Here is a 131,897-nt window from a genome sequence, read left to right as displayed (position 1 = left end):
TCAAAGAGAACAACAACTAACAGACTTTTAGAAGACATCTGAAGGCAGCCCTGTTTAGGGAAGCTTTTAATGTCTAACAGACTACTGTATTTTAATACTGTGTTGGAAGCCGCCCAGAGTGGCTGGGGAAGCCCAGTCAGATGGGTGGGGTATAAATAAATTATTATTATTATTATTATTATTATTATTATTATTATCATCATTATTCTATGATTCTATGAGATGCCAAAATAACTTGGCAGGCAGCAAGGTGCTTTGGCCCCAAACAGCCCTGCTGTAACCAGAGTCTTTGTTTTTTGTTGCTCACAGGCCTGTGGCCTGAGACAAACTGGACCTTTGCCTCCGGAACGAACATCTGAAGAGCAGGTTGCAAAGTGTGTTCCTCCGGTTTTGCTTCCCAGATTTAATAGATGAAATCAGATTCCACCAAGCAGAGCAGAGGCCAGAGTGCGTCTGACCGCCACACAGAGAGAGCTCCAGGTTGAGCTGTGATTGCATTAGGCCACCTGGGAAGCAGGAAAGCCCAGCTCTTAGCCTTTTTTCCAGAGCTTCAGACGATGTACACTGGCTGTGCATCGGGAGGGGGGAGCAGGGCCCACAGCCAGGTCACTGCTGTGAACACATAAGGTCGTAACAAGAGCTCTGCTGGGTCTTCTTCTTCTTCTCTGGCGATCCCTCGTAGCCAAGTAAGATTGTCTTCCATAAACACGGTTTTAACAATGAGTGCGTAAGTGACTGTGGAGGCCAGTTCTGGATCCACACGTCCTTCCACAGTGGGGACATTGGATTCCAGGTGAGAGTTGATCACAGTGTGGATTTGCCAAGCGTGCCTTCCTCTTAGCACGTTTCTCCCTTTCGTCCTGAGTTTGAGCATCTTCAAAGCCCAGAACACCTTTGGTAAAGGCTGTTCTCCAACTGGAGCGCTCGCAGGCCAGTGTTTCCCAGTTGTTGATGTTTATACTACATTTTAAATTTTTTTTAATAGATTTGCCTTGAGAGTGTCTTTGAACCTCTTTTGTTGACCACCAGCATTACGCTTTTCATTTTTAAGTTCGGAATAGGGTAGTTGCTTTGGAAGACGATCATCAGGCATCCGCACAACATGACCAGTCCAACAAAATTGGTGTTGAAGATTCTTAATCTTAGGGTTGTGGGTTTGAGCCCCACCTTGGGCAAAAAAGTTATTGCATTGGGGGCGGGGGAGGAACTAGATGACCCTCATAGTCACTTCCTACTCATGATTCTATGAATCTCAGCTAAAAGAATGCAGGAATCACATTAATCTAGGGTTACCAGATGTCCCCGGTTCCCAGGGACAGTCACCGGATTTGCAAATCTGTGTCAGGACAAATTCCATCCCTGGAACGTCCCCAGATTTGCAAATCTGTCCCCAGGAAATGTGGCAGCTGCAGCCTCAGCAGCCCAGAGCCAGCCTGGTAGCGCAATTGGCTCTGGCTGGCTTCAGGAGTTGCTTGCTGCCGCCGCCACTGCTGAAGGGGAACTGGGAACTTCTGGGGGTACAGATCTCCTGCCCCCTTCCCCCTTTGTTTTGACAGATCGGGGGAGGCTCGGGAGTTGCAGGCAGGTGGCCGTTGCCCAGGAGGGGCGCAAGGCATGCAGTTTCTCTGCCAGGCAAGGTGCAAACCCCTTCTTTCACACCCTGTGAATGGGGTAACTGTACCCCTGAAAGACCAGGTGCGCAGCCTGGGAGTCATTCTGGACTCACAGCTGCCCATGGAGGCACAGCTCAATTCTGTGTCCAGGGCAGCTGTTTATCAGCTCCATCTGGTAACCAGGATGAGACCCTACCTGCCCACAGACTGTCTTGCCAGAGTGGTGCATGCTCTAGTTATCTCCCGCTTGGACTACTGCAATGCGCTCTACGTGGGGCTACCTTTGAAGGTGACCCGGAAACTGCAACTAATCCAGAATGCGGCAGCTAGACTGGTGACTGAGAGCAGCCGCCGAGACCATAGAACACTGGTCTTGAAAGACCTACACTGGCTCCCAGTATGTTTCTGAGCACCATTCAAAGTGTTGGTGCTGAGCTTTAAAGCCCTAAACGGCCTCGGTCCAGTATACCTGAAGGAGCGTCTCCACCCCCATCGTTCTGCCCGGACACTGAGGTCCAGCGTCGAGGGCCTTCTGGCGGTTCCCTCACTGCGAGAAGCCAAGTTACAGGGAACCAGGCAGAGGGCCTTCTCGGTAGTGGCACCCGCCCTGTGGAACACCCTCCCATCAGATGTGAAGGAAATAAGTAGCTATCTTATCTTTAAAAGACACCTGAAGGCAGCCCTGTTTAGGAAAGTTTTTAATATTTAATGCTGTATTGTTTTAACATTCGATTGGGAGCCGTCCAGAGTGGCTGGGGAAACTCAGCCAGATGGGCGGAGTATAAATAATAAATTATTATTAGTAGTAGGAACCTGAACAGGTAATTGCAAAGGAACCACATGTTTCGCGTGCTGTCTGGAAGCAGACCCTGTCAAAGAAATATGTACACCCTCGGAACTCCCTGCCACTTGGGCAAGAAGAGCAGCCTTTTTTTTTGTAACTATTACGAAAGCCCAGCTTCTTTCCAGAGACTGAAATGACAACATTCAGCCAGTTGAGTTGGGATGAGAGAAAGCTGATGCCTTCAAGACACATTCTCTGGTATGTTAATGGAAATCAACTGTGATCGTGGCAGATCATATAAATAGCTTGCCCCCAAGGGCACAGCGTGTGTGCATTTATAGCATTTAAGGTCAGCATGCGGTGCAAAAGCCCCTCTCTCGCCTCAGCCTGTCCCTGCAAGACTGCAGAAGCTGGAGAGTTGCCCCCAGTTATTATGAATAACCCTATTTAAATCAGACTATGCTGGGTGAAATCGTCTTTTAAGAGCTTAGGGTACATCAGCTAGAGATCTATAAATAGATATGAGAAGGGTTAATGATACTCTGTGCCAGGCAAATCAGTCAGGACTGTGGGTCCTGGGCTACCCTGACCTGATGGCAGATGTCATTCCAGACAGGGAATTGTGGAATTGCAGAGATGAAAGGGACCCCTAAGGGTCATCTAGTCCAGCCCCCTGCAATGCAGGAACCACAGCTGGAGAATCCCTGGCAGGGGCCACCCAGCCCCTGGTTTTTGTTGTTGTTGTTGTTGAGTCGTTTAGTCGTGTCCGACTCTTCGTGACCACCTGGATCAGAGCACGCCAGGCACTCCTGTCTTCCACTGCCTCCCGCAGTTTGGTCAAACTCATGCTGGTAGCTTCGAGAACACTATCCAGCCATCTCATCCTCTGTCGTCCCCTTCTCCTTGGGCCCTCCATCTTCCCCAACATCAGGGTCTTTTCCAGGGAGTCTTCTCTTCTCATCAGGTGGCCAAAGTATTGGAGCCTCAGCTTCACAATCTGTCCTTCCAGTGAGCACTCAGGGCTGATTTCCTTCAGAATGGAGAGGTTTGATCTTCTTGCAGTCCATGGGACTCTCAAGAGTCTCCTCCAGCACCATAATTCAAAAGCGTCAATTCTTCGGCGATCAGCCTTCTTGATGGTCCAGCTCTCACTTCCATACATCACTACTGGGAAAACCAGAGCTTGAACTATACGGACCTTTGTTGGCAAGGTGATGTCTCTGCTTTTTAAGATGCTAGTCCCTGTTTAAAAACCTCAAATGAAGGAGGGAATTAAGAAATTTTGGGTAGTAGTACACGAAGAACTAAAGAAGATGTTGAAAATATCAATAAGAAAGAAACCAGAGACATATCTCCTTGGATTGATAGATGAAGAGATACCTCCGGAGGGGGGATTTTTCTATATCCAAGTACAGCTGCTAGAATAGTGATTGCTGCTAGGTGGAAGTCAGAAACCATACCCACAGAGGAGGAATGGATTTGTGAACTAAATGAATATTTAATTCTGGCAAAATTAACTGCTATAATAAGAAATCAGTCAAATCAAAAATTAAAAAAGGAGTGGAAATGTTTTGATGAATATATGGCAAAATACTGCTCCAAAAAAGATACGCTAATATGCCTAGATTAAAATGTGAAGTACTGGATGGAAGAAAAATTAGTAAGGAAAGATAATAAGAATATGTAGATGATTTAAGAAGGTTGTAGAATGCAAAGATTATTGTAAATTGTATAATGTGGAGGAAATCGAGTGGGGGCGGAGGGAAGTGGGAGGAAGGAGAAAAGGATAATATGATGGACTGAGGAAATAGAAATGTAAATGTATGGGGGGATGGGGAGGAAATGGTGTTGGCTTTGGTACATCTGTACAGTGGTACCTCTCAAGACGAATGCCTCGCAAGACGAAAAACGCGCAAGACGAAAGAGTTTTTCGTTTCGTGAGTTGCTTCGCAAGACGAATTTCCCTATGGGCTTGCTGCGCAAGACGAAAACGTCTTGCGAGTTCTTGCGAGTTTGTTTCCTTTTTCTTAAAACAGTTAATACCGTTAATAGCCGTGCTTCGCAAGACGAAAAATCCGCAAAACGAAGAAAGTCGCAGAATGAATTAATTTCGTCTTGCGAGGCACCACTGTATTGTAAAGTAATATGTGAGAACCAATAAAAAAGAAAAGTAAAAAACAAACAAAAAACCCTCAGATGAAGGCGATATTGACAGTGAAAGGTGACATAGATGATCAGGGGTCTAGAAGCCAAGCCTGATGAGGAACGGTTGAAGGAGCTGAGGATGTTGAGCCTGGAAAAGAGGAGACTGAGAGGAGATATGAGAGCCATCTCCAAGCTGTGGGATGTGAAACACAAGAGCAGTCAGGTACAACATTCCTAGAGTGAACATGTTTACACATGGGGAGGAAGGTTTGTCCAGCCAGCAGGTAAAACTTCCTGTTTCCCTCTGGGCTGGGAAAGACTTCCTCTGCATGTGACTAGAGGTGGGTGTAGCCTCACCTGTGCAGGTAAGGACAAAAGCACAGGGCAGAGCAGCCATCTCTCTCTCTTTGACTACATGCATCGAAGAAGCAACATCTACTGAGTGAAAGATGCACTCTTGGCTCCCAGCCAAGAGAGGACAAAGGGACTGTCTTCTTATAAGATAGATTCCAAATGTATATTTCTGTATCAAGCTTAAGTCTGCCTTCTGGGATCTGATTGTGAACAGAATGTGAGTAAACTCTTTTTATACTTTTGTAAAAGACTGTGTCGTCTCTTCTATTTTATGAGGGAATAAGGGGAAATTACCAGAATAGTTATTATAGAGGTTTTAGCGAGCCTGAGCAAACGCTGCCGTTGCAAACTTAATATAAAGGGGAATGTTTTACTCTGCTGATATTGGGAACTTGTTAACACAAGGTGGATAAGGATATAATCAGATAATATATCCTCTCCTGCATCCCTGAACATTCCCACACAAGCATCCAAAGGGCTGCCCCAAACAGCATAGCTAATGGTCAGGTCCTTTAAGGTCCGTATAGTTAAAGCCATGGTTTTCCCAGTAGTGATGTATGGAAGTGAGAGCTGGACCATCAAGAATGCTGATCACCGAAGAATTGATGCTTTTGAATTCTGGTGCTGGAGGAGACTCTTGAGAGTCCCATGGACTGCAAGAAGATCAAACCTCTCCATTCTTAAGGAAATCATCCCTGAGTGCTCACTGGAAGGACAGACCCTGAAGCTGAGGCTCCAAGACTTTGGCCACCTCATGAGTAGAGAAGACTCCCTGGAAAAGACCCTGATGTTGGGAAAGATGGAGGGCACAAGGAGAAGGGGACGACAGAGGATGAGATGGTGGGACAGTGTTCTGGAAGCTACCAGCATGAGTTTGACCAAACTGTGGGAGGCAGTGGAAGACAGGAGTGCCTGGCGTGCTCTGCTCCAGGGGGTCACGAAGCATCAGACACGACTAAACGACTAAACAATGGTCAGGGATGATGGGAGTTGGAATCCCATGGCTTGACAATGATGGAAGAAGGAGCATGCTTGTTTTCTCCTGCTCCAGAAGGTAGGACTCAAACCAGTAACAACAACAACAACAACAACAACAACAACAACAAACTTATTTATACCCTCCCACTGGCTGGGTTTCCCCAACCATTCTGGGTGGCTCCCAATAGAATACAGTGGTACCTCTAGATACGAACAGGATCCGTTCCAGAGCCCCGTCCGCATCTAGAAGCAAACGTAACTAGCGACAGCATGTCTGCGCACGCGTGCGTTGCTTTTCGTCGCTTCTGAGCATGCACGTGACGTCATTTTGAGTGCCTGCACACACGCAAGTGGCAAAACCCGGAAGTAACGCGCTTCGTTATATAGCACCCTGCTTGTGGTTAACGCTTAGCTGGAATGAAATATTCAACGCAGCAATAGAGAAATTAAAATAATAATTTATTTGTCAGACAAATAAATGAGAGGCACAGTGGTATATGGTTACCAAGCTCTGGCCTGGCCTCCTGCCATTATGGCCAGCACTTATATTCCCTCAGCCCAGCCCCCTTGCTCCTCCTTTGGCTGCCTCTGTCCAATCAGCCTGGTTGAAATTCCTATTGGCTGTTTGCTAGAACCAATCATAAAAGATACACCCATTTCCTATTACCTTTTATGGGAGACAAAGAGCTATATTTCCTTCTATTTATAAATGGCAAACAAGTAGCCATTAACCTCGACAAGGCACCTTAATTACCAGATCACCTTTGCCCCCTTAATTCTAAAATAGAGCAGATGGCTAAAACAGATGGTGGCTAATTTTATCTTAAACAGAGATCTTGAGTTCACCTTCTCACACACAGCATCAATGAAATAAGAATCTAACATAAGAATCTAACATTTCTCACTTTCCTTTGCCTACTGCATTTCAGACAACAGATATAATATTATACATAACATAAATAACCTTTTAAAAGGAAAAGAAATCTTTGCAGAGTAAAAGAAGAACTCAGTTTAAAGAAACAGCTTAAAAAAGGTTTCCCAAAATACTCCCCCTCTCGCCAGCCAGATGCTTAGCCTTTTTGACCTTTAGGCAAATGGCTCTTTGTATGATGAGAGGCCAAATGGCAAAACCTTACTATTTTACCTACTCTTAATTTTAGCCGCTTTTACAGCTCAATTGTACTCTGCAACATGCAAGGTCTGCGACCTCGTTCTCAGCCTTTTTTTTATGACTGCCATTAACCAGAGGGGCCCTCTGTTGAAAGTCCTTAGCAGCTGCCTTCCTGCCTGGCATGAAACATTTGTGAATTTAAGCTCATTTTAAAATACAGGCTTGATCAAAAATACAGGCTTTGATCAGATGCCTCAGTTACTTCCGGGTTGCTGCGGAGCGCAACTTGAACGCCCTCAACCTGAAGCGCATTCAACCTGAGATAAAGGTAAAGGTAAAGGTACCCCTGCCCGTACGGGCCAGTCTTGACAGACTCTGGGGTTGTGCGCCCATCTCACTTAAGAGGCCTGGGGCCAGCGCTGTCCGCAGACACTTCCGGGTCACGTGGCCAGCGTGACATCGCTGCTCTGGCGAGCCAGCGCAGCACACGGAACGCCGTTTACCTTCCCGCTGGTAAGCGGTCCCTATTTATCCACTTGCACCCGGGGGTGCTTTCGAACTGCTAGGTTGGCAGGCGCTGGGACCGAGCAGCGGGAGCGCACCCTGCCACGGGGATTCGAACCGCCGACCTTTTGATCGGCAAGCCCTAGGCGCTGAGGCTTTTACCCACAGCGCCACCCCAACCTGAGATATGACTGTATTAAAAACACACCAAAAAAAATCAAACATTACAGTCCTACGGGACCGCCTCTACTGGTATGCCCCACAGAGGAACTTACTGTCTTCAAATAAAAACATCTTGAAGGTCCCAGGCCACAGAGAGGTTAGGCTGGCCTCAACTAGAGCCAGGGCTTTTTCAGCTGCGGCTCCAATCTGGTGGAACACTCTGTCACAAGAGACAAGGGCCCTGCAGGATTTGACATCTTTCCGCAGGGCCTGCAAGACAGAGCTGTTCCACCAGGCCTTTGGTCAGGGCGCAGCCTGACTCCCTCCTTTGGCAATCTTTACAGAACTTTAGTATGGTTGCCATCAATTTTGATTTTAATTAATTTTTATAATGTTTTTAGAATGTTGCACTATTTTAGTGTTGTTAGCCGCCCTGAGCCCGGCTTCGGCTGGGGAGGGCGGGATATAAATAAAATTTATTATTATTATTATTATTATTATTATTATTATTATTATTATTATTAAAAACTTCCCTAAACAGGGCTGCTTTCAGATGTCTTCTAAAAGTCCGATACAGTGGTACCTCAGGTTAAGAACTTAATTCGTTCTGGAGGTCCGTTCTTAACCTGAAACTGTTCTTAACCTGAAGCACCACTTTAGCTAATGGGGGTCTCCCGCTGCTGCCGCGCCACCGGAGCACGATTTCTGTTCTCATCCTGAAGCAAAGTTATTAATCTATTTCTGGGTTAGCGGAGTCTGTAACCTGAAGCATATGTAACCTGAAACGTATGTAACCCGAGCTACCACTGTAGTTGTTTATTTCTTTGACATCTGATGGGAGGGCGTTCCACTGGGCGGGTGCCAACACCGAGAAGGCTCTCTGCCTGGTTCCCTGTAACTTCACTTGTCTGGGCTGGAGAATGGGGGTGGAGATGCTCCTTCAGGTCTACTGGGCCGAGGCCATTTAGGGCTTTCAAGGTCAGCACCAACACTTTGAATTGTGCTCAGAAATGTACCTAGAGCCACCGTAGTTCTTTCAAGATGCAGAAATATGTCCCATACAGGGATCGAACATGCAACCTTGACGTTCTCAGCACCATGCTCTAAGTGATCCAGGATGATGATGCTATATATATTTTTATACCTCGCTTTTCCCCCTGATAGGGACACAAGGCATCTTACAGATCAGATCAGAACATCTAAAAACACTGAAAGGTAACAACCATTTAAAAACTACTAAACATTAATAGAATTAAAACTATCTATCTATCTAAGATCTATTAAGAACATACCAGTAATTACAATAAAACCAGAATAGCACCAGCCCTTTCATTAAACACCCAGCCAGGTGCGTGGGGTATAAATAATAATAATAATAATAATAATAATAATAATAATAATAATAATATAATTAATAATAATTGCGGGGGTTGGACTAGATGATCCTCAGAACCCCTTCCAACTCTACAATTCTATGATTCTCTTCCCCCCTATCATTGCATCAATGGCTTGTTGCAGAATAAACCACTGAAAAGCAAAACAAAACAAAACACAGGCTCATGCAATAACCATTTCCTGCTCTGTAACCGCAAAATGTGCAGTCTGACCCATTACCTCCCTTTTCATAATGAGTATCGAGCTTTGCACATGATAACAGGTTCTAAAATCCCTAGGAGCAGCTGATTTTGCGGGGACGGTATCAGAGCAAGCGTTCTGTACTGCAGCGGCAAAGGATGTATCTGCATTCAAACAGGTAGACATGCCTCTGCAAACTGTCCTAGATACGGAAAAAAACCTGCAAATGAGATGAAAGAGAAGAATGTTCCTGCGCAGGCAAACATCTCATAACGCTGGGCTGCTTTAGACAGGTAATTACAAGGCAGATCATCAGGCACCGTGCAGATTGACTAAAGCTTGCTTGCGCATATGGTTGGACCTGTGGGAAACAAGGAGGAGAGCGCGGAAGGGGGCAGCCAGCCAGCCAGCTGAATGAGTTTCGCCTGCGCAAAGCACAGAATTCAGCAGCGGCTCCCTGTAACACAGCAAAGCGCGACACACGTACAAGCACAGCCACTCAGTCCCAGTTGCGGGAACAAACATCAAATGCTTCTCACGAGCGCAAGAGGGGAGCTTATCCTGCTGCGCCGTTAGGAAAACAATCGGAGCCAAAGATATGCGCAAAGTTTGCTCGTGTTCCAGAAACTGCAAGAGGTGAAGCAGGATTGAAATCATCATCATCACCATCATCATAATTTTATTTCTATGCTGCCTTTCCTTAGTTAAAACAATGCTCAAGGTGGCTTACAACATGACAAGATTTACATAAAATAAAAAAATTCCTTCCAGTAGCCCGTTAGAGACAAACTCAGTTTGTTATTGGTATGAGCTTTTGTGTAAGTGTACATGCACACAAAAGCTCATACCAATAACAAACTTAGCTGGTCTCTAAGGTGCTACTTGGGACGCGGGTGGCGCTGTGGGTTAAACCACAGAGCCTAGGGCTTGCTGATCAGAAGGTCACCTGTTCGAATCCCTGCGACGGGTGAGCTCCCGTTGCTCAGTTCCTGCTCCTGCCAACCTAGCAGTTCAAAAGCACGTCAAAGTGCAAGTAGATTAATAGGTACCGCTCCGGTGGGAAGGTAAACGGCATTTCCATGCGCTGCTCTGGTTTGCCTGAAGCGGCTTAGTCATGCTGGCCACATGACCCGGAAGCTGTACGCCGGCTCCCTCGGCCAGTAAAGCGAAATGAGCACCGCAACCCCAGAGTTGGCCACGACTGGACCTAATGGTCAGGAGTCCTTTAAGGTGCTACGGTAAGGAATTCTTTTATTTTGTTTTGACTACAGCAGACCACACGGCTACCTACCTGTAACAAGATTTAAATAATTACCAACATAACAAAAGTCATAAACAATAAATAAAACACGTCAAAAAGCACACAACCAAATGGAAAACAATTTCAGTCCTGCTGTTTAAGATAACGCATTTTTTTGGCTACTTGTCGACTTCCCACAAACTGAAAGTCGACAAGTAGCAGAAATCATGCATGATCAGCAGGAGAGCACTCCATTTGAACAGCCCTGTCTTGGCACTGGTTGTTGTTTAGTCGTTTAGTCATGTCCGACTCTTCATGACCCCCCTGGACCAGAGCACGCCAGGCCCTCCTGTCTTCCACTGCCTCCCGCCGTTTGGTCAAACTCATGCTGGTAGCTTCCAGAACACTGTCCAACCATCTCAACCTCTGTCGTCCCCTGACACTGTCGTCCCTTGACACTGGTAGGTCAAAATAATGGCTGGGTGTCAGACAAACTCCATCCGTTCCAACGCTATCATTCTATTGTTTGGGGTGAGGGTCACCCCGAAGGAACATTTGACTAGAGCCCTGCCCCTTCTCCATAATCATGTCATAGAGGAAGGAAAAACATAGAACTGTAGAGCTGGATGGGACCCCAAGTGCAAGGGACCCTTTGCAATGAAGGAACCACACCAGATCTGCGTATTGATTTATTTAATACATTTTATGTACCACTTGATTGTTAAAAACACACCCACCTTTGAAGCTGCTTGCAAAAAGAATAAAACAATAATCTTATTTAGTAAAAGCATTAAAAACATTAAGAAGAAAATCAAAACCAGCAATGAACTTGAAAAACACACCAGCATTCTAGAAAAGACCCTGATGTTGGGAAAGATGGAGGGCACAAGGAGAAGGGGACGACAGAGGACGAGATGGTGGGACAGTGTTCTGGAAGGTATGAACCTGAGTTTGACCAAACTGGGGGAGGCAGTGGAAGACAGGAGTGCCTGGTGTGCTCTGGTCCATGGGGTCACGAAGAGGCGGACATGACTAAATGACTAAACAACAACAACATTATCCCAGTGGTGTGATGCTGAGCAGTTCTAATTATAGCAGAGCTTAGATTTCTCTTTAAAACATTTTATTTTGGTATCCAAAGCTCGGTATTAGCATCCAACCGAAAGCTGGAGGAGGGTGCAAATTGCATGAAAATGCTTCCTGCGCCCCTTTTCTTCTCTGTTGCATGTCCTGTAGTCCTGTTGGTGGCAGCAACTCCTGGCTACTTCTGGGCCCCTTTTTGTTTTTTACCCATCACACTTCAGAGGGAAGGAAGGAAGCATTGACCTCACTGCCTTCACTGCACTCTTTTCAGCATCTGCTAAAAACGTGTGCCTCCCCTTGAAAGGTCCAGAGGGTGGCAACACGAGAGCAGGGCCTTCTCTGCAGTGGCTCCCCGTCTGTGGAATGCTCTCCCCAGGGAAGTCCGCCTGGTGCCTTCATTATACACCTTTAGGCGCCAATCAAAAACATTCCTTTTTAACCAGGCCTTTGGTTGATTTGATTGGCATCCTATGCCCTTTTAAAATGAGGCTCTTTTCTTGGGGCGTGTTATTGGGTTGTTGTTTTTATTCTGATTATATATGTTGTGGTTTTTTTCTGTGAACTGCCCTGTGATCTCTGGGAATAGGGCAGTATATAAATTCAAATAAATAAATAAATAAAAATTTAAAAAGCAGTCTTGTTTCAACAAACCTACCCAGTTGCTTAGAAAGTTGAGGTGATTTTAATCTGTTTTAGTATTTTAACTTTGGCTAGAAATACGGTTAGGATGGTTGTCTATCGGCTACTTTTAAAATGAGACTGCATTTTAAATGGCATTTTAACCTGTATTTTAAATTGTGTTTTTTTCTTCCCCCTATTATGTTTTTATTGTGATTTTATTGGTGTTAGTTGCCCTAAGCCCAGCTCTGTCCAGGGAGGGTGGGGTATAAAATAACATTTATTATTATTATTATTATTATTATTATTATTATTATCATTATCATTATTATGTTTTTCTGCCTGATTTCACTGTTCTTTCTTTTGTAAACTGCTTTGAGTTGTTGTTGTTCTTACAACAAGCAGTATAAAATTTTCATGAAATTCAGTAATAAGAACAATGAGAACCTTCTGGATCAGGGCAAAGGCCCATCTAGTCCAGCATCCTTTGATCACAGTGACCAGCCGGACACCCCAGTGGAAAACCCACAAGCAGGATTCAAACACAGGAGCAATTCTCCCCTGCTGTGGTTTCCAGCAATGAGCATTCAGAAGCACCACTGCCTCCAACTGTGGAGGCAGAACATAGCCATTCGGGGCTAGGAGTCATTGATGTCTCTCTCCTCTTCCATGATTTCTCCATCCCCTTGATCGCTGGGGTGGCAGCGGGGCCTCGTAGACGCTGCTCCCCTCGGAGGAGCAGGGCTCGAATTTGGCTCCCCTGCTCTTCCCAGCCCCGCCACCTGTCAGGCGTCTAAATATAGGCACCCGGCTGGCAAATTATTGTGTTTTATTGGCAAGCTAGGGCCTGCCCTGCTCAGATTTCCTCTGGAAAACGGGGACGCAAACAGGCTGAGAATTGTCTGTCCCGTGCCAGCGTCCTGGCCACAAGAGAAGCAGCTGGCTGCCGGAGGGAGGGGGGCAGAGAGAAAGCAAAAAATAGCTGCCCCCACCACGCAGGGGGCTGGGGGCTTTCAGCATCCTGGCCAGCTCCCAAAATTTTCATGGAACAAGCCCAGGCTGGTTCCAGGCATGGAAGGGAGACCGCAGCACCTGTCGCTGGAAGAGAGCTTTTGTCCCCGAGGCTGTTGCCAAAGTATTGTGCGGAAGGGTTTTCTGTTCCAAGGGGGGGGGGGCGGAGGCTGTGAGCTCCTGGAAGCAGGTTTGTCATCGTCAAGGCCAGCTTGGGGGTGTTTTTCGGGGGGTGGGGAACTGCCTGGGTGCAGAAAAGTCCAACCAGCACCTTCCTAGTGCTCTCTCTCTCTCTCTCTCTCTCAAGGTAAAGGTAAAGAAACCCCTGACCATTAGGTCCAGTCGTGGCCGACTCTGGGGTTGTGGTGCTCATCTCAGCTTCCGGGTCATGTGGCCAGCATGACTAAGCTGCTTCTGGCGAACCAGAGCAGCGCACGGAAACGCCGTTTACCTTCCTGCCAGAGCAGTACCTATTGATCTACTTGCACTTTGATGTGCTTTCAAACTGCTAGGTTGGCAGGAGCAGGGACCGAGCAACGGGAGCTCACCCCATCGCAGGGATTTGAACCACCGACCTTCTGATCAGAAAACCCTAGGCTCTGTGGTTTAACCCACAGCGCCACCTGCGTCCCCCCCTCTCTCTCCACACACACACATCTAGATAGACAAGATCCATTTATAGCAGACCCTCCAAGTGCCCCTATTTTCCAGGGAAATCCCTGATTTAGAGAAGCCGTCCCGGTTTCTGATTTGATCCTGGAATGTCCCACTTTTCCTTTGTTGTCTCTGGGTTATTTGTGGGGCATAGGATTCGTTCATTTTTATTTATTTTTTCAAAATATAGTCCGGCCCCCCACAAGGTCTGAGGGACAGTGGACAGGCCCCCTGCTGAAAAAGGTTGCTGACCCCTGTTGTATAACACTGTCCCACCATCTTGTCCTCTGTCGTCCCCTTCTCCTTGTGCCCTCCGTCTTTCCCAACAACTGGATCTTTTCCAGGGAGTCTTCTCTTCTCATGTTGTTGTTTAGTCATTTAGTCGTGTCTGCCTCTTCGTGACCCCCTGGACCAGAGCACGCCAGGCACTCCTATCTTCCACTGCCTCCCGCAGTTTGGTCAAACTCATTCTGGTAGCTTCGAGAACACTGTCCCACCATCTTGTCCTCTGTCGTCCCCTTCTCCTTGTGCCCTCCATCTTTCCCAGCATCAGGGTCTTTTCCAGGCAGTCTTTTCTTCTCATGAAGTACTGGAGCCTCAGCTTCAGGATCCGTCCTTCCAGTGAGCACTCAGGGCTGATTTCCTTCAGAATGGAGAGGTTTGATCTTCTTGCAGTCCATGGGACTCTCAAGAGTCTCCTCCAGCACCAGAATTCAAATGCACCATCATTTGGCGATCAGCCTTCTTGATGGTCCAGCTCTCGCTTCCATACATCACTACTGGGAAAACCATAGCTTTAACTATACGGACCTTTGTTGGCAAGGTGATGTCTCTGCTTTTTAAGATGCTGTCTAGGATCATTGCCTTACCATGGTGAAGGGGTTTGAATAATTCAGAGAAGCTATGAGCCATGCCATGCAGGGCCACCCATGAAGGACAGGTCATAGTGGTGAGTTTTGACCAAACGTGATCCACCTGGAGCAGGAGCCGGCAAGCCACTCCAGTATCCCTGCCAAGAAAACTCCATGGACAAAGACAACTGGGATAATGGAATGTAGCTAATAATAATACTATTAATAATGGTTTTATTTATATGATGGCCATTTGACTGGGTTTCCCCAGCCACTCTGGGCAGCTCCCAACAAAATATTAAAAACACAATAAAACCTCAAACATTTTAAAAAATCTTCCCTGTACAGGGCTGCCTTCAGATGTCTTCTAAAAGTAAAATAGTTGTTTGTTTCCTTGACATCTGATGGGAGGCTGTTTGCTGGGATGCAGAATTTGGGTGCCTGTGGAGCCACAAGACGATGCCACCCAGATCACAGTACGCTCTGCTCTTTTGGACTGAGGTGCATGGAAGCAGACTCTGCTTGCAGCTGCGTGACATTTGGCGACGGATGAGCACACGTTGCTCTTTGCTGTGAAATAGTTGACAAGGTTCAGCCTGAGAAAGGGCTGCATTTTAGCAGCTGCAATCCTGCAAATGGCACAGGCAGCATCAGCCTGGAGAATGCAGCTGTTCTCTGCACCTGTGAGTCGCCTCTGGTCGGGTTTCAAGGCTGCGGGGAGAACTAGATGGGCAGCTTTCAAAGATGATTAGGTGAATTCATGGAGGAGGAGAAGGCTACCAAGGACTGCTAGCCACAATGGCTAGCAGGTGTGCTGTGGTCTAAACCACTGAGCCTCTTGGGCTTGCTGATCGGAAGGTCAGGGGTTCGAATCCCCGCGACGGGGTGAGCTCCCGTTGCTCTGTCCCAGCTCCTGCCAACCTAGCAGTTCGAAAGCACGCCAGTGCTAGTAGATAAATAGGTACCGCTGTGGCAGGAAGGTAAATAGCATTCCCATGTGCTCTGGTTTCCGTCACGGTGTCCCGTTGTGCCAGAAGCGGTTTAGTCCTGCTGGCCACATGACCTGGAAAGCTGTCTGCCTTCTTCTTTGGCCGAAACAAAATTAAAAAATTCCTTCCAGTAGCACCTTAGAGACCAACTAAGTTTGTTATTGGTATGAGCTTTCGTTTGCATGCACACTTCTTTGGCGATCACTCGTAGCCAAGTAAGATTGTCTTCCATAAACACAGTTTTAACAGTGAGTCTGTAAGTGACCGTGGAGGCCAATTCTGGATCCACACGTCCTTCCACAGTGGGGACATTGGTTTCTGGGCAAGAGTTGATCACAGTGTGGATTTGCCAAGCATGCCTTCCTCTTAGCACGTTTCTCCCTTGCGTCCTGAATCTGAGTGTCTCAGTGTATCTGAAGAAGTGTGCATGCACACGAAAGCTCATACCAATAACAAACTTACTTAGTCTCTAAGGTGCTACTGGAAGGAATTTTTATTATTATTTTGTATCGACTACGGCAGACCAACACGGCTACTTACCTGTAATTCAAAGCCTTTGGTAAAGGCTGTTCTCCAATTGCAGCGCTCGCAGGCACGTGTTTCCCAATTGTTGGTGTTTATACTACATTATTTTTTTAGATTTGCATTGAGAGAGTATTTAAACCTCTTTTGTTGACCACCAGCGTTACGCTTTCCATTTTTAAATTCGGAATAGAGTAGTTGCTTTGGAAGACAATCATCAGGCATCTGTCTGCGGACAAACGCCGGCTCCCTTGGCCTGAAAGCGAGATGAGCGCCACAACCCCATAGTCACCTTTGACTGGACTTAACCATCCAGGGGGCCTTTACCTTTTTCTGCTTCCATGGTTGGAGAAAGCAGTGCTTCTGAATCCCAGCTACTGGAAACTACGTATAGTGTGGGGTGGGAAACACAAGAGCAGTCAAGTACAACATTCCTAGAGTGAACATGTTTACACATGGGGAGGAATATTTGTCCAGCGAGCAGGTAAACTTCCTGTTTCCTTCTGGGCTGGGACAGACTTCCTCTGCATGGGACTAGAGGTGGGCGTGGCCTCACCTGTGCAGGTGACGACAAAAGCACAGGGCAGGGCAGCCATCTCTCTCTCTCTAACTACATGCATCAAAGAAGCAACATCTGCTTAGCCAAAGATGCTCTCTTGGCCAAGAGAGGACAAAGGAACTGTCTCCTTATGAGATAGTTTCCAGGTGTATATAACTTTTCTAAGCTAAGTCTTCCTTTTGGGATCCAATTGTGAACAGAATGTGAGTAAACTCTTTTTATACTTTTATAGAAGACTGTGTTGTGTCTTATCTTTTATGAGGGAATAAGGGGAAAATACCAGAACAGTTATTATAGAGGCTTTGGCGAGCCTGAGCAAACGCATCCGCTGTGAGTTTAAAAAGGGGAACGTTACTCTGCTAAAATTGTGAACTTGTTAACACAAGTTGGAAAGGCTATTATCGAACAATATATCCTCTCCTGCATCCCTGAACATTCCCACATATAGGAGGGGACTTTGCTCTTGTGCTTGAATCCTGTCCAGTTGGGGGACAGTCCATTGTGTTCTTACAGCGGCCAGCCAGATGTCTCTGTGGGAAACAGGGCCTGAGTACAAGAGCAGCCCTTTCCCCTGACTTGCAACTCAAACAGCCTGCATTGGCTGAGCTCTCCCCGACTTCCAGTTGTCTTCTGAACAGGTTGCAGTTTCCCAAGGCATGCTCATGTGAGTTCATGGAGCACATGACAGTGGTCCGATCTCGATGTGACTAAGGCATGAATCACTTGGTCATTCCTCTCCAGGAAGGGTCATAGCAGGTGAATCAGCCTAAGACATCCTTGCTACAGATGCTACCTCTGCATCCAGGTGTAGTTCCGGAGGACCCTGGAGGAAATATAGCATTATTAAAAGCCTTATGATTTCCCTACTAGAGAAGTTATCATTTCACCAGCACAGAGGCCTTTGGAAACTAGGTTCAGACATGGCAACCTGTCTCTTAATTGCTGGTTCTAAATGTGTTCTGCTGTATTTTAATGGTTGTTTTAAACTACAGTGGTACCTTGGTTCACAAACTTAATCCGTTCCAAAACCAAAGCGTTCCAAAACCAATGCACGCTTTCCCATAGAAAGTAATGCAAAATGGATTAATCCATTCCATTTAAAAACAACCCCTAAAACAGCAATTTATCATGAATTTTACTATCTAACAGGAACATTGATCCATAAAATGAAAGCAATAAACAATGTACTGCAGTCACACCATCAATCCATCAGTAGCTGAACTGGGTTCCACACAGTCACAAAAACAAAACAAAAAAGAGCTGCGAAAACAAAAACGAAAAATAAATAGCAAAAACAGACAGACCTCAGCGTAACACTCAAACGGAAGTGTGGCACTCAAATCGGAAGCATAACACTCCAAACGGAGCATGTTCAGCTTCCCAAAAAAGTTTGCAAACCGGAACACTTACTTTTGGGTTTGCAGTGTTTGGGTTCCAAGTTGTTTGAATACCAAGGCATTTGAGAACCAAGGTACCACTGTAGTTTGTCTTTAATTGCTCCCATTACACCAGTGTGGTGTAGTGGTTATAACGTTTGACTAGGAACTGGGAGAGACCAGGGTTCAAATCTCTGCTTGGCCATGAAGCTCATTGGGTGTGACTTTGGGCCAGTCACTGCCCCACTGCCTGACCTACCCCACTCCTCCCTATCAGCACTGTGGGATATTTAAAACACCGCCTGCCGGCCCCAGAGCTTCCATTCCAGTTGTGGATATTTTTGGATACAGCATTTTTGATCTGGAGAGAGCGTTTATAGGTGGGGAGTCGCCTGTATTTGAAAATGGCCATCACATCACCTTTCTGTTTCTCCTCTTCTCCAGGCTAAACATATTCAGCTCCTTCAACCGTTCCTCATCTGGCTTGGTTTCCAGACCCTTGATCCTCTTGGTCACCCTCCAGGGCACCCCTCCAAGCTTGTCCATATCCTTCTCAAACTGTGGTGCCCACAACTGCAGGTGGAGATCTGGCCAAGGCGGAATGGTAGCTGCTGCAGTGCTAGGATGGAAGATTCCCCTAGGGGTTTTTAAAATTTTATTTTAAGTGACTCAATCTAAAAAAATGGTGGCCCAAAGTTCTGAATATAGGAGTAGGTTAACTATGCAAGCAAGGGACGTGGGTGGCACTGTGGGTTAAACCACAGAGCCTAGGACTTGCCGGTCAGAAGGTTGGCGGTTCGAATCCCCGCGACAGGGTGAGCTCCCGTTGCTCGGTCCCAGCTCCTGCCAACCTAGCAGTTCGAAAGCACGTCAAAGTACAAGTAGATAAATAGGTACCACTCCGGCGGGAAGGTAAACGGCGTTTCCGTGCGCTGCTCTGGTTTTCCAGAAGCAGCTTAGTCATGCTGGCCACATGACCTGGAAGCTGTGCGCCAGCTCCCTCGGCCCATAAAGCGAGATGAGCACTGCAACCACAGAGTCGTCCGCGACTGGACCTAATGGTCAGGGGTCCCTTAACCTTTATTAACTATGCAAGGGCTTGGCCCTCTGGCTATTTCTCTCGCACAAGCCCCATTGACATGACTGCGAGCAGCTGTGCGATGGCATAGCTGTTAAAGATCACTGCCGAGAAATGAGAGGCCTTCGTCTGTTTTGGATGGAGATAACGATTCATGAACGGCAGGCGATCACAGAGCAACGCTCCTGCTCACTTGTCCGTTGTCCCTATGTCTCAACTCCCCTGGAGAAGAGCCACAGCGAGCTCCAGTGTGATAAATGACTTTTGAGCATTTAAACAAACAGGCACCAGATGTTCCCTTAATCAAATCTCCATTTTGCTGCTTTTAACTATGTTACAAATCAAGGTCCGGTTTCAAAGGCAGCAACAGATGCCTCGCATGGCTCAGAGAGCGTGCAAAATCTCCTAGCCTCCCCAGAGTCCCATCTACCGGGAAATCCTCCTGGGCAAGGTCTTCTTCCCTGTTCATCTTTTCTGAGAAGCTTGCACAAGAGAACATGCTGGGAGATGCTGTTGTTTTACGGAGGCCAATGGAGAGTTGCCCTCTCTTTGCTGGCTGACTCGGCTTCCCAGTGGGACCAGTCCAGGAAGTTTGGCTCACACTCTGCCCATGACATCAGCACACGATTGCCCACATAAGCACTGGTTCCTGATTGGCTGGGAGCACACTGACAACTAGATGGTGCCTCAGCAGCAGCAGTCTGGCAAAGTAATGGCTGAAAACAGGCACACAGAAGAGTAATATTCCCCAGGTTTTTCAGGAAGTATTTTGGTGCCTCTGCAAACATGACTCCCTGCCCCTGGAAAGCCAAAGTGGGGAGGGGAACAGAGCTCAGTGGAAGAGCAAGCAGAAGGTGGAAGTTCAGCTCTCAGCGTCTCCAGCCACGGGACAATGAGAAAATCCCAGGGGAATTAATCTGCACACAATGCAACCAGTGTCTGGAGTGTCTGGAGGCAGTTGGAGGATGGATGGCAGCCAACAGATTGAGGCTGAATCCTGACAAGACAGAAGTACTGTTTTTGGGGGACAGGAGGCGGGCAGGTGTGGAGGACTCCCTGGTCCTGAATGGGGTAACTGTGCCCCTGAAGGACCAGGTGCGCAGCCTGGGAGTCATTCTGGACTCAAAGCTGTCCATGGAGGCACAGGTCAGTTCTGTGTCCAGGGCGGCTGTCTACCAGCTCCATCTGGTACACAGGCTGAGACCCTCCCTGCCCGCAGACTATCTCGCCAGAGTGGTGCATGCTCTGGTTATCTCCTGCTTGGACTATTGCAATGTGCTCTACGTGGGGCTACCTTTGAAGGTGACCTGGAAACTACAACTAATCCAGAATGCGGCAGCTAGACTGCTGACTGGGAGCAGCCGCCGAGACCATATAACACTGGTATACCTGAAGGAGCGTCTCCACCACCATCGTTCTGCCCAGACACTGAGGTCCAGCTCCGAGGGCCTTCTGGCGGTTTCCTCACTGCGAGAAGCCAAGTTACAGGGAACCAGGCAGAGGGACTTCTCGGTGGTGGCGCCCGGCCTGTGGACCGCCCTCCCACCAGATGTCAAAGAGAAGAACAACTACCAGAGTTTTAGACGACATCTGAAGGCAGCCCTGTTTAGGGAAGCTTTTAATGTTTGATGCATTACTGTATTTTAATATTGTGTTGGAAGCCGCCCAGAGTGGCTGGGGAAACCCAGCCAGATGGGTGGGTTATAAATAATAAATTATTATTATTATTATTACTACCAAAATACAGATCAAGCGAAAGTAGGACTGGGGTGTGAGATTGTTCTCTGAGCACCCGGCCATGGAACTTTCCATGCTGATGGGCTTTGGGAACCAAGAGAACCGTCTCAGTTTTGGTAACTCTGCGGACATCTGATCTGCCTCCAGACAGCACAGACTTGGCTGCTAGGAGATTTTTAATTAGCGAATAAAACCTTAGCTCCTTGTGACTCTGTTGGGCAGCACAGCTGTGCCTGACTTTATGGTGTTTGCAAAAGGGAGGGGAGGAGAAGGTGTCATCTACTGAGCCAATGAGAGGCAATTGGCTGGCCTTGTGATTTAACACTAAAGGTTAGGGTTTACCAGGGAATCCACTCCTAAAATCAATATTAAGGAGGAAATGGATCAGAATATCTAAAGGGCTGCCACTTGGAATCATAGAATCATAGAATCATAGAATCATAGAGTTGGAAGAGACCACAAGGGCCATCGAGTCCAACCCCCTGCCAAGCAGGAAACACCATCAGAGCACTCCTGACATATGGTTGTCAAGCCTCTGCTTAAAGACCTCCAAAGAAGGAGACTCCACCACACTCCTTGGCAGCAAATTCCACTGTCAAACAGCTCTTACTGTCAGGAAGTTCTTCCTAATGTTTAGGTGGAATCTTCTTTCCTGCAGTTTGGATCCATTGCTCCGTGTCCGCTTCTCTGGAGCAGCAGAAAACAACCTTTCTCCCTCCTCTATGTGACATCCTTTTATATATTTGAACATGGCTATCATATCACCCCTTAACCTCCTCTTCTCCAGGCTAAACATGCCCAGCTCCCTTAGCCGTTCCTCATAAGGCATCATTTCCAGACCTTTGACCATTTTGGTTGCCCTCCTCTGGACACGTTCCAGTTTGTCAGTGTCCCTCTTGAACTGTGGCACCCAGAACTGGACACAGTACTCCAGGTGAGGTCTGACCAGAGCAGAATACAGTGGCACTATTACTTCCCTTGATCTAGATGCTATACTCCTATTGATGCAGCCCAGAATTGCATTGGCTTTTTTAGCTGCTGCGTCACACTGTTGGCAGGATGGAGCAAGCTTGTTTTCTGCTGCTCCAGAATGGAGGACCCAAACCAATGAATTCACATTGCAAGAAAGGAGAGTCTGACTTAAAACTTAGGGTGTGATGGTCTTTCAGCCCTTGTGGTGGTGGGGAGTGCCTGGCCAGTGCTGGAGCAACACTCAAGACTAGCTCAACACTCAAGATTATCTGCAGCAGCATCCCATGCTCTGTCCATGGTCCTGAATCTCCACTTTATTTTCCTGCCTCTTTCTCTTTGGATCACTTGCTCACTGGACTCTGGAAGGCTGCCTTACCTCTCTCCTCAGACCAATGGCTTTACTCCATGAGTATAGTCGGTGGTAAGCTAATCTCTATCCTTCACTCAGACAAGCAAGGGACGTGGTTAGAACTCAAGGACACATTCCAGCCAGGTAACTTGGGTTGTGAAGCAGGGCCGGTGAGGGGGTGTGGCCTAGAGATAGAGGGTGTGGCCTGAAGAGAGTTTGGATGGCCATAGAGAGAGCCCTGGAGGGCTGCATATGGCCCCTGGGTGTCAAGGAGGCAGCCAGCCAGCCAGCCAGCCAGCCAGTAAATCACACAGTTCAACATTGGAGTTAACTCTTTATTAGCAGAACATGATCTTCACAGACTGGACAGAGTTTCAGGCCTCATGAGCACAGCAGCTCTTGCCTTGTAGGTCTTACTCCACGAAGCCAGTTGCAGAGATTAAAACTCCCTGCCTCCCCACAGCCGTCTAGGTCTCCTCCTTCCCAGGGCTTCTTCCAAGCAATCAGAGTCTGAGCCTGTGTGCAGCCTGCCTTTGCTCCTCCCATTTCATGCCTCTTCTGGTTCTGGGTGTCACAGGAAGAGGGGAGCCTGGCTCACCTCTGCCTCTTGGCCTCCCTCTCCCTCTGCTTCAGCTTCTGGTTCTTGAATTCTCTCTGCCACAAACTCTCCCAGCTCACTAAACCCTCTTACCCCTTCAGCCTCTGATACCTCTTCTTCCCAGTCTGCTGCCTCTGATCGCTCACCACCATCCCACCACCACTCCCTGGGCTCTGAGCCTTCTTCCCTTGATGGCTCCCCAGCTGATTCCTCCCATCCTTCCTCTGTCCAACCAGTGAATCCGAGGTTCCCCTCCCATGCTTCACCTGCCCCCCCACTGGGGGTGGTGTGGATGTTGGAGAACAGCCTTCACCAAAGGTGTCATGGGTTTTGAAGACACTTGAACTCAGGACGAAAGGGAGAAACTTGCTAAGAGGAAGGCATGCTTGGCAAACCCTCAACATGATCAGCTCCAGCCCAGAAACCAATGTTCCCACTGTGGAAGGACGTGTGAATCCAGAATTGGCCTCCACGGTCACTTACAGACTCACTGTTAAAACCGTGTTTATGGAAGACAATCTTACTCGGCTACGAGGGATCGCCAAAGAAGCAGCAGAACCAGAGCACATTCTCTTGCATGTTGCAGGAAGCTAGTTGATGCATTCTTTAGAATCATTTGAGTTAAGCAATCCAGTTTGGCTTGTCCAGATTGGTTTGTTCCTGGTAAACCCCCTTTAAAAGGTAAAGGGACCCCTGACAATTAGGTCCAGTCGTGGCCGACTCTGGGGTTGCGGCGCTCATCTCGCTTTATTGGCTGAGGGAGCCTGCATACAGCTTCAGGGTCATGTGGCCAGCATGACTAAGTCACTTCTGGCGAACCAGAGCAGTGCACGGAAACGCTGTTTACCTTCCTGCCAGAGTGGCACCTATTTATCTACTTGCACTTTGACGTGCTTTCGAACTGCTAGGTTGGCAGGAGCAGGGACTGAGAAACTGGAGCTCACCCTGTTGGGAGGATTCGAACCGCCGACCTTCTGATTGGCAAGCCCTAGGCTCTGTGGTTTAACCCACAGCGCCACCTGTGTCCCTAAACCCCCTTTAGTTCCCTTTTAAATACAATACTGATGCAGCACTCTTTTTTAAAAAGTAATGATACGGTTTACTTACATTCAGTTCACAGTATGGTCCGGAAGGCAGACTTGAGCTTGTAGTTCCAGTTACAGAGAAGGGTGTTGGGTTCATCCTCTTGTGAGGGATGAGCCCATGTGCTGCTGGCTGAGAGCCAGCAGACAGCAAAAGGCATCAAGAAGAGATGGGATCAAGAGACACGAGAGGAAGATGGCTGCACGACTAGCCCCTTTATAGGGTCTGCCAGGGTCACACCCTGGTCACACACAGGGAGAGGTTGCTCCAGACCAGGTGGGACAGGAAGTCCTCCTGGCTGGAGCAACATCCCCCTGTGTGTCCACTCTGGGCAAACAGGACATGTTGCATTTGACTGTTTCAGTGATGTTACATCCCACAGAACTCACTTGAGCATTTTATTTTAAGGTGCCCAGAGGACACTGTGGTGTGGTTTGCCACCCTCTGTTGGGTGATAGACCCCTGCCTTGGAAAACAAACAAGGAGAAGACCTAGATTCCTGCCCTTGTCTCATGCAGAATTCAAGGAAGCTGAGGAGCAGAGCACTCAAATGATATTAGGCAACAGAGCCTTGCAAACCTGCCATATTCCTCCAGTGGCACCTGTGATCAAATTGTGTTGTCTCTCTGTGCAGGGAAGCATCCCACAGGAGCCAAGCGCGGCCAATTATTTATAAGTACACCAAACCTTTCTTATTCCTCAGAGGACTCTTCCGGAGCCTGACAGGCATCAGTGTGGCGTAATATTGTCTCCCTCGCTTTTGTCCTTGTGTTGGGTGGGGGGAGACTGGAAGCATCTTTCCAGAAAAGGGGTCTCGCTGCAGGTGGGCTGCAGGCAACTCAGCTCTGGAGGCAGAAGGGGAACATTGAGGCGGGCCCTTCGCCAGCTGGGTGCACACCAGATGTTTTGGACTATAATTCCCACAAGCACCACCATGTGGCCATAATGATTGGGACTGATGGGAATTGTAGTTCCGAACACTAGCTGGCAAGGGGAAGCCGATTCAGGCAGCAATGCATCCACATTGATTTGTTTGCACACATTTTCACTTTTAAAATCCCTTTGCTGTGAGTTGTGCACATTCCCCCCCCCAAAAAAAAGTAAGGATGGTATTCTGCCGCTGGTTTATTCTGACAGGCCTTTGCAAACTGACAGGTTTATATATATATATATAAAATTGTTAAAGGGAGTGGCTTTTAACAGTGCTGTACTGTTTTTATTGTTGCCTTTGTCCATGGAGTTTTCTTGGCAGGGATACTGGAGTGGCTTGCCGGTTCCTGCTCCAGGTGGATCACATTTGGTCAAAACTCTCCACTATGACCTGTCCATCTTGGGTGGCCCTGCACGGCATGGCTCATAGCTTCTCTGAGTTATTCAAGCCCCTTCGCCACGGCAAGGCAGTGATCTTAAAAAGCAGAGACATCACCTTGCCAACAAAGGTCCGTATAGTTAAAGCAATGGTTTTCCCAGTAGTGATGTATGGAAGTGAGAGCTGGACCACAAAGGAGGCTGATCGCCGAAGAATGGATGCTTTTGAATTCTGGTGCTGGAGGAGACTCTTGAGAGTCCCATGGACTGCAAGAAGATCAAACCTCTCCATTCTGAAGGAAATCAGCCCTGAGTGCTCACTGGAAGGACAGATCCCGAAGCTGAGGCTCCAAGACTTTGGCCTCCTCATGAGAAGAGAAGACTCCCTGGAAAAGACCCTGATGCTGGGAAAGATGGAGGGCACAAGGAGAAGGGGAAGACAGAGGATGAGATGGTGGGACAGTGTTCTCGAAGCTATCAGCATGAGTTTGACCAAACTGTGGGAGGCAGTGGAAGACAGGAGTGCCTGGCATGCTCTGGTCCAGGGGGTCACGAAGAGGCGGACACGACTAAACGACTAAACAACAACAGCAACTGTTTTTATTATCTGTATAGATTTGGGTGCTTTTATTGTTTACATGGTTTTAGTTTAATTACTTTCAAAATGATTATCTTTCATATGTTCTTTGTGTCTTGTTTTTTCTGTCAGTGTTGTTTTAATTTGTGCGAGACGCCTTGAATCTTGGCCTGGGGGAAAAAAAGGCAGGTTATAAGTAAACATAAAATGAGGTTTTACTCAGAGTAGACCCATGGAAATCAACAGACATGGCTAAGTTAGGTCCATTAATTTCAACAGGTCTACTCTGTGTGAAACTGTCCTAAAGAATAGAAAAGAAGCAAGGGAACCCTGATAGAGTTGGCAGAGGGAGGATAAATATTTGGAATGAACAGAGAAGGAGTTTGTAAAGTCTGCTGAATCCTTCCATCATTACTATGGGATATCATAGCCCCCTTTTAGTGGAATGCTAATTTTAGTCTTTATAGAGAGGTTGTGCAAATGAGGGCAGGAAAACTGTAAAGAGTCTGGTGGCACCTCCAAGACTAACAGATTCAGCGTGGCTTCTGGAATCTTCTTTTTGCCAAACGAAGGAAGTCCTGCTCCCAGCTGGTTGATAGACAATCGCATACAAGCCCAGAAGAAAACTTCTTTTGCAAGCTGTGGTCCTAAAAGATCACGAGATGCAAAGGGAGCACTTTGCTCGTGACATTTCTAAGCACTTCTCAAATACCTGAAGGAGCGTCTCCACCCCCATCGTTCTGCCCGGACACCGAGGTCCAGCTCCGAGGGCCTTCTGGCGGTTCCCTCGCTGCGAGAAACCAAGTTACAGGGAACCAGGCAGAGGGCCTTCTTGGTGGTGGCGCCTGCCCTGTAGAACGCCCTCCCACCAGATGTCAAAGAGAAGAACAACTACCAGACTTTTAGAAGACATCTGGAGGCAGCCCTGTTTAGGGAAGATTTTAATGTTTAACAGACCACTGTATTTTAATACTTTGTTGGAAGCCGCCCAGGGTGGCTGGGGAGATCCAGCCGGATGGGTGGGGTATAAATTATAAATAATAATAATTATAAATGTGTACAAGATAAGAGGGGAGTGACCTATTCACAGCAGTAATCGTTTCCGTCTGGGCCCTTTAATCTAATACCTGTAACCGGAAAGATTCTCTCGTGGCACTAAATGCCTTCATGGGCATCCACTGAAGTGGAATGGTGGAAGATTCAGGACAGGGGAAAGGAAGACTTTCCCCATGCAGCATAGAGTTAGTCTATGGAACTCACTCCCACAAGAGCCAGGGATGGCCACCAACCTGGATGGCTTTAAAAGAGGACTGGGCAAATTCATGGAGGAGGAGAGGGCTATTTATGGCTGCTAGCAAGGATGGCTACACTCTGCCTCCACAGTTGGAGAAAGCAATGCTTCTGAATCTCAGTTGCTGGCAACTCCAGGAGGGGAGACTTGTTCTTGTCCTCAAATCCTACTTGCTGATTTCCCATTGAGGCATCGGGGTGGCTCCTGTGAGAACAAGACTCTGGGTGAGATGGGCCTGATCGCCTTGTGAAAGGAGATTAATAAATAAGAACATGAGAAGAGCTCTGCTGGATCAGGCCAGTGGCTCATGTAGTCTAGCGTCCTGTTCTTGCATTGGCCAGCCAATCCCCTTGGGGCAATCTGGTTTATCATGTAAAACACATAGCTGAAGCACAATTGCAAAACAACAACAACAACAGAAGGTGAATTTTAAAATACAGTGGTACCTCAGGTTAAGTACTTAATTTGTTCTGGAGGTCCGTTCTTAACCTGAAACTGTTCTTAACCTGAAGCACCACTTTAGCTAATGGGGCCTCCTGCTGCTGCCGTGCCGCCGGAGCACGATTTCTGTTCTCATCCTGAAGCAAAGTTCTTAACCCGAGGTACTATTTCTAGGTTAGCAGAGTCTGTAACCTGAAGCGTCTGTAACCCGAGGTACCACTGTACTTGTGGGAAACAAGAGCCCTCTCTCCTCCGGCGGTTTCTAGCCACTGGTATTCAGAAGCATTGTTCCCTCTGATTGTGGAGGCAGAACACAGCCATGATGCCTAGTAGTCACTGACAGCCCTCTTCATGAATTTGTCCAATCCTCTTCCAAAGCCGTCCAGATTGGCGGCCATCACTGCCTGCTGTGGGAGGAAATTCTGAACTTTAACACTTTAGCTGTGGTTCCTGAATTGCAGGGGACTGGGCTCAATGGCCCTTTTTTTGGGCGGGTCCCTGCCAGCCCCTACAATTCTGTGAGTCTATGACCTCAGAAGATGGTTGACTCTTCTTCCTTGGCTGGCCATCTGTCAGGAATTCTTTATCTAAGATATGGTTACCAGATTTTTTTCAATGAATCTGGGGACCCTTTTTTTTTTTTTTGAAGCTGAGTAGCAACAGAGAGTCAGTAGTGGGCCTGGTGAGGCAAAAGACCCTGGGCCCAAGCACACGTGCATGTTGTATAAAGGTGCAAAGCCCTTCTTTCGCACCCTGTGAAACATAAATGCGCAGAGTTTTTTAAAAACTGGGCAACGGCCGCCTGCCCGCAACTCCCGACCCTCATCCGATCAGTCAAAACAAAGGGGGAAGGGGGAAGGAGATCGCACAAGACACATCATAGGGGGACTTCCGGCAAGTAAAAATGGCAGGTGCCATGGCAGCAAGCAACTCCTGAAGCCAACCAGAGCCAAGTGCGCTACCAGGCTGGCTCCCGGTTGCTGAGGCTGCCACTGCTACATTTCCCGGGGACAGGTTTGCAAATCTGGGGACTGTCCCTGGGAAGCGGGGACATCTGGCAACCCTAATCTAAGATCCCTGCATTGCAGGGGGCTGGACTTTTGGGGGTCCCTTCCCCCCCTGCAATGTTGTGATTCATTGGGGTTTTAAAACAGAGGTTGGGTGGCCATCTATGGTGGATCCTTTCGCCGTTATCCCTGCATTGCAGGGGGTTGGACTAGATGACCCTTGGGATTCCCTCCACCTGTACAATTGCATGATTCAGGAACATGAGGTAAAGGTAAAGGTACCCCTGCCCGTACGGGCCAGTCTTAATAGACTCTGGGGTTGTGCGCCCATCTCACTCAAGAGGCCGGGGGCCAGCGCTGTCCGCAGACACTTCCGGGTCACGTGGCCAGCGTGACGAAGCTGCATCTGGCGAGCCAGCGCAGCACACAGAACGCCGTTTACCTTCCCGCTGGTAAGCGGTCCCTATTTATCTACTTGCACCCGGGGGTGCTTTTGAACTGCTAGGTTGGCAGGCGCTGGGACCGAGCAGCGGGAGCACACCCCGCCGCGGGGATTCGAACCGCCGACCTTTCGATCGGCAAGCCCTAGGCGCTGAGGCTTTTACCCACAGTGCCACCCGCGTCCCTCTAAGAACATAGAGCAGAACAGGAACATAGGACAGAACAGAACAGGAACATTTGTTGTTTGTTGTTGTTGTTTAGTCGTTTAGTCGTGTCCGACTCTTTGTGACCCCATGGACCAGAGAACGCCAGGCACCTCTGTCCTCCACTGCCTCCCGCAGTTTGGTCAAACTCATGCTGGTAACCTCGAAAACACTGTACAACCATGTCGTCCTCTGTCGCCCCCTTCTCCTTGTGCCCTCCATCTTTCCCAACATCAGGGTCTTCTCCAGGGAGTCTTCTCTTCTCATGAGGTGGCCAAAGTACTGGAGCCTCAGCTTCACAATCTGTCCTTCCAGTGAGCACTCAGGAACATAGAGGCTTTTAAAACAGAGTTTGTGTGGCCGCCTCTGGAGGATCCTTTCGCTGCACTAGTAGACTCTTGGGGTCCCTTCCAACGCTACTACCCCATAATTCTATAATCCCCCGGAGGTTTGCAAAGACAGGTCGGAGGGCTGTCTCTCAAGGACCCTTTCCCGGAGGTCCCTGCCCCGCGGAGGCTTGGACAGGACCACTCTTCCAACCCTCCCGAGCTAGCAAAGTGCGGGGGGCAAGGAAACAGCACCCCTGGGATCCACACGCACCTTCTTGGGAACGTGCGGGCCCGGGGGTCTTCTCCCTAGGGGGTCCTCTCTCCTTACCCCTCCCCTACCCACAGTCCCCCCTCCCCTCTAAGGCCGCCCGCCCAGGCGGCGTGGCCCGGGCTCTCCTGGAGGTGGTGCTGAAGGGACAGCTCCGCGGCTCCCTCCCTCCGCCCTCCGGCGCGCTCTCCCTCCCCCCGGGGAGCCTGGGCGGCGGGTGCTGCCCGCCCGCCTTCCCGGAGCAGCCGTCGCCTTGGCCAGCCCAGCTGCCGCGGGAGCCTCAGCAGCGGCGGCGGCAGGAGGCAGCAGGCAGGCGCCGGAGCAGCAGCCATGAGCCAGGCAACGGCCGCTTCTTGCGTCTCCTCTCCATCCTCGTCTCCATCCTCCGTAGCAGCAGCAGCAGCAGAAGCGCCCTCCGCTCGCGGCTCCCCGGCGTCCGGCAGCCCCAGCCCGGCGGGACCATGAAGCGGCAGAACGTGCGGACGCTGGCGCTGATCATCTGCACCTTCACCTACCTTCTGGTGGGCGCCGCCGTCTTCGACGCGCTGGAGTCCGAGGCGGAGACGGCCGACCGGACGGCCCTGGAGGAGAAGCAGCTGGAACTGAAGAGCAAGTACAACCTGAGCGAGGCCAACTACTGCGAGCTGGAGGGGGTGGTCCTCAAGCTCAAGCCCCACAAGGCCGGCGTCCAGTGGAAGTTCGCCGGATCCTTCTACTTCGCCATCACCGTCATCACCACCATCGGTAAGGCGGCCTCGCCGCGCGCCCGTCGCCGCCGCCGTCTGCGCCCCGGGGCGCCGCCTGAGGCTGCACGAAGCCCCGGAGCGGGTGGGTGGGTGGGCAGGACTGTCCCCAAAAAGTGTGCGTGCGTGCCTCTCCCCCCCCGCCACATTCCACCTGTATACTTTGTCCTCAGTTTCCCCTTTGGGGCAGGACCTGCCTCCCCCAACGCATTTCAGAACCGCTTTCCCACTTTGGAGAGGGAGACGCCGGTTTGGAGAGCAGTTGGGCAACTTAAGAACGGGTTTCGGAAACCTTTCGCTGAGCTCTGAGTGGTTTGCTTTCTTGCGGGGGCGGGGGGGGTTCCCTCCCTTATTACTTTACTCTCCAATAGACACACAAAGCCCCTCTTCCAGCTATATAACCGCTTTCTCTCTCTCCATCACCATCCAAGCTCAGTACACGGCTCACGCCCCGCTCCCGGTCCCTCCGTTTTTTCCTCCTTCGCCTTCTTCTGTTGTCCCCCCCCCCCCGCCTCGAAAGTAGTCTTCGGGTGGGGTGTGCGCAGGAGATGGCACGTTCTCAGCGGCGCCCGCCCGGAAGAAAAATCTCCCTTAAAAAAACAGCAACACCCTTCCAGACCTAAAGCAAACCTGTTTCTGGAAAAGTGGGGGGTTGGTTGTTTTTATAATGACCCCCCCCCCACCTCAGTAGGCTTCTATGGAAAAAGTGGCGAGGGGCGCGGAGAGGGCTGGAGGCAGGAAGCGTGAAATGCATGCTAAAGCGCGGAGGAACAATGAAGACAAAGGGTCTTCCCTGGAAAGCAGACCCCTCCTCTCTCGTCTCTCCCCCCTTCCCATTTAAGACCACCAAACCAGATTACTGGTTGGGTTTGGAGGCGCGACTGGGATCTCCGGAATTTCTCGTGGAGGGTCGTTGGTGTGTCTGGGTAGAAGCTGTGGCCGAAAGATCTTTTGCTGAGTTGCGGGGGGTGGGGAGGGCGGCGGCTGTCGATTATGGGATGGGGGGCTGCTTAGGGCACTAAGCGAGCGGAACAGTGGCAGGCTCCAAGTCCCCAGCGAACTCAGAGAGAGCGCTTGGACGAATCTCTCGCATTATTGACCCTACTGTCTTCCGAAGCATGCTTACCAAAGAGTAAATGCTGTTGGGCACAGTGGAAGTTACTTCTGAGTAAATATGCAGTAGGGTGCGTTATTGGGCTGCGGATAGGTATGCATGAATGTACTAGGAAGAGTTATCAGGCTTACTTCTGAGTAAAAATGCATAGGCTGGGCCATAAAAATGTCTTTTGCACGGGATGAGGAAGGCAGTAGCTCAGAGGCAGAACAGCTGCTTTGCTTGTAGAAGGTCCCAGGTTCAGTCCCCGGTGGCATCTCCAAGCAGAAGCGGGAGAGATCCTTGGCTGAAACCCCGGGCAGCTGCTGCGAGCCAGTGTCGACAATATTGTGTTGCATGAACCAGTGGTCTCTCTGACTGTCATAAGGCAGCGGCCGAGGTTCTTACCAGATGCATTCACTGTGCAATCCCACGCGTGGTCCCTCAGAAGCAAGCCCAGCTGCATTCCGCGGGGTCTACTCTCGAGTAGGCGCGCCGGATCGCGGCCTGCCAGAGTTAGGAAGCACTTTTCGGACCCCTCCCCCTTGCCATCTGTGCGTGACCGCTTCCTAATCCCTGTAGCGAGAGAGAGCCGACGCTGCGTGTGATGCAGGCGATTTATTAATCTGTCGTAAAAGACGTGAGCTGACTTTATCTACCTGCCCTCAAGTGGGGTGTTTTGGGGGGTGGGTGCGTGGGCTTCGCAAGAGGAGGGTTGCCCCCCAACTACCCTACTGTGCAGGAAGCGACGGAGGTTCAGGAAGCTTGTTTTTCTTCCTGCTTCTCTGGAGTAAAACAAAAAAAGATCTCCTTTGCTGCTCCGCTCTTCCCAGAAAAAGGAGGCGAGCTCGTGGATTCAGGGCTCGTGGGTTGTTTATGGGGAACACCCAGCCTGTCATTTTGCCAGTTTCCAAACATGTGAATCAAAACAGAGGAAGCCAAGGCGTGGGGGGGGGGAGGTCTCGCCGTGTCTGCAATGCGCAGGATTCCTGCGAGTGGGCAGCGTTGCAAACAGAAGGGGGGTTTCCTTGCCCAGAGAAGTCCTATAGTTGGAGATCTTCTTTGCCACCCTCCTTTCCACTAAGCTTCGGAAGATCCTCTGGGCGAGGCAGGAGCCTCAGATCTTTAAGAGCACCTTTCAGTTCAGTCTGCAGTCGTGAGCGCACTAACGAAGGAGTAAACGCCATAGAGCCCAGTGGGACTCACGTCGCCGTAATCGTGGGATCCTGACCTGCCAAGCTTTCAATAATAATCCAAATGCGTAGCAATGTTTTTTCCCTTACCCGTTTTGCGTGCTTGGCGTTCCAGGGCTTGTTCCCATTTTACAGATGGAGAGTTGAGGTGGGCAGAAGGGAACCCGTGTCAGAAGGCGGAGAAATTAAATCCCAGGCCTTTTTGGCCCCAAAGCTCTAGCATCCTTGAAGTTTACTTGTTGTTTCCTCATAAAGTGCCCCCACCGTAATGGCTAAGTCATGTGATCTGAGGTGGGTAGGCAAAAAACCCCTGGATTATCCCAAGGTTCATTAGCACAATATTCGATATTCTATGGAGAAAATGAGAAAAGGACTCTTCTGTAGGCAGAAATGTATTAATTGCACCTCAATATTTTCTCTTGCCTCCGTGCAATAAAGTCAGAAAGGTCAGCTGTACTGCAAAGTCTAAATCTTTAGCTGTGCATGATGTAGTTCATCTTCAGTTCTGTGCACTGTTACTTAGGAGTAAGTCACATTGAACTTTGGAGTGAACACAGAATCATGTTGCCTGTTGAGTAAAGCGGGCAGGCATTCGCTTTGACCCTTCCGACATTTCTCTTCTTAATGGGGACAGAAGGCTTTCCTTTGACGCTTTTTAAAAGGAGAAATTATGTGCCTCTGTTTACGGCGTATTAAGCCAGCTACAAATAGAGCATTTTTAAGGACAAACGAATGCAATTGGGCGCAGTTTGACGCGCAGAGGAAGAGATCAGTTTAAGCTCCTAACTCTTGCTTGCAATCAGATTAATTCCTGATTTATGCCGCTGCTCTGGAATTCTGGCCAAAGACCCCCAGAGGCCAGACAGCCTTGAAGCCTGTTGCAACGCTTCCAAATTGTTTCTCAAATCCCGAGCTCTTAAAAGTGCTTCCCTGCAGAGTCTCCTTGAAATATGGCGCACACCCTCTCTTCCTGGTTTTGATTTTTTGGTGCTTTCCCTCTGTGCTGGATTATTTCACTTTTTAAAAAAATCTTTCAACCGCTTTTCCTTCTCGTTTGTGTTCTGAGCACCCTTTTGAGAGAGGGCACTGACTGCTGTTGCCGGTTGGCAATACTTATGCCTAAAAAGAGTATTAATAAAACAAAAAAATAAATGCAATTGAATCAATAGCAGCAGCAAAACCGAAATCGGTTACTCAGCGCAGGTGTCCCAGAAAAGGACAGATTTTTATCTTCTCTGAAATATTTATTTTTTATTAAATTTCTATAGCACCCTTCAAGGGACATGGGTGGCGCTGTGGGTTAAACCACAGAACCTAGGACTTGCCGATCAGAAGATTGGTGGGTCGAATCCCCGCGACGGGGTGAGCTCCCGCTGCTCGGTCCCTGCTCCTGCCAACCTAGCAGTTCAAAAGCACGTCAAAGTGCAAGTAGATAAATAGGTACCACTCCAGTGGGAAGGTAAAAGGCGTTTCCGTGCGCTGCTCTGGTTCGCCAGAAGCGGCTTAGTCATGCTGGCCACATGACCCGGAAGCTGTACGCCGGCTCCCTCGGCCAATAAAGCGAGATGAGCGCCGCAACCCCAGAGTTGGTCACGACTGGACCTAATGGTCAGGGGTCCCTTTACAGCACCTTTATAGCACCCTTCAGCCAAAGATCACAGGGCAGTTTATAACATAACAACGGAAAAATATATAGCATAATAACAAACAAAAGCAATAAACCCCAGTTCCGAAGGACATAGATTGTTAAAGACCTGGGAGAAGAGGGATGTTTTTGCCTGGCACCTAAAGATATATAATGAAAGGACCAGTTGAGCTTCCCTGGGGACAGCACTCCATAAACACATTAGCCAAATATCTGAAGATGGAGCAAGCTTGTTTTCTGCTGCTCCAGAGGGTTAGGACTCGAACCAGTGACTTCAAACTGCAAGAAAGGAGTTTCCAACTAAGTCATGAAGAACTTTCTGATGGTCAGAGCTGTTCGACAGGGGAACAGACTTTTCAGAAGGTGGTGGACTCTCCTGCCTTGGAGGTTTTTAAGCAGAGGTTGGATGGCCCTCTATCATGGATCCTTTAGCTGAGATTCCTGCATCGCAGGGGGTTGGACTAGATGCCCTTCGGAGGTCCCTTCCAACTCCACAATCCTATAATTCTACAAGAACAGAACAGTCCCTAAACCAGGGGTCAGCAAACTTTTTCAGCAGGGGGCCAGTCCACTGTCCCTCAGACCTTGTGGGGGGCCGGACTATATTTTTTTTGGGGAAATGAACGAATTCCTATGCCCCACAAATAACCCAGAGATGCATTTTAAATAAAAGGGTACATTCTACTCATGTAAAAACATGCTGATTCCCGGACCATCCACGGGCCGGATTGAGAAGGTGATTGGGCCAGATCTGGCCCCTGGGCCTTCGTTTGCCTACCCATGCCCTAAATTCTCTGACAGTGGCCTTTTCACATCCCAGGGCACTGGGGGGGGGGGGCTGGCCCTGTTGCTTGCTACAGAATGTAAACAGCAGCTGGACTCCGTTAGGGAAAAGGCCTCTCTGACTTTTCTAGTTTCCTGACTCTGGCAAGAAAGAACCAGGGCACTTGTTGCAAAAGAGGCTGCGCAGGATCCCTTGAGATGGCTGGGGAAGTCTTTAATGTTTGATGTTTAATGTTTTATCGTGTTTTTAATATACTGTTAAGGGACGCGGGTGGCGCTGTGGGTTAAACCACAGAGCCTAGGACTTGCTGATCAGAAGGTCGGCGGTTCGAATCCCTGCGACGGGGTGAGCTCCCGTTGTTCGGTCCCTGCTCCTGCCGACCTAGCAGTTCGAAAGCACCCCAAAAAGTGCAAGTGGATAAATAGGTACCGCTCCGGCGGGAAGGTAAACAGCGTTTCTGTGCGCTGCTCTGTTTCGCCAGAAGCGGCTTAGCCATGCTGGCCACATGACCCGGAAGCTGTACGCCGGCTCCCTTGGCCAATAAAGCGAGATGAGCGCCACAACCCCAGAGTCGGCCACGACTGGACCTAATGGTCAGGGGTCCCTTTACCTAATATACTGTTGGGAGCCATCTAGGGTGACTGGGGAAACCCAGCCAGATGGGCGGGGTATACATCATCATCATCATCATCATCATCATCATCATCATCATTATTATTATTATTATTTGGCTGCACTAGTCGCCAAGTGCAGCTCCATGGAAAGCAGAAGCCAATTCCAGAAGTTACAAGGGATTGGATCAGTTGGAAAACTCGGCACAAGACTCAATTCCTATTGCACAATGGCTGCGGGAAAATTGCAACCTTCACTAAGATCCCAGTGGCTTTAGTGATGGCAAATGTTCCAGTACCAGTGGAAGGTGGTTGACTCTCCTTGTTGGAGGTTTTCAAACCAAGGTCGGGTGGCCGACTGTTAGAGATGCTTTAGCTGTGATTCCTGAACTGCAGGGGATGGGACTAGATGACCTTTGGGGTGACCCTTCTGTGACCAAGAGGTCAAGTTTCCCCCCACTGCAAGGTTGTGCTGGAATTATCGCATATATTGCCTTTGAGTGACTTTGTCTTGTTCAACCTTGATTATTATCATTTAGTCTTGATAGTTGCATTTCTTGATTTATAAGAATAGTTGTATACTGTTGTATCATTAAAAATATAAACCGAAGCAGTTTACAGAAATGAAAACATAAAAATTGTGCAATGGCATCCATATAAAAGTTAAAAACAGACCTCAAGCAACAGTTGTGGACAAATGTGTTCTTTATTGCAGGCAGAGGCCTGGCAGAATACAAAAGTTTTCAGCAGGCTTTTAAAACTCGATGCAGAAGGCGCCTGGTGAATTTCCAGTGGCAGAGAGTTCCAGAGGACAGGGCCAATAACACCAAAAACTTAGCTTCTTGTTGTCAGATGAGCCCCAGCTACTTGGGGGATGACCAATGATGCTCTTGCAGATGATCTCAATGACCAAGTGGGGATAGGAGAATTCAGGTGGTCCCTGAAGTACCCTGGACCTAAGCTGCCCCAGGGTTTTGTGAATTAATACAAGAAACTTGAACCATAATGTATTTATGTTTGCATGTTATGCAAAATTCTCCAAGCAGATCACATCACTTTTCAATACATAAATATAAATATACTATACGATTAGAAGAATTAATTCAAATACCTGTACACATGAAACAGCCCATAACGGTCACAGGAAGCACACTGGCAGCAAATTTAAGTAGTCTGTTGCTGTGACAGGATTTGAATCCAGGACTTTGAGCTTCTAATCCTACTGTCTGTCTACTGGATGGATACTTTCTGTCTTCTTAGAATCATAGAATCATAGAGTTGGAAGAGACCACAAGGGCCATTGAGTCCAACCCCCTGCCAAGCAGGAAACACCATCAGAGCACTCCTGACATATGGTTGTCAAGCCTCTGCTTAAAGACCTCCAAAGAAGGAGACTCCACCACACTCCTTGGCAGCAAATTCCACTGTCGAACAGCTCTTACTGTCAGGAAGTTCTTCCTAATGTTTAGGTGGAATCTTCTTTCCTGAAGTTTGGATCCATTGCTCCGTGTCTGCTTCTCTGGAGCAGCAGAAAACAACCTTTCTCCCTCCTCTATGTGACATCCTTTTATATATTTGAACATGGCTATCATATCACCCCTTAACCTCCTCTTCTCCAGGCTAAACATGCCCAGCTCCCTTAGCCGTTCCTCATAAGGCATCGTTTCCAGGCCTTTGACCATTTTGGTTGCCCTCCTCTGGACACATTCCAGTTTGTCAGTGTCCTTCTTGAACTGTGGTGCCCAGAACTGGACACAGTACTCCAGGTGAGCTCTGACCAGAGCAGAATACAGTGGCACTATTACTTCCCTTGATCTAGATGCTATACTCCTATTGATGCAGTCCAGAATTGCATTGGCTTTTTTAGCTGCCGCGTCACACTGTTGGCTCATGTCAAGTTTGTGGTCAACCAAGACTCCTAGATCCTTTTCACATGTACTACTCTCAAGCCAGGTGTCACCCTCGCGTTTATTTTATAGGTTGTTGGGATCTAAATCTTAATCGTCATCTGCAATATCCCAGTGCAAAAAAGGACACCCGGAATGATCAAGGGGGCAGGAGTGAAATCCCCTAAGAAAAAAGTGTACCGTGTTTGGGGCTTTTCAATTTTAGTTTAGACCAGTTTCTGGAGGAGAGAGCATTCTTGTGCTTGAATTCTACTTGTGGGTTTCCCATAATGGGCATTTGGTTTGCCACTGTGAGAACAGGAGGCCAGACTAGATGGGTCACTGGCCTGATCCAGCACGTTCTTCTTATGGAGCCTCCAGGTCCAGAGGCACTCTGTTTAATATTTAATGTATTTTTACTCTTTTGTTGGAAGCCGGCCAGAGTGGCTGGGGAAACCCAGCCAGATGGGTGGGGTATAAATCGCTCAGCCCGGACCCTGAGGTCCAGCTCCGAGGGTCTTCTGGCGGTTCTCTCCCTGCGAGAAGTGAGGTTACAGGGAACCAAGCAGAGGGCCTTCTCGGTGGTGGCGCCCGCCCTGTGGAACGCCCTCCCATCAGATGTCAAGGAAATAAAGAACTACCTGACTTTTAGAAGACACCTGATGGCAGCCCTGTCTAGGGAAGTTTTTAATGTTTGACGTTTTATTGTTTAGTCGTGTCCGCCTCTTCATGACCCCCTGGACCAGAGCACGCCAGGCACTTCTGTCTTCCACTGCCTCCTGCAGTTTGGTCAAACTCATGCTGGTAGCTTCGAGAACACTATCCAACCATCTCGTCCTCTGTCGTCCCCTTCTCCTTCTGCCCTCCATCTTTCCCAGCATCAGGGTCTTTTCCAGGGAGTCTTCTCTTCTCATGAGGTGGCCAAAGGATTGGAGCCTCAGCTTCAGGATCTGTCCTTCCAGTGAGCACTCAGGGCTGATTTCCTTAGGAATGGAGAGGTTTGATCTTCTTGCAGTCCATGGGACTCTCAAGAGTCTCCTCCAGCACCAGGATTCAAAAGCATCCATTCTTCGGCGATCAGCCTTCTTTATGGTCCAGCTCTCACTTCCATTTGATGTTTGATGTTTTATCGTGTTTTTAATATTCTGTTGGGAGCTGCCCAGAGTGGCTGAGGAAACCCAGCCTGATGGGCGAGGTAGTAATCATCATCATCCACCCATCTCTTAGGACAGGCAGCATGATGAAGGTGACCCCATGGGGAATTTCCCATCAGCCACCTTGTCTCGCTGGGACTGCCCCATAACAAGCCTTCTACAGTGCACAGTTGGTTTGCGAATGTGATCTGTGTGGGATGCACATTTGCAACTCGCAGTGTTTGCAACCTGCATCTGTGCCTCTCCACACGCACAGGTTGCGATTTGGCACGCATGTGCAAAGTGCAATTTAGCGCTTCTGCGCATGCACGACCACCGAAAACCGGAAGTATCCCGTTCCGGCACTTCTGGGTTTTGGTGGTCTGTAACCCGAAAAACGCAACCTGAAGCAGCTGTAATGGGGTCCTCGCTGCGAGATCACATTCACTCGGTGTTATACCAGCTCCACTGGCTCCCGGTGGAGTACAGGATCAGGTTTAAGGTGCTGGTTTTAACCTTTAAAGCCCTATATGGCCTAGGACCCTCGTACCTACGGGACCACCTCTCCTGGTATGCCCCACGGAGGACCTTACGGTCTTCAAACAAAAACATCTTGAAGGTCCCAGGCCACAGGGAGGTTAGGCTGGCCTCAACCAGAGCCAGGGCTTTTTCGGCTATGGCTCCAATCTGGTGGAATGCTCTGTCACAAGAGACTAGAGCCCTGCGGGACTTGGCATCTTTCTGCAGGGCCTGCAAGACAGAGCTGTTCCACCAGGCCTTTGGCCAGGGCACAGCCTGACTCCCTTCTTTGGCAATCTTCACATAACTCTAGCCCAATGGTTGCCATCAATTTGATTTGAATTAATTTTATACTGAAATGATTTTAGAATGTTGTATTATTTTATTGTTGTTAGCCACCCTGAGCCCGTCTTTGTTTTGGAGGGATATAAATAAAATTTTTATTTTTATTATTATTATTATTAACCCGAGGTATGACTGTACCAGAGGACAGGATCACACTTCAAAACGACCTTGACAGATTAGAGAACTGGGCCAAAACAAACAAGATGAATTTTAAGAGGGAGAAATGTAAAGTATTGCACTTGGGCAAAAAAAATGAGAGGCACAAATACGAGATGGAGGACACCTGGCTTGAGAGCAGTACATGTGAAAAGGATCTAGGAGTCTTGGTTGACCACAAACTTGACATGAGCCAACAGTGTGACGCGGCAGCTAAAAAAGCCAATGCAATTCTGGGCTGCATCAATAGGAGTATAGCATCTAGATCAAGGGAAGTAATAGTGCCACTGTATTCTGCTCTGGTCAGACCTCACCTGGAGTACTGTGTCCAGTTCTGGGCACCACAGTTCAAGAAGGACACTGACAAACTGGAACGTGTCCAGAGGAGGGCAACCAAAATGGTCAAAGGCCTGGAAACGATGCCTTATGAGGAACGGCTAAGGGAGCTGGGCATGTTTAGCCTGGAGAAGAGGAGGTTAAGGGGTGATATGATAGCCATGTTCAAATATATAAAAGGATGTCACGTGGAGGAGGGAGAAAGGTTGTTTTCTGCTGCTCCAGAGAAGCGGACACGGAGCAATGGATCCAAACTGCAGGAAAGAAGATTCCACCTAAACATTAGGAAGAACTTCCTGACAGTAAGAGCTGTTCGACAGTGGAATTTGCTGCCAAGGAGTGTGGTGGAGTCTCCTTCTTTGGAGGTCTTTGAGCAGAGGCTTGACAACCATATGTCAGGAGTGCTCTGATGGTGCTTCCTGCTTGGCAGGGGGTTGGACTCGATGGCCCTTGTGGTCTCTTCCAACTCTATGATTCTATGATTCTATTCTATGTACTTGCCAGCGATTGGAAAGGTACGAATGGGTTGTGTGAATTCCCATGTGGATGTGACGGGAAAGGTTGCAGCTCATTCAAAGTGCAGGTCTGGTCCGGGGCACATCCAGGTACGGCTGGGGAGTAAGCAGGATGGGGGAAACCCATGGAGAGCCTCTGCCAGCCAGTGTGGGCAGTACTGAGTTTGATGGGGAGCCGGGTGCAAAGGGCATCTTTCTTCACTTGGGGCTGCTTCGAGCTCCCTCTGGCCGGTGCTCCCCAAGCTTTGCATGCGAATTGTTCAAGTTGGTTAATCCAGGGAAGCTGAGGGAGGCTGGATTTGGAACCGAATGTGAAGAGAGAGAGATTAGGTGGAATTAGGATGGGGATGGAAGGGAGGAGGGGAGGGAAAGGTCAAGCAACAAGGCAGCCGCTTCAGGGAGGGGAGGCTGGAGAGTCAAGTCCAGAGCTTAGTTTTTACAAGGGAGAGCCTGAGGTGATGCCGTCCGGGGGCTGATTCATGGTCCACAAGGACAAAAGGGTCATGAGGGCTGGGAGAATCTGTCAGTTTCGGTTGATCTCAGTTTCTCATTTTTTTCGCTCTAAAGTTCAGTTCTCCATAGAGTTTACAAATTCTTCTTCTTCTTTTTAGAAGTCCTTGTGAAAATTCTTCAGCACCTTACGGAGAATTTCTCCTAATATGCACATTTCCCCCCCAATATTTTTAAAAAAGTTTTCCACAATTATAACAAACACACAAAAGAAAACACATTACATTACTAAAACAAGGGGGAAAAATTTAAACACATATTTCTTGTAAAACCCAATTTATCTTTCTTTTTTGGATTTAGTATATTAAGAAAAGAAAAGAAGATAGTTAATTGACGACATTGATTTTAGTAGAAAAATGATATTGGAGAGCTGTTATAAGGTGATACAATGAAATTCAGATAGGAGGGATGCAAGGAAGTCAGTTAACAATGAAATATGCACATTTTAAAGGCAGTCTAACCTGAGAATTCAAATTTTTTTTTTTTGCAAAGCGCTTTCTGCTAGCATAATGAATTTTAGCTGGGGAATTGCACGGCCAAATTCGGAGAAGTGAAATTTCCCAAAGTTAATCTCAGTTTCTCATTTTTTTCCATCTTAAATTCAGTTCACATTACTTTATGAAAAATGTTTAAATTCAGTTCACATTACTTTTTTAAAAAAGTCCTTGCGAAAAAGCATTTTAGTCTGAATTTCTTGTGCACCTTTTAGAAGGGAATTTTGACTGATATACACAAAGGCATTTCTGCTAATAGAATGCATTTCTGAATATACACCTGTATGGACACTTTCCCCTCATCGATGCAATTCTGTAGGCATTGCTCGGCTGTAGAATCTCACCACAAAATTCAGAGAAATGCAAATTTCAGAGGACAGGACTGCTTTGGTTCTTGTTTTGTAACTATGAACTGAATAGAATACATTCTCCACCTGGGAATGTCAGTGTCGGTTGTGAAGGACAGGCTTACATGGGAGTGACAAACAGGACCCACTCCCACAATTAATAATAATAATAATAATAATAATAATAATAATAATAATAATAATAATAATATCATTTATATCCCACCCTCCCCAGCCGAAGCTGGGCTCTTGGCGGCTAACAACAATAAAATAGTACAACATTCTAAAATCATTTCATTATAAAATTAATTCAAATCAAATTGATGGCAACCATTGGGCTCGAGTTCTTTGAAGAGGTAATATAGTGAGGTAATATTCTGCATGTGTAAAGTGTGGCACAGAGAAGGTTTTCTCCCTTTCTCAAAATACTAGAGGGGAGGTCACTCAATGAAGCTGTGAATAGAAGGAGATTCAAGATGACCAAAGGAAGTCCTTCTTCACATGGCACATAGTTAGACTGTGGAACTGACTGCCACAAGACCAACTTGGATGGCTTTAAATACGGTTCAGACAGATTCATGGAGGGAAAGGCTACCAGTGTCTGCTGGCCATGATAGCCGCACCGTCGGAGGCAGTTGGAGTCCGAACAGCAGTTAGGGCGCTGTTGCTTCTCAGAGTTATCTAGTGGTGAGAGCAGGGTTAACCTAAGAACATACCACATTTTTCGCTCTATAAGACGCACTTTTCGCCTCCTAAAAAGTAAGGGGAAATGTGTGTGCGTCTTATGGAGTGAATGCAGGCGGGACGCTCTTCTCAGCGCTCTCTTTAAAGAATACTTCTTTTCTTGCATTCCCCCTCTAAAAATTAGGTGCATCCTATTGACCTGTGCGTCTAATAGAGTGAAAAATACGGTAAGTTCTAGTTACAGGTAGGTAGCCGTGTTGGTCTGCCGTAGTCGAAGCAAAATAAAAAAATTCCTTCCAGTAGCACCTTAGAGACCAACTAAGTTTGTTATTGACACGGGTGGCACTGTGGGTTAAACCACAGAGCCTAGGACTTGCCGATCAGAAGGTCGGCGGTTCGAATCCCCGTGACGGGGTGAGCTCCCATTTCTCTGACCCTGCTCCTGCCAACCTAGCAGTTTGAAAGCACGTCAAAGTGCAAGTAGATAAATAGGTACCACTCCGGCGGGAAGGTAAACGGCGTTTCTGTGCGCTGCTCTGGTTCGCCAGAAGCGGCTTAGTCATGCTGGCCACATGACCCGGAACCTGTACGCCGGCTCCCTCGGCCAGTAAAGCGAGATGAGCGCCGCAATGCCTACTTTCGTGTGCATGCACACTAGGTATCTGAAGAAGTGTGCATGCATACCAAAGCTCATACCAATAACAAACTTAGTTGGTCTCTAAGGTGCTACTGGAAGGAATTTTATTTTGTTTCGACTAAGAACATAAGGAAAGCCGTGCTGGATCAGGCCAATGACCCATCCAGTCCAGCGTCCCGTTCCCACGAGATACCCATTGTGGGAAACCAGTGCTGGATTTACGTATAAGCTGAACATGCCCCTTGTTAAGGGGAAAAAAACCAACGCTGGATATTTCCAAACATAAGATAAAAACCAAATGAAACAAAAGCTACCTACAGCAACAGTGTTTTGTGTTGAGCAGGCTCCTATGATGTAAGTCATGATGTAAGCCTGCTAGCCTGCTCCCTCAAATATCACTGGTTTGCTCCTTTCTATATATAGGGTGCCTACATTCTGCATGGACTGGTTGCAGGGCAATATGTGCAAATGGCTTTAGATACCTATGTGGTCCATAAATGACCACATAGCATATATTCAGCACAAAAAACAGCGGCAATTTGTTGTTGGCAAAGGACAGCTGGACATAGAAAGGGCCCCGTTCCCTTCAGTGGCTTAGGGCCTCATCCAACCTAAACCCAGTCCTGTGGGAAACCCACAAGCGGCATTAGTGCGCAAGAGTGCTCTTTCCAGCAACTAGTGTGCAGATGCCTTAACTGCCTCCGTCTGCAGAGTGTGATTCTCGGACTGCAGAGTGGTTGGAGAATTAGGGGAAAGGCCTCCTCGCCCTCTGATTTATTTGCTCTGTGATGCTCCCACGCCACGGCGGCTCCGAAAGCACCCAGGCCACTGTGGCGCATGAAACGCCGCCCTCCTCCCAACCGCACAGAATGTACGCTATCTCCGGAATCCCTGCTCCGGCCTTGACTGGGCGGCTCAGCTCTGCCGGCGGCTCAGAATCACCCTTGGCTCCGCTCATGAGGCTGTGCTTATCTCCCTAACCATTTCCTGATCTAATTCTCCAGCCCTCGAGGAAATCTCCATTTGAAGATGAGCTTCGAACAACGCCTCTGTGGCGGCTCCTTTGAGGAACACGTCCGGCCACCCGGCATTGCAACACAGCCTGCCAAAGACGCGCATTGATCATAGGTGTGCTTCCCTCACTGAATCCGGATTGGATGAGAGTAGTTTCTGTTCAGGGTGTGCTCTCAGAGATCTGGCATCCTAGGCATGTTTCTAGACCTCATGGTCATGTGATCACTTTCTAGAGCGTTTTGAAGTTTCCATATCGTAGTCAGTATGATGGTTTCTCCAGCCACTCTGGGCGGCTCCCAACAGAATGTTAAAAACATGATAAAACCAGGCAGAGGTCCTTCTCGGTGGTGGCGCCCGCCCTGTGGAACACCCTCCCATCAGATGTCAAGGAAATAAACAGCTATCTGACTTTTAGAAGACACCTGAAGGCAGCCCTGTTTAAGGAAGTTTTTTAATGTCTGATGTTTTATTGTATTTTTAATAATCTGTTGGAAGCCGCCCAGAGTGGTTGGGGAAACACAGCCAGATGGACCTGGTATAAAAAAATAAATTATTATTATTATTATTATTATTATTATTATTATTATTATTATTAAACATGGTGACTCCTGTATTGCAGGGGGTTGGAATAGATGACCCATGAGGTCCCTTCCAGCTCTTTATGATTCTATGTGATGCAACGTGCTTCACCACTGCAATCTATAAAGGTCATGAGATTCGTTTCCTTTGCAGAATTTCAACGCTTGGACCAACAGCATTTTTAGAGAAATGTTTCTCCTCCTTTTAGCAGAGAGGACAAACACTCTGCATGGAGCAACGAGGCAGCCGTGTCATTGTACAGGGCAAGCAGCTGGCATTTTCTTCCATGCCAGCCTGAGAACCTCTCCCTCTTTGCCAGCCGCCAACCTGCTTTCGGCCCAAGCTGGCAGGGGCTTCTCCGCAGTCTGCCGCTGCCTTGCCAGTTACGATCTCCATTGCCAACGTTGCATTTCTACCATTCTGTGCCAGCATCTGTTCTGCAAGGTTTTCTCTGTTCTTGCCTGAGAGGGGAAACGATGTCCCACTGAGAGCCCCTTCCTTTGAAACATTCACTTAATGCAAGAACATAAGAACAGCGCTGAGGCTGGATCCGGCCCCTGGTCCATCTTAGTCATAGAATCATAGAATCCTAGAGTTGGAAGAGCCCACAAGGGCCATCGAGTCCAACCCCCTGCCAAGCAGGAAACACCATCAGAGCACTCCTGACATATGGTTGTCAAGCCTCTGCTTAAAGACCTCCAAAGAAGGAGACTCCACCACACTCCTTGGCAGCAAATTCCACTGTCGAACAGCTCTTACTGTCAGGAAGTTCTTCCTAATGTTTAGGTGGAATCTTCTTTCTTGTAGTCCAACATCCTGTTCTCACAGTGGCCAACTAGGTGCCCCAATGGCAAATCCACAAGCAGGATTCGAACCCAAGGGCACTCTCCCTTTCTGGAGTTTCAGAAGTGGAGCTAGAGAAGAGAGACATCCTGGCTACTAGCCATCAAGAGCCCTCTCTCCTCCATGGATTTGTCTAATCCTCTTTTAAAGCCATCCAGGTTAGCGGCCATCCCTGCCTCTTGTGGCAGTGAGTTCCACAAGTGCTGCATGGAAAAGAACATTCTTTTATCGGTCCTGTACCTTCTAACATTCAGCTCGCATGGAGCATTGATGGTGAGCTTCGGGGTGGGATGGAGAGGTGCAAGGAGAAAGTTGGAGGCAGCGACGCTTCTGGATCCCAGTTGCTGGAAACTACAGGAGGGAAGTGGGGGCTTGTGTTCGAATCCTGCTTGCAGGGTTCCCATATTGGGCATCTGGTTGAGCACTGCGACAATAGGATGCTGGACTAGAGGGGCCATTGGCCTGGTCCAGAAGGTTCTTCTTACGTTCTCCTCAGTGTGAGAGGGGTTTTGTTTGTTTTTTGCTTGTCCCATCACTTTCCCCAGGAAAACCCATGCTTTAATAATAATAATAACATTTTATTTATATCCCACCCTCCCCAGCTGAAGCCGGGCTCAGAGTGGCTGACAACAGTAAAAATAGCACAGTTCACATAAAATCACAGTCAATTAATTGAAATACATTCTAAAATCAATTCAGAGTCAAATTAATGGCAACCATTGGGCTGGAGTTCTATGAGGAGTACAGAGAGAGGGGGTCAGACTGTGCCTTGGCCAAAGGCCTGGTGGAGCAGCTCTGTCTTGCAGGCTCTGCAGAAAGATGTCAAGTCCCGCAGGGCCCTAGTCTCTTGTGACAGAGCATTCCACCAGATCAGGGCCATGGCCAAAAAGGCCCTGGCTCTGGTTGAGGCCAGCCTAACCTCCCTGTGGCCTGGGACCTCCAAGATGTTTTTGTTTGAAGACCGTAAGTTCCTCCGTGGGACATACCAGGAGAGGTGGTCCCGTAGGTACGAGGGTCCTAGGTCGTATAGGGCTTTAAAGGTTAAAACCAGCACCTTAAACCTGATCCTGTACTCCACCGGGAGCCAGTGCAGCTGGTAAAGCACCGGGTGAATGTGATCTCGCAGCGAGGACCCCGTAAGGAGTCTCGCCTCGGCATTCTGCACCCGCTGGAGTTTCTGGGTCAGTCTCAAGGGCAGCCCCACGTAGAGTGAGTTACAATACTCCAGTCTGGAGATGACCGTCACGTGGATCACAGTGGCTAGGTCAGGGCGAGAGAGGTAAGGAGCCAACTGCTTAGCTTGGCGGAGATGAAAAAATGCCGCCTTAGTTATAGCTGCAATCTGCGCCTCCATGGAAAGGGAGGTGTTGAAGATTACACCCAAAGTCTTAACGGACGGTGCTGGCACTAATTGCGCCCCCGCAAGAGATGGGAGGTGCCTGGGAGTCTCAAGGGCAACCCCACGTAGAGTGAGTTTTACCACTTTACTACTGAATTGTAGCAAATGTCAATCTTAAAAAACCCAGTTGAAATTTGCTATGATTCAGTAGTGGAAGTGTCCACTAGGACAAGTGTGGGCGATCTCTCACGCTCCTCTTTTCCAAGCTAAACATCCTCAGCTCCTTCAACCGTTCCTCGCAGGTCTTGGTTTCCAGACGCTTGGCCACCCCTCTTCTGCACATGTTCCATCTTTTCAATACCCTTCTTACATTTCGGGTGCCTAGAACAGGACACAGGACTCCACCCGGAGACTGATGAAGGCAGAATAGAGTGGGACGTTGCCACGGCTTGCTGTCTCAGTAGCTGTTCTTCCCTGGCGTTTACGCTGACTGCTTTTACCACTGCTGTTTCAGAAGGTATTTTTAATTGGCCGGTCGTAAGTTTTTATGGGAGCTGCCTCGCTTAAATAAATACGCAGGAATGAGATCACCACAGGGGCTCCCAGAACAGCAGGTATTAAGACTCAGGCAAAATGACGGGTTGGCACAGACAGCTGGCAGGTGGATGGGCTGTTCCATCATCTGAGCCAGAGGACAGAAGCACTTCCTGATACCCTCTCCCTTCCGACAGAGCTGGGGCACAACGCTACCCTTCCCCTGCTGCCTGGCAGACTGGCTGGAGTCCAGCTCAGGGGTTCGATGGGCATGGAATGTCCTCTTTCAGGGATGCAGGAGAGGATATATTGTCTGATTATAGCCTTTCTAACTTGTGTTAACAAGTTCACAATTTAGCAGAGTAACATTCCCCTTTTTAAACTCGCAGCGGATGCGTTTGCTCAGGCTCGCTAAAGCCTCTATAATAACTGTTTTGGTAAAGGTAAAGGTAAAGGGACCCCTGACCAAAACAGGTCCAGTCGTGCCCGACTCTGGGGTTGCGCTGCTCATCTCGCTTTACTGGCTGAGGGAGCCGGCTTACAGCTTCCTGTGGCCAGCATGACTAAGCCGCTTCTGGCAAACCAGAGCAGCGCACGGAAATGCCGTTTACCTTTCTGCCGGAGTGGTACCTATTTATCTACTTACACTTTGATGTGCTTTTGAACTGCTATGTTGGCAGGAGCAGGGACCGAGCAACGGGAGCTCACCCCGTCGCGGGGATTTGAACCGCCAACCTTCTGATCAGCAAGTCCTAGGCTCTGTGGTGTAACCCACAGCGCCACCCGCGTCCCACTATTCTGGTATTTCCCCCTTATTCCCTCATAAATGATAAGACACGACACAGTCTTCTATAAAAGTATAAAAAGAGTTTACTGACTCACATTCTGTTTACAATTGGATCCCAGAAGGCAGGCTTAGCTTAGAAAAGTAACATACACCTGGAAACTATCTCATAAGGAGACAGTCCCTTTGTCCTCTCTTGGCTGGAAGCATCTTTGGCTAAGCAGATGTTGCTTCTTCAATGCATGTAGTTAGAGAGAGAGAGATGGCTGCCCTGCCCTGTGCTTTTGTCATTACCTGCACAGGTGAGGCCACGCCCACCTCTAGTCCCATGCAGAGGAAGTCTGTCCCAGCCAGAAGGAAACAGGAAGTTGACCTGCTGGCTGGACAAACATTCCTCCCCATGTGTAAACATGTTCACTCTAGGAATGTTGTACTTGACTGCTCTTGTGTTTCACATCCCACACTCTTCTTCTCCTCTTCCTCCTCCTCACCACAAAGGACCAGCCAAGGCTTCCATGACCAATTGGGACAATGAGATAAATAATCTGGCCTTGGCGGTTGGTGGGATTCTTTTCCAACTGTTTCAGTGCAAGGACACATCCTTTCCTGAAAACAGCCCACCAGTCTTTGTAATTCATAGCATGCCTGGTTGGTGGAGGCCCCAATTCACAGGCAGCGGAAGCTGGCAAAGCAGATGCAATAAATTAATAGGCACCCTCTTCTGCCCCCAAAATATCTTTCAAGAGAGAAACAGGGAGAGTCTGTCATGCTACTGTAGTGGAGGAAAGCAAGTTCATTCCTTTTTTTGAACTCCTATTTCTGGCCATGTCGGTTTCCATCACGTGTACTTTCTAATTTAAGGGCATATACGTTCGTGAGCTTTGCAATGTCAGCATCGAGGAATCAGCACATGTACACTCAGCGTTACTTACCCATGCCGAAAATTTTGGTGGTTTTGAAGTGTGTACTTGTGGGCTTTCACTTTCCCTCCTCCGCTGCAGAAATCCTAAAAACGGGGCATGAGTAAAGCCTATGTCGTAGACCCCGCAGGCTTAATTTCATTTCCATGTAAGTTCTGAGCAGGGGATTTCCACGGAAAATCTATCATCCTGTCTGCTCTTTGGCTGATTCAGTTTGCACAGCCCTTCTTTCAACTTTGCCATAGAATCGTTGACCGTTCCCTGTCAAACAGTTACCACCCTCAGAAGGTTCTTCCTGATGTTTAGTCAGAATCTCATTCCTTGTAGATTGAAGCCTTGGGTTCGAGTCCTACCCTCCAGGGCAGGAGAAAAAGGGTGTTTTGTTTTTTTTGCTGCTGCATGGAATTGCTCATAGTTACCTTGCCCCATGGATCCCAAAGTCGTGGGGTAACAGAGTTCTCCTTTTGCTTCCCGAATTTGCCAAAGCAATTTTGAAACTTTCCAGCAGTGATGCCGGTTTACATTTGTTGTTTTACACAAAGTCATAATGATAAAATGTCAGAGTGACATAGCAGCAAGACAAAATATAAGCAGATAAAATCAATTCAACAATCGAGTTGCAAACAGTGTACAAAACAAAATTTCCTAAAACGCTCCTCCGACAGCACAAGGACAAGTTCTGCCACCCGCCAGTAAAATCTTGAGCAACACAACAGAGGCAGACTTAACCATGAAAAGGCTAGGCATAGAATCATAGAATTGTAGGGTTGCAAGGGGTCCTGAGGGTCATCTAGTCCAACCCCCGGCAATGCAGGAATCACAGCTAAAGCGTCCTTGACAGATGGCCACTGAACTTCTGCTTAAAAACCTCCAAGGAAGGGGAGTCCACAGCCTCCCAAGGGAGTCTGTCAAACAACTCTTACTGTCAGAAAGTTCTTCCTGATGTTTAGTTGGAATCTCCTTCCTTGTAACTTGAAGCTACGGGTTCGACTCCTGCCCTTCAGAGCAGGAGAAAACAAGCTTGTGCCATCTTCCATGTGACAGCCCTTTTGAAGAAGGCTATCACATCTCCTCTCAGTCACCTTTTATCCAGGCTAAACATCCTCAACATTCCTCATAAGAGAGCCAGTGTGGTGTAGTGGTTAAGAGCGGTGGACTCGTAATCTGGGGAACCGGGTTCGCGTCTCCGCTCCTCCACATGCAGCTGCTGGGTGACCTTGGGCCAGTCACACTTCTCTGAAGTCTCTCAGCCCCACTCACCTCACAGAGTGTTTGTTGTGAGGGATGAAGGGAAAAGGAGATTTTTAACCGCTTTGAGACTCCTTAGGGTAGTGATAAAGCGGGATATCAAATCCAAACTCCTCTTCTTCTTCTTCTTCACAAGGCTTGGTTGCCAGACCTTTATCATATTTATGCAGCCTAGAATAGCATGTGCTCTTTTTTTTTGCTTCTGCGCCACACTGTGGACTCACCACAGTGAGTCAACCCCTTGATCCTTTTCACATGTACGATACAATACGATACGATACTCTTTATTGTCATTGTCCCATACAGAACAATGAAATTGAAAAAATCTACATCAGACATTCAAAACCAACAAACCTGCTATCCCAGCTATCCCAACCTGGTTAGCCCCCTAAAAACCCCGAAAGCCCATTTTTAAACACAATATACTCCCATAGAGACTCCTTACACTGCGTTTAAAACCAAAATCGCATTTGGATAGAAACTGTTTCTCAGGCAGCTAGTCCTAGTCTTTATAACCCTGTACCTTCTTCCAGAAGGCAGAAGCTGAAAGAGATCATTTCCGGGGTGCGCACTATCCTGCGCTATCTCTGCAGCTTTCTTATGGCTCCCGGAAGCATAGATTTGATCCAAGGTGGGAAGAGGGCACCCAATTATTCCCTCTTCAGTCTTGACAACCCTGGACAGCATTGTTTTTTCCCTAGTAAGCCAGGAGTTCCCCGTCTTATATTTGTGCGGCTGGTTCTTCATGTCTAAGTGTAGAACCTTAAATTTGTCCCCATGGAAATTCACTTTGGTAGTTTGGGCTCCAATCTGTTAAGGTCACATTGAATCCCAGTTCTGTCTTGTGCAACATTAGCCGCCTGTCCCAGTTGGGTGTCACCTGCAAATTTGATGAGCCCTCCCCCAATGCCTCCATCAAAGTTACCGTATTTTTTGCTCTATAAGATGCACCAGACCACAAGACGCACCTAGTTTTTGGTGGAGGAAAACAAGAAAAAAAATATTCTGAATCTCAGAAGCCAGAACAGCAAGAGGGATCGCTGAACAGTGAAAGCAGCAATCCCTTTTGCTGTTCTGGCTTCTGGAATAGCTGTGCAGCCTGCATTTGCTCCATAAGACGCACACACATTTCCCCTTACTTTTTAGGAGGGGAAAAGTGAGTCTTATAGAGCAAAAAATATGGTATGTAAAAAGATACAGAGCATGGCTGAGCCCTTCTAGTGGAGATGCAACCCAGGATAGAGGCCTCGAACTGCTTATAAGTGTGATCAATGCCAGGATGAGACCCTGAGGAGAGCCAACAGTCTTGTTCTTGAGCTGTTCTGCCGAGTCAGCCAAGCTACCCACCCTCCGGCCCAAGGACAACAAGAAATATTTCTGCCCAGCTATCCTGTTCCCTGGGACAGAGCCCGAGTGGAGAGGAAGGGCTCCACAAATCACCCAGGCAGGTTCTCCAGATGTTCCCCAGAAAACTTCAGATAGAGAGGAGCCCCCAGGCCAAGATGTCCAGATGGACACATGCCCTTCTCCACGATGCGGAGGGAAGCATCGCTTTAATAACTTCCTAAAAACCTTCAAGGAACTCAGCTGTGCTCCCTTTGCTTCGTCCAAGCGAGCTGTCACCCCAGCTGACCTTGTTCTTTGTGGACTCTTGATACCATAGGAGCTTCTTGAAGCTTCTCGGTCACCCTGGGGAGACCCAGGACCATTTAATCACAGAACTGTAGAGTTGAAGGGGACCCCCAAAGCTCATCTGGTCCTGCAATTTGCAAAGTCACAGAACAGGGCACTGCTCTTGGACCAAGCCCCATTTTCCTGGCTGTGCAGCCACTTGGTTTTGGTTTTTTTTAGCAGTTCTCTTTTTCTGGGGGTATGCAGTACTGGCGCCTTTTTTTCCTGGAAGAAAAGCACTGGTTAAACGGCCTCGGTCCTGTATACCGGAAGGAGCGTCTCCACCCCCATCGTTCAGCCCAGACACTGAGGTCCAGCGCCGAGGGCATTCTGGAGGTTCCCTCATTGCGAGAAGTGATGTTACAGGGAACCAGGCAGAGGGCCTTCTCGGTGGTGGCGCCCGCCCTGTGGAACACCTTCCCATCAGATATCAAGGAAACAACAATCCTATTTTTAGAAGACATCTGAAGGCCGCCCTGTTTAGGGAAGTTTTTAATATTTAATGCTGGATTGTTTGTAACATTTGATTGGGAGCCGCCCAGAGTGGCTGGGGAAACTCAGCCAGATGGGCGGGGTATAAATAATAAATTATTATTATTATTATTATTAGGAAAATGAGCTTTGCAAATTTCCGCCCTCTCCCTTTCAGCTGTTCAGTATGATGCATCTCTTTTTAAGGCAAGTAAGAGGCAACATAATAGAAGTTTATAGAATCAGGCATGATCTGGAGAAAGTGGATGGAGAAAAGTCCCCCTTCCCCAAGACAGGTCGGCATCCCATGAAACCTCATTGTGGGGGGTTGGACTTCATGACCCCTGGGATGATGATGATGATGATAATAATAATAATATATTTATACCCTGCCCATCTAGGCAGCTCCCAACAGAATTAATGATAATAATATTAATAATAAAAATGATAAAACACCAAACGTTAAAAACTTCCCTAAACAGGGCTGCCTTCAGATGTCTTCTAAAAGTCAGATACTGTAGTTGTTTATTTCCTTGATATCCGCAGTTTGGTCAAACTTATGCTGGTAGCTTCGAGAACACTGTCCCACCATCTGGTCCTCTGTCGTCCCCTTCTCCTTGTGCCCTCCATCTTTCCCAGCATCAGGGTCTTTTCCAGAGAGTCTTCTCTTCTCATGAGGGGGCCAAAGTCTTGGAGCCTCAGCTTCAGGATCTGTCCTTCCAGTGAGCACTCAGGGCTGACTTCCTTCAGAATGGAGAGGTTGGATCTTCTTGCAGTCCATGGGACTCTCAAGAGTCTCCTCCAGCACCAGAATTCAAAAGCATCCATTCTTTGGTGATCAGCCTTCTTTATGGTCCAGCTCTCACTTCCATACATCACTGCTGGGAAAACCAGAGCTTGAATTATATGGACCTTTGTTGGCAAGGTGATGTCTCTGCTTTTTAAGATGCTGTCTAGGTTTGTCATTGCTTTTCTCCCAAGAAGCAGGCGTCTTTTAATTTCGTGGCTGCTGTCACCATCTGCAGTGATAATGGAGCCCAAGAAAGTAAAATCTCTCACTGCCTCCATTTCTTCCCCTTCTATTTGCCAGGAGGTGATGGGACCAGTGGACATGATCTTCGTTTGTTTTTTTTGATGTTGAGTTTGAGACCATATTTTACGCTCTTCTCTTCCACCCTCACTAAAAGGTTCTTTAATTCCTCCTCACTCCATGGACAGGAGGGGAGAGTGGCCCAAAGTAAGTTGGCAACTGCTACTCAGAGGGCGGCTGCCAGTCCAGAGAGAGTGAGAGTGCTATTGTCAGCTGTTGGTGAGCCTTGGTGCCTCTTTTGAGACTTGAGGTCCCTGGGTGGGGAGCAGGCAGGAGAGAGGCGAGGGGGTGCCCTTCGCTCGCAGCTGCAGAGAGCCTTGCCAAGTGGCACACAGCTTGGCTTAATTTTAGCCCCAGCCGCAGCTCAAACATGGACATCCATGTGGTGCTGTTAACCCAGCTGGTGCGCCAGGCAGGCAGCTGCCGCCGCCCTTCAGAGGCCGGATCCTGGGGCTTTAGCCGGCCCCCAAATCCTGCCCTCTTTTGCTGAGTTACAGGGAAGGATTAGAAGCTGTTATGATCCCCAGGGCTGTTAAGGGATTTGGAAGCTGGCAGCCAGCAAGGGTGGGGCTGATGGGACCTCTCGCATAGTCCGAAAAGTAGCCACTGATTCCTTTCTGCAGCCATGGGTTTTGTGGCATGGATGGTGTGGATAATAGCCGAATTGCAGAGTTGAGAGGAGCACCAAGGGTCATCTAGTCCAACCCCCGGCAATGGGGGAACTGCAGTTAAAGAATTCCTGTTTTAAAACCTCCAGTGAAGGGCTTAGTGCATCCAGGTGGTTCCTCTCCTCACCCTTTCATTTTATCAAAAGTCATTGGAGGTTTTTAAGCAGAGGTTGGGTGGCCCAATCTGTCATGAATGCTTTTGTTGAGGTTCCTGCATTACAGGGGGTTGGACTAGAGGACCCTTAGGGTCCCTTTCAATATAACAACAACAACAACAACAATTTATTATTTGTACCCCGACCATCTGGCTGGGTCTCCCCAGCCACTCTGGGCGGCTTCAACAAAGTATTAAAATACAGTGGTCTGTTGCTGCAACCTGTGCCTCCATGGAAAGGGAGGCATCAGGGATTACTCTTGACACTAATTGAGCTGGCACTAATTGAGCCCCCACAAGAGATGGGAGTTGGCCCCCCAACCCCATGTCGCCCCGACCCAGCCAGAGGACCTCTGCCTTCGAAGGATTTAGTTTCAATTGGACTTCCGGGTTAGCGCCACCGGCTAATGGCGGATTCCCGGAGGGAATCGGCTCCGCAGGATCCGGGTCTTGCCGCTGCGGCGACGCGGGGACCCTCAGAAATCACAGGCGCTGAAGCCTGTGAACCTGGTGACTCAGCGGGCACCATTTGCGCCCCCCGACCCGCGAAGGAGCCTTTTTAAAGGCTTCGGAACGGGGGACGGGGTGAGCGGCGCGGTGCTGAGAGTCGACTGCTTCTCCTGCGGAGTGAAGCCGCATGCCATGGTCGGAGAGCGCTGACTTCTTCTTGTGAACAATTGGACTCTAAAAGCAACAACCCGTGAGTAATACGGAAATTGGATTTGTAAAGAAAATTTTTTTTTGAATTAGGCACGATCGGGGAAGGCGCAAACAGGAAGTCCGTCTCCCCGTCTTATAAATAATCTAAAGCAAGGACTAGCTAACTAAGGTCGAGAGAATTTCTTCTTCTTTATTGGGTAAAAGACATTAATTTCACGATTTGGCAGTATAAGTAATTTTACTGGAGGATAAGAGCTAATTTTGAGAGCTGAAGTGCCACCCCCCCGGACCCGGGAGTGATCCGCGAGAGAACCTGTTGAGGAGATATAGAAGAGTTTGACAGCTGTCAAATTAGCTGTCAAGAAGGAAAAAGAAAACTTTGTTTCTGCTGTCTCTGCTGGATATATTTGCTACAATTTGGTTATATTTTGTTGAAAACAAGGAAGAACTGATACAAACTAACTTGATTTTTGGATTTGAACTGGAAGAAAGATAAAGTAACCAAAATCCCTCTAGAGGGGATTTTGGGACATTACAAGAATGGCTGAAGGAGGAAAAATTCAAGCTAAATTGGACAGAGTGTTTCTTCTCTTGGGAAAGTTACAAGGCCAAATTGATGTTTTGGCTACAAATGTTGCAACTCTGGACTTAACAGTAAACAAATCCATTGAATTTGATAAGGATTTGACTCAGGAAGTCCATGCAGCTGGACAAGAAGAGAAACTTGAAAGATTTGAGAGTGTGGAGAAAGAGATATATGTTGTTTCTGAGGAAAAGGAAGGAGGAAATGTAATGTTGCAGATGACAAAGGAGAGCCAGAGGCCTGACATGATGGCTACAAAGGAAAATAAGTACTGGATGATGAAAATCTGTTTTGAATTGAAGATTGAAGAATGGAGAGATCTCCTTATGTGGAGATCTGAAGACCTATGGATTACAAATTTGATTAAGGTGAAAGTTGGAGCTTTTGGGACATTTGGACTTAAAAGGAGTAAGAAACAAGATTCGGGCTCCACTTTTAAGTATGGAGGTTTGGCTGGAAGAAATATGGACCCTATTGGGACAGAGCTTCTCCGAGATCTGGTGTTTAATATTAAGGACTACCAAAAAAACCGGCAGAGAGGAATTGAGAGAGAATTAAGAGCCTCGGACGTGAGGTCTCCAGGCTGATAGTAGACTAAGACTGATGGACATTTGTTGGGGATTGAAACCGGGAAAGGGGTGGGGTGGGGTTTGGGAATCCAAAGGGTGCATAATTATAATCTGTTTTTTTATTTTGTTTTGTTATTAGTATGAAAATTGGGGAATTCGTGGAAGGGAATTTGGGTGGACTTTAGAAAAAAGTTTTAAGAATGAGCACTGATGTTTAAATACTGATGTGAATAAATTAAAATTGGTTTTTCTAAAATGAATTAAATACAAAAAGGTCAAAAATTGGGGACAAGAACTTGTTGAATTAACAATTTGAATTGGAATATAAGAAGGGGAGGTGTGGGGAAGTCAGGGAAATATGTTATTGAAAATAAGGATTGTAAACTTTATGTGTTTTTAACTTTTTTGTTTTTTCTTTTTTTGATTTTTTAATGTATAAAGGTGGAAAAACTCAATAAATATCTTTTTTTAAAAAACAATTGGCTCCCACAAACGCATCCAGCCACAGCTTCCAAGCATCTGGTCAGTGTGTCTGGAGCCAAGTCAGTGTGGCCGTCCATCAGCAGATAGAGCTGAGTGCCATCAGCATATTGGTGACAACCCAGCCCATTTTCCCATCTTCGCCGTTACAAGTAGTTGGTCCCTTACCTTTCCCGCCCCGACCTGGCCACAGTGATCCCTGCGACGGTCATCTCCAGGCTTGACTATTGTAATTCGCTCTACATGGGGCTGCCCTTGAAACTGTCCCAGAAACTCCAGCGGGTGCAGAATGCTGCAGCGAGGCTCCTCACGGGGTCCCTGCCATGGGAGCATATTCACCCAGTGCTTTTCCAGTTGCACTGGCTCCTGGTGGAGTACAGTGGTACCTCTCGTTGCGAATGGGATCTGTTCCAGAGCCCCGTTCGCAACATGAAAGGAATGAAACCCCATGTCTGTGCGCCTGCGTGGGTTATGATTCGCCGCTTCTGCGCATGCATGTGATGTCATTTTGCGTGTCTGTGCATGTGTGAGCGGCGAAACCTGGAAGTAACCCCTTCTGGTACTTCTGGGTCGCCGCGGGACGCAACCTGAAAATGCACAACCTGAAGCAAACGAAACAAGAGGTATGACTGTATAGGGTCAGGTTTAAGGTGCTAGTTTTGACCTTTAAAGCCCTTTGTGGCTTACAGCCCTCATATTTATGGGACCACCTCTCCTGGTATGTCCCGCGGAGGACCCTAAGGTCCATGAATAATAATAGCTTGAAGGTCCCAGGTCCTAAGGAAGCCAGACTATCCTCCACCAGGGCCAGGGCCTTTTCAGTGATGGCTCCAACCTGGTGGAATGCTCTGTCCCATGAGACCAGGGCCCTGCAGGATTTAACCTCCTTCCGTCAGGCCTGTAAGACAGAGCTATTCCGCCTGGCCTTTGAATTAGCCTGATCCTCTGTTCCCTTTTCCCTTTCCTCTTCTATGAAGAAACCCTTTTTGGGACCCCACATTTAAACTCTTCCCTGGTCTCCTTCCTGGCCCTAGTAGGACCAACCTGACCAGTTAGCCCTGGTGATCATTTGATGTCTATTGACTGGGTTCCCCCCCAAAAAATGACCCCTGAATTTTTGAACTTTATCGATATTGATGCTGCATTTTATGCTGTTTTTAAGTTGCATTTTAATCCATGTTTTATATTTGCTGCCCTGAGCCCGGTTTTTAAACCGGGAAGGGCGGGGTATAAATAAAAAATATTATTATTATTATCCTGACGAGAGGCCAATGATAGAATTGCCGCTGTAAATTCTGCCCTTTTCTGAGTTGCACGGGGAAGCCCCTCTTTCCTGATGAGAGAGAGAGGAATCTCTTATTTAAGATGAGAATTTTAGTTTCAGTGCAGCTTTTGCTGGACGTCTCTCCCGCTTTCCCCTTCCCTCCGGCCATCCTGGGCCCAAGGCGGCAGTAAGTTTGGGGTGCGTGGGGACGATACCTGCCCGCCCTCGTCCCTCTCTTGCCACAGCAGGTGTGGCACGTTTCCCTGCCTGCTGCCCGGGGCTAAGAAGATTTTCTCGCCAGAGTGCGGCCGCTAATGCCACTGACGTCAATGGGGACCTCGGCTTGAACTGAACCCAGCAGAGAGGCTGAGTGGACTGCCGTCTAGGGCTGTATGTGGGAAGCCTCTTTTCACCAGCGGCATTGGCTGGGTGCGGCCGATTCCTAAGGAGGGGAAAAGGCTGGGTCCTGGCGGGAAGGGAATCTAGCAGCCCACCCTCGTGATATTGGCGGTGGCAGCACAGTTCTGAATCCCAGTTGCTGTGAATAATAATAATTATTGACACACAAGCTACGGGACAAGGATAACTGTGACTTTAAAGATGAATGGGAACCCTTTGCAAAGGCAACAAAGTGAACTGGACTTCTTGGCAGGCTTTGAATCAACACTCACAAACTTTCTATTGACAATAATCAGTTAAACAATTTAAGGATTTATACAACTTTGTAACATGCAGAGAACAGCATTCACAAAGAAAGCAAAGACTGGAACTGAGGGGAAATGGGAAAATTAAGGATGACATCTTTTGGATAATATGTTTTGTTTAAATCTTTAATAAAAATTATACAAAAAAAAAATATTTATACCCCGCCCTCCCCAGCCAAGACCAGGCTCAGGGCGGCTAACACCTGATATAAAAACAAATTGATTGAAATGCAACTTAAAAACAAGATTAAAATACAACATGAAAACATTAAAATACAGCCTCATTTCAATGGAAACTCAAATCAAAAACTTTTTTTGGGGGGATGAAAACATCAAGTCTTCACCAAGGCTAACTATCCAGACTGGTCCTACGTGGGCCAGAAAAAGCCAGGGAAGTCCCCAAATAGGAGTTCCATCACAGAAGGAGAAAGGAAAAAGGAAAGAGGGGGAGGAATCAAGTTGATTCCAAGCCGAATAGCCGGGAGTGTGTGTGGGCAAGGGTTGCTGTTGCTTGAAGATTTTCCAGAAGATGCATCCAGCCGGCCGGCCGCTGTGTGGACAGAAGAGTTACTAGCCATGATGGCTAAGCTCTGCCATACTTCTTCCCCTCTTCATTTACTCCCAACCACAAGAACCCTGGGAGGTAGGCTCGGCCGACTGAGATTCATGAGATTCATGGCTGGGTTTGCAGATTCGAACCCTGGTCTCTGAGGTCTTAGTTCGACGCTGCAGCCGCTGCACAATCCCATACCCTCCAACATTTCTCTGATAGAAATAGGGATGTCTCATTCCATAATGATATTTTTTATTATTTATACCCCACACACGCCTTACTGGGTTGCCCCAGCCACTCTGGGCGGCTTCCAACATATTACTAATAATAATAAAACATTAAACATTTTTTTAAATCCCTTCCCTATACAGAATTGCCTTCAGACAGCTCAGGGGTTGGATAACTCCAACATTTCTCAAATGAAAATAGGCATGTCCTAAGGAAAAGGTTGTGGAACATGGGTGGCGCTGTGGGTTAAACCACAGAGCCTAGGACTTGCCGATCAGAAGTTTGGCGGTTCGAATCCCCACGACGGGCTGAGCTCCTGTTGCTCGGTCCCTGCTCCTGCCAACCTAGCAGTTCGAAAGCACATCAAAGTGCAAGTAGATAAATAGGAACCGCTCCGGCGGGAAGGTAAACAGCATTTCCGTGCGCTGCTCTGGTTCACCAGAAGCGGCTTAGTCATGCTGGCCACATGACCCGGAAGCTGTACATCGGCTCCCTTGGCCAATAAAGCGAGATGAGCACTGCAACCCACGACCTGACCTAATGGTCAGGGGTCCCTTTACCTTTAAGGAAAAGGTCTGTATAGTTAAAGCCATGGTTTTCCCAGTAGTGATGTATGGAAGTGAGAGCTGGACCATCAAGAAGGCTGATCGCCAAAGAATGGATGCTTTTGAATTGTGGGGCTGGAGGAGACTCTTGAGAGTCCCATGGACTGCAAGAAGATCCAACCTCTCCATTCTGAAGGAAATCAGCCCTGAGTGCTCACTGGAAGGACGGATCCTGAAGCTGAGGCTGCAAGACTTTGGCCACCTCATGAGAAGAGAAGACTCCCTGGAAAAGACCCTGATGTTGGGAAAGATGGAGGGCACAAGGAGAAGGGGATGACAGAGGATGAGATGGTTGGACAGTGTTCTCGAAGCTACCAGCATGAGTTTGACCAAACTGCGGGAGGCAGTGGAAGACAGGAGGGCCTGGTGTGCTCTGGTCTAGGGGGTCACAAAGAGGCGGACACAACTAAACGACTAAACAACAACAAGGAAAAGCAAGACATTCCAGGATCAAATCAGAAACCGGGACGGCTTCTCTAAATCAGGTATGTCCTTGGAAAACAGGGACACTAGGAAGATCTGCAATGCTGGCTTTCCTTAATAAACTTGCAGCGACAGATAATTGATCCATCAGGTCAGGTAGTTTGGGAAGCCTGACTCCCACCAGATGAGTTCATAGCTGAGGTGAGATGCTGCTAATTCATTTAGAGCAGCGGTGGTCAACTCCCAAGAGACTGCGATCTACTCACAGCGTTAAAAACAGGCAGTGATCTACCCCCTTTTTTGGGGTTCAGGTCAAAGTTGAGGTTTATTTAGGGAGGAGGAAAGCAGGGCTAAAATCATGAGCTTTTTTCAGGGCAGCCAAAGTTTTTGAGCTTCTTTGGGGGGAGCTAGTGATCTACCAGAGACATCCAGTGATCTACCGGTAGATCACAATCTACCTGTTGGACGTGCCTGAAGAGTATTTTGCACCCTCACCTCCACTAAATATACGCAGGACAGTTACTAGAAAAACAGGTTTAAAATACTACCACTGCTATAATGAAACAACATAAGATTCCAAATTAAAATGCAGTAGAGGTAACAAAATTCTTTTAAAAGAACCAAAAACAGTGTAAATTCGTGCATCCCACAGACAGGGAGCCACCACTGAGGCGACCCCGATACCACCCCCGTGCGACTTGCTGATTTTGACCGCCATCTTTCGAATGCCTCCCTTATGGGTTGGGCCCTTCAGGGCTCATGTGTGGGAAAGCTGTTTCCAGGGACTGTAGCTGCGATTCATGCACCGCAGGGGTTGGACTAGAAGACCTTTGGGGATCCCTTCAGTTCTGCACTTCTATTCATTTTGATGATTTATGGCCATTTGCATCCTGCCTGCCATCCTCCAAGGAGCGCAGCTTTCCCTCCTTGCCATTTCATGCTCACGACGACCTTGTGAGGCAGGCCACTGGCCCAAGATCGCGCCTGGTGAGCTTCAGGGTGGCCAAGGGGGGATTTGAACCCTGGTCTCCCAGGTCCTAGTCTGGCACTCTGAGTATCCCACACCACACTGGCTCTTGAAAGATCCAAGGCCTGCTCTCTTCCTAGATTTGCTGAGCCGACCAACTCACACGTGCAATGGAAGGAGCCGCTCCCTGGCATGCTAAAAAGGGCCTTGGAAGGTTTCCAAGCAGCTGCCAGGAATGTGGATCTATGCTTGCAGAACAAAAGTTCTCTTAACCAGTATGTGTGTGTGTGTGTGTGTGTGTGTGTGTGTGTGTGTGTATGCATATATGATTTATACACACAGAGAAAGAAAACTCTGGGTCTGCAATGCACAAAAAGAAATGGACCGTGTTGCTCCGATATTATTTTAATGGCTATGTTTAGGGATACATTAATTAACGATGAGCAAAATCGGCTCGAGGCTGGATGGGAGAAGCGCAGCGGGGAGGGTTTGAAGGGATCCAAGAACAATGTTCGCGTGTGTCACGTCCCCTCTCTCTCCCCCTCTCCCTGCCCAAACGGAAAAATTATCTGCCGGGTGACCTTCTCCCCAACTGCCAAGTGGAACAGCTGCAGTCAGATTCCTGCCTGCTCCCCCCCCTCGCACTGCCCCACCCTCATAACTCCCCGGTTTGCACCTTTCTGTCTGGCAGGGCTGCTGCAGAAATCAAACAGGTGAAGTCCTCTTTATCTCTACAGCAAGGAGGTAGAGAGAGAGAGAGAGAGCTGAACCTGTTGAATTTCTGTCTGCTGCACAACTTTAAAGGGCATAGAGCTGGGGCAACGATTCTCAACCCCAAGAGGAAGAGGTAGAATAACTGAGCTGGGAAAGCGAATACTTTGCACAACCCCCAGCCCCATAGAATTGTAGGAAGAGACCTTGAGGATCTAGTTGAGGCACGTTCAATAGGTAGATCGTGAATTGTGGTAATAATAATAATAATAATAATAATAATAATAATAATAATAATAGTAATGATAAATTTTATTTATACCCTGCCCTCCCCGGTCAGAGCCGGGCTCAGGGCAGCTAACACCAATAAAATCACAGTAAAAACATAATGAGGGGGGGGGACCAATTTAAAATACAGGTTAAAATGCAATTTAAAATGCAGCCTCATTTTAAAAGTAGCCCATAGATCAAGACCGTAAGGGGAGGGAAACATAAGGGTCAGACTGAGTCCAGACCAAAGGCCAAGCGGAACAGCTCTGTCTTGCAGGCCCTATGGAAAGATGTCAAGTCCTGCAGGGCCCTAGTCTCTTGGGACAGAACGTTCCACCAAGTCGGGGCCAGTGCTGAAAAGGCCCTGGCCCTAGTTGAGACCAATCTAACCACCTTGCGACTTGGGACCTCCAAAGTGTTGTCATTTGTGGACCTTAAGGTCCTCTGCGGGGCATACCAGGAGAGGCAGTTCCGTAGGTACGTGGGTCCTAGGGATTTAAGGTCAAAACCAGCACCTTAAACCTGACCCTGTACTCCACTGGAAGCCAGTGCAGTTGGTAAAGCACTGGATGAATGCGATCCCACGGCAAGGACCCTGTAAGGAGCCTCGCCGCAGCATTCTGCACCCGTTGGAGTTTCTGGGTCAGCTTCAAGGGCAGCCCCACGTAGAGCGAGTTACAATAATCAAGCCTGGAGGTGACCGTTGCATGGATCACTGTGGTCAGATCAGGACGAGAAAGGTAAGGTAGATCACTGGTTCTCCCCCAAGAAGCTCAACAACTTTGACTCCCCTAAAAAGCAGGCCTTCCTCGTTCCTAAAAAAAGATCACTGTCAGTTTTTAACTCTGTGAATAGATCACAGTCTCTTGGGAGTTGGCCACTCCTAGTCCAACCCATGCAAGGCAGCTGTCCTATATGGGGATCGAACCTTCAACATTGGCATTGTCAACACCACGCTCAAAGCAACTGAGCTGATGCTTTGAGACCTCTTTAGCTGCGATTCCTGCATCGCAAGGGGGGCTGGACTAGTTGACCTTTGAGTTCCCTTCCAAGTCTCCAGATCTATGAGTCTGTTCTTCCTCTTTGGAGATGCTAAAAAGCAGGCAGTATTGAGCTGGGTGGACCAATGGCCCGGTTTGTGCAAGACGTAAGTGGGTGACTCTTAGGTAGGCAAGCTTCACCCAGAGAACAGATCAGGCTGTTGCTGGCCTGCCCATAGCCATGACACGTTTTGGAGCACCGCAAGAGATCACAGCCTTGATTGTTGTTGTTGTTGTTGTTGAGTCATTTAGTCGTGTCCAACTCTTCGTGACCCCCTGGACCAGAGCACGCCAGGCACTCCTGTCTTCCACTGCCTCCCGCAGTTTGGTCAAACTCATGCAGGTAGCTTCCAGAACACTGTCCCACCATCTGGTCCTCTGTCGTCCCCTTCTCCTTGTGCCCTCCATCTTTCCCAACATCAGGGTCTTTTCCAGGGAGTCTTCTCTTCTCATGAGGTGGCCAAAGTCTTGGAGCCTCAGCTTCAGGATCTGTCCTTCCAGTGAGCACTCAGGGCTGAATTCCTTCAGAATGGAGAGGTTGGATCTTCTTGCAGTCCATGGGACTCTCCAGAGTCTCCTCCAGCACCAGAATTCAAAAGCATCCATTCTTCGGCAATCAGCCTTCTTTATGGTCCTGCTCTCACTTCCATACATCGCTACTGGGAAAACCAGAGCTTTAACACAGCCTTGATAAAAACATCTATTTCAGGGTGAGATCTCGGCATGAAATCGTGTGAGATCACAGCGACCAAAACTGGCCCCTGTCCTGGGACACTTGCAGGGTCTGAGAGTGACCATTGATTATGCCCTTTAAATGACTTGCAGCCAAGCTTTCTGAAAGACCATATTCCCCCGTACAAACCTGTCCTGGTTTTGAGATTTTCGGAGAGGCCATTGTGTTCCTCTTATGCCCCCGCGCGAGGTCTGTCCCAAGAAGCCATTGGGCAGCACAGGGCATCTGGACTGTCTTGCCAGAGTGGTGCATGCTCTAGTTATCACACGCTTGGACTACTGCAATGCGCTCTATGTGGGGCTACCTTTGAAGGTGACCCGGAAACTGCAATTAATCCAGAATGCAGTAGCTAGACTGGTGACTGGGAGTGGCCGCCGGGACCACATAACACCGGTTCTGAGAGATCTGCATTGGCTCCCAGTACGTTTCCGAGCACAATTCAAAGTGTTGGTGCTGACCTTTAAAGCCCTAAACGGCCTCTGTCCTGTATACCTGAAGGAGCGTCTCCACCCCCATCGTTCTACCCGGACACTGAGGTCCAGCTCTGATGGCCTTCTTGTGGTTCCCTCATTGCGAGAAGTGAGGCTACAGGGAACCAGACAGAGGGCCTTGTCGGTAGTGGCGCCCGCCCTGTGGAACGCCCTTCCAGCAGATGTCAAAGCGATAAATAATTACTTGACATTCAGAAGACAACTTAAGGCAGCCCTGTTCAGGGAAGTTTTTAATATGTAACGCTGTACTGTTTTTAACACTGATTGGGAGCCGCCCAGAGTGGCTGGGGAAACTCAGCCAGATGGGCGGGGTATAAATAATAAATTATTATTATTATTATTATTATTATTATTATTATTATTATTATCATCTTGTGACTCATGATAAGAACCCTTCTGGTCTTTGGACTCTCCTTCCTTGGAAGTTATCAAACACAGATTTTTTAAGCACACCAAACTGCAGTGGATGCTTTGCCTGAGATTCCTGCATTGCAGTGGGTTGGACTAGATGGCCTTTGGGGGTCCCTCCCAATTCTACAATTCTATCCCCAAAACAGGGTAGCAAAGCCAGAGGGCACCTGGCAGCATCTTGTACAAGAGAGATCGGCGTCTCTCCCGCCCAACCTTGCCCCCTGGAGCCACCCGTGCCACCTCGCCCCTCCTGGCAGAGTCCTATAGGCAAAGCGAATATTTTTAGCACCTGGTGCTGCTGCCTCGGCTGCCGGATTGATGGGTTCAATTAAATATTTATCAAATGACTTTCGCGCTGGAGTGACTGCCGGCGTCTGGATATGGCGAGGCGCTGACTCGGCCAATGAATCATTCATGGTGCTGGTCCCGGCGGGGAGAGAGGAGCTGGCAAATCGAGTGAGGGGGAGCAGGCCCGGTGGCAAAGGAGCGTGGCCTGCACCCACCCCCCAGCTCACAAAGGGTTGCCAGAAGACGGCTGCTGCCGCTCTCCCCCCAAGTGTTTCCCTCCTCATGCAGATTGCAGGAAAGGATCCTGAACTAGTGCGTCATTGGAAGGTGTGCAGCCAGGATGGTGAGGGTCTGGAAACCAAGCCTTGTGAGGAATGGTTGAAGGAGTTGGGGATGATTAGCCTGGGAAAGAGTCGAGACTGGGAGGTGACAAGACGCCCATCTTCAAATATCTGAAGGGCTGTCCAATGATGGATGGAATAAGCATGTTTTCTGCTGCCTCGAATGAGGACCACCTGAACCCATCCAAATGACAAGAAAGGAGGTTCTGATTTAACCTTAGGAAGATCCTTCTAATGGTAAGAGTCCCTTCAAAACAGAGGACCGTCCCCTATTAAGCAGGACACCCGGCCACCCCCTTTGGCAACAATTAAGCGGGACCCAGTTCTGGTGCAGCAGAATTGGAAAAGGCTAATTCCAAGCTGGGGGTCCTTAGGAACTGGAAATAAAACTGTCAGGGTTATAATGTCATTATACAAATCTTTGGCGTGACCGCAATTGGAGTGGTTTGTGCAGTTCTGAATATTGTAAAGGTAAAGGGACCTCTGACCATTAGGTCCAGTCGTGGCCAACTCTGGGGTTGCGGCGCTCATCTCGCTTTACTGGCCGAGGGAACCAGCGTACAGCTTCTGGGTCATGTGGCCAGCATGACTAAGCCGCTTCTGGCGAACCAGAGCAGCGCACGGAAACGGCGTTTACCTTCCCGCCAGAGTGGTACCTATTTATCTACTTGCACTTTGACGTGCTTTTGAACTGCTAGGTTGGCAGGAGCAGGGACTGAGCAATGGGAGCTCACCCCGTGGTCGGGATTCAAACCGCTGACCTTCTGATCGGCAAGTCCTAGGCTCTGTGGTTTAACCCACAGCGCCACCCGCATCCCTCTGAATATTGTAGAGCTGGGGGAAAGTTCAGAAAAGGGCCACCGAAATGATCGAGGCACTGGAGTGACTCCCATGTGAAGGAAGGTTGCAGCATTTGGGACTTTTCAGTTTAGGGAAAAGGTGACAGGATAGAAGTTTAAATAATTGTGCATGGCATGGAGAAAGTAGATGGAGAAGTGTTATTCTCCATCTCTCACAAGACGAGAACTTGTGGAATGTGATTTGTGACAGGGAAAAAAGAACATGGGGTTAAACTGTGGAACTCCCTGCCACAGGAAACAGTGATGGCCACCAAACTAGATGACTTTGAATGATGATTGGACAAATTCATGGAAGAGGAGAGGGCTATGGATGGCTACTGGCCAGTATTGCTCTGCTCTTCCTCGCCTGCCAGAGGCGGAAAAATCTCTTGGTCCCCCTTGCTGGAAACCCCAGGAGGAGAGAAGGGTTCATGTGCTCAGATCTCGTTTTTGGGTTTCCCCAACTGGTTGGCCCCTGTGAGACCAGGATGCTGGACTAGATGGGCCATGGGCTTGATCCAGCAGCCTCTTCTTATGTTCCTACATTGAAAGGGACAAGTGGTTTGAGTCTGGATAATGCCCCTATGCTACATGACATGTTTCCACACCTGAGCAAGATTTGAACCCGGCAGTTTCCCAGCTCATAGCTCATGCTGTCAACCGCTATGCCACGCCGTCTCTCAAACAGTGTCCAGTTGGTATGGAAACTACTTGGGTTTATTAGGAATAGGACATCCTGCCTCTAATTCTAAAAGGGTTCCTTTGAAGACTATAGTTCTATGGTTATTTAATCCAGTAAAAAGGCTTTAATCAAATCAAAGCCATTCATTAGTGGTGGCCTGTTCCATGGCTTTGGTTTTCCTTGGCCAAGTCTGATCTTTTTTAATGACAATATTCATTTCTGTTTTTTAAAGAAGTCGTCAGAAGCGGAATACATATATCCTTAAATGTGTGACCTTTTGCTAAATTCTGTGGGTCCTCCCCCCCCCCCATTTTGTTTGCCCAGAAAATTGAAGGCTGGAGCAGTTGCTAAGGTCCTTTGAAACACCCTGTCATATTTTTATTTGATTAATTATCTGCACACGAGAGAGAAAATATTTGCCAATTGACCTCCCTGGAGGGATATGATGATTAATGTTTGCTAAACACACTGAAAGGAAAATGTGCTTAGAAACCAATGGGCTCACTAACTCCTTGTGGCAAGAAGGTGTTTCGGAGGTGGGTGGATGGGTGGTGAGGGCTGGGCCTCTGAACCGAGGAGAGGTAATAGAAGCAGAATTGTAGAGTTGGAAGGGAACTCCAAAGGTCATCTAGTCCAACCCCCTGCGATGCAGGAATCACAACTAAAGAACCCCTGGCAGGCTGGCATCCAAGCTCTGCTGAAAAACCTCCAAGGAGACTGTTCCACTGCTGAACAGCTCTTGCTGTCAGAAAGCCCTTCCTGATGTTTTGTCGGAATCTCATTTGAATCATTTGGTTTGTGTCCTCTACTCTGCAGCAGCAGAAAACCAGCTTGCTGTACCCTCCATGTGATATCCCTTCAAATACAGTCATAGCTTGGGTTACAGACGCTTCAGGTTGCGCGATTCCTGGTTGTGCACCTCGCTGAACCTGGAAGTACCAGAATGGGTTACTTCTGGGTTTTGGCCCTTGCGCATGCACAGAAGTGCCAAATCGCAACCCATGCATGTGCAGACGCACGGGTTGCGGGTTGCGAACGCTGCGGGTTGCGAATGTGCCTCCCGCACGGATCACGTTTGCAACCCGAGTATCCACTGTATTTGAAGACAGATACAGTCTCCTCTTTCTTAGGCGAAGCACACCCAGTTCCCTCAACCATTCCTCATAAGGCTTGATTTCCACACTTTACCTGAAAGGGGGCCAAGGCTCCACACCATTGCAGGGCAGATAATAATAATAATAATAATAATAATAATAATAATAATAATAATAATTTATTTATACCCCACCCACTCTGGGCAGCTTCCAACAAAATATTAAAATACAGTAATGCATCAAACATTAAAAGCTTGCCTAAACAGGGCTGCCTTCAAATGTCTTCTAAAAGTCTGGTAGTTGTTTTTCTCTTTGACATCTGGTGGGAGGGTGTTCCACAGGGCGGGAGCCACCACCAGAAGGACCTTGGGGCTGGACCTCAGTGTCTGGGCAGAACGATGGGGGTGGAGACGCTCCTTCAGATATACTGGACTGAGGCTGTTTAGGGCTTTCAAGGTCAGCACCAACACTTTGAATTGTGCTTGGAAATGTACTGGGAACCAATGTAGGTCTTTCAAGACCAGTGTTATGTGGTCCCAGCGGCCACTCCCAGTCACCAGTCTAGCTGCTGCATTCTGGATTAGTTGTAGTTTCCAGGTCACCTTCAAAGGTAGCCCCACATAGAGCACATTGCAGTAATCCAAGCGAAAGATAACCAGAGCATGCACCACTCTGGCAAGACAGTCCAGATGCCCTGTGCTGCCCAATGGCTTCTTGGGACAGACCTCTTGCGGGGGGGGGGGGGGGAATGAAAAAAAGCAGGGATGTCCTATCCTTCATCTGCCCCAGCTACAGCTCCGTATCTCTCAACTAGGAACGGGAGAGTGAATTTGATACCATTCTCTCTCTTTTTAAAAATATTTTATTGGTTTTTAACATACAAAATTATAAAACATACCACACAATTTATCACAAATACATTCTTATTGGACTTCCATCAGACCTCTGATAATCCTCCGTCTTAATCACTTCTTACGCATTTCCTAACTTAATATTGCCTTTACATCTCTTAACATATCACGTCTCCTTCTCCATTTTTGCAATATTTCTAATATTATTCCTCACAGAACTTCTTGCAAACCTACAAACATCGTCTGGTCATCACAAATACTTTTCAAATAATCCATAAATTTACTCCAGTCCTCGGTAAACTTTTGGTCCCACCGGTTTTGGATCCTTCCCGTCAGTTTGTCAAGTTCTGCATAGTCCATTAATTTCATCCTCCATTCTTCCATCGTTGGTAATTCTTCTTGCTTCCATTTTTGGGCCAATAGTATTCTTGCTGCTGTTACTGCATATAGAAAAACCTTACATTCCTTTCTATTTATCTCATTTCCAACAATACCCAAGAGAAATGCTTCTGGTTTCTTTATAAATGTATATTTTAACATTTTTTTCAACTCATTATATATCATCTCCCAGAAGCATTTCACCTTTTTTGATACCATTCTCAACGAAAGGCGAACCTGCCCATTCCACACTTTCCGAAACGATGCTCAAACCGAAACACAGAACCATCTTTCAAAACCTGCACTTCTACAAATTTTGGAGTGCCCAGGTTTGAGGATCTTTGGAGGAGGCTGGCGGTGGTCTTTGGGCTTTAAAATCTCAGTGGTGCCCAGTGCAACACCAAAATTTTGTGCCTCGGAAGTCCCTTTTCTAAGAGAAGCCAAACTGCCTCCCTACTCGTTGTCCTTCCACCAGCATAGAATCATAGAATCAGCACGGGATCATAGAACTGTAGAACTGGAGGGGACCACTGGAGGTCATCTATCACAACCCCCTACAATGGAAGAATGTTTTGCCCAGTGTGGAACTTGAACCCATATCCCTGGGATTAAGTGTCTCATATTGTGCCGACTGAGTTGGTGAAGACCCTTCTGTTCCAACAGGCCTTTGGGAACTTCCAGCTTTTAATGAACAGGCTGGTGCCATGCTGTTTTTATTGTAATTATTGGTGTGCTTTTAATGGATTATATATATATATAGTTTTAATTCCATCAGTGCTTAATTGTATTTTAATGATTGATTTAGGCTTTTCTTGTTTTTATCTGTAAGCCATCTTGAGTCCCATCAAGGGAAACTGAGGGGAGCAGATCTGGTAGTAGCAATAGTAGTAATAATAAAGTATTAGAAGAAGTCCACACTAATATGCTGATGCATTTTTGCAAAGACTTTTTCGAAAGTGCAAGCAGGCCTTTATTGCAGTGCCTGAAGAACTCACTCATTCTTTTACAAGTTTCCAGGGTTTAAGCCAAACCTATGAACTGTGCATGGGACGCGGGTGGCGCTGTGGGTTAAACCACAGAGCCTAGGACTTGCTGATCGAAAGGTTGGCGGTTTGAATCCCCGTGACGGGCTGAGCTCCCGTCGTTCGGTCCCAGCTCCTGCCCACCTAGCAGTTCGAAAGCACCCCTAAGTGCAAGTAGATAAATAGGTACCACTGTGGCAGGAAGGTAAATGGCGTTTCTGTGTGCGGCACTGGTGCTGGCTTGCCAGATGCAGCTTCGTCACGCTGGCCACGTGACCTGGAAGTGTCTTCGGACAGCGCCGGCTCCCGGCCTCTTGAGCGAGATGAGCGCGCAACCCTAGAGTCGGTCACGACTGGCCCTGATGGGCAGGGGTACCTTTACCTTTACCTTTATGAATTGTGCAACCACATGGTAGCCGTTCATGATTTACGTCAAAAGACAGACTCATGCCTAGCAAACGATGACTTTATCTGGATTTGACAGCATTCTGGGACTTACTATTGATTGCTCCATTGTGCTTCTGTGGAATCATGATCTGGTTGGTGCTGTGGTCTAAACCACTGAGTCTCTTGGGCTTGCTGATCGGAAGGTCAGCGGTTCGAATCCCCGTGACGGGGTGAGCTCCCGTTGCTCTGTCCCAGCTCCTGCCAACCTAACAGTTCGAAAGCACGTCAGTGCAAGTAGATAAATAGGTACCGCTCCGGCAGGAAGGTAAACAGCATTTCTGTGCGCTCTGGTTTCCGTCACGGTGTCCCATTGCGCCAGAAGTGGTTTAGTCCTGCTGGCCATGTGACCGGGAAAGCTGTCTGTGGACAAATGCCAGATCCCTCGCAACCCCATAGTCACCTTTCACTGGACTTAACCGTCCAGGGGTCCTTTACCTTTACTGAAATATACTCAGAGTCGAGTGTGGATTTCATGCTCTTTATTCAGCTCATAGTAGCGAGGAATGAAAGTTCCCCCACAATATCTGCTTTATATACATTATTTACACAATGGGCCGCACGTGATTGGCTAATTCCGGGATTCTCCTGTAGGCCAATCAGTTTGCGGATTCACTTCCACCTGGAGCTGGATTGGGTGGCTCCTGCAGACCAATCAGACTGCTGCATTTTGGATCCTATTCAACTCAGTACATAACATTTACCTTATTCATAGCATAGTTTTTATCTCTCTGCAACAACCATTTCTCCGCTAACTGCACATTTCCTCAAAACCCAACGAAAACCATTTAGTTTAACTCAACAGAAGGGGTGATCCAGGGACACCAGCTTTTCAAGGTCTGATAGTCATTTTGCATCTTCTTGCCTCACAGAACCCCCAGGCAATCCTGCCACCCCCAGCGGGTGCCACCACCCACTTTGCAAATGACTACTTTAACACTTCCTTGCAAGGAAGGTGTCACCCCCTTGGCCTGTTTTGAGCTCCCTTTCTTCCCCAGAATCAGCGTGTCGTATCAAATATGGTGAAGTGTTCTGCGGCACCCGACAACCTAACCATTTTGTTACGGCACAAACTTCCGAGATCTTCAGCTCGCTGCTGGTGCCTGGGTGACTGCTTTTATCCAAATAATCATCATCATAATAATGTCCAGTAGCACCTTAGAGACCAACTAAGTTTGTACTGAGTATAAGCTTTCATGTGCGTGCACACTTCTTCAGAGACCTTCTTCTTCAGATTTTATGCATGCACACAAAAACGTATACCCAGAATAAACTTAGTTGGTCTCTAAGGTGCTGCTGGACAATTTTTTTATTTATTTCGACTGCATCAGACCAACACGGCTACCTACGTGAATCTGTTTTTATCCGGTACGTGCTACATAAAATAATAATAATAATAATAATAATAATAATAATAATAATAATAATAATAATTTTTATTTATACCCCGCCCTCCCTGGCCAGAGCCGGGCTCAGGGTGGCTAACACCAGTAGAATTACAGTAAAAACATAATGGGGGGGAAATTTAAAATACAGGTTAAAATGCAATTTAAAATGCAGCCTCATTTTAAAAGTAGCCCATAGATCAAAACCGTAAGGGGAGGGAAACATAAGGGTCAGACTGAGTCCAAACCAAAGGCCAGGCAGAACAGCTCTGTCTTGCAGGCCCTGCAGAAAGATGTCAAGTCCCGCAGGGCCCTAGTCTCTTGGGACAGAGCGTTCCACCAAGTCGGGGCCAGTACTGAAAAGGCCCTGGCTCTAGTTGAGACCAATCTAACCACTTTGGGACCTCCAAAGTGTTGTCATTTGTGGACCTTAAGGTCCTCCGCGGGGCATACCGGGAGAGGCGGTTCTGTAGGTACGTGGGTCCTAGGACGGTTTTCTGCAGGTTCCTGAGCAAAGATCAGAGCAGCCGAATTGGCTTGGTGCAGCTGCAATGGGGTGCAGAGCAGCACAGCGCAAAAGAAAAAGGATGGTTAACTGGGAAGCTGGCTGGCAATCTTTGTCATGCCTGTTTCTTAGAGAGAGTTCAGCTGTTGCATCTGAGGCATGAAATTTCAGTCTCACTTAACTGCTAGAGAAAGAAAGCGGGGGAGAGAGATTATTTCTTCCAGCTCGCTCTTGCACTTGGCAGCCAGACGGGATTCTACGATTAACCGGAGGCCTTTGAGCTGGGAGTGGCTGGCTTTTGATTAAGACCCCTCTGTGAAAAGCTTTGCCTGAGTGCAAGAACACTTCATGCTGTTCCGCAGCACGCTGTGGTCACCTCACCCTTGATTTGCAAGTGCAAATTTCACTCCACGGTCTGTGGGATTTATTATACGAGGATTAAGGATTTCTCCGCGGTCAAATTATTGCATTACTGTTTCATAACATTTATACGCTGGTTGCTTGCAGCCCCTTCCTGAAAGGGGTTTAGAATCATAGAATCGAAGACTTGGAGGGTCATGCAGTCCCACCTCCTGCAATGCATGTGCTCTTGAAATTAAACCGCAACCAATCCCACAACTTTGTGAATGAGCGGGGACTTGGCGACTCTTCTGGCACAACTTTTGTTTTTTTTCCTTTCCAAAAATTTTATTGGTTTTCACAATATTATAAACACACAAACAAACACACAAGACAAACAAACAAAACAAACATAAATCATAGCCTTATTAAAAATTACAGTTATTAACTTTGTTAAGTGGCTTCCTCGCTTCCCCTTGGTTGAATTTCATTGCATGTCCTTTTAATGGTTTTCCAAATCCCAATTTTTATGAAATTTAACTTAAACATTAACATCCTTAAATCTTCACCTTATAGAATTAAACATATTAATTCATCACTTAACATAAATAAAATCCTAAGCCCATTAAGTATCTGCAAGCTATTTCCAGTTAGTTTAACTTAACAAATTTAACTAAATAATCATTAAATTTATTCCATTCTTCCTGATATTCCTCCTCCTTCTGGTCGCGGACTCTTCCTGTCAGGTCGGCTAGCTCCGAAAAATCCATCATCTTCATCTGCCATTCTTCTATTGTTGGTAATTCTTGGGTTTTCCACTTTTTAGCTAACAAAATACGAGCAGCAGTTGTGGCATACAAAAATAATTTAACATCTTTCTTGGGCAATTCCAAACCTGTTATTCCAAGAAGAAAGGCCTCTGGTTTCTTTATAAATGTATATTTCAACATTTTTTTCAATTCATTATAAATATTTTCCCAGAAGTCTTTCACCTTGGGACAGGTCCACCACATATGATAAAAGGTTCCTTCCTTTTCTTTACACTTCTTCTGGCACAACTTTTGAAGGACGCAAAGGCAAGCCACTTATTTCCTTCTGCTCAGAAACGCTTAAGGTCTTTGTGGTCCTGGAATCAGGCACCAGCCACTGAAAATTGGCTGCAGGATGGCGAAGGTGGCATGTGCCAATCTCAATGGAGACATTGCACTCTTTTGCTGACTCCCTTCCCTTCCGTTTCTGCGCCTCTTCTCTTGTTCCTTGTGTTTCCTTTCAATCTTGTTTCTTGAACAAGGTCTGTGGCAATTAGAGTCAATTATCTCTTAGCGATGAGCTGCTTTTCAGATCACAGGAAAACACCGCGCCAGGCAAGGCAGTTTGTTTGCAAGCCAATTAAAAGCGCCGCCTGGTTCATGTTCTCATTTTAATCAGCTTACAGCGGAGTATACCTAGGCACTTCAGGTCCTTGTTTTAATTAGCTGACGGTGGAGCCAAACCGTTTTGCAAATGATACAAGCAAGCCCATCCTGCCCGACTTAAATCAGAGCTCCTTACGAGGTTCCCACTCCTTTCCAACCAGATTAACATGATTTGCTACACCTGAGGTCCTTGTTCTCTCAAATCCAGCTACTGCAAGATGCTCAATGATAAGCGTTGCTAAATCAAAACCTGCTTGGTAGAAAATCAGCAGCCAGAAAATCACTAGCTCAGATCTCTGAGCTAGTATATGTTAGAAAGAGGACTGTCTTGTTGTCTGTAGGGATGAGTGAACCTCTCAGTTTCTCATTTTTTGAGTCTTAACTTCCGTTCCCAACATTTCTGAATCAGCTGAGGATCTTTTTTGAAAGTCCTCACAAATGTTCGCCAGCCTTTTGGTGCGAATTTCTCTGACCGCACGCATTTCCAAGTGAAATTTTGTCCAAAATGAACTTTCTGCAACACAGATTTCCCCAACGTGATGCACTTTTTTGCATGGTAGTTTCACTAATATAGGGACGTGGGTGGCACTGTGGGTTAAACCACAGAGCCTAAGACTGGCTGATCAGAAGGTCAGCAGTTCGAATCCCCACGACGGGGTGAGCTCCTGTTGCTCGGTCCCTGCTCCTGCCAACCTAGCAGTTCGAAAGCACGTCAAAGTGCAAGTAGATAAATAGGTACCACTCTGGTGGGAAGGTAAACAGCATTTCTGTGCGCTGCTCTGGTTCACCAGAAGCGGCTTAGTCATGCTGGCCACATGACCCAGAAGCTGTACGCCAGCTCCCTCGGCCAGTAAAGCGAGATGAGCGCCGCAACCCCAGAGTCAGCCACGACTGGACCTAATGGTCAGGGGTCCCTTTACTCCCCCCCACTAATATATGCATCTATGTGCATGAGTTATTAAAGCATTTTGACACACACTACTTGGCATTGCAAATTTCTGAAGAGTGGCTCTGTGTTCCGTTCCGCATGTCGTTTTAGAACAGTGTGAGCTTGGGAGGCTGGCCTTTAAATGTGGACAGAAATGAAACCCTCCCTTATCCTAGGGCACAGGGTGGGGGCTTTTCCTTTCCGCCCACACCACACGTGGAAAGGCCCCACGTGGAACCCTGTACTGGCCTGGCCTTGAGATGTCAACTCAACAGGTGCTGCACATGGTGTGTTTACTGCTCTTTTGTCCTGCTCTGTGAGATGGCGTCAGGAGGACGGGCCATCAATGTGTCATCCTGGTCCCTGGAAACTGAACCCGAGAGAGAGAGAGAGAGAGAGAGAGAGAGAGAGAGAGAGAGAGATAAGCCAAGGCTGTTTCATTCTTGGATTTACGATCACCATCATCTCAAGGTCAGAGAGCAACGCTCATGAAACCCCAGGTGACAAAACCAATAGAAAGAAGACCCACCTGGCCTTTGATTTAATTAACACAGGCATGCCTTGCTTCTCCCAGGTCGGTTTTATGACCAACGTGCCGATTCATGCCCCGCTCGCTTCACCTCCTCTTTGAAGACGGGTTTCCCTGGACAAAACCAGCAGGTTTTGAACAATAAACAAGCGATTTTCCTCCTGTGCTGCTTTTCAGAGGATCCTCGTATGTTAGAGTGCAATAAAGAACATCAAATCACCTTTTCAGGCAGCTCAGGGGGCAGGTACACAACTTTCGAGGGCCGTGTCCCTGCAGCTCCTCCGAGTTCTTGGAGTTTTCCTTTGGAGAAAAGCTAAAGCGTTTGAGGAAGGGCTGTCCCCCCCGCCCCCATCGGAGGCAGCGATGCCTCTGAATCGCAATTGCTGGAAATCTCAGGAGAAGGCCTTTGTGCTCGGATCCTGCTGGCGGTTTTCCCATAATGGACATCGGGGTAAAGATAAAAGGTAAAGGACCCCTGGACAGTTAAGTCCAGTCAAAGGTGACTACAGTCATACCTCATGTTACGTTTGCTTCAGGTTGCACGTTTTCAGGTTACATCCCATGGTGACCTGGAAGTAACGGAACAGATTACTTCTGGGTTTCGCCGCTCGTGCATACGCAGACGCACAAAATGACATCACATGCATGCGCAGAAGTGGTGTGCAGACGCGGGTTGCGCTCTTTTCAGGTTGCGAATGGGCCTCTGGAATGGATCCCATTCGCAACCAGAGGTACCACTGTATGGGATTGCGGCGCTCATCTTGCTTTCAGACTGAGGGAGCCAGCGTTTGTCCACAGACAGCTTTCTGGGTCATGTGGCCAGCAGGACTAAACCACTTCTGGCGCAACGGGACACCGTGACAGAAGCCAGAGTGCATGGAAACGCCGTTTACCTTCCCGCCACAGCGGTACCTATTTATCTACTTGCACTGGTGTGCTTTCGAACTGCTAGGTTGGCAGGAGCTGGGACAGAGCAATGGGAGCTCACCCCGTCGCGGGGATTCAAACAGTCAACCTTCTGATCTGCAAGCCCAAGAGGCTCAGGGGTTTAGACCACAGCGCCACCCATGTCTTTTACCTTTGCATTGGGTTAACCTCTATGAGGCTAGGATGCTAGGCTATATGGCCTGCTGCCCTGGTCCTGCAGGCTCGTCTAATGTTCTTAATGAAGTGGCTTCATGTATGTATGTATGTGTCGGGGTGAGCATGATCCAAACAGGCAACAGGGGGAAAGGACAGATATTCTGATGCAGCAGGAGACCCTTGGCTGGCAGAGGGTGGTAGAGCGGGAGAGCAAAGACCCCAAGCAGGTTTGCGATGGGGGTATAAGGAGAGCAATTGTGCCTCACCTGACACATCATCTGGCCTCTCAGACATTTAGCAAAGCTGGTCCAACATCCAAGTAGGTTATTAATATTGAGATCTGGCCTTGGCTTTGCTAAATCACACACACACATGCCTGCAATTCTGGGCATGGAGCAGGATTTTCGCAGGCTGCACAGCAGGACGTCAAAGTAGGATGATACCCTTGAGAGGAGAGGATTAGAGGACTTCCCCTGACCTTGGCAAAGGGGCCTCTGGAGCGACACAATGAAATTTGGTAAGGGCAAGTGGGAAAGTATTGTGTGTGGGGAGACTCAAGCGGTGCTAGGGAGGAGGGGAGGCTCAGAGGCAGAGGCAGCAATGCGGTGCAGTGGTTAGAGCCTGATCTACTTATTTATTGCACAAAATTCACATACCGCTCAGTTGTAGGAAACCTCACAGAGTTTCCCCCTCTGCTCACTATCCAACAATATGTACGGTTTTAGGTTTTTTGGTTAGAGAACCGCCTTGCAAAATACGGAAAAGTGCAAATTTTGAAGGATAGCTCTGACCCGATGCACATATTTGGTTTGCTTGAGGATGCGCTGGTCAGGCAGGTTCCGGTTAAGTTGCAAGCGGAATTCCCTCCACCCCAAGTTGCTTTTCAAAATAGAATTTCAAAATATTAACGAACACCAAAAGGAAAAAGCAAGTGTTTCGGGTGTAAGAGAACTAAAGTAAATTGAAACCATTAGGATCTATGAGCTCATTAAAAAAAACCCTGATTTTTTAAAAAAATCTATTTTCAGTATTAGGAACTGACGGTGAACCAGGCAAATTATAATACACTTACCATTAATGTTGCAGCATTTTGATTATTGCATTTGCTTGCTTGCTTTCTGTGCCACAGGGTCTGGGTGGTGGGCAGTCATCGCAATAAAGCTTTAACTCTCTGTACATGCCAATCCATGCCATAAATTAGGGGTAGAGTCAGGAGATGGAATCAAGCATAGGTCAGCAATCCAAGGTGTCAGTGAAATTAACTCTTTATTCAAGAAACCAAAACAGGCCTAGCGATCCCGCTAGCTCTTCCCAGTAGGTCTTGCTCCAACAAGCCAGTTGCAAGGACTGAAGCTCCTCAACTCTCTAAGGCTCCAGGGTCGTTCCAAAGCAGTTGCAAACCCACCTCTGTCCCGCCTTCTTCCTTTCTATGTGTGCTCTTGTTGTTGTTTAGTCGTTTAGTCGTGTCCGACTCTTCGTGACCCCCTGGACCAGAGAACGCCAGGCACCTCTGTCCTCCACTGCCTCCCGCAGTTTGGTCAAACTCATGCTGGCAACCTCAAAAACACTATCCAACCATCTCGTCCTCTGTCGCCCCCTTCTCCTTGTGCCCTCCATCTTTCCCAGCATCAGTGTCTTCTCCAGGGAGTCTTCTCTTCTCATGAGGTGGCCAAAGTACTGGAGCCTCAGCTTCACAATCTGTCCTTCCAGTGAGCACTCAGGGCTGAATTCCTTCAGAATGGATCGGTTTGATCTTCTTGCAGTCCATGGGACTCTCAAGAGTCTCCTCCAGCACCAGAATTCAAAAGCATCCATTCTTCGGTGATCAGCCTTCTTTATGGTCCAGCTCTCACTTCCATACATCACTACTGGGAAAACCATAGCTTTAACTATACGAACCTTTGTTGGCAAGGTGATGTCTCTACTTCTCAAGATGCTGTCTAGGCCTGTCATTGCCCTTCTCCCAAGAAGCAGGCGTCTTTTAATTTCGTGACTGCTGTCACCATCTGCAGTGATCATGGAGCCCAAGAAAGTAAATGTGTGCTCTAGGAGACCCCTAAAGGTAAAAGGTAAAGGACCCCTGGACAGTTAAGTCCAGCCAAAGGCAACTATGGGAGTGGGTGGCACTGTGGTCTAAACCACGAACCTCATGGGCTTGCCGACCGGAAGACCGGCGGTTTGCTGTCCTTATACCCCCATCGCAAACCTGCTTGGGGTCTTTTCTCTCTCGCTCCACCACCCTCTGCCAGCCAAGGGTCTCCTGCTGAATCAGAATCTCTGCCCTTTCCCCCTGAGAGCCAGCGTGGTGTAGTGGTTAAGAGCAGTAGTCTCATAATCTGGGGAACCGGGTTCGCTTCCCCGCTCCTCCACATGCAGCTACTGGGTGACCTTGAGCTAGTCACACTTCTCTGAAGTCTCTCAGCCTCACTCACCTCACAGAGTGTTTGTTGTGGGGCAGGAAGGGAAAGGAGATTGTTAGCCCCTTTGAGACTCCTACGGCTAGGGATAAAGCAGGATATCAAATCCAAACTCTTCTTCTTCTGGTGCCTGTTTGGATCATGCACACCCTGACTCATACATACACGAAGCCACTTCATTAAGAACATTAGACGAGCTTGCAGGACCAGGGCAGCAGACCATATAGCCTAGCATCCTATCCTCACAGTGGTTAGCCCGATGCAAAGGTAAAAGACATGGGTGGCGCTGTGGTCTAAACCACCGAGCCTCTTGGGCTTACCGATTGGAAGGTTGCCTGTTCGAATCCCCGCGATGGGGTGAGCTCCTGTTGCTCTGTCCCAGCTCCTGCCAACCTAGCAGGTCAAAAGCACACCAGTGCAAGTAGATAAATAGGTACCATTGTGGCGGAAAGGTAAACAATGTTTCCGTGCGCTCTGGTTTCCGTCACGGTGTCCCATTATGCCAGAAGCATAATGTTGCCAGTTGCGTGAGACACTTTTAATTTGCATGATAATCTTTTCAGCAAGGCTGTTTGCCAAACTGTGCTCTACCATTGGTCTATATCAAGAGAATCCAAGGTTTCCCAAGTGCAAAGATGCTCTGTCAGCATCGAAAGACAGCGGCGCCTAGTGGCACCGCCTCCTCCGCACGACTGGGAAGGGTGCAGAATGGAAGCTGCTGCTTGCAAGGTTGCAAAGGAGCAGTTTATTTTAAGAGCATTTGCTGTGACTACTTTCTTTTTTTAATCCCTCGTAGCATCTATAGCGGTGTTGCTGACACACGATGGAACTTTGCTCTAAAACAAGCCTCTGCTGAGTTTTTTTATTATTTATAAATAAACCCCCTTTTTTAAAGTTTAAAAAAACCCAAGTATAGAGCGATAACAACAGCTGCGATATAGGATCATGGAATCGAAGAGTTGGAAGGTACCCAAAGGACATCTAGTCCAACCCCCTGCAATGCAGGAATATCCTAATGGAACCAAAGGAGGGAGGGAATCAAATGGCCCAGCTTAAATGGGTCAAATAGCAATGGAGAACGGCAGGAATGAGGAAATGTTTTAGTTAAAGTAACACAATGCAAGGCAAAAGTTTCAGTGAGGATGTGCTCAGAATCTGATTCTGAATAAGTTGCAAAAGGAGCTGGCTTTTAATATTGTGGGGGGAGAATCAGGCCAGGAGATGCCTTGAGTCCAGTGCTATTGTTATTATTTTTTCAGAAAAAGAGGATACTCTGCATATTCTCAGATACTTAGCTTTTGCAGTTCTGAGAGCTGGCAGGCACCTGAGAAATTGAAATTGAAAATTGAAATACTTTATTGTCACTTGTACAACTTGCATATGGTGAGATTACACGAGCGCCCCCCACTCAGCTCTCTTGGTCTTAATTTGCCTCATTTACTGACGCACACCCGCCAAACCCGAAAGCCAGGAAACCCCTCTTGAAAGAACCCAAGAACAATTCTGTTCTCCTGCGGCTTCCAGCAATGAACTGGGATTCAGAAGCATCGCTGCCACCAGCTGTGGAGGCAGGGCCGACTAGTAATAGCCACCGATAGCTCTCTCCTCCTCCATGAATTTCTCCAGTCCTCTAAAAGCCACCCACGTTGGTGGCCTTCACTATGTCCTGTGGGAAGGAGTTCCATAGTTGAACTGTGTGATGATGATGATAATAATTTATTATTTATACCCCACCCATCTGACTGGGTTTCCCCAGCCACTCTGGGAGGCTTCCAACACAATATTAAAATACAGTAATGCATCAAACATTAAAAGCTTCCCTAAACAGGGCTGCCTTCAGATGTCTTCTAAAAGTTTGGTAGTTATTTTTCTCTTTGACATCTGGTGCGAGGGCATTCCACAGGACGGGAGCCACTACCGAGAAGGCCCTCTGCCTGGTTCCCTGTAACTTGGCTTCTTGCAGGGAGGGAACCACCAGAAGGCCCTCGGCGCTGGACCTCAGTGTCCGGCCACTCAGGGCTGATTTCCTTCAGAATGGATCGGTTGGATCTTCTTGCAGTCCATGGGACTCTCAAGAGTCTCCTCCAGCACCAGAATTCAAAAGCATCAATTCTTCGGCGATCAGCCTTCTTTATGGTCCAGCTCTCACGTCCATACATCACTACTGGGAAAACCAAAGCTTTAACTATACGGACCTTTGTCGGCAAGGTAATGTATAGGTTATTGTATTTTAGTGTTCTGTTGGAAGCCGCCCAGAGTGGCTGGGGAAGCCCAGCCAGATGGGCAGGGTATAAATAATAAATTATTATTATTATTATTATTATTATTATTATTATTATTATTATTTGCCAAAGTGTCCTGGGCTGGCTAGCCTTCTGCTTCAATCGGCAAAACTTGCCCTGTTCCACACAACACCCATTCTGCATTTGCAAGAACTCAATCTTTTCATGTGGCAGCGCCTGCCCTTTGGAACTCCCTGCCTCTTGAGCTCAAGTATGCACCTTCGTTGCATTCTTTTCTCGTTATTATTATTATTATTATTATTATTATTATTATTATTATTACTATCTAGTTGAGCATCCTGTTCTTGCAGTGGCCACCCAGAAATCCGTAGGTAGGATCTCTTTCTCCTCCTGCAGTTTACAGCAACTAGGAGATTCAGAAGCTGCTGGCCATGGAAGCAGAGCGCGGCTACATCATCTTCTTCTTCTTTTCCTGCTCCTTCCTCTGAAACCCTCCTTCCCTCTGACTGGCGAAAGCAAGCTGCTTCTGGGGAGGGAGGTTGTGGTCACTGGAGGGGGGGAGAAAGCATTTCTCCCTCCAGGCCTGGGTGTGGGGAAGGGGAGGGAAGAAGACGGAGCTCTCTCTCTCGCTCTCTCTCCTTCTGCCTTGATCCTCGGCTGGAAGGCCTTGGCTGTGCCTGGCCATGCGCCAAGGAGAAAGCAGAAAAAAGCAGAGAAATTGCCTGATTCTGTCGGCACAAACACTCCCTTTGGCTGGCTGCAGCATTTTCCATGACACCATCAGCTCCGATGGAGGGCTGAGGTCCCTCCCAGCTGAGCAGCAACAGAGATCTTGGGGGGGAGGCAGGCAAGGATGACAAATTTGACCTGACAGGTCTGGATGCTGGTTGGACCTTCCTGGGATACAGCCGGCCGTTTCTCCCTTTCTTGTAACGCCGGATCTCGCGGACATGCAGAGAAGAAGCCGAATGTGGGCAGGGTCAGGACAGATGAGACTTCTTTATATATATATATGTATATATAAAGGTAAAGGGACCCCTGACCATTAGGTCCAGCTCCTGCCAACCTAGCAGTTCGAAAGCAAGCCAGTGCAAGTAGATAAATAGGTACCACTGTGGCGGGAAGGTAAATGTCATTTCTGTGCTCTCTGGTGTCCATCACGGTGTCCCGTTGTGCCAGAAGCGGTTTAGTCCTGCTGGCCACATGACCTGGAAAGCTATCTGCGGATAAACACCAGCTCCCTCGGCCTGAAAGCGAGTGCCGCAACCCCATAGTCACCTTTGACTGGACTTAACTGTCCAGGGGTCCTTTAAAAGGGACCCCTGGCCATTAGGTCCAGTTCTGGCCGACTCTGGGGTTGCGGCACTCATCTCGCTTTACTGGCCAAAGGAGCCGGTGTACAGCTTCCGGGTCAAGTGGCCAGCATGACTAAGCCACTTCTGGTGAACCAAAGCAGTGCACGGAAACGCCGTTTACCTTCCCGCTGGAGTGGTACCTATTTATCTACTTGCACTTTGACGTGCTTTCGAACTGCTAGGTTGGCAGGAGCAGGGACCGAATGACGGGAGCGCACCCCGCCGCGGGGAATCGAACCGCCAACCTGCTGATCGGCAAGTCCTAGGCTCTGTGGTTTAACCCACAGCGCCACCCGTGTCCCATATATATATATATATATATATATATATATATATATATACACACACACACACACACACACACACACACACACACACACAGTGGTACCTTGGGTTACATACGCTTCAGGTTACATACACTTCAGTTTACATACGCTTCAGGTTACAGACTCCGCTAACCCAGAAATAGTACCTCGGGTTAAGAACTTTGCTTCAGGATGAGAACAGAAATTGTGCTCCGGCGGCACGGCAGCAGCAGGAGGCCCCATTAGCTAAAGTGGTGCTTCAGGTTAAGAACAGTTTCGGGTTAAGTACAGACCTCCAGAACGAATTAAGTACTTAACCTGAGGTACCACTGTATATATGTTTTTTAACATATCATTTTCAACAGTAATTAAACCTACTTTTACATCTTATTCAGTTTTTTTGACTTCCATCAATCCTGTCTGAAAATTTTCCAGTCTAATCTCTTAGCATGCATTTCTTACTTTCCCTATTACATTTCTAACTCATAACCAATATCTCTATCTTTTTCTACTTTGTAACGCTTCGTATATTTCTCCTTACAAAACTTATTGTACTCCTACTAGCGTAATTTGTTGATTACAGTTGCTCTTCAAAGAATTCATATACTTCTTCCAATCTTCTGTAAATCTCTGGTCCCGCAGAGATTTCGAATCCTTCCTGTCATTTTGTCCGATTCTGCATAGTCCCTTAATTTCATCTGCCATTCTTCTTTCATCGGAATTTCTTCTTGTTTCCATTTCTGGGGTAACAATACTCTTGCCACAGTTGTTGCATATAAGAACAATTTAACATCTTGCCTATTCATGTCGTGACCTATAATACCAAGTAAAAAGGCTTCTGCTGGTTTTTAAAAATGTATATTTCAACATCTTTTTCATCTCATTATACAGGAGAGATGAGACTTCTTATTCACCCAGTGCAGAGTTAACCTGTGGAACTCACTCCCACAGGAAGCAGCAATGGCCACCAACTGGGATGGTTTTAAAAGATGGTTAGGCAAATTCATGTAGGAGAATGAATCTCTTTTGATGGCTCTGCAGTGATGCTTCTGGAACCAATTGCTGGAACCACAGCATACTCTCCAACATTTCTCCAATGAAAATGGGGGGGGGGTCTATTCAACAGTAACAATAACAATAATAAATCTAGGTTCAGAATGGTTCAGACTTGCATGTGTGGTCAGCCGGGAAGCAGGTAAAAGAAAGAGGTGGCAGAAGGAAGTACAGTTGGACCTTGGAAGTCGAACGGAATCTGTTCCGGAAGTCTATTCGGCTTCCATAATGTTCAGAAACCAAAATGCAGCTTCGGATTGGCTGCAGGAAGCTCCTGCAGCCAATCGGAAGCTGCGGAAGCCACGCCAGACGTTGGGCTTCTGAAAATTGTTCAAAAACCGGAACACTCACTTCCGGGTTTCAATTGTTCGGGAGCCGATTTGTTCGGGAGCCAAGGCGTTTGAGATCCAAGACACGACTTGGATATAGCTTCCTGCCAAGGCAGACAAAGGAAGGGATCTCATAGAGTTCTCTCTAGCAGATTTTACAGGAAAGCTCTGTGACCCACCAGCCCCGTCATGTGCCTAATAATAATAATAATAATAATAATAATAATAATTCTATTATTTACACCCTACTCATCTGATTGGGTTGCTCCAGCCACTCTGAGCAGCTTCCAACATATATAAAAACAGAATAAAACATTAAATATATTTTTAAAAAACCTTCCCTGTCCAGGGCTGCCATCAGATGTCTTCTAAAGGTTGTATCTACTTATCTCCTTAGCTTGGGGTTCAAGTAACTCCATACCCTCCAACAGGATGCTGGACCAAGATGGACCACTGGCCTGATCCAGACCCTCTCCTTTACGCACTAAAACCAGCTTCTGCAAACTTGGTGAAACTCTAGGTCCTCTTTTGCCTTCTCTTTTTGGTGACACCTAGTTGGCCACCCTTAGCTTGGGCTCAGCGCTGGAACACGCGGAGCCTTGCTGCGGGAAACAGTTCCTCTGAGTGCGTGCAGACTTCATGTCTCCCAAGCATTCTCTCTTAAGAGACCTAGCCCTTCCAAACCGAGGCTGGACAGGTTAATAATAATAATAATAATAATAATAATAATAATAATAATAATTTATTAATTATACCCCACCCATCTGGCTGGGTTTCCCCAGGCACTCTGGGCAGCTTCCAACACAATACAGTGGTACCTCGGGTTAAGTACTTAATTCGTTCCGCAGGTCCATACTTAACTTGAAACTGTTCTTAACCTGAAGCACCACTTTAGCTAATGGGGCCTCCCCCTGCTGCTGCGCGATTTCTGTTCTCATCCTGAAGCAAAGTTCTTAACCTGAAGCACTTTTTCTGGGTTAGCGGAGTCTGTGACCTGAAGAGTATGTAACCTGAAGTGTATGTAACCCGAGGTACCACTGTATTAAAATACAGTAATGCATCAAACTTTAAAAGCTTCCCTAAACAGGGCTGCCTTCAGATGTCTTCTAAAAGTTTGGTAGTTATTTTTCTCTTTGACATCTGGTGGGAGGGCGTTCCACAGGGCGGGCACCACCACCGAGAAGGCCCTCTGCCTGGTTCCCTGTAACTTGGCTTCTCGTAGTGAGGGAACCACCAGAAGGTCCTCGGAGCTGGACCTCAGGGTCCGGGCTGAACGATGGAGGTGGAGATACTCCTTCAGGTATACTGGACTGAGGCCATTTAAGGCTTTAAAGGTCAACACCAACACACTGAATTGTGCTCGGAAACGTTACAGAGATACGGCCAGGTTGCAGATCTACGGCCAGGAGCAAAGCACGCACACACAAACACACAATGTCATCCCTCTGCATCTGACTTTCCGAATGCCCAGGCAGAGAACAGCTGGGTCTCTAGGGCCGAGCGTCCTAAATCTCTCCTGTCAGAGGCCTTGGCTTCCTGCCCCCACCTCTCAGGGAAATGAGGGATTAGTCAGGAATCAGGTGTTCCACTGCCTGGATTACCAGGCTGCCTGCTGCTCCCTCCCCTGTGTGGCAAAAGTCCCCAGCCCTTCCCATTTCCAATTCATTGTTGGGGTCCACAGACCCTCCTTTCTGGCATCTGGCCCCAGCTGCCGAGGTGCCCCAAATAATTCATAAATGACCCTCATCCAAACACTCAGGGCTCATCTGGCCTCCTGCTTGCCTCTCACCACTTCCCCCTGTGGAAACCTGATGTTACCATCAAATCGGTGCAAATGTCGTAGAATTGGAGAGTTGGAAGCTAACCTGAGCATCATCTAGTCTGACCCCCTAGGGTGACTCAGGGTTCCGTCCTCTCCCCCATGCTTTTTAACATCTATATGAAGCCTCTGGGAGAGATCATCAGGGGGTTTGGACTGGGTGTTTATCAATATGCGGATGATACCCAGCTCTACCTCTCTTTCAAATCAGAACCAGTGAAGGCGGTGAAGGTCCTGTGGGAGTGTCTGGAGGCGGTTGGAGGATGGATGGTGGCTAACAGATTGAGATTGAATCCTGACAAGACAGAAGTACTGTTTTTGGGGGACAGGGGGTGGGTGGTGTGGGGGACTCCCTGGTCCTGAATGGGGCAACTGTGCCCCTGAAGGACCAGGTGTGCAGCCTGGGAGTCATTCTGGACTCACAGCTGTCCATGGAGGCGCAGGTCAATTCTGTGTCCAGGGCAGCTGTTTATCAGCTCCACCTGGTACGCAGGATGAGATCCTCCCTGCCCGCGGACTCTCTTGCCAGAGTGTTGCATGCTCTGGTTATCTCCTGCTTGGACTACTGGCAATATCCTTTCCCAGATGAGACGACCAGAACAACACACAGTATTCGAAATGCAGTCCTACCATAGATTTGTATAATGGCATTGTGATACTGACAGTTTTAGTTTCCTTCCTTTTCCTGATTATCCCTAGCATGGAATTTGTGGGAATGTTGTGGATAGTAGGAGAGAATATATTGATTGAATATTATCCTTCCTCACTCACGCTAGTGAGCTGGTAGCAGAGCACATTCCCCTGTATATTGCAGGAAGCTAGTTGGTAAAGGTAAAGGGACCCCTGGGCATTAGGTCCAGTCGTGACCGACTCTGGGGTTGTGGCGCTCATCTCGCTTTATTGGCCGAGGCAGCCGGCATACAGTTTCTGGGTCATGTGGCCAGCAGGACTAAGTCGCTTCTGGCGAACCAAAGCAGAGCATGGAAACGCCGTTTACCTTCCCGCCAGAGTGGTACCTATTTATCTACTTGCACTTTGACGTGCTTTCGAACTGCTAGGTTGGCAGGAGCAGGGATTGAGCAACGGGAGCTCACCCCATGGCGGGGATTCAAACCACCGACCTTCTGATGACAAGCCCACAGCGTTTACCCCACAGCGCCACACACGTCCCTTATAAGCTAGTTGGTAGATTCGTTTGAATCTCTTGAGTTAAGCAATCCAGTGTGGCTTTGTTCAGATTGGATTTATTCCTGGTAAATCCCCTTTGTTCCCTCTTAAAAAGAATAAAGACACAACAGTCTTCTCTTAAAAGTAACAAGAAGTTTACTTACATTCAGTTCACAGTATGATCCCTGAAGGCAGGCTTTAGCTTGTAGTTACAGAAGAGAGTGTGAGTTTATCCCATATGAGGATTTAGCCCTTGTGTTGCTGGCTGAGGGCCAGCAGACAGCAAAAGCATCAAGATAGAAGAAGGAATGAGAGAGGAAGAAGGCTGCGTGACCAGCCCTTTTATGGGGTCCACCAGGGTCATGCCCATCTACCTGGTCACACGCAGGGGGAGAAAGCTCCAGACCAGGTGTGATAGGAAGTCCTCCTGGCTGGGGCAACATTCCCCTGCAGATCCACTCTGGGCAAACAGGAAATGTACTCGACTGCTTATGTTACATCCCACAGAATTTGCCTTTCCCCACAGCCACTACATCATCCTCAAGCTACCCACTATAATTATTATTATTATTGGGACGCGGGTGGCACTGTGGGTTAAACCACAGAGCCTAGGGCTTGCCGATCAGAAGGTCGGCGGTTCGAATCCCCACGACGGGGTGAGCTCCTGTTGCTCGGTCCCTGCTCCTGCCAACCTAGCAGTTCAAAAGCATGTCAAAGTGCAAGTAGATAAATAGGTACCACTCCAGCGGGAAGGTAAACGGCATTTCCGTGTGCTGCTCTGGTTCACCAGAAGCGGCTTAGTCATGCTGGCCACATGACCCGGAAGCTGTACGCCAGTTCCCTCGGCCAATAAAGCGAGATGAGCGCCGCAACCCCAGAGTTGGTCACGACTGGACCTAATGGTCAGCAGTCCCTTTAACAGCCACTACATCATCCTCAAGCTACTACTACTACTACTACTAATTTATTATTTGTACCCCGCCCATCTGGCTGGGTTTCCCCAGCCACTCTGGGCGGCTTCCAACAAAGACCAAAAATACACTAAAATGTCATGCATTAAAAACTTCCCTGAACACGCCTGCCTTCAGATGTCTTCTGAATGTCAGGTAGTTGTTTATCTCTTTGACATCTGGTGGGAGGGCGTTCCACAGGGCAGGCGCCACTACCAAGAAGGCCCTCTGCCTGGTTCCCTGTAGCTTTGCTTCTCGCAATGAGGGAACCACCAGAAAGCCCTCGGCGCTGGACCTCAGCGTCCGGGCAGAACAATGGGGGTGGAGACGCTCCTTCAGGTATACTATGGTTTCTCCACCTGCTTTCTCCATGCCATGTACAATTTTATCATGTTCTATTGTTGGACTAGGGACACGGGTGGCACTGTGGGTGAACCCACAGAGCCAAGGGCTTGCCGATCAGAAGGTCAGCGGTTCAAATCCCCGTGACAGGGTGAGCTCCCATTGCTCGGTCCCTGCTTCTGCCAACCTAGCAGTTCGAAAGCACATCAAAGTGCAAGTAGATCAATAGGAACCGCTCCGGCAGGAAGGTAAAAAGCATTCGACAGAAGCGGCTTAGTCCTGCTGGCCACATGTCCCGGAAGTTGTACGCCGGCTCCCTCGGCCACTAAAGCGAGATGTGCGCCGCAACCCCAGTCGGCCACGACTGGACCTAATGGTCAGGGGTCCCTTTACCTTTTACCTATTGTTGGACTACAGAGGGTTGGACTAGATGACCCCAGCATCCCTTCCAGCTCTACAGTTCAATGATTCCTGGCAGGCCACCTCGTGGGTGCCCTTTGGCTGTGCCGGCCAGAGTTGCTGCCATGTTCACCCAAGACAAATCCAGCTGTTTCAACAGCTGGGTTGATATCTGCAGCCAGAAGCCCACCCACCGTGCGATGCTTAAGACCCAGCCAAGGCCATATCATATCTGGCCAAGCAAAGAAGAGGAGCTGGGGTGGGGGTCTCCTTTTCCGCCTCCGCTGACTCCTCTTCCGTTGCCGGATACTTCTCGGCCGAGACTTTAGCACGTGAGCCTGTTTCCTTATTAATAGCATATGCTCTATTTTCTCCCCCTGAGTTGTGAGGTTTCGGTGCCACTTTGAGGGTAAACAGCTCTTTGGAGAAAACGCTAACGAAGGGTGACAGCTGGGGACGAGAACTGGGAGAAAATAAAATAATAGGAATGTCAGCAATGTAAGGTCAGCTGGCCTAGCAAGCACCAGGCAGATTGTTGCAATCCACCGGACTGCAGAATTCATCCCTCTTGGTTTGAAAGGCAGTAAGAAAACGAAGAGCAAAAAAGGACTTTTGCGAAGCTATTGCATCATGCCAAAGCAGGGGCACAATATTTTTTGGGGAGGGTGGGGTAGATCTTGGATGCCTGAGATCACAGCACGTGATTATGACTCCTGGCATTTCAGAGAATGGGAAGAGAGGAGTTCTAGTAAATGAGGCAATGCGCTGGCCAAACGTGTCAAAGGCACAATGGCTTTGCCCTCGCTCTGGCTCAGTTGCCAGGAAGAGAGGGATGCCTGCCAACAGCCTTGCCCTTTGGTGTCCTTGTCCCCCGTCACTTTCTCCTCCCCATGCATAATTTCACAAACCTCTAACTTTTGTTTTCTGAACTGAAAAGTCCCAAAGTTTTAGCCTGTCCTTGGAGCAGCAGTGTTCCACCTTCCTGATCATCTCTCTTCCTCCTTTGCAGCTTAATAATAATAATAATAATAATAATAATAATAATTTATTATTTATACCCTGTCCATCTGGCTGAATTTCCCCAGCCACTCTGGGTGGCTCCCAATCGAGTGTTAAAAACAATACAGCATTAAATAGTAAAAACTTCCCTAAACAGGGCTGCCTTCAGATGTCTTTTAAAGATAAGATAGCTGCTTATTTCCTTCACATCTGAAGGGAGGGCATTCCACAGGGCAGGTGCCACCACTGAGAAGGCCCTCTGTCTGGTTCCCTGTAACCTCGCAATGAGGGAATTGCCAGAAGGCTCTCGGAGCTGGACCTCAGTGTCCAGGCTGAACGATGGCGGTGGAGACGCTCCTTCAGGTATGCAGGGCCGAGGCTGTTTAGGGCTTTAAAGGTCAGCCCCAACACTTTAAATTGTGCTCGGAAACGTACTGGAAGCCAATGTAGGTCTCTCAAGACCGGTGTTATGTGGTCCCGGTGGCCAATCCCAGTCACCAGTCTAGCTGTCGCATTCTGGATTAATTGCAGTTTCCGGGTCACCCTCAAAGGTAGCCCCACGTAGAGCACATTGCAGTAGTCCAAGCGGGAGATAACCAGAGCATGCACCACTCTGGTGAGGCAGTCTGTGGGCAAGAAGGGTCTCAGCCTGCGTACCAGATGGAGCTAGTAAACAGCTGCCCTGGACACAGAATTGACCTGCACTTCCATGGACATTTGTTGTAGGCCAAAAACATCTGGAGGGCCAAGGCTGAGGAAGCCTGCTCTGTGCCGAACCTCTCTGAACCAAATCCCCAAACTCTTGTGCTGAGATTCCCATTAACATCTCCTAGGAGTTTATTCTACGGGGGGAAAAGAGCATTGCCTGCCAGCTTTCTGTCTCTCTAATTCAAACAACATCCTTTGTTTGGATGGATGTTGTCGTGCAGAGCATGGCGAGATTCCGAGATGAAAGGAAGACGCTTTCTCTGAACCGAGTCGCGGTCATTTGTCTGCCAGGGAAAGATCAAGCTCTTGTTGATTTACTCTCCTGGGAAAAGATGCCCCGGCGAGGGACCTCTCTTCTGTCTTTTGACTTCATATCTATCCTGCACAGAAAAGGAGTCACTGTAACCTAAAGAAGGGGATGATTAGGAAGAGGCAATGTTTTGTCTTCATGAGCTGGGGATGGATGTGGTACCCAGGCTCCGTGAAGTTCCCCTGCCCATTGAGATCAGATTTCCCCCCTTGTCTCTAGGGAAAAACTTGCTGCAGGCCTATGCTCAGCAAAGATGGGGAGACATTTAATCCATTGCCCCCAAAGAGCAAATGCACCCATCCTTCCCCTAAAACAAGGTGGGCACATAATTGCATAAATATGCACCTATGCTCACTTATACAACTAAATGCAAACTGAGAAATTGTCTCTTGCAATTTAAATAGAAATGCATATCGCCAAGGTGACTCTTACCGCTGCTCATTCTGCTCTCCAGCTGCTGACGACGGGTTTTTAGCCTGGTTCTCAAACTTTTTCGCTCTGGGCCACCTTTTCAGAATAAAAACTTGCTCACACCTAGCTGAATTGTTTTATACATTGGTAAACTAAAAGAATCAACTCTTAGCAGTGCTCGATTTATAACACAGAACACAAGTTCTTTATAATATGCTCATGGGACACCCGGAAAGTATTAAGCAATGCAGCTACATGAGAACGTGAATCCTCCCAAAATATAATTATAAACGAGCCTCTTAGATTTGTACCTGTATACAAAGTCAATGAGAGGCGTGAGGTTGCTTTTGCCAGGTAATCTCATTTACACAAGATCTAATCTGAGACAAACTCTCATCTCCTCACCAACACAGAGAAGGCCTTTTCTTTTCTGATCTTTCATAGAATCATTGAGTCGGAAGGCACCCTGGGGGGTCATCTAGTCCAACCCCCTGCAATGCATATTTGTCAGAGTTGAAAATCCCTGCTCACAACAATACATACCATGGAAGACTGTAGAAAAATACCCATTCCTCTTGAAGAGAGGCATGGATACTGTTCTGGTTGTGCGTGGATAGATGATAGATAGATGATAAATGATAGATGATGATAATGCTACAGTGAAATATTTAAATGTTTCTTTGATGGTCCTTGAATCTTCCTGCCACGTTTGCCATCAGTGTGGCTCACTCTTCTTCTTCTTTGGCAATCCCTTGTAGCCTCCTGCAGTTTGGTGACACTCATGCTGGTCGCTTCGAGAACACTGTCCAACCACCTCGTCCTCTGTCGTCCCCTTCTCCTTGTGCCCTCCATCTTTCCCAACATCAGGGTCTTTTCCAGGGAGTCTTCTCTTCTCATGAGGTGGCCAAAGTCTTGGAGCCTCAGCTTCAGGATCTGTCCTTCCAGTGAGCACTCAGGGTTGATTTCCTTCAGAAAAGCATCCATTCTTCGGCGATCAGCCTTCTTGATGGTCCAGCTCTCACTTCCATACATCACTACTGGGAAAACCAGAGCTTTAAATATACGGACCTTTGTTGGCAAGGTGATGTCTCTGCTTTTGAAGATGCTGTCTAGGTTTGTCATTGCTTTTCTTCCAAGAAGCAGGCATCTTTTAATTTCGTGACTGCATGATGGTTAAACAGGGAAAAGGAATGATCGTATTCGTGGATATCTAACAATGCTTCCTTCATGGACTCTGCATAGAGTCTGTAAATATCAGCCTGCATCTTTCTGCATGTAAACAAAGTGGATGTTGGCACCATGCCCTGCTCGCTGACTTCCCAGAAACACCTGCCATCCCCGTCTCTTTATTTAGAGTGCATTTTTATCCCACCTTTGCAACAAGGAGCTCACGGGTGGCACAAACTGTTCCCTCCGTCCTTTTTACCCTCAGAGCAACACTAGAAGGTAGCTTAGGGTGGGACACAGTGACATTTCCAAGGTTGTTGCGTGTGCGTTGGGGTTCGGTTGGGATGGGGGAAGGGCTCAGGAGCATGGCAGAGCACCTGCTCGGCATGCAGAATAATAATAGATAACAATAAATTTTTATTTATACCCCGCCCTTCCCGGTTCAGAAAACTGGGCTCAGGGCGGCTAACAACAAATTTTAAACACCTATTTGATGCAACAAAAAACAGCATAAAATACAGTATAAAACATGAATAACAATAAATTCAGGATTCAAAAATCAATTTAGGAGGGAAATCCATCCAATAAACATTAGATGATCACTAGGGCTAGCTGGCTAAATTAGTCCTATTTGGGCCAGCGAGGAGACCAGGGGAGATTTAGCTGTGGGATCCCAGAGCGGGTAATCTTCATAAAAAGGGGAGGGGGAGGGAAGAAAGGGGAATAAAAGATCAGGCTAAATTGAAAGCCAGGTGGAATAGCTCTGTCTTACAGGCCCTGCGGAAGGAAGTTAAATCCTGCAGGGCCCTGGTCTCCTGGGACAGAGCAGGTGGGAGCCATCACTGAAAAGGCCCTGGCCCTGGGGGAGGATAGTCTGACTTCCTTAGGGCCTGGGACCTCTAAACTATGATTATTCATGGACCTTAAGGTCCTCTGCGGAGCAGACCAGGAGAGGCGGTCCTGTACTTACGAGGGCCCTAAGCCACAAAGGGCTTTAAAGGTCAAAACCAGCACCTTAAACCTGACCCGATACTCCACCAGATCCACCAGAATGTCCCAGATCCAGTCACCGGATACTCCAAATATGGCTGGGGATGGCGCCCTGACTGGAAATCTGGAGAGCCGCTGCTACTCGGTGCAGGCCATATTGAGCTAGATGTACTGAATAAGGCTCTGACCTGGTATGAGAATCATATAACAATAGAATTTTTCGCTCCTTAAGACGCACCTAGTTTTTGGAGGAGGAAAACAAGAAAAAAAATATTGAGCGGATGTATGATTTTTGTGGTTCATGCTGTGGGCACAGACATGATATGTGATTTGACGGTGAGTTTGGGGTAGCCCAATGCAAAAATCCTGAGGATCCATGTGGATCCGTGCTTTGTAATCACGTTTTTGAGCCTTTGTGGCCCCACGAAACAGTGGGCGCATGATTTTTTTGGTCAGGCTGTAGCCATGGACATGCTATGTGATCTGATGATGAATTTGGGGTGACCCTATGCAAAAATCCTGAGTATCCATGTGCTTTTACCTCCCCCCTCCCAGGCAGCCTCCTTTATTTCTAGAGTCCCTTATCTCCCCTCCCGATTGCTTGCTGATCAGCTGCTCAGCGGCTTCGTTTCAACACCCCCTTCCCTCTTTCTTAAAAAAAAAAAAAGCACAATCTGCTTTTCGCCCCTGGGCAATTCGGCTCCAGGGACAACGCGTTCGCTCCATAAGACACACAGACATTTCCCCTTACTTTTTAGGAGGAACAAAGTGCTTCTTATGGAGCGAAAAATATGGTAGTTGGAAGGGACCCCCCCCGGGTCATTTAGTCGAACCCCCTGCAATGTATCCATAACAGAGGGCCCTCTGCTTAAAACCTTCAAGGAAGGAGAGTCTATCACCTCCCAAGGGTGTCTGTTCCACTGTCAAACAGTTCTCACTGTCAGAAAGTTCTTCCAGATGTTTAGCTGGAATCTCCTTTGTTGCAACTTGAAGTCGTGGGTTCAAGTCCTAAAAGCTTCCTCCCTCCTCCATGGGACAGCCCTTAAGGTATTTTAAGGTGACTCTCATATCCAGTGCTTCTTTTTCTGGGGGTACGCATACCCCTAAACAATTTGTGAATCTTCTCTAGTACGGTGAATCGTCCGTTCCGTTGCTACCCCCGATGGCGGCTTCAATTCCTGTCACGGTGTTTCCTGAGTCTCAGACGGAAGCGGGCGTTTAATGTGTGAAGTAGGAATTGGAATCCAGCAATTCCTGGTCATTGGTCAGTTTCATGGTTACGGTGATTGGTCAGTTTCATTGTTACCACCTCTGACGGTGGCTTCCTTTCCTTTCCCGGTGATTTTCTTGAGTCAAAATGAGAGTACCCCTAAACATATTTTTTCTCCAAGGAAAAACGCATCTCCTCTCAGTCTCCTCTTTTCCAGGCTAAACATACCCAGCTCCTTCAACCATTCTTCATCAGGCTTGTTTTCCAGACCCTTGATGTTCTTGGTCGCACACAATCCAGCTTGTCAATATCCTTAAATTGTGGTGCCCAGAACTGGACACAAGACTCCCGGCTGGTAGAATAAATCCATGCCATTCCTTCCCTTGATCTAGACGCTATCCTTCTGTTGATGCAGCCTAGAATTGCATCAGGCTTGCTGCTGCATTGTACATTCCTCTGTTCCAGTGCAAACCTGCCTCTTCCCCCTCTGGCATCAGCACTCTAACCACTGCACAGCCTTGCATCTTCTGATGCAGGCAGGCTGCCAGAAAGCTCCTTGCATTGGCTTCTTCCACTAGATCATGGGTAGGCAAACTAAGGCCTGGGGGCCAGATCCGGCCCAATCGCCTTCTAAATGCGGCCCACGGACGGTCCAGGAATCAGCGTGTTTTTACATGAGTAGAATGTGTCCTTTTATTTAAAATGCATCTCTGGGTTATTTGTGGGGCATAGGAATTTGTTCATTCCCCCCCCTCCAAATTATACTCCAGCCCCCCACAAGGTCTGAGGGGCAGTGGACCGGCTCCCTGCTGAAAAAGTTTGCTGACCCCTTGAAATATACTCGGAGCCGAGCGTGGATTTCATGCTCTGTATTCAGCTCATAGTGGTGAGGAGGAATGGAAGTTCCCCCAGAATGTCTGCTTTATATACATTATTTACACAATGGGCTGCACGTGATTGGCTAATTCCAGGATTCACCTGCAGGCCAATCAGGTTGCAGATTCACTTCCACCTGGAGCTGGATTGGGTGGCTCCTGTGGACCAATCAGGCTGCTGCATTCTGGAGCCTCTTGTTCTAGGAGCAATCAGGCTGCTGCATTCTGAATCGTATTGTTCTAGGACAGATCAGACTGCTGCATTCTGGATCCTATTGTTCTAGGACCAATCAGACTGCTGCATTCTGGATCCTATTGTTCTAGGACCTATCAGACTGCTGCATTCTGAATTCTATTGTTCTAGGACCAACCAGACTGCTGCATTTTGGATCCTATTCAACTCAGTGCATAACACCCCTGCACTAGATGCTTGTGGGAAACGGGAACTTAGCACTAAGGAGACCGAAACCCAGCGCCTCCCACGGCCGCATCCTGATCCCTGAAATCCCACCACCAGATTTCTTGGCCTTGTGTGCGAAAGCTCTCCTGCGTCCCTCCCAAACGATGAGGGTTAAGCACTTGTTCTTTTAAAAAGCAGGGCAGCTGAGATTTGACCTCATTGTGCCCTCGAGGGCTTATTTCATAAATCTCCATCCCCTGGGGGATACTTTTGTCTTCGGTGGCAACAGCTGGGATGGTAGGGGCAGGAATAGTTGGCAGCAGCGGCCTCCACTTGGCAAGGTGTCCTTCCTCTCCGATGGCGTCCGCACCAATTGGGCTGTCATCTGCTCGCTCCCAAATGCTCCGCGAATGTCCGGCAGAAGGTCACTTGGCCACCGAAATCTTGTTGTTGCTTTGGCAGGGAACAAAAGCTTTCTTCTTCCAGAACATCCATCCCAGGAGATGGAGAGGATTCACACAACCTTGGTGTGTGTGTGCGTGTTTGTAGACTGCTTCCAGATGGGATGACTGCAATGCACTCTGTGCAGGGCCTGTTTGGGGTAGGTACACTGGTCCGAAGTTGGTAATAATAATAATTTGTTGTTTAGTCGTTTAGTCGTGTCCGACTCTTCGTGACCCCCTGGACCAGAGCACGTCAGGCACTCCTGTCTTCCACTGCCTCCCACAGTTTGGTCAAACTCATGCTGGTAGCTTCGAGAACACTATCCAACCATCTCATCCTCTGTCGTCCCCTTCTCCTTGTGCCCTCCATCTTTCCCAACATCTGGGTCTTTTCCAGGGAGTCTTCTCTTCTCATGAGGTGACCAGAGTCTTGGAGCCTCAGCTTCAGGATCTGTCCTTCCAGTGAGCACTCAGGGCTGATTTCCTTCAGAATGGAGAGGTTGGATCTTCTTGCAGTCCATGGGACTCTCAAGAGTCTCCTCCAGCACCAGAATTCAAAAGCATCAGTTCTTTGGCGATCAGCCTTCTTTAAGGTCCAGCTCTCACTTCCATACATCACTACTGGGAAAACCAGAGCTTTAACTATACGGACCTTTGTTGGCAAGGTGATGTCTCTGCTTTTTAAGATGCTGTCTAGGTTTGTCATTGCCCTTCTCCCAAGGAGCAGGCGTCTTTTAATTTCGTGGCTGCTGTCCCTATCTGCAGTGATCATGGAGCCCAAGAAAGTAAAATAATTTTTATTTATATCCGACCCTCCCCAGCCGAAGCCGGGCTCAGAGCAGCTAACAACAGTAAAAATAGCACAGTTTACATAAAATCACAGTCAATTAATTGAAATACATTCTAAAATCAGTTGAGAATCAAATTAATGGCAACCATTGGGCTAGAGTTCTGTGAGGATTACAGAGAGAGGGGGTCAGGCTGTGCCTTGGCCAAAGGCCTGGTGGAACAGCTCCGTCTTGCAGGCCCTACGGAAAGATGTCAAGTCCTGCAGGGCCCTGGTCTCTTGTGACAGAGCTTTCCACCAGATCGTGGCCACAACCGAAAAAGCCCTGTACATCATGAGCTTCATGAATTCTAGTGTTATGAGAGAGGAAGGGAAACTTTCCTCTATCCACTCTCCCCATGCCAGGCATAATTTTATAAACTCTTATTGTGCCTCACTTTATCTCTAGTCCCAAAGGCTGCAAGCTCCCTTCACAGGTGTGTCTCTCCATCCCCTTAATAGATTTTTTTGGGGGGAGTGGCTTTTCCCAATTCTACAATATTCTTTTCCAGGTGAGGCGGACAGAACTGCACACATTATCCCAAACGTGGTTGCAGCATAAATTGGGATAAGGGCATTGTGATATTCCTGATAATGATCTCGCTGTTCTTCGTGACCTTTTCCATGCAGATTTAAATCAGGCAAACAGGCTTTCTGTGGCTTTTCTCGGCCGCAGGCCCTTCTCAAACCATTTGACTTCTGCTTTTTAGACCACTTGCGTCTAGACCATGTCTGCGTGACTTTTCTTACACTAAATGTTTCCATATACAGTGGTACTTCGGGTTAAGTACTCAATTCATTCTGGAGGTCCGTACTTAACCTGAAACTGTTCTTAACCTGAAGCACCACTTTAGCTAATGGGGCCTCCCACTGCTGCTGCGTCACCGCGGCACAGTTTCTGTTCTCATCCTGAAGCAAAGTTCTTAACCCGAGGTAATATTTCTGGGTTAGCGGAGTCTGTAACCTGAAGCGTATATAACCTGAAGCATCTGTAACCCGAGGTACCACTGTGTGTGTGTGTGTGTGTGTGTGTGTGTGAGATTGACTTTTTGAAAAAAATTATACATATAAAAAAAACCATTTCAAACATCAAAATACAGAGTTCTTTTGAACCCTTAGACCTCCTTCCCTCTGTCCATGCGTTCCATCTTTAAGATGAAATTTACTGCATCTGTGGCGCTGTGGGTTAAACCACAGAGCCTAGGGCTTGCCGATCAGAAGGTTGGCGGTTCGAATCCCCGCGACAGGGTGAGCTCCCATTGCTCGGTCCCTGCTCCTGCCAACCTAGCAGTCCGAAAGCACGCCAAAAGTGCAAGTAGATCAATAGGTACCGCTCCGGCGGGAAGGTAAACGGCGTTTCCATGTGCTGCTCTGGTTCGCCAGAAGCGGCTTAGTCCTGCTGGCCACATGACCCGGAAGCTGTACGCCGGCTCCCTTGGCCAGTAAAGCGAGATGAGCGCCACAACCCCAGAGTCGGTCACGACTGGACCTAATGGTCAGGGGTCCCTTGACCTTTATGGCTTCCCTTGATCTGGACACTAGACTTCTGTTCTTTCTTTTCTACCTTATCAGCCACTTTGCTTTTTTGTACTGCTTTCAAGGAAACCAAACTGAGAAGTGGCACAGAGGGTGGCAAAGAATGGGATTCTTCCAGCTGCATATATAAAAAGGGTTCTAATTTTTTTAATTATTTTTTTTTGGGGGGGTATTTCAGTGGACATAATGCCTAATAAAAAGGCTTCAGGTTTCCCCCCCGAAAAGAGAGTTTAAATATCTTTTAAAGTTCATTCTCTATTGTGTCCCAAAATTCTCTTATCTTTGTGCAGATCAAAATTCAAATTATCTTGCAGGCGTTCTCTGTCAATGGAAGCGAAATAAATGCAGGATACGCAATGTAAGCTAGCAACTTGCAACTCCTTAGTGCTTTTAAGCATGGCCATTTCAGAATAAAGAATTGAATGTTTGGAAGAAGGCTTTATGGACGTCTTTTTAAATGAAAGAACCATGGATGAATTAGAAGCATTTGGGCTCAAGATGTGAGAGGAGTTGGGTGGTTTGCCTTTATATATTAGTGCTTAATGGTTAAAACTCATTCCAAGCTGAACACCAGTGTTTTGTGCCTCCAGGGGAGAGATTTAATTCAGATAGCATTTAAGGTGCCTAATTTGCACTTTCAGAAACAACCTGAAAACAGAAACTCAGGCATTCTTTGAAATTTGCACTTCTCTGAATTTTGCAATTTCATTCTCCACCCAAGTGATGTGTATGAAAGGGCACAGACTAAGGCAAAGTGTGCAATAAATGCAAGTATCAGTGAAAATAACAGCTAAAGATGGATCGCATGAGGGGAAACTGCTTTGTGAAAATGACCTGCTTATTAGGAGAAGTTCGCACTAAATGGCTGGCGAATTTTCATTTTTTAAAAAATCAATTTGATGTCGAAATGTTTATTTATTTACCTTTTTCTCTAAGGAGCTTGAGGTGGTGCGTAAGATTATCTCCCTTCTCATTAATTCCCCAGAACAGCCTTGTGAGAGAGGTGAGGCTGAGAGGTAGTGACTGGCCCCCCAAAACAAATCCCGTGAGCTTCATGGCCCAGTGGCGATTTGAATTATTATTATTATTATTATTATTATTATTATTATTATTATTATTATTCCTGTTTAGGGAAGTTTTTAATGCTTAATGCTGTATTGTGTTTTAATATTCGGTTGGGAGCCGCCCAGAGTGGCTGGGGAAACCCAGCCAGATGGGCTGGGTATAAATAAATTATTATTATTATTATTATTATTATTATTATTATTATTATTATTATGAATCATAGAATCATAGAATCATAGAATCATAGAGTTGGAAGAGACCACAAGGGCCATCGAGTCCAACCCCCTGCCAAGCAGGAAACACCATCAGAGCACTCCTGACATATGGTTGTCAAGCCTCTGCTCAAAGACCTCCAAAGAAGGAGACTCCACCACACTCCTTGGCAGCAAATTCCACTGTCCAACAGCTCTTACTGTCAGGAAGTTCTTCCTAATGTTTAGGTGGAATCTTCTTTCTTGTAGTTTGGATCCATTGCTCCGTGTCCGCTTCTCTGGAGCAGCAGAAAACAACCTTTCTCCCTCCTCTATGTGACATCCTTTTATATATTTGAACATGGCTATGGAACATGGTTATGGAAGCCTTGTCTCTCCCAGGTCATAGTCCAGCACTCTGGCCACTGCACCACACTGCCTCCTATATGAAATAGGCAGAGCTGAACTCAAAATAGGGGAACTGAGATCAAGTGAAATGGGCGAGGTATAAATAATAAATTATTATTATTATTATTATTATTATTATTATTATTATTATTAGACCCTTGTCTCTCCCAGGTCATAGGCCAGCCCACTGCCTCCTATGAAATAGGCAGAGCTGAACTTAAAACGGGGGAAGTGAGATCAAGCAAAATGGATGGATTTGCTCGTCTCCACCCACCCCTGATAGTTGGAGAGCTGGCAGCCCCGCGGGGCGGAGATCTTTTGGGATGGGAGCTGGTGGGGGTGGCAGAAAAGGGGAAAAAAAATCTCAGCAGCAACCTGCTCCTCTCCTCCAAGCCATCTCAAAAGTCTATTAAACTGAGAGGGATTATGGAAGAAGAGAACGATAATCCTGGAGGAGACTCCGAGATCAGCTGTCAGATCAACGTTCCCACAACATGTACTCAGCTGCTCGTTCCTTTTCCCAGGGGAGTTTGGAGATAAGGGACATCTCTAGAGAACTGTTGCATTCTTCCCATTAGAAGAAAAGACCCCAAAATGTCAAGCAGGGCCAGATTTAGGTCTGTTGAGGCCCTAAGCTGCTGAAGGTAATGGGGCCCTTTATATGTCCAGCTGTCCTTTGTTGTTGTTGTTGTTGTTTAGTCGTTTAGTCGTGTCCGCCTCTTCGTGACCCCCTGGACCAGAGCACGCCAGGCACTCCTGTCTTCCACTGCCTCCCGCAGTTTGGTCAAACTCATGCTGGTCTCTTCGAGAACACTGTCCCACCACCTCATCCTCTGTCGTCCCCTTCTCCTTGGGCCCTCCATCTTTCCCAACATCAGGGTCTTTTCCAGGGAGTCTTCTCTTCTCATGAGGTGGCCAAAGTCTTGGAGCCTCAGCTTCAGGATCTGTCCTTCAGTGAGCACTCAGGGCTGATTTCCTTCAGAATGGAGAGGTTGGATCTTCTTGCAGTCCATGGGACTCTCAAGAGTTTCCTCCAGCACCAGAATTCAAAAGCATCCATTCTTTGGCGATCAGCCTTCTTGATCGTCCAGCTCTCACTTGTTGCTGTTTTTGTGTGTTGAATATACAGTGGTACCTCTGGTTGCGAGCGGGAGGCCCATTCGCAACATGAAAAGAGCGCAACCCACAGCTGCGCGTCTGCACACACGCGTGTTGCAATTTGCTACCCTTTCTGGTACTTCTGGGATGCTGCGGGACGTAACCTGAAAGAATGTAACATGAAGCAAACATAACATGAGGTGTGACTGTACACTATATGATAATTTATGGACCTCATAGGTATCTAAAGCCTTTGCGCATGTTGCCCTGCAACCAGTCCATGCAGAATGTCGGCACCCTATATATAGAAAGGAGCAAACCAGGGATATTTTAGGGAGCAGGCGAGCAGGTGGGGCCCATGAGTTATATTTTAGAATACATAAGGACATGCGGATGGAAGAAGAGCTTGCAGGGTCAGGCCAATGGCCCTGTGGCAGTGAGTTCCATAGACTCCCTCCGAAGATGTTGTACTTTCCTATGTTGGAGGTTTTTAAAGAAAGGTGGGATGGCTGCTTGTCGGGGATTTTTTATCTGCGATTCTTGTGTTGGAAGGGGTTGGGCTAGATGACTTTGGGTTCTTTCCAAATCTACAAATCTATACAATCTTTCAAGATTCAGTTACAGTGTCTTAAGAGGTGTCCAAATGCCTAACCAACCGACAACTTTCCAAAATGCAGGGTGGTTTCCCACAGAGTAGACTAAGTTAGATCTGTTACTTGGGGCGGGTCAACTCTGAATAAAGCATAGTTGAATATAGCAGGTTTCTTTTATTTATATTTATTTATTTATTATATAATATAAATAAATTTATATTTATAAATATAAATAAATAAATACAATTTGGACTATAATTTGATCTTTTTATTTTATTTTTTTAATTGAAGTATTATGATTGGATATTTAATTGGATTTTTTTTATTGGAAAATCAATAAAAATGATTTTTAAAAAATGAATATAGCAGTTTTCTGGAGCCCAATCTGTGTACGTCACAGTACATAGAGGACGGGGCTGCCTAACATTTATCAAAAAACATCTTGTATTGTGTCGATTAGGTGCACAAACTGTCAGAGACGAGAAGCATTCACTTCGGCCCTCTGCACGCTCCCTGATTTGCTCGCTGCGGCTAATAATAATAATAATAATAAATTTTATTTATACCCCGCCCTCCCCAGCCAAGGCCGGGCTCTGGGCAGCTAACAAGCAATAATAAAAACAAGTTGAATGAATACAACTTAAAAACAAGATTAAAACACAACATTAAAACATTAAAATGCAGCCTCATCACAGGAGGAAAAAGAAAAAAGAAAGAGGGGGAGGGAATCAAATTGACTCCAAGCCAAAGGCCAGGCTAAGGCACTCCGTACATGCCCAGAGGCATGCTTTTCTATTAATGCTTCTCCGTTTCCAGGGCTGCATTTAAAGCTCTGGGGCCAAAGTCCTTTGCCCGAAACCCTTGGCCTGAGACGGCTTTGGGGGGGGGGACATTTGGGGCTGGCGCTCGCTGGCTTTGGAATTTTTCTTTTTTCTTTTGCGGCGGGCTAAAGGGTGCTGAGTCAGACCAGGGAGATGAGCAACGCACGACCCAGACTCCCTTTCGTGCTTTTTATAGCCTCCTCTGCATCCGTGCCTGGTGAGATGAGCTGTCTCTGTGCTTAAGCGGATGCGATGGGTTTCTCCCTCCCTGAAGGCAGGGGCACTGTGAGGACAGGCAGCCTGCAGGAGAGGGGGGGTGTCCTGATAAATTGGGGAGGAGGAAACTCTGTGCCCTGTGCCCAGAGCACCCCTGGCAGAAACCGCCCCCTGCAGGCCTCAGACTTGCATCCGCAAGGAGATGCAATCAGGCAGGAAGCATTTTCTCTCTCCCTGGCAACTTCTAAAAACATGTGCCGTCCTCTGCGCAGGTCAAGCGAGGACAGGAAGAGAGGACGGAATGCAGCCTTTGGGGGCTGGACTGACCCCTAGGGCAGCAGCGTCGCTGCAGAAGGAAGCCAGGCCGTTTGCGCTTTGCGCATGCCCAGGAACACTTCCTATTCTCTTTATTTTTTCCTTTTTTTTACTTTGTAAAAGTGTTTTACTTTGTAAAAGTGCTGGTGATGTGTGGAAGCGAGAGCTGGACCATAAAGAAGGCTGATGGCCGAAGAATGGATGCTTTTGAATTCTGGTGCTGGAGGAGACTCTTGAGTCTCCCATGGACTGCAAGAAGATCCAACCTCTCCATTCTTAAGGAAATCAGCCCTGAGTGCTCACTGGAAGGACAGATCCTGAAGCTGAGGCTCCAAGACTTTGGCCACCTCATGAGAAGAGAAGACTCCCTGGAAAAGACCCTGATGTTGGGAAAGATGGAGGGCACAAGGAGAAGGGGACGACGGAGGACGAGATGGTGGGACAGTGTTCTCGAAGCTACCAGCATGAGTTTGACCAAACTGCGGGAGGCAGTGGAAGACAGGAGTGCCTGGCGTGCTCTGGTCCAGGGGGTCACGAAGAGGCGGACACGACTAAATGACTAAACAACAACAACTACAACAAAAAGTGTTTGCAGCGCTTGGTTGTGAAAAAGCAGTTTTGAAGCAGTTTACAAAAAGAGACAAAACTGCCAATTAAAATAATAATAATAATAATAATAATAATAATAATAATAATAATAATGACAATGGTTTAAGCTTTCTGGCAGGCTAAAGGCAGCTTTCTAAACATCTGGGTAAGCTGGTCTAAACAAGGATGTTTTTAGCAGGAGCCGAAAAGAATGCAATGACCTCAAGAGGCAGGGAGTTCCAAAGGGCAGGTGCTGCCACATGAAAAGTTTGAGTTCTTGCAAATGCAGAACAGGTGTTGTGTGGAACAGGGCACGTTTTACCGATTGAAGCAGCGGGCTAGCCAGCCCAAGACATTTTGGCACCAGATAATAATAATAATAATAATAATAATAATAATAATAATAATAATAATTTATTTATACCCTGTCCACCTGGCTGGGTTTCCTCAGCCACTCTGGGCGGCTTCCAACTGAATTTTTAAAACAATACAGCGTCAGACATTTAAACTTCCCTAAACAGGGCTGCCTTCAGATGTCTTCTAAAAGTCAGATAGTTGTTTATTTCCTTGACATCTGGTGGGAGGGTGTTCCATAGGGCTGGTGCCATCACTGAGAAGGCCCTCTGCCTGGTTCCCTATAACTTAGCTTCTCGCAATGAGGGAACTGCCAGAAGGCCCTCGGAGCTGGACCTCAGTGTCCGGGCAGAACGATGGGGGTGGAGACGCTCCTTCAGGTATACAGGACTGAGGCCGTTTAGGGTTTTAAAGGTTAGCACCTAAACTGTGCTTAGAAATGTACTGGGAGCCAGTGTAGGTCTTTCAGGACCGGTGCTATGTGGTCCCGGCGGCCACTCCCAGTCACCAGTCTAGCTGCCGCATTCTGTAGTTTCCGGGTCACCTTCAAAGGTAGTTTCCGGGTCACCTTCAAAGGTAGCCCCGCATAGAGCGCATTGCAGTAGTCCAAGCGGGAGGTAACCAGAGCATGCACCACTCTGGCGAGACAGTCTGCAGGCAGGGAGGGTGTCATCCTGCGTACCAGATATAGCTGGTAGACAGCTGCCCTGGACCCAGAATTGACCTGCGCCTCCATAGACAGCTGTGAGTCCATAATGTCTCCCAGGCTGCACACCTGGTCCTTCAGGGACACAGTTGCCCCATTCAGGATCAGAAGCACAAATGGGTGGCCCCACCCCAGGAAAAAGGGGTGAGTGAAGTTCTACATCAGGAACTGGAGTGGGGGGGAAGTTGAACATTGGGAACAAGGCAGAGAGGAGACCATCAGTGCCTTTGGTTCGGCAAGGGGACACTGTGGAAATGGCATGCAGTGTGGGGAGAGCTGCCGAAAAGGAACGGTTGAAGGAGTTGGGTACGTTTAGCTCAGAAAAGAGGAGAAATGAGAGCCAACTTCAAATATCTCAAGGATGGAGCAAGCTTGTTTACGCCTGCTCTGGAGGGTAGAACTTGAACCCATGGCTTCAGGTTACAAGACAGGAGATTCCGACTAAACATACGGAATAACTTTCTGGCACGGTATGAGCTGTTCGACATTGGGACCGACCTCCTTGGAGGTTTTTAAGCAGAGGTTGGGTGGCCATCTGCCATGAATGCTTTAGCTGAGATTCCTGCATTGCACGGGGTTGGACTAGATGACCCTCGGGTCCCTTCCGACAGGGCCCCTTACAACTCTATGATTCTATGATGCATTATTTTAAATAACTAAGCCAAGTACCACTCAACCCGTCGCTGGATATTTTGATACTGCAGGAGTTTTGCTCATCACCATATAAAATCTCATTTAAAGAAAGCACATGTTAAATATTTGGTTGTTTCTGCCATCGCAGAGACAGTGCCATCCACTCTGGGGAATACTCCAAACCCCCTCCAGGAAAGCAATTAAATCTGACCCTAGAAAAGGGCAGCCAATATTTGGAAAGAGTCAAGCTGTCTAAATAATTGGCACGACTCTTAGACTAATCAATAGACAAAGACCAAAATGCAGCAGAGAGGAGGTTTCGCGAGCCGGGTTCTGTGCATCAATATCCTTAATCTGAAGATTAAGAATAGATTTTGCCTGGCAATGGCCCTGAAAAAGAAGCAAATTTGCAGAACGAAACCTAATGTTTGCAATTTGTTACTGGAAGCTTTTGGCCACAAACTAACATAAATATCATGCTGGTGGATTATGGCAGAGGATACGGGCTGGACATTGATTGGGAACAGGTCGTAGCTCAACAGGTAGAGCAGCTGCCTTCTGCTCAGAAGGTCCTAGGTTCAAATCCCGACCTTTGCAGGTAAGGCTGCGAGAGATCCCTGTCTGAAATCCCAGAGAGATGCTGTCGGCCAGAGCGGACAATACTGAGTGAGATGGACGAAGGCTCTGATTGGGTATAAGGTGTTTTCCTATGTTGGACGCCTCTGCCTGCCTGCCTTGCATGGTCCAGGGAGGATCATGAGCAGCCCAGGAAGACTGAATCTCCAATGATTTAACTACAGGCTTAACCCGAGTCAACAGGGTGATGCAGCAGCAAAAAAAGCTAATGCAATTCTTCTTGTTGTTGTTTAGTTGTTTAGTCGTGTCCACCTCTTCGTGACCCCCTGGACCAGAGCACGCCAGGCCCTCCTGTCTTCCACTGCCTCCCTCATGCTGGTAGATTTGAGAACACTGTCCCACCATCTCGTCCTCTGTCGTCCCCTTCTCCTTGCGCCCTCCATCCTTCCCAACATCAGGGTCTTTTCCAGGGAGTCTTCTCTTCTCATGAGGTGGCCAAAGTCTTGGAGCCTCAGCTTCAGGATCTGTCCTTCCAGTGAGCACTCAGGGCTGATTTCCTTCAGAATGGAGAAGTTTGATCTTCTTGCAGTCCATGGGATACGATAGCCAAATATCTCAAGGGCTCTTACATGGAAGGTGGAATAAGCAAGCAAGAGTTTCCGACCCAACATTAGGAAGATGGTAGGAGCTGTTAGCCAGAGAAACAGACTTCCTTGGAAAGTGATGAATTCTCCTTTGTTGGAGGTTTTTAAGCAGAGGTTGGATGTCCACCTGTTAGGTGAGAGCATCTTCAAATCTCCGAAGGGCTGTCACATGGAAGGTGGATACAGAAATGCTTCACAAACCCATCTATATGGTGAATGGAATTGTATAACAACAATAGCTATGGAGCAGTTACATAACTGCTCCATAGCTATTGTTGTTATACAATTCCATTCACCATATAAATGGGTTTGTGAAGCATTTCTGTATCCTCTGCTGTGCTGAAGAAGAATTCCACGAAACAGGGGGTATATCCGGAATCACTGTTCACTACGTCTGTTTCCGGACTACTTCGGCAGCGTTGGACGTCATAAAACAAAGCTTTACGGCTTGTCTTCACCAGATAAGAATCTGACCCATTGCTTCTTTCAGAGACTTGCATAGTCTACAAAGACTTTCAGAGACTTATAAGACTTATGTTTATTTGGTTCTATGTTTTGAAGAGAATCCATCAAGAGTGCACATTTTGAGACTTTCAGAGATTTATAAGATTTCTGTTTATTGGGTTTGCAGAGAGTGCATATTTCATATTGTTCTATGTTCCATATAGATTATCTAAAGAGTTTATATTGATATTGCATTGTTGTACTGGGTCATTGTGTTGCCTTGGATATTACTGATAATTGTTTGCAACACAGGGTTTAATTGTTTGGTTACTACATGGAAGGTGGGGCAAGCTTGCTTTCTCCTGCTCCGGAGGGTGGGACTTGAACCTGTGACTTCAAGTGACGAGAAAGGAGATTCCGACTAAACATAGGGGGAAACTTTCTGACAGCAGGAGCTGCTCAGCAATGGAACGGACTCTTCCAGAAGGCGATGGACTCTCCTTCCTTGGAGGTATTTAAGCAGAGTTTGGATGCCATGGGTACTTTAGCTGAAATTCCTGCACAACAGCTCTTACTGTCAGAAAGTTTTTTCCTATGATCAGAGGCAGTAATGCTGGCCAGCCTGGCTAGCTCCATTGGTTGGAGAATGGTGCTGTTACTACTAAGGTTGCAGGTTCAAATCTCCATATGGGACAGCTGCCTAGTGCTGCATTCCTGGACTAGATTATCCTCTGGGTCCCTTCCAAGGTTATGATTCTAAGAGTCTGGCTCCCAGGTCCTGGGAATCGCAGGCCGGCAGAGTATTGCTTTTTGGATTCAGGCATCTGATTGGCCCCTGGGAGAATGAGGGGCTGGTCTAGATGGGCAATGGCCCGATCCCATTGTGGGGCTCACCCTATGTCCTTCTTGTTGTTTAGTCGTTTAGTCTTCGTGACCCCTGGACCAGAGCATGCCAGGCACTCCTGTCTTCCACTGCCTCCCGCAGTTTGGTCAGGCTCATGTTCGTATCTTCGAGAACACTGTCCCACCATCTCCTCCTCTGTCGTCCCCTTCTCCTTGTGTCCTCCATCTTTCCCAGCATCAGGGTCTTTTCCAGGGAGTCTTCTCTTCTCATGAGGTGGCCAAAGTCTTGGAGCCTCAGCTTCAGGATCTGTCCTTCCAGTGAGCACTCAGGGCTGATTTCCTTCAGAGTGGATCGGTTTGATCTTCTTGCAGTCCATGGGAGACTCAAGAGTCTCCTCCAGCCCCACAATTCAAAAGCATCCATTCTTTGGCGATCAGCCTTCTTGATGGTCCAGCTCTCACTTCCATACATCACTACTGAGAAAACCATAGCTTGAACTATACGGACCTTTGTTGGCAAGGTGATGTCTCTGCTTTTTAAGATGCTGTCTAGGTTTGTCATTGCTTTTCTCCCAAGAAGCAGGCTCTTTTAATTTCGTGACTGCTGTCCCCATCTGCAGTGATCATGGAGCCCAAGAAAGTAAAATCTCTCACTACCACCATTTCTTCCCCTTCTATTGAAGTGTCCTCCATGGAGCTCTCACACAGAGGAATCCACTTCCTCACCAGCCACCAAGCTGATACCTGCTGAGCTTTTAGGAAGGGGAACGTGAAAACTAGGGACCACCCTCCATGTCATCTGGGGGTGCATGGCTGGGAATGGCCGAAAAGCCCTCTCCCAGAGAGCAGGGTTCATGCCTGAAGCAGGATTTCAATTAATCTCCATCTGGCCTGTCCCAAACCACATGTTAAATTATGTTAAAAGGGCTTATTCCTTATATTTCCTGGGGGATTATCTGCATCTGTGTCTAATGGAATCGGCCAGCTCAGCAAAGAGCTTGTGGGGCATCTCCAGTCCCATGGCTATTTTGAAACCTAGAGACATAGCCTTACTGGGAGAAAAGCCTCCTCACATGGAGGGCACACAGGAATTTTTTTTTGGGGGGGGACCCACATTCAGGATCTCTGGTGCATCATGACCATATAGTTCGCCCTTGTAGATTGCAACAGCTGGGACTGTTTAGCTCTGAAACTCCCTTTCTAAATTGTACCAATGGTATGTGGTTCTCAGCACTGGGAATTGCATAGGTTAGAGGTCACCAGTGTCCTTATCATAGCATCACAGAGTCATAGAATTGGAAGGGACCCCAAGTCATCTAGTCCAAGGCAGGAATCCCAGTTGAAGAATCCCAAACTGGTGACCATCCTACCTCTGCTTAAAAGCCTCCACAAAGGAGAGTCCACCACTTTCCAAGGAAGTCTGTTCCACCACCAAACAGCTCTTACCGTCTTCCTAACGTTTTGTAGGAATCTATTGCTTGCTTGCTCCATCTTCCATATAAGAGCCCTTGAGATATTTTGGCTACCATATCTCCTCTTAGTCTTGCAGTTCCCGTATCCTTGTCTTGTTAACATGCTTCTTAAATTATGGCGCCCACAGTATTCCAGGTGTGGCCTGACCAAGGCAGAATAGAGTGGGACTATGGCTTCCCTTGATCTGGACACTAGACTTCTGTGGCTGCAGCCTAGACAAGCATCCATTCACTCTTCTTCTTCTTCTTCTTCTTCTTCTTCTTCTTCTTCTTCTTCTTCTTCTTCTTCTTCTCACTTGTAGCTGAGTAAGATTGTCTTCCATGAACACGGTCTTAACAGTGAGTCCATAAGTGACTGTGGAGGCCAGTTCTGGATCCACACATCCTTCCACAGTGGGGACATTGGTTTCCGGGCGGGAGTTGATCATGGTGAGGGTTTGCCAAGCGTGCCTTCCTCTTAGCACATTTCTCTCTTTCATCCTGACTTTGAGCATCTTCAAAGCCCAGTACACCTTTTGGTAAAGGCTGTTCTCCAATTAGGGTGCTCACAGGCCAGTGTTTCCCAGTTGTCGGGGTTTATACTACATTTTTTAAGATTTGAGAGGGTGTTTAAACCTCTTTTGTTGACCACCAGCATTCTGCTTTCCATTTTTAAGTTCAGAATAGAGTAGCTGCTTTGGAAGATGATCATCAGGCATCCAAACAACATGACCAGTCCAACGAAGTTGATTGACTCATGTTAAGCTTGTGGTACACCAAGACCTCTAGATCCTTTTCACATGTACCACTGGTAAGCCAGGTGTCCCACATCTTATGTTTCTGCAGCTGGTCAGACAGGCGTCTCTCTCAACCTGCCCTGGAGATGCCATCAGAAATAAAACTAGAGACCTTTGCATGCAGGGCAGAAGGTCTACCCTTGAGTTAGAGAGTCCTTCCCCAAAGTGCATAGGTCAGCCATTCCTGCAAGGACGGGGTGTGCCCACGTGTGACGAAAATAGGGACAGTGTCCCTGGGGAGTGCAAAAGCACCATGCATACAGTCATGTTACGTTTGCTTCAGGTTGAACATTTTCAGGTTGCGTCCCGCGGTGACCTGGAAGTACCAGAAAGGGTTACTTCAGGGTTTTGCCTCTCGTGCATGTGCAGATGTGCAAAATGATGTCACGCACATGCACAGGAGCGGCAAATTGCGACCCGCAGACACGGGTTGTGTTCTTCTCATGTTGCGAATGGGCCTCCGGAACGGATCCTGTTCGCAACCAGAGGTACCACTGTACTCACTTCTCTCCCAATTGGAGGCCATGTTAACTCAGCTGGAGGAGAATTTGTATTTTGCTTGCCAGCACATTGAAGGCACATCAGGAAACAAACAGAAAGCCAATGCAATTGATGCAGGATACGTGTAATGTAGTAAGCAAAGCTCACTCGAGAAAGCAATCTCCAGAAAGCAATGAAGAGTGCATGGCGTTAATCTAAGCGAGAGGCAATTCAGGCATGTATCCCGGCAGTCAGATCAGCTGCAAATGAGAGCAATTATTGAAATCTCTTGATTTGTGGAGGGGGGGGGATGGGGAAAGACAGACGGTGGAGCCGATGATTAAATGGGCTGCCTCTTGCTCGGGCAAGACATCTGTAGGAATTTCAAGGCCCAGCAAAATAATCCCGGTCTGTTCAGCAGAACCGTCAGGGATAGGGTTTGCACAACTCTTGACTTGCCCACGATGGAGAACCTGCGGCAAATTGATCCTAGATCATCCCACTTGGTGTCAATGTCAATGACTGTATTATCAGGAACAAATAATTAGGGGATTGAGTTGCTGTGATTCAGGGAAGTGAAAGTTAAGCAGCAGAAATGTTTTTCCCTGGGGCTCTTCGAAGGAAATGAATCTAGCCTGAGGCTGGCACAGGCTCCCTCTTGAGGTCCTCTAAGGTAGCTTCCTGATGACTGGTTTATTGAACTCTCATAGCATTGTAGAGCTGGAGGGAACCCAAGGGTCATCTAAACCAACCCTCTGCAATGCATTCATCCTGGTTTGTTTGCAGGGGGGTCAGACCAGGGCTTTTTCCCCAGCTGGAACTTGCCAGAAATCAGTTCTGGCACCTCTCAGATGGGCGCCGTTGCCATTCCAAGAGAATTAGGGAGGTGTTCATGGTGAGTCCAGATGCCTCTTTTTCTAGAAAAATAGCTGCTTTCCAGTGAACTTCCCTTCCTATCTCTTTATGGTGCAAAGTCTTTTTTTTTTGTCAAATCTTTTTTATTAAGTTTTACGTAGCAGATTTACATTCAAACATTAAACATCAACATCGACATTAAGGATTGTCTGAATCCTTCAACTCCCTTCCACCCTTCCATAGTTACCACTATCAATCTTTTTCCAACTGCTTCTCTTATTTTTCTTAAATAATCCATTTTTGCCATGGTTTTTAGTACATTACAAGCGTTACTCACATCCTGCCCAAGTTTTTAATTGTTTACAGTGTTCTCTTAAATACATTATAATTTCCCTCTTAAAGTTCTTCTCTGCCTGGTTCCTGGTTTTCCAGTCCATTTCGCCATTTCGCCATCATCAACCATTCATCTCTGGTCTCTGGTCTTTTTTCCATCTCTGGGCCAGTAGTATCCGCACTACTGTCAATTATGTACATAAATAATCGTTTCTGCTCCCTTTATGGTGGAAAGTCTAATCTTTTGGAGAGACGAGTTTGTTGCACGAGACCTTCAAATCCATTTTGATTCTGCATCCTGGAATTTGCTTGAAATTCACTCGGAAATCATGAAAGCCCAGAAGTACCTCCTAATCTTTTATACCCTGCAAACCAGGAGGAACGCCTTTTTATATTTGTCGTGCTACCCTGCTGAGCCACCGATGTTCTACCATCATCACCACATTTCTCTCTCTCTCTCTCTCTCTCTCTCTCTCTCTCTCTCTCGTCATATTATCCTCTTAAGGCTTTAGTACCATCTGTAATTATGCCTTGCAACTCCAGGGCAAGTTGAAAGCTGATTTTACTGCCCAGTTTTCATTTTCATTGCTGCGGAGATCAGTCAACGAGGAAATTTCCCATCATCCACTGGGGAAGCTCCAAGAGGGTCAGTAGACAGGCCAAAACCTTTGGGGGCTCAGCAAGCATCTTTGGAGCCCTCAAGTGGGAACCAGTTGCATTTGGGGGGACCAGCGAAGATGGCTGCCGAGAGGAGGATCATGGGTAATTCTTTGGTCACAGATGACGAGGGCAATGCTGACAGTGGGGGCCTCTTAACTTTCACTTGTCTTAGGAAGATCTCTGTTTTGGAGCCCATTTCTGTCTTTGTGAAGAGGTCTGCTTGTCCAAATTAGAGGAGAAGGGAACAAACGATTTCACTTGGCGTAAATCTGGCAAGGGATGCCCGAATGCCAATGTGTGGGAATGGTCAGGGACGCAGGACAGGATATATTGTCTGATTATAGCCTTTCCAGCTTGTGTTAACAAGTTCACAATTTAGCAGAGTAACATCCCCCTTTTAAAACTTGCAGCGGATGCGTTTGCTCAGGCTCGCTAAAGCCTCTATAATAACTGTTCTGGTATTTCCCCCTTATTCCCTCATAAAAGATAAGACACAACACAGTCTTCTATAAAAGTATAAAAAGAGTTTACTCACTCACATTCTGTTCACAGATGAATTCCAGAAGGCAGACTTAGCTTAGAAAAGCAATATACACCTGGAAACTATCTCATAAGGAGACAGTCCCTTTGTCCTCTCTTGGCTGGAGCCAAGAGAGCATCTTTGGCTAAGCAGATGTTGCTTCTTCGATGCATGTAGTCACAGAGAGAGAGATGGCTGCCCTGTGCTCTTGTTGTTACCTGCACAGGTGAGGCCACGCCCACCTCTAGTCACGTGCAGAGGAAGTCTGTCCCAGCCCAGAAGGAAACAGGAAGTTGACCTGCTGGCTGGACAAACATTCCTCCCCATGTGTAAACATGTTCACTCTAGGAATGTTGTACTTGACTGCTCTTGTGTTTCACATCCCACACAATGGCCCACAAAACTTCCCAGCATGTGCTCATTGAGGTAACATTCGGTTACTCCTTTCCTGCCAGAGATACCAGAGTAACCATTCTCAGAGCGTGGTGAGGATGCAGGCTGTTCTTACTTTATCTGTAAGCTACCTTGGTCCCTGTCAGCTGAAAAGGCGGGGCATAGATTCATCACCATCATCATCATCACAATGAATTTCTCCCTCGTTCTCTTGGAATGGCAATGGTACCCCATCTGAGAGGTGCCAGAACTTAGTTCCGGCAAGGTCCAGCTGAAAAAAAGGGGAATTTGTCCAGCCCTCTTTTAAACCCATCCCGGTTGGCAGCCATCACTCCCTCTTGTGGCAGGGAGTTCCACAGTTGAACTCCATGCGCTGCACAGAAGAACTCCCTTTTGCCTGCCTCGAATCTTCCAACGCTCAGCTTCCCTGGATGCCCCAAAGTTCTAACGTGACGAGAGACGGAGAAACACTTTTCTTCCTCCACTTTCTCCACGCCATGCATAATTCAGGACTCCGTGCATAAATATGTCAAGAGTCTCTGCCAAGAAAACTTGAATTCTGCGCCGTTTATGCATTATTTATCAAAATGGCACCCGCCGGCTTGTTTCTCGCACACGTGCCGAGGGAATAGAGGTGGGAAGTGTCCCACTTTTGCAAGAGATAGTCCTCTACTTGAAAGAATTGCCCGCTACGAGTCTCGGGGAAAGGTACACAGGGGCCTTGGACTGGCCAGGGAACAGGGAGCAGCAGGGTGGACCAGCACAGACCTCTGAGGCCAGAGTTCTGGCTACAGTCACTTGTTCCCCAGATGGTGGGATCATGTTGTTTAGTTGTTTAGTCATGTCTGACTCTTTGTGACCCCCTGGACCAGAGCACGCCAGGCCCTCCTGTCTTCCACTGCCTCCCGCAGTTTGGTCAAACTCATGCTGGTAGCTTCGAGAACACTGTCCCACCATCTCGTCCTCTGTCGTCCCCTTCTCCTTGTGCCCTCCATCTTGCCGAACATCAGGGTCTTTTCCAGGGAGCCCATCTCATTTTTGACCACATCCAACTTATCCAGGTTCATGATTCTTACATTCCAGGTTCCTATGCAATATTTTTCTTTACAGCATTGGACTTTCCTTTCGCTTCCAGGCATATCCGCAACTGAGCGTCCTTTCTGCTTTGGACCAGCCACTTCATCAGCTCTGAATCTACTTGTACTTGTCCTCCGCTCTTCCTCAGTAGCATGTTGGATGCCTTCCGACCTGAGGGGCTCATCTTCCAGCGTCATAACTTTTATATGCCTGTTGTCTTTGTCCATGGAGTTTTCTTGGCAGGGAAACTGGAGTGGCTTGCCGGTTCCTCCTCCAGGTGGATCACATTTGGTCAAAACTCTCCACTATGACCTGTTCATCTTGGGTAGCCCTGCTCGGCATAGTTCATAGCGCCTTGGAGTTATTCAAGCCCCTTCATCACGGCAATGCAGTAATCCATGAAGGGGGGTGGGATCATAGAATTGTAAAATTGGGAGAGATCCCCAAAGGCCATCTAGTTCAACCTCCTTGCAATTCAGGAATGACAGCTAAAGAATAATCCCTACAAGATATAATAATAATAATAATAATAATAATAATAATAATAGTAATAGTAATAGTAGAGTGGTACCTCCGGTTGCGAAGGGGATCCGTTCTGGAGGTCTGGCCAGATCCCGAGGTTTTCGCAACTGGAGAGACCGCTTCTGCGCATGTGTGCATGGCAAAAACCCGAAAGTATACTTCCGGGTTTGCCGCTTACGTATCCTGAAATTTACGTAAGCGGAGGGATATGTAAGCGGAGGTACGACTGTAATAATAATAATAATAATAATAATAATAATAATAATAATAAATAAATAAATAATAATAATCTATTATTTATACCCCGCCCATCTGGCTGGGTTTCCCCAGCCACTCTGGGCGGCTTCCAACAGAATATTAAAATACAGTGGTCTGTTAAACATTAAAATCTTCCCTAAACAGGGCTGCCTCCAGATGTCTTCTAAAAGTCTGGTAGTTGTTGTTCTCTTTGACATCTGGTGGGAGGGCGTTCCACAGGGAGGGCGCCACTACCGAGAAGGCCCTCTGCCTGGTTCCCCATAAATTGCCTTCTTGAAGTGAGGGAACCGCCAGAAGGACCTCGGCGCTGGACCTCAGTGTCCAGGCAGAACGATGGGGGTGGAGACGCTCCTTCAGGTATACTGGACCGAGGCCGTTTAGGTTGGCCAACCAAGCTCTGTTTAGAAACCTCCACTGACAGCGAATCCACCACCTTCTGAGGGAGTCCGTTCCATGGACAGCTCTGACCACCAGAAAGTCCTTGCTAATGTTTAGCCGGAATCTCATTTCTTGCAACTAGAAGCCAGTGGTTCGTGTCCCACCCTCTGGAGTAGCAGAAAGCAAGCTTGTTCCCTCTTCATTGTGGACAGCCTTTCAGATGTTTGAAGATGGCTGTCATATTTCCTCTCAGTATCCTTCAGGCTAAACTATTGCAGATATTAATATTGCACAGTCTGAAGTGACTGGATGCATAAAAACCGAGTCCTTTTGGAATGAAGCATTGTCCGGACCCATTAGAAATTTTTCAAAATTCTACCTGCAGAACTTTCTTGGGAAACAGAACAAAAACATCAAAGATACACACAGATTATCCATGCAATGTATTTTTAATCTTTGTTGGAAGCCGCCCAGAGTGACTGGGGAAACCCAGCCAGATGGGTGGGGTACAAATAAAATATTGTTATTATTATTATTGTTGTTGTTGTTGTTTAGTCGTTTAGTCGTGTCCGCCTCTCCGTGACCCCCTGGACCAGAGCACGCCAGGCCCTCCTGTCTTCCACTGCCTCCCGCAGTTTGGTCAAACTCATGCTGGTTGCTTTGAGAGCACTGTCCCACCATCTCGTCCTCCGTCGTCCCTTTCTCCTTGCGCCCTCCATCTTTCCCAACATCAGGGTCTTTTCCAGGGAGTCTTCTCTTCTCCTGAGGTGGCAAAAGTATTGGAGCCTCATCTTCAGGATCTGTCCTTCCAGTGAGCACTCAGGGCTGATTTCCTTCAGAATGGATCGGTTTGATCTTCTTGCAGTCCATGGGACTCTCAAGAGTCTCCTCCAGCACCATAATTCAAAAGCATCAATTCTTCGGCAATCAGCCTTCTTGATGGTCCAGCTCTCACTTCCATACATCACTACATCATTTTTTTAAGGGGATGTAAATAATATTTTTAATATCTCCTTTATCTGCTCTCTTAAATGCGGGACCTGCCAGCTTTATTGGATAATGATGCTTGTGAGTTTCCTTTGCTTTTCTAGAGTTTGTGGCTAATTCCCTCCTCATGTTCCTATGTAAATAAGTCAATGGGTTTTTGTGTGCAAATAACAGAAAAGGGCTGCTCAGATATACTTATTGGTCCAAGAAATGGGTGCAAGATGATTTGAGATGATCCCGAGAAATATGCCCCTCCTGTGGATGGTTGTGCTTGACTTGGATGGGTTTGAAGAACTGGCCTGACATACAGTTCAGTCTTGGGCAATAATAATAATTCTTGATATGGTCTTGGGCAATAATTTTTTTTGCTGCCTCAGTTCTCCATCTGTTATAATACTTCTTAGTATTACTCTTAAAATGCTTCTTAAGATTGCTGAGAAGGTAGTTGAAAAAACACACACCATATTTTTAATTTAAATTAAATTTACAATGATGTGTCTGGATAGCACAGTTGGCTAGAGCATGGTGCAGATCTGATCACCGTATGGGACAACTGCATATTCCTGCATTGCAGGGGGTTGGACTAGATGATCCTCGGGATCCTGATTCTATGATTCTCTGTAAACTTGGGACCTGTTTACCTGCGAGGTCATTTAACCCTACGTGCACCAACACAACCTCTTCAATGGGGAACCTCTTCGGTCGGTCCCATTCCACATTTGCAAGAACTCAATTGTTCGGTGTGGCAGCACCTGCAACTCTGGGAGATTGCCCAGAGTAGTTGAGCTTTCTGTAGAGAGGATTGCCAAAAATCACTCACCCGCATGCCCTGCGCTGCTGCTCGCATGCGTCGCGATAGCTGCTTGTCATCTGTCCCATCGCAGGCACACGCCGCCAATCACCCGCCCAATTAACGCCCAATTAACCCGCCCAATCAACACCACCCCTTGTCGCAGTCACCAATAACATGCCCAAAAGCCGCTGACAATCTCTGGGTCACAGCAACAGCCAATCAAACGTCACCCCTATGCACTATCTGTGTATAGGACAACCCCAAATTTTTTAGCTTATTTTTAAATTAAAAACTGTCGTCTAATACATGGGAAAGTACGGTAATTGTTGTTGGTTTTTCTTGACATCCGCCTGTCTCGGGAGACAAGGAAGACAAGGGAAGAGTGTGCCTTTGTGGGCGGAGTTGAACTGCTGGGAGGTTGCAGCACCAGTTGTGGCTGCAGAGAGTGATGCAGGAGAGACATGTTTCGTTGCAGCCAGGGCAGAGGAAGGCTTCTGGCTGGACTGCTGAAGATGCGCCATGGCATTTCTTCTCTCTGCGCTCCTGCAATTTTTTCTTAGTGATCATTTTATGGCTTTATCTTTTTTGTAAACCGCCTCAAGGTTTGGTTGTCTACGTGGGGCTACCTTTGAAGGTGACCCGGAAACTGCAATTAATCCAGAATGCGGCAGCTAGACTGGTGACTGGGAGTGGCCGCCGGGACCACATAACACCGGTTCTGAGAGATCTGCATTGGCTCCCAGTACGTTTCAGAGCACAATTCAAAGTGTTGGTGCTGACCTTTAAAGTCCTAAACGGCCTCGGTCCTGTATACCTGAAGGAGCGTCTCCACCCCCATCGTTCAGCCCGGACACTGAGATCCAGCGCCGAGGGCCTTCTGGCGGTTCCCTCATTGCGAGAAGTGAGGCTACAGGGAACTAGACAGAGGGCCTTCTCGGTAGTGGCGCCCGCCCTGTGGAACACCCTCCCATTAGATGTCAAAGAGATAAATAATTACCTGTCATTCAGAAGACATCTTAAGGCAGCCCTGTTCAGGGAAGTTTTTAATATGTAACGCTGTACTGTTTTTAACACTGATTGGGAGCCGCCCAGAGTGGCTGGGGAAACTCAGCCAGATGGGCGGGGTATAAATAATAAATTATTATTATTATTATTATTATTATTATTATTATTATTGTTGTTGTTGTTGTTGTTGTTTTTCTCCTCCTACAGCCAGTGGTCTATGAAATAAAACAAGCCCATAAATGGTGGCAGTATCCTCTGGCTGGTTTGGGAGTAAGAATGCCTCCTTCTATATAAACCACTCTCCTGTGCCAGAAGGTCTTCTGAGTTGATGCTCTTTGATTACCGGACAGAGATTCGCCAGCTGTGAAGAATTGTGGCTGTGTTTTCCTTTTGATGTGCCACTGGGCTGTACCAAAGAGATTGCCACAGTTCCAAATGTGCTGCGTTGATCTCAAAGTTTTCTCATCCCCTCCCCCAGCTCATTATCCGAGTCCACAACTCAACTTAAGTTCAAGCCCGGTTTGTCATGGGTTAACTGCCAGCGAGCTCTTCCCACTAGCCCTCTCTTCCCCATTACAAAGGGCCAGGGCCGGATTGAGGTTTGATGAGGCCCTAAGCTCCTGAAGGTAATGGGGCCCTTTATATGTCCAGCTGTCCTTTGTCAACAACAAATTGTCCCTGTTTTTTGTGTTGAATAGATGCTATCTGGTCATTGATGGACCTCATAGGTATCTCAAGCCATTTGCACATCTTGCCCTGCAACCAGTCCATGCAGAATGTGGGCACCCTATATATAGAAAGGAGCAAACCAGTGATATTTGAGGGAGCGGCTGGCAGGCAGGGCCCATGACTTACATCTTAGGAGCCTACACAACACAAAACAGGTTTTATTTTATTTGTTTTTAATCTTATATTTTGGAAATATACATCCAATTTTTCCCCCTTTAGATTTTTTGGGGGCCCCCACATAAATCCAGGACTGCAAAGGGCCAGCAATGGGGAGCAACCTAACTGTCTAGTTTGTCTTGAAGGCCTGGCTTCTCCTGCCCAGTAACAACCCAGTAACCCAGCCCAGTAACAACCGTGGCTGCTGAGACTCATGGATATTGTCATTTCCTGTATCCGATTTAACTAGGGATGGAAGGACCTGTCAATTCATGATCGCTCACTTTCTCATTCCCCCCTAGTCTTAAACACAGTCCTCTGCATCTGGTGGCGATTTGTGATTACCAATGAAAATTTGTCAGGATTTCAGTGCAAATCTGTCCTGATAAAGACAGATTTATATGCAGCCTTACCATTTTTTGCAAGCCATTTCCCCTATTTTTTTTGGGTACGTTATTTGCACTAATACCTTCATTCTTATGCACATGCTCCTGTAATATTTGCATTTATGCAAGCATTGCTTGGTTGGAGCACTGCATTGCAAAATTCAGATAAGTGTGAATATTGAAGGACGTCTGATTCTCAATCTGCATATTGCCTTGGAAAGTGTGGATTGGGTAGAGCTGGTTTTGAGCATGTTCTGCATTGGATTTCTCCCCCAATCCTAGATTTGACTGGCTGAAATTTCTGTCTCGTTTGGCTGTTGGACTTCTGCACCAACACAGAGTGTGTGCAGTGACTAGGGCAAAGAAATAAATATCTTTGCTTAGTTTTATTTCAAATACTTAACAGTCAAACACTGTAAGCCATCACTCATCACCAGCAGCATACAAAACATTTGACTAACTTAAATACAGTTTTCAAATAAGCAATTACCCTATCACATCCCTTCATTCAGTGCAGAAAGTAAGGTAAAGGTAAAGGGACCCCTGACCGTAAGGTCCAGTCATAGCCGACTCTGGGGTTGTGGCGCTCATCTCGCTTTACTGGCCGAGGGAGCTGGCGTACAGCTTCCGGGTCATGTGGCCAGCATGACTAAGCCGCTTCTGGTGAACCAGAGCAGCGCACGGAAACGCCACCTTCCCGCTGGAGTGGTACCTATTTATCTACTTGCACTCTGACGTGCTTTTGAACTGCTAGGTTGGCAGGAGCAGGGACTGAGCAACAGGAGCTCACCCCTTCGCAGGGATTTGAACCACTGACCTTCTGATCGGCAAGTCCTAGGCTCTGTGGTTTAACCCACAGCGCCACCCGCGTTCCCTGCAGAAAATAAACTCCCCCTTTAATTAGTCACATTGTCAAGAGACCACAGGTGTGCTGCCAAGCCTCTGAGTAGCACCATTGACCATCTCAAGATAAAGAAAAACCCAACACAAGCAGGCTTCCAATTTGAAATGGGGGGGGGGGACAGAAGCTGTGACCCCACCCCAAATGGCAGTAGCCTGTCATGCAAGCCCCCTGGAAAACCTGGCCTTTAAAGCCTTTGTCCGAAACTGGAACAAGAGTTTTTGCTTTCCAGTTCCGTACATCCCAGCTGGCAAATCAACCACGCTTTGTGAGGGAGAACCAGAAGGTGAAATATCAAGAGGTTTGCCTCCTTCCCTGCAATGGGTGCTGAAATCAGCAGAGGGGGCTCTTTTTGTAGTTCCTCCATCCTCAGAGGCTCAGGGGTGGTTCTGGTCCAGCAGGATATGGTCTTCTCAGTGGTGGCCCCTAAGCTATGGCACCTTCGTTGTATGGCTTCTAAAGGTTGCAGAAGAAACACCTCTTAACTCTTGACACTGGAGGATTATGTTCTTAGGACCCACCTTGTTTTTAAGGTCGAAAGTTGTTTCAGCCGTTGAAAACGGTTGGAGGATGGATGGCTGCCAACAGATTGAGGTTGAATCCTGACAAGGCAGAAGTACTATTTTTGGGGGGACAGGGGGGCGGGTGGGTGTGGAGGACTCCCTGGTCCTGAATGGGGTAACTGTGGCCCTGAAGGACCAGGTGTGCAGCCTGGGAGTCATTCTGGACTCACAGCTGTCCATGGAGGCGCAGGTCAATTCTGTGTCCAGGGCAGCTGTCTCCCAGCTCCATCTGGTACGCAGGATGAGACCCTACCTGCCTGCGGACTGTCTCGCCAGAGTGGTGCATGCTCTAGTTATCTCCCATTTGGACTACTGCCATGTGCTCTATGTGGGGCTACCTTTGAAGGTGACCCAGAAACTACAACTAATCCAGAATGTGGCAGCTAGACTGGTTACTAGGAGTGGCCACGAAGACCATATAACACCAGTCCTGAAAGACCTACATTGGGTCCCAGTACGATTCCAAGCACCATTCAAAATGTTGGTGCTGACCTTGAAAGCCCTAAACGGCCTCGGCCCAGTATACCTGAAGGAGCATATCCATCCCAATTGTTCAGCCAGGATACTGAAGTCCAGCGCCAAGGGTAAGGTTACCAGATTTTTTTCAATGAATCCAGGGACAGTTTTTAACTTCCTACTAAATAGATGGATTTTGTCAGGGGACTGATTAGTAAATCTGGGGAAACAGGGATGTCTGGTAACCTTAGCCAAGGGCCTTCTGGCGGTTCCCTCCCTGTGAGAAGTGAGCTTACAGGGAACCAGGCAGAGGGCCTTCTCGGTGGTGGCGCCCGCCCTGCGGAACACCCTCCCATCAGATGTCAAGGAAATAAACAACTATCTGACTTTTAGAAGACATCTGTTTAGGGAAGTTTTTAATGTTTAATGTTTTATTGTGCTTTTAATTCTGTTGGGAGTCGCCCAGATGGGCGGGATACATTGTTGTTGTTGTTGTTGTTGCTGTTGTTTATTTTTAATGTTGTTTTGTAATGTCAAAGAGATAAACAACTACCTGACATTTAGAAGACATCTGAAGGCAGCCCTGCTCAGGGAAGTTTTTAATGTGTGACATTTCAATGTATTTTTAATCTTTGTTGGAAGCCGCCCAGAGTGGCTGGGGAAACCCAGCCAGATGGGCGGGGTACAAATAAATTATTATTATTATTATTATTATTATTATTATTATTATTATTATTATTAATGCTGTAATCTGCCCTAGTGTCAGGCACTGGCTGGATGAAGAGGATTGGTGGAAGAGCCAACCCAGGGAAAGCACAGAGGGAGATAATTTGGATTCTGGATCTTAGCGGTGGGAATAGCGGTTTAGGTCCACACCCCAGAGGAGGGGAAGAGCTGAGAAGTGCTAGAAGCTGGGATCTTGGATGAGGAGAAAGAGGAGGAAACAGGCAGGTGGCCCAGCGCAAGGCAGAGACAGGAATCTGACCTGGCAGCTCCACCACAGAGCCACCCTGACAGCTTCTCTTCTGACAGCCGGCAAGCCCCCTCCAATCCCAGAACAAGGATAGCTGTCAAGCGTCCCTTATTTGGCGGGACAGTCCCTTATCCCAGCGCTATGTCCCGCTGCTGTCCCTTATTGATGATGTCCCTTAAATAAGCTACTGAAGGTAATGGGGCCCTTTCTATGTCCAGCTGTGCTTTGTCAACAACAAATTGTTGCTGTTTTTTGTGTGTTGAATATATGCTGTATGGTAATTTATGGACCTAATAGGTATCTAAAGCCATTTGCATTCAACAAAATATGTATTTTATCAAAGTAATTGTTGATCCCTTATTTTGGCTGCTGATCCCTTATTTTCGAGGCTGCTGGTCCCTTATTTTCAAATCTGTAAGTTGACAGCTATGAGAACAAGGCGTCTGAGGCATGTTGCAGAGCAGGGAGCCAGGCAGACACAGCGAGGGTCCTTTGGGAGTTGCGTAGACAGAGTGAAGTGCCGGACTCAGAGGGATAAGGAGAGGAGGGGGCTGCGGCGTTACAAGCCAGTCCGGGCAACCGCTTCATCTAGACAGGATCAACCCTGAGAAGTCTCCGTTCTGCTTCCTTAATGGAAAAAACACATGAATTAATTGTAAGTTAGCTGGTGGTTCCCTGTCTTTCCCTGATCTGTGAACGACCAGCTCTCCTTGTCAGCTCCCTGACAGTTGGACTTTAAGGTGAAGGGTACAGTGGATGCTCGGGTTGCGAACGCGATCTGTGCGGGATGCACGTTCGCAACCCGAAACGTTCGCAACACACACGGGATGCAATTTGACGCTTCTGCGCATGCGCGACTGCCGAAACCCGGAAGTAACCCGTTCTGGTACTTACGTGTTTCGGCGGTCCACAACCCGAAAAAACGCAACCTGAAGCAGACGCAACGTGAGGTATGACTGTACTTAAAAATAAATAACTAAATATGTGATTCTGCGGGGGAAGCACACCTCGGGCACTTTGCATAGCCACACCACACTCCGTGACTTTGTTCCCCTCCGATTCCCCCCTCCACCCTTCCAAGTTTCCGTTTGCCCTTCCCTTTCTCCTCCCCACACAGCCCTCCATGCCCCATACGGTCAGTCCTACGGCAAAGTCAACCCCCCATGTCCCTGACTCCTCCATTCCCCCCTTTGCCCCCTCGCTTTGCTTGAGGTGGGCGCTGCTCCTGCCTGCAGACTTGGTGGTGTGGCTCTGCTGCGTGCCCAGGCTGAAGGGATGGGGTGGCGGCAGCATTGGCGGCAACAACATCATCATGGCGATGGAGCCTTGTGGCTTCTCCAGGCTCTTGTACCAGAAGCAGGAGCACATGGACCGGAAGAGGAGGACCGTGGCCCAGACACACCACCACCGAGTTTGCAGGCCAGAGTGGCGCCCATCCCGACTCCCCTCCCGTCTCTCCGGCTGCCATTTTGGACGAGGAGGAGGAGGCAACTCCCAGCACGCCTGCCTGCCGAGCCCAGACGAGGAGGTGGGAGGCCCATCTCTCCACCTTCCTCCCCGCCAGCGACCGGTCCCCGTAACCCGCGAGGCGCTACTGACCGGGCTTGCCTCTGCTTTGTGTCTTTGTTCCGCAGGGTACGGCCACGCGGCCCCGAGCACCGATGGCGGGAAGGTCTTCTGCATGTTCTACGCCCTGCTGGGGATCCCGCTCACCCTGGTCATGTTCCAGAGCCTCGGGGAGAGGATTAACACGCTGGTGAGGTACCTCCTGCACCGCATCAAGAAGTGCCTTGGGATGAGGCGGCCGGAGGTCTCGATGGCCAACATGGTGACCATCGGCTTCTTCTCCTGCATTAGCACCCTCTGCATCGGGGCCGCCGCCTTCTCCTACTATGAAAACTGGACCTTCTTCCAGGCCTACTACTACTGCTTCATCACGCTCACCACCATCGGCTTCGGAGACTATGTGGCCCTGCAGAAGGAGCAGGCTCTGCAGACTCAGCCCCAGTACGTGGCCTTCAGCTTCATCTACATCCTCACCGGCCTGACCGTGATCGGCGCCTTCCTCAACCTGGTGGTGCTGCGCTTCATGACCATGAACGCCGAGGACGAGAAGAGGGACGCCGAGCACCGGGCGCTGCTCAGCCGCAACGGCCAAGCCAGCAGCGTCCACACCACGGACACCACGGCGTCCTCCACGGCCGCCGCGCTGGGGGGCGTGGGGGTGGGCGGCGGGGCCGGGGGGCGTGGGGGCTTCCGGAATGTCTATGCTGAGGTCTTGCACTTCCAGTCCATGTGCTCCTGCCTCTGGTACAAGAGCCGGGAGAAGCTGCAGTATTCCATCCCTATGATCATCCCCAGGGACCTCTCCACCTCGGACACCTGCATGGAACAGAGCCACTCGTCTCCGGGGCGGTACCCCGAGACGCCGCCCAACCGGTGCTTCTGCAACGCCCAGCGCTCGGCCATCAGTTCTGTCTCCACGGGCCTGCACAGCCTCTCCGCCTTGCAGGGACTCATGAAGCGGCGCAGCTCGGTCTGAAGGCTGGGGAGACCCTCTCCGGGACTGTCCTAAATGGCAGAGGAAGGGGAGGAGGAGAGCGGTGGGGGTGGGGTGGGGAGATAGGCAGGCAGAGACCCCAGGCTGGGAGGAATGGTGTCCACCGTAACCAAGAACTCATACAGGTGACAATCTAAAGGGAAGGGAAGAGTCAGCAGCTGGGCCGGGCGTCGTGGGCCTAGGAGGACAGAGTAAGAGATGGGTTGGCTCCCTGGGTCATGGGGAAAGCGAGTCATGGAGAGCTCAGAGGGGGCTCAGCTGCAGAAAAAGGGGGGTGAGATATGGAGGTCAAGCTGCTCCAGAGGCGCCAGCTGCTTCGAGCCCATTCTTCCCTGGAAGGGAGTCCTGCCAGGCGCTCTTCTGAATGCTCCCAGTTGCAGAAGCTCCGCAAAAATGTGAAACTTGAAAATCGGGGTACCCCCCATGGATGAAGTGGGGTGGGGCGGGGGCGGCGGCTCTCCTGGCTGAGTGTGATTTATACCTCTGTGTAGACTGATGGAAGGACACCACCCCTGGCCAATAAATGGGGGGAAATTAAGTTCTGGGTCACCCCGCTCCATTCATTTGATTCCCTTCATTTTAGGGGTGAGTTAGCTCCTTTCTCTCCTGTGGGGAGGGGTTTGTGCATCAGATACGGGGCAGGGAACTCTGACCCTAAGTGTGCAAATGTCTTCAGTTACGAATAGTGCGCGTTGGCTCTTGGGTGGCCAAAGCCGGCCACTGATGTGTTGCATCCCATTCATTCAGGGCGATCTCCACTTCAGGGGATGAGGCCGTACAAAGCAGCTCCTGGGTCGCGCACCTCTGGGCTTGTGTGCTTTCCGCAACGCGGATGAACCCACCCTTCCTTGCAGAGAAGACCTTTTATGCAAGAGTACATGAAGCCCGTGAAACACCCACGTCCTGCTCCACGGGGCTCAGAGCTGTGCCCCATATCTCCCCAGTCTTGACCCACCCCTCCCTCTTTTTGCCCTCAGACCCCACAGCTTCCTCTCAAATCCGTCTCTGTTTTGGAGGGTGGTTGCGTTGCTCTTTTCTTTAGGCACAGCGCAGGATCATGCCAGCAACGTCCTGACTTGTGGGGGCAGAACAAGCTCAAACCCATCACCCCTTCACCCAAGAGATTCCCACTTTTCTAGGAACAGCTGTTTTCCTGCAAAAATGCAGTAGCCATACAAAAGAGGGGTATTTAGCAGGCAAAAATGAGCCAGTGAGAAGTCCATTGACCCCACCAGCCAGTTGCTCCTGTTGGAAAACCAGCCACATCTCCGCCATTGATGTTGGCCAATGGTCTTGGAACGAACCCACAAAGCCACTGGGGGCATGTTAGAATGTTGTGGGGTCAGCCAGAGCAGTGGCCCCCTCCCACTGCCAACTCTCCCCAAGAGCTGCTGATCTGCCCATTTTGGTTTCTCATCTTTTCCAGTTCAGTTCTCCATGATTCCACACCAGTTTGTGATTTCTCTCTAAAAAAAGATTAAAGTTCATCGGCATTGGATTCAAATTGCGACTCTATGATACTATTTACCTGCCTTACGGAGTGACTTCTGTAGATTCAGGATGTCCCACTTAAAACAGGACAGTTGCGCAGGATGTGTCCCCCATCTTATATTACAGTCGTACCTTGGTTATCAAATGCCTTGGTACTCGTCCGTTTTGGCTCCTGAACGCCGCAAACCCAGAAATGAGTGTTCCGGTTTGCGAACGTTTTTCAGAAGCTGAACCTTCAACACTGTTTCCAGTTGAGTGCAGGAAGCTCCTGCAGCCAATCAGAAGCCGCGCCTTGGTTGTTGAACGTTTTCGGAAGTGGAACGGACTTCTGGAACGGATTCCGTTTGAGAACCAAGGTACCACTGTCGCTGTTTCAGATGGTGGAAGTTGTGGCAGTGGGCGAGGGATTGCAAAGGAGGAGGAGGGGTCCTGGCACTTCTCTTCCATCTCCAACGTCCTAGGTCAGTCCGGGAGAGGACGCCATCTTGCCACTCCCTTTGGGCAGCGCAATGTTTGGGGCTGGCCCTAGAGGCCGCTGTTCTTTCTGAGTGGTGGAGAACCCCTGTCCCCATTCTCTCCCTTACGGGGGCAAGTTCCACTGACCTCGCCCTCCGTCCGTGGCCTGCTCTGGAGCTAAGAGCATTAAACTTTCTCCAGAGCATCCGTTGCTTCTCCTTCTGCACATTTGCTGAACATCGGTGTGCAGAGCACTCTGTGTGTGGTGCAGCGGAGGGAATTGGGAGGAAAGTACAGAGAGAGAGAGAGAGAGAGAGAGAGAGAGAATCACAGTCCAGCTCTGCTTCCCAAGTAAAACAGGCTCACGCACCAGCGAGCAAATTAGGCTAAGACGGTCTTAGGCGAAAGCTTTTTATATTTCTGCCCATGTGACCCAGGCCGCGGCGGCAGAAGCAACCCGCAAAGCATCACGTAGGCAAAGGAGGAAATCGAGGCCGGCTGGGTTGCAGACGAACCCTCTGGGATGCCACCCTGTGCCCTGTGGCTGGTTCCAGAGCGGCAAAGCGTGGAGGGGGAAGATGGATGGGTCGATGGCGGAGGAGGAACGATCCCTGGGCTCTTTTCGGAAGGAGAAATGCATCTTTATGCATGCGTGTGTGCATGTGTGCAATTCACGGCCCCGCTCGATAAAAACCCCTTTTCTGATCCGTCCATTTCGGCAAAGCTGTACAGGCCTCTTAGGAGGCAGAATTAGGCCAGGAAGCATTAAACGAGCATATTGCTCTCGCCGCTGTCAATCATGCCCGTTCCACGTCGTTAAGCAATAGTGGCTTAACGGGGAGGGGGAGGGGAGGGGTGGCACGGAGCGAATGAGATCTTCCCTCACGCATTTCATTACCTGGGAGTAAGAAGGGAGGCGAGAAAGCAATATCTGCTGGCTGGCTTAAATGAGCCACAGTTTCTCAAGCGGAGGATCAATTGTCCCTGGAAACCCCGATCCAAAAGGAGCAAAGTCTGGGTTGCAGGATCCCAGGAAGTCAGGAAGCTGGTACTGAGACAAGCCAGGGTTCAGCCCAGCACAGGAACCCTCATGCTGCCTAGCAGTGGCTGCCCACGGTTCCGGGGGCGAGTTCCGGACAGGCACTCTGCCCATGCTCAGATGCACTTCCTTTGCAATTTGGATTCAGCGTTGGGAACACAGTGAAGCCCTGGCTCAGGACCTCAAAGATGGCATTTGCTGAAACTGAAACATGGTAGGGAGGTCTTGCGCGCCTCCTGTGTCCCTGGCCTTTGAACCCTGGCCAACACGCTGCTCTCCTGAGGATGCCGGTCTAGAGTTCCGATCATTCCCGGCCAGCCGCTCAGGATTATGGGAGCTGTAGTCATGTAGCATATCTGTGTTCTTCCCAGCATTCCTCATTAATTCCTTGCCTTTTTAAGGCAACATTTCACAACGGAGAACTGCATGCACCCGGCAACACATACCTGGGCGACTGTGAATCTACCTGCTGTGTGAACAACTCCCATGGAAGTCTCTTCCAGCTCCACAATTCAATGATTTTGCGGTTCTAATCCAGGCTTCCTCCACCTCGGCCCTCCAGATGTTTTGAGACTACAATTCCCATCATCCCTGACCACTGGTCCTGCTAGCTAGGGATCATGGGAGTTGTAGGCCAAAAACATCTGGAGGGCCGACGTTGAGGAAGCCTGTTCTAATCCCTCAGGAATGCCCCCTTCATGAGACCCTGAAAATATGGGTCCCCCCCAGGACGACAAAAAGGGCAGTTCCCACCCCCTCCATATGAACTATAATCTCCAGATCCCCATTTTTCATTCAAAAAATCAAGAATAAGTTTCTAGCCGTTGTAGAACCTGAGATAGGAGGCAAAACGTACAGGTGCTTTTCTAATTTTTTGGGGGGGTGTTAACTTGCTTTCTCTCTTTCCTTTGCCCCCATACCCTTGGAAAATCCCTGATCAATGCCTGGGAATATCTGTTTGTTTGCAGGAGGCAAGACGAGTTTTTTGTTCTGTCCCAGCAAGGCTCCCCTGATGGGCTTTCATCCATTTCATTTCATTTTTATATTTGTATACTGCTTTTAACTCACCCGAGTCACAAAGCGGCTTACCTACAATAAATAATACCATAGCAGAACACCGCAATCACAACATAAATCATGTAAAATAAATAACAAATCATCGGCAAAACAGCCTCCTTCGATAAAACACTGTTAACGAAACAGCTTAACAAATAGGCTAAACAGCACAACCACGAGAAAAGTCATATTATAAAATTATCCTGAATACCATCAGTTTGCTGCGATTCCTGCATCTCAGGGGGTTGGGCTGGATGACCTTTGAGGGTCCCTTGCAACCAATTTTATGGTTATACCAGTAACCCTGCAATATAGTGGACCTCAAATGTGTGTTGATCACTATGGTTCGCTTTGTGGGAATGTTCAGGGAGGCAGGAGAGGATATATTGTTTATTAATATCCTTCCTAACTTGCGCTAGCAAGTTCCTTTACTTAGCAGAGTTTTACATTCCCCTTTTCAAACGCACAGTGGGTAGCTGATTGCAGGCTCGTGTAAGCCTCTCACGATTAGGTTCCTGGTAAGTCACCTTATATCCCTCTTAAAAGAATAAACACGCCACAATCTTGTGTAAAGTAGTTTACTAACATTCTGTTCACAGTTGGATCCCTGAAGGCAGACTATAGTTACAAATATGTACATGTGGATGTACCCCATATGCGGATAATCCCAGTGTCCTCTGTTGGCTGGAAGCCAACAGAGCATTTCTATCCAAAAAGCTTATCCAACAATGGATGGCGTCAAAGAGAGGGTGTGCTGCGTGTCCTATCCTTTTGTGTTACCTGGACAGGTAAGGTCACACCCACATTCAGTCACATGCAAAGGAAGGATGTTCCAGCCAGGAGGAAACAGGAAGTATTCAACTGGCTGGACCAAACATCCCCCTGCATGTCCACTCTAGGCAAATGAGGAATGTTGTACTTGACTGCTCCTTATGTATCACACAGCCCCACACTCGAGGCAATGAGTCACACACATCTAAGCTGCACCGGGAGAAATGAGTCTCAATTTACAAGCCGTGATCCCTGCTTTGCACGGGGTTCGACTAGGTGAGCTTTGGGGGTCCCTTGCAACTCTGCAACTCTATGCTTCTAAGTCCTATTGAGCTCAACGGGACTTAGCATTGAGTTATGTGCAACATGAATGACAATTTGCAGTAGTTGGAGGTTCTCCATGTTCAGACAGCAGGACACACACACACACACACACACACACACACACACACACACAATAATGTGGGTGCAGCGAACCCCAGATTATTTCCATCCAAGCTCCTTATTCTTGACCCACTGCTTGTTTCCGG

The 131,897-nt window shown here is 47.9% G+C and overlaps 1 protein-coding gene across 1 annotated transcript; it reads left to right on the top strand.

The window, feature by feature from the left end:
• The first annotated feature begins 30,000 nt into the window (after nucleotides 1-30,000).
• Nucleotides 30,001-126,969, top strand: KCNK3 (potassium two pore domain channel subfamily K member 3). The gene is made up of 2 exons (XM_053383849.1): nucleotides 30,001-30,555; nucleotides 125,629-126,969. The coding sequence occupies exons 1-2, from the start codon at nucleotides 30,273-30,275 to the stop codon at nucleotides 126,534-126,536; spliced, it is 1,191 nt and encodes a 396-aa protein (XP_053239824.1). The 5' UTR covers nucleotides 30,001-30,272; the 3' UTR covers nucleotides 126,537-126,969.
• The last annotated feature ends 4,928 nt before the right edge of the window (nucleotides 126,970-131,897 follow it).

Source organism: Podarcis raffonei, chromosome 3 (assembly GCF_027172205.1).
Source record: "Podarcis raffonei isolate rPodRaf1 chromosome 3, rPodRaf1.pri, whole genome shotgun sequence".
In the NCBI taxonomy this organism is placed as follows: domain Eukaryota; kingdom Metazoa; phylum Chordata; class Lepidosauria; order Squamata; family Lacertidae; genus Podarcis; species Podarcis raffonei.
The sequence above is the reverse complement of the archived record's forward strand: the minus strand, read 5'-3'. Positions and strand labels throughout refer to the sequence as shown.

Coding starts and splice junctions, on each gene's coding strand:
- KCNK3 (XM_053383849.1), top strand. CDS start 30,273: ATGAAGCGGCAGAACGTGCGGACGCTGGCGCTGATCATCTGCACCTTC. Junction 30,556..125,628: donor CACCGTCATCACCACCATCG/GTAAGGCGGCCT, acceptor TTTGTTCCGCAG/GGTACGGCCACGCGGCCCCG.